Source organism: Podarcis erhardii, assembly GCF_964252035.2.
Source record: "Podarcis erhardii genome assembly, chromosome: 6".
NCBI classification, from domain to species: Eukaryota; Metazoa; Chordata; class Lepidosauria; order Squamata; family Lacertidae; genus Podarcis; species Podarcis erhardii.
The window spans coordinates 65,933,624-66,062,213 of NC_138510.1; the positions used below are offsets into that span (position 1 = coordinate 65,933,624).

The 128,590-nt window shown below is 41.7% G+C and overlaps 2 protein-coding genes across 14 annotated transcripts; one reads left to right on the top strand and one right to left on the bottom strand.

The window, feature by feature from the left end:
• Positions 1-54,358: 54,358 nt before the first annotated feature.
• LRRIQ3 (leucine rich repeats and IQ motif containing 3) lies at positions 54,359-108,807 on the bottom strand. Of its 11 annotated transcripts, XR_014157659.1 has the most exons (10): positions 98,520-98,642; positions 93,861-94,161; positions 92,775-93,098; positions 91,088-91,221; positions 83,320-83,473; positions 77,925-78,060; positions 66,901-67,621; positions 58,756-58,958; positions 58,565-58,669; positions 54,359-55,304 (listed from the first exon to the last, which is right to left on the bottom strand). XR_014157659.1 is itself a non-coding variant. In XM_081866546.1 (9 exons), exons 2-8 carry the CDS (start codon positions 94,122-94,124, stop codon positions 58,760-58,762), a joined length of 1,932 nt encoding a protein of 643 aa, XP_081722672.1. In that variant the 5' UTR covers positions 94,125-94,161; positions 108,699-108,807; the 3' UTR covers positions 58,348-58,669; positions 58,756-58,759. The 11 variants fall into 11 exon arrangements, 10 of the variants coding, with proteins under 10 accessions (XP_081722672.1, XP_081722676.1, XP_081722668.1 ...); XM_081866546.1 differs by lacking the exons at positions 54,359-55,304; positions 98,520-98,642 and adding an exon at positions 108,699-108,807 and having other exon boundaries at positions 58,348-58,669; XM_081866550.1 differs by lacking the exons at positions 54,359-55,304; positions 98,520-98,642 and adding an exon at positions 105,946-105,968 and having other exon boundaries at positions 58,348-58,669.
• Positions 98,741-114,851, top strand: FPGT (fucose-1-phosphate guanylyltransferase). 3 transcript variants are annotated; one of them, XM_081866553.1, is made up of 4 exons: positions 98,741-98,898; positions 108,622-108,789; positions 110,542-110,634; positions 112,396-114,851. In XM_081866553.1, the coding sequence occupies exons 1-4, from the start codon at positions 98,859-98,861 to the stop codon at positions 113,844-113,846; spliced, it is 1,752 nt and encodes a 583-aa protein (XP_081722679.1). In that variant the 5' UTR covers positions 98,741-98,858; the 3' UTR covers positions 113,847-114,851. The 3 variants fall into 3 exon arrangements, with proteins under 3 accessions (XP_081722679.1, XP_081722678.1, XP_081722680.1); XM_081866552.1 differs by lacking the exon at positions 98,741-98,898 and adding an exon at positions 103,675-103,937; XM_081866554.1 differs by lacking the exons at positions 98,741-98,898; positions 108,622-108,789 and adding an exon at positions 103,675-103,937.
• The last annotated feature ends 13,739 nt before the right edge of the window (positions 114,852-128,590 follow it).

Consider the following 128,590-nt stretch of genomic DNA (forward strand, 5'->3'; position numbering starts at 1 on the left):
GGGCAGCAGCTGTATGCCATTGCTAATGCTGCAGTTTATGAGACCTCCCTACTTTGTGTGGTGTGTGTTTTAAAAAGTCATTTTGCAAAGATGTATCACAATGGAAGGTTCATTCAATTTGTTGTATGCAAGCACTCAAACCTAGGAAGCTGGAACTGAGTCATTGCATGATATTGTTTCTGCTTTGCTGGCTACTGAACTGGCCGTCCATGAATTCTCATCTTCTGACAATAAGATAGAAGCACTAAGGTGGCCCTAGAAAAATGCTCATCCTTTCACTGTTTCGATGGAGCTGTGACATATGGAGGCCAATGTCCATGCAAGGCTGCTCAGACCCAAGAAAGGAGGTGCACTAACCGAGTCGGGGCAAATGAGGTGTGACAAGCTCTTTGTGCTGCCTGCTTAGCAAGAGTTTCGGCAGCCATGGAGTTTGGGAAAGAGAGCATGACAGTCAGACAACAAGTCTAGGCTGGGCAAGAATGAAACCATTTATCATCTACTCTATTATACATACTCTTATGGAATTGCTCAGCAGTGAAGCCACAGTCTCCAAAAGGGTAAAAAAAAAGTTGTCTCCCGCAAAAGAATTTGGACAAGTCTGTCTGATATGTGTGAGGTGAGCAGCAGACCAACAGCAAAGGAAGCAATCCTATGTGAGACGGAAACCTAATTGTTAGGATAGGATTGCTCCTAAACTCTCCTTTACTTATAGAATGCAACAGTTCAGCATCAGAAAAGCGAATGAACAGTGATATCTTTTCTTTCCTTTTTAAAATATTTTAATTTTCAAAATAACAACATTTTCCCTTTTGTGTATACATATCCAATCCAAATTTGCATTAAATGACTCCCCCCCCCCCCGTTTCCATTCCCCCCTTTTGTTCTCCTTGCACATAATTATATTTCTCCAATTAATTTCAACTTCTTTTCTCATCCTAATTCTATTATTAGTTCATAAAAGTTATATCAAACCTGCTAATGTTTTAATATTTTCACAGTGTTCTTTAAAGTAATCTATAAAGTCTTCCCATTCTTGATTGAATTTTTCCTCATCTTGGTGCCTGATCTTCACAGTAAGTTTACCCATTTCAACATAGTCTATCATCTTAGTCATCCATTCTTCTTTCGTTGGGACATTTTCTTCTTTCCACTTTTGGGCAAGTAACATTCTAGCCACTGTAGTCACATACATAAACAGTCTCTTTTCCTTCCTTGGCACTTCTCCTATTGCTCCTAGTAAAAAAGCCTCTGGTTTTTTTTTTTTAAACAAACATACTCTTAAACATTTTCAAATTTCATTACATATCATTTCCCAGAAGCCCTTTACTTTCTTATATGTCCACCACATATGAACAAATGTACCTGCTTTATCCTTACATTTCCAGCATAAATTAGAAGAAATTTTATACATTGACTGGAGTCAAATACCACTGGTACATCATTTTCAGTGGGACTTAGCTTGAAGTCAGCGCCTCATACATTTAAAACAAATCTAAAGCACCCACCCAAATAATCCTGGGAACTGCAGTTTTAAGGGTGCTGGGAACTGTTGGTCTATGAGTTTCCAGTATTCTTTGAAGTGTACAATGGTACCTTGAGTTACTTTACTTTCGGGTAATGTAATTTCAGGTTGCGAACGCGGCAAGCCTGGAAGTGTATACTTCTGGGTTTCTCCATGCGCGTATGCGCAGAAGCGCTCTATTACTCCCCGCACATGCACAGAAGTGGCGCCTCTGGATATGGACATTTCGGGGTAAGTACGGACCCCCGGGATGAATTAAGTTCGTATCCAGAGGGTCCACTGTATTTTAAATGTATGGCATGTATGCAGCCATAGACCAGACAAGACTACACAGTGCGTTAAAAAGATAAACCTTACCTCAGAATAATACATCAAGAAACAGTGTGTGTGACTGGCTGTATAGTCCTGCAGTCAAGACTATACCTGGAGCATGTTGTTTTTAAAGAAGTTGTGAGCAATTTGGGGACACAACTGCAATACCTTCTCTTTGTGTTGATTTGCTCTTAATGTGCCTGGAGAAATGTAAAAGCAGCTAGTGATGAGAAGCATGCTAAAAATAATGTACCCGAATGCATTTGGTGTACAAATGCTTAACAGATGGACAAGGCACCAGAAGGATTGCACCAGGAAGTCAGCAGGTGGACAGAGAAGCCAGAAATGGCTGGCGACCATCTGATTAACAAACACAAATACCTTGAACAGTGTACAAGCTGCCCACACCGCAGACTGGCACAGGACAGACAACGAAGCAGAAATAGCTTGGAGGAGATGTCAAGTAAAACAGATATTTGCCAGTTTTAATAGCTGAATAACAAAATGGCTGTTTCTCCCGCCATTATGGGGATGAAGCCAGCCTGGAAATACATGTCTTGAAAGGGGGAGGTAGAGATGTACAAAATAAAGAAAGTACCGTAATCCTGTTTCCGTCTCACCTGGAGTGGCTGTGTGGCCATTCAGGAATGGGAGGCAGGGTTCCTGACTGGAGTCTGCACTATAAATGGAACACTAATGGGCGTGTGTGTGTAATAGATGCAGGGAATGCTTAAGCCTGCTCTGCTCTTCCTTCAATTTGTGTGTCCACCTTCCTCTTCTACATTCAATACAGTCAGCAACAGTGACAAAAAAATAAAATAGAAAAGTTGCAGGCATTCCATTTTTAAATATATTAAACTTTCAAGGTTCACAAAGCCCCCTGGGCTTATTTCTGTCATTTGGCATTAATGCAGAGGGGCTACTATCCTGGCAAATTTCATCCACTTCTGTCAAAAGGGGGGGGGGGAATACAGCAATTTCTTTTTATTTCCCAAAAGTGAAGGAGTGGAAACAAAATCCCCTTTTTTTCCTGAAACAGGCTTTGCCTCAAACCCACCGCCAAACTGCAGCATATGAAGCATTTTTGGTCAAGGCAGGGAGTTTTACAAATCATCATATTGGGGTCAAAACCAAAGCTTGTGCTTGGTGCATAACCCTAAAGCAGATGATATCCATACATTCAGACATTCAAAACCATGTAAAATTTAAAATACTAAAAACCAAAACAAACATTTCAGAAAACAACAGTAGAGTTTGATCGGTCCATTGATGGTTTCTTGATAATAGAAGCACCCTTGCCTGTCATTTTCTTCTCTTCATAGCACTTTAATGTGTTTTGGGGTAGCTAAGGGACAACCTTTTCCAGCTAGAATTTCAGTCCTCTGGGGCTCTCTTTAGGACGAAATGGCATGAGCTTTCTAGTCTGCCTCTTCTACTGCTTTTTTCATATGTGTTTCTGGTTATTAGGCTAGTGGTAATCTTTGCAGAAGCTGATGACTATACAACCCTAGTTTAAGCTTCTCTTCTGCCATATGTTATCGTAAGATTGGCTCCAGAGATACACCAGTGGAGGAAATTTTGGTGGTGATGACCATAACACAGCACAGACTTAGTGGAAGGCTGCTGCTTGAGAAGTTGCAGAAGACTTTGTACATGAGATTGTGCTGTGCCTTCTGCTACCCGCTATCTTAAGATGTGCAAGAGATTGCATAATGCATTGTGCTAATTGAAGAACACCAATCTGGTCTCCTTTATGACACAAGGATTTTGTGCCAATCCCTCTGTCTTCCAGAAGAGGCAGCTTTGCATCCAATCTATATTCTAGTCCAATCTAGTCTATTCTTAACTACATTTCTTATTACTATTCTATGTGGTTAAAATAAGAGGGAGGGATACAAAAAAAAAACACCTGTTCATAAAATTTCCCAATAATGACATTTTATAGCCATGTGCTTTCTTCATCTCAGAAGAATCTGTGACTTCTGTTGACGAATGGAGAGCGGGAGAGCCTAATGAATTAAAATCATACCAAATCAGCTTTCCTCCCTCTTCCTCTTAAAAAACACGGATTAAATCTTGCCTGCCCCCTTGCTGATCTGAAAACAGTTTTACATGATTTAACAACATCTAGGCAGGATTACTGTAATTCGCAGTTCACAGTTCTGCCAATGTCATCATTACGGAAACTGTATTTGCTTCTGAATGCAGCAGCAGCAGCCTGAGTGATCTCTGGCACCTTTCAAAATGAGCACACATTACCGTGGTCGTTGAGCCTTTTTGCTGGGAAAAGACTATAAGCTTTCCTTTCAGAATTACAAGCCCATAATAGTTTGGGGATTGATTATCTCAGTCCACCTTTTTTAATACTATTTCCCCATTATAGGCCTAACCCAGCAATCCCATAGGTGACTTTATCAGGAGCTCAGGACCATTAACTCTGAATGATGTCCTATGGGGGAAGAGGGGGATTAGGGTGCTCAGTACAAAGATCAATAGCTGTAATGCTAGCCTATTTGTTTTGTCTATATCTCTAAAAATTCTTCCATTGGAAGAACAGTTCCAGATTGTTCATTCCTTTTCCATTCAGTTGCATTTTCATTCTGAAAGCATTCCTAGATTTTTTAAAATTTTATTTCAGACTTCTTATTCACCTTATATTCACAACATTATGCTTTCCACAGCAGAAATGCATGAGATTAAATACTGTGGTTCAAACTCTAACCACATCTGTTCCTTGGACACGCCCTAAACACATTCAAGACCCGTTGATTTCAGTGGAAGAATGCGACTGGAATCCTATAGACACTTCTTCTTGTTGTTGTTTGGTCGTTTAGTTGTGTCCGACTCTTTGTGACCCCATGGACCAGAGCATGCCAGGCACTCCTGTCTTCCACTGCCTCCCGCAGCTTGGTCAGACTCATGTTGGTAGCTTCGAGAACACTGTCCAACCATCTCATCCTCTGTCGTCCCCTTCTCCTTGTGCCCTCAATCTTTCCCAAATCAGGGTCTTTTCCAGGGAGTCTTCTCTTCTCATGAGGTGGTCAAAGTATTGGAGCCTCAGCTTCAGGATCTGCCCTTCCAGTGAGCACTTAGGTCTGATTTCCTTAAGAATGGATAGGTTTGATCTTCTTGCAGTCCATGGGGCTCTCAAGAGTCTCCTCCAGCACCATAATTCAAAAGCATCAATTCTTCGGCAACCAACCTTCTTTATGGTCCAGCTCTCACTTCCATACATCACTACTGGGAAAACCATGGCTTTAACTATATGGACCTTTGTCAGCAAGGTAATGTCTCTGCTTTTTAAGATGCTGTCTAGGTTTTTCATCGCTTTTCTCCCAAGAAAGAGGCATCTTTTAATTTTGTGACTGCTGTCACCATCTGCAGTGATCATGGAACCCAAGAAAGTAAAACCTCTCACAGCCTCCATTTCTTCCCTTTCTATTTGCCAGAAGGTGATAGGCCCAGTGGTCATGATCTTGTCAATCGGGCTTACTTCTGAGTATACCTGTATATGATAGTAAAGCATGTATCTAAATAGAAAGCCACTATGGCTCAATGGTACAGCTTTTCATGCACAATGTCACACCCAGATTTAGTCTCTGGTTTCTCCAGTTGGAAAAAAAAAAGGATGAGTGAGCAGGTGATATAAAAGAGACTCTCAGGAGTGTCTGCAAATCATAATAAAAAATACTGTTAAATTTCCCCATCACACTTGCTGCAACCCTAATAATTATCAGCCCATGTCAAACTGATACTATTTGTACCCAATAATGTGGAGTGGAACTGCTTACCTGAGCTTCTGGCAGGTGACTTACTGCCACTTACCAGGAGTGGGGAGTGACATTGGTGGTGACATTGGTATGGTACAAATGCACCAGAAGAACCAATTGGATGCTCCCACTGGTGTGATTACATTGCACTGCCCCCCCCCCCTGCTGCCTTGCTCCTCTCCCTCCTGGTAAGCTGCAGCAACTCACCTGCCAGAAGATAAGCATCCCCATCACACCACCTGTTGCTGCCTGCACTTTAAGCATCTTGTGTGGCAGGAGGTGGATGGAAGAGATTTTTTTGGTGTTAAGAACACCAGCCAAACAAGGGCAGACTTTGGTCATGGGGAATTGTTGTAGGGCATCACTTTACTTGAGATTTGACTCATTCATTTGAAAAGAGTTACTTCACTTTATTTCAGCAACTACTGATCAATGCATTCACCTTGGATAAAGCAAAAACGGAGGCAGGCCTCGAGATATATTTTTTTCTTAACAGGTCAAATATGGGGGTAAGTGAAGTTTTTCAGAAATAGACAGTTTGGTTCAGATAGAGATCTGGAAGTGGGATTTTGCAGGAAGGAGAAAGTAACAAGGGCCTTTGACATTCTTGGCTAAACCTTTTACTGCAGCTGCACTCCCATTAAAAGGTAATTCTGCTTTTAATGAACTAGATTAAAGGCCCCATCTAATTTTAATGCCTAATAGTGTTTTTAAAAATACAGTTAACAGTAAAACTGTTAGTGCTGAAGGATGTTGCATGTTCTAATCTCCAGCCACACTGAGTATATATATGTAGATACAGAGTGAAAAGAAAAAAATATTAATGATTACCATTATTATAACATACATGGTAGCATAATACTATGCTCCATAGAACCTGCTCTCAAATATATTCATACAGGATTGTAATTTTATCCTAATTTGTAGTCTTTCATACAGTTGAAAACATTTACAGATGAGCCTTGTAAATTATCAAAAGCAAGCACCATTATTAGGGTCTACTTCCAGAGAAGTGGTCAAGGGATTGCAGCCTAAGTCTTATCGAATCAAAACAGTTGATCGTGGAAGACTCCAAAGAAAAACAATTCAGATGTTCAATACATCACATTATTTGATTAATAATATAATATAATATAATAATATAATATAATATAATATAATATAATATAATATAATATAATATAATATAATATAATATAATATAATATAATATAATATAATAATATAAGATTTATATATATAAACAATATAAACAATATATATATTGTTAAAAGCACCAAGTTACCTTCACCCTGAAGGGTGATTCCACAAATTGTACCCACACCAAAAACACTTGCATACGTGGATACGCACACCATATTTTGCCCATGTTCCAAGTCAATAGTATTATATAAATTTCAAATTTTAGTCGTGTTTGAATGAATCTTCGTTTTATTTCTTCACCTCCTAGGATATCAAAATCATTAATTCCAGTCAACCAGCATTAATCCAGCATACAATTTTTACTAGCAAAGTCATCATTTGAGTCATCACCAGCTGAGCCCACTGTGGATGTCCAACTGCTTGGAGATGTGTCCCTCCAATACAATCTTTCCTTTCCCCTCATATCGTCTCCTCCCATTTGACTTTGGTGATGGACTTGAAGGGGGATGGGGAGGAACGACAATCTTGTAGTGTCAGAACCTATTAAAAAAAACCACCTGTAAATATTGTCTAAGTTCCTGGTCAAAGCTAAATATAGGCTAGCAATTTCCAGAGTGGTAGCTCTTGCAACAAAAACCTGTAGCACTTAAAAAAAAAACCTAACACATTTATTATGACAGAAGCCTTCTGTGGACTATAGTCCACTTCTTCAGTTGCATACTTGCAAGGGGCACCTAAAAACTGAATAAATGGCAATTGCAGGCATTGGATAGGGCACTGATTCCAGGGGATGAATGAGGCATGCACTAAGGTGATTCATTCACCATGGGAAATCTGCTATTCAGCAGTCCCTCTGAGGATGATCCTTGTCAGGAACTATTGAAGCTTTTCCCATATGAATGACAATAGACCTGTCCATGCACTATCACCATGATCCTTCCACAGAGTAAAACCAAATTACACACAAGGTCTTGGGGCATGTGCAGAGTCCCAGTTGAACCAAGCTTCTCAGTAACAACACAGGGTGACCAGATGCAAAAGAAAAGAAGAGGAGGAGGAGTTTGGATTTGATAGCCCGCTTTATCACTACCCTAAGGAGTCTCAGAGTGGCTAACAATCTCCTTTCCCTTCCTCCCCCACAACAAACACTCTGTGAGGTGAGTGAGGCTGAGAGACTTCAGAGAAGTGTGGCTGGCCCAAGGTCACCCAGCAGCTGCATGTGGAGGAGCAGGGAATTGAACCCGGTTCACCAGATTACGAGTCCACTGCTCTTAACCACTACGCCACACTGGCTCTCCTGCCAGGGTCACTCTGGCCCCTTTTTTAGCTATGTAGAACAAAGTCCCCTTCCACATCTGGTCACACTACCATCATACAGCATCAGTTCCGCTATGCTGGTGCATCTCATTAAATGGAGATGCTCAGCTTGTACCAGAAACTGAAAGCAGAAAGTGGGCAATGTGGATGCGTAGCAGATGATGTACTTTCTGACCTTCACTGATCAGCAGCATTTGTAACTACTGGGATTGATATATAGTGTAACTCTGCAGTATTACTGGCAAACATTCAAGTTTGTGTGTCACTTGGGGAGAAATCAGAATTAATTTTGGAAAGCAAAGCAAATTCTATTTTTGAAGTGGTTTTTTTTTAAGACCTCATAAATAAACCACTAATGGTAGAGTCAATATGCACATCATAGATGGATAATTAACTGCTAGGTAAATTTTAAAATACTAGTAGAGGGCTCCCAATGACCAGTCCTCAGCTAGTATGGGACGGGAAGCCTTTTCTTCATCTTCAAATCACCACACTTGAGCAATCGGTATGGCCTCATTTGTGTCGGTACATATATCAAAGTAATCTCCCCAGCATAGTTGTGGGTGTAGGTGTGCTCAAAGTGACAAGCCCTCTTCAGTCAACTAAATTCTGTGGACAATGGACGTTGGACAATGAACATTTGCTGGGATAGCTCAGTCGGCAGAGCATGAGACTCTGGATCTCAGACCCATAGATTCAAGCCCTACATTGGGCAAAGGAGTCCTGCATTGCAGGGGGTTGGACTACATGACCCTCCTGCTCCCTTCCAAATCTAAAATTCTAGGATTCTATGCATGGTTGGCAGTTGAGATGAGATTGTGCCTGACGACCCTGTCTGTGAACATCATCTGATATTTTGTATAGAGCCTATGCATTGCACACACACATCCCTAGTTTCAACAGTCTTGATAAGAAGTGTTCTCTTTGAGTGGGTGCCCCCTGAGATAGATTCAAGGTTTGTTTCCTACATGTGGCAATCTCAGTATCAAGAGCCATCTTTACTTTCAGCAGGTCTTGGTACTTTCTCAGTTGGCAAGTATATTGGTTCTAAGCTTTGTATTTTAGCACGGTACATATTGCAAGAAAACATATACTTTTTGTATTTATAGATTGTGAGTAAGTATAGGCTGTCACAGATATCCAGAACAACATATGGAGGTAGGGCAAAGAACCAGCAGACAAGATGCTCACTTTCCCTCACATTTGTTATCTAGGGAAGTGAGTTGAATGATAAAGGCTGCTGTTTTCTACTGGTACAGAAGGAATATGAACAATATGTAGTGGTTGGCGCAGTAGGCCTGTGGTTCTAGTAAGTTTTTTCCTGCAGATAATCAATTGACTACTTTCTTTTACAAGAGTTGCAAGATGTTCCTTTTCTTGCTCAGTCCTTTTCTAGCACATTAAATCCTGGATTATTAGCAAAGTGATAAAGTTGCCATCTGCAAAAATTACATGGCATTTGATCTCTTTCTTTCTGGATCTTAAATGTTTTCTTTTTTTCCCCCCTCAACAAAACACACCAAATTATAGATAGGAAAGAGGAAAAGCCACATGCTTCCTAACAACCATACTGTCAAGAGCAGCAATCAGCTTGTCTCCAACTACAAATGTTAAAAGAAATCTACCACATACTTTGCAAATGGTATCTGCCCTTTTTTCTATAGGCAGAGTGTGGGTAACAACTCACATATAAAAAGAAACAAGAAGAAAGTGAAGCAAAATAGCCTTTATTTGCTGCAATAAAGGACTCAACTAAAAGGAAATGCTACAGCCTATGAGAGACGGAGGCAAAGCAAGGTGCAGTCTTCAGGGCTGTATGCATACTGTTAGTCTCAGATAGATTGTACTGTTGGTATAGACCCCATAATGTCAAGAAGGCTAGAGTTGTACAGGAGGAAAAAGTAGCAGCCTAGATAAATGCTGGGCCTATGCTAGACCTATGAAAGTTTAGGGTATTTCTAAGTGGCTAGCAAGGGATGCGGGTGGCGCTGTGGGTAAAACCTCAGTGCCTAGGGCTTGCTGATCGCATGGTCGGCGGTTCGAATCCCCGCGGCGGGGTGAGCTCCTGTCGTTCGGTCCCAGCTCCTGCCCACCTAGCAGTTCGAAAGCACCCTTAAGTGCAAGTAGATAAATAGGTACCGCTTTATAGCGGGAAGGTAAGCGGCGTTTCCGTGTGCTGCGTTGGTGCTGGCTCGCCAGAGCAGCTTCGTCACGCTGGCCACGTGACCCGGAAGTGTCTCCGGACAGCGCTGGCCCCCGGCCTCTTAAGTGAGATGGGCGCACAACCCTAGAGTCGGACACGACTGGCCCGTACGGGCAGGGTACCTTTACCTTTACCTACTAAGTGGCTAGCATATGCTCTTCTTTATGAATTCAGGTCACTATTAAATCACTGCAAGAACAATCTGTAAGGGGATATAAAGGCGGTGATTAAAGTTAGCATCTCAATTGCATTTTCTGACAAATCCTAATTTGATCCCTGCAGTGTATATATAGCCATACCTCCTAAAACAATGTCTCATGGGCTAAAAGACTCCTCCGGTCTCTGCTGCAACTCTGTGGCAAGAAATACATACAACTCATAACTATTCACTCTTATTAAATGTTACCTATGCCCTTTCTAGACATTAATGAGTTCCCTTTGCAAAGTCAGGATAACACCAGCTTATAAACTCATTCCCTATAACTAGATTCCCTCTTGAATCCCAAATTTCCTCAGCTTCTTGGGACACATCTAGAAGGCTGCTTCATGCTTCTCCTTTCAGATAATAATCCTATGAATTGTCATTGGAGCAGGCTTCTCTCTTTTCTCTAGTTTTATCTTGTATCCCACCTTAACTCTGATCCCTGTCCCCTCTATCTGCTCTGTATTTGTTATCAATTTCCCTTGAGATTGGACAGAACACCTTGCAGAAAGTACAGCCTTGTGAACCTTATTGGAAGGTTCCATGGCATCCAGGTTGGAGTCAAACAGCTAGACAAGGCTTATAGACACATGGTGGAGATAACAGAGGCCCAATTGATCTTCAAAACACATGGACAGGTAGCACAGAAGTGAGGAAATGGTCTCTTTCTCTGTTCTACCAGAGTTTTTACATAGGAGAACATTAAAAAATGTGACTGGCCACCTGCAGTTTACAACACCATTTCCATGCATGTATTGACCAGACCTTACTGTCAACCCTCCCCAAATTACAGAAAGAAAAGACTGTTGGAGGAATCTAGACAAAAACATTAGGAAGCCAGAGCCACTGTCTACCTTTTCATTGTTTATATTTGCTAGCTATCATATATCTCTTGGGACATGGGTGGCGCTGTGGGTTAAACCACAGAGCCTAGGACTAGCCTAGGTCAGCGGTTCGAATCCCAGTGACGGGGTGAGTTCCCGTTGCTCGGTCCCTGCTCCTGCCAACCTAGCAGTTTGAAAGCACATCAAAGTGCAAGTAGATAAATAGGTACCACTCCAGTGGGAAGGTAAACGGTGTTTCTGTGCGCTGCTCTGGTTCTCCAGAAGCGGCTTAGTCATGCTGGCCACATGACCTGGGAGCTGTACGCCGGCTCCCTCGGCCAATAAAGTTAGATGAGCGCCGCAACCCCAGAGTCGGCCACGGCTGGACCTAATGGTCAGGGGTCCCTCTACCTTTACCTTTTTATATCTCTTAGTGGCTGTTCATCCCTGTTTCTTTTCTCTTTTGTGTACTTGCTTTTTTTAGTATATTTATATTCTGCCTTTCTTCCACCTTGGAACTCCTTCCCCTCCCAGTCCCTGTTGCTTTGTTTTCAGAGACCTCAAGGTGGTTTGAAAAGGGGATTGAAGCTCACAACATTTATACTCATTTTGATTTCGCCTCCAAAAAACAGGTTTTTCAGGATTTTTGTATTGCTTCAAAAACCCACAGCAACATTTGAGCTGATGGGATGGGGAGGGGGCTAAAGAAATGGGTGTGTGCCCTGTGGAAAGTGCTGTCCCTCTCACATTGCTTTCAGTTATCTTTAAAATATTTGTCTGTCTCTAGCCATGATGAACTCCATTATATGGAAGAAGCCCTCACATATAAAACTTCATGTGTTAAGGGGGATATCTCATAATCACAGGTATCTTTTAGTTGTTTGAAATGTTGTGAGACAATGCAAGCACATGAGAGGAGAGGCAGAAATATTTTAAATAAGTAACTCAATCATTCCTGGTGGCTGGAAAAGACGCTGTGATGACTGCAGGAGTCATTGCACAGGGATTTGCATGCAACAATAAACCGTTCCTGAATTGAGCTACTTCAAAATGGTGGGGTGGATGAATCAAATGCTTTCTCGGATTATTATTTTTTTATTTTTTTAAAAAAAAGCTTCCTCCTTGGATAGGGAGTATTGACATTGGGAAACATTGAAGCACACCATCTCCCTCATGAATTCTGAAGAGATACTGTCCCCAAATGAGTATTCTCCATGGATTATTATGGATTTGAATACAATGTGCTGTGCAGTCTTTTTTATTTTTCCCCCTTCTCCAACGCAGCCAAAAGGTGGGTGGCAAGTTGTATTTGAATCCCAGAGGCACTGGTTAAATTTCCCACTCGAGCCTCTGTTTGAGATGAACCTTCCTTGCCTCTGAGTGTTGATCAGATGGACTCAGTCAACAGAATCCTATGCACACTTCCTTGGAATAAGTCACATTGAACACAGTGGCACTTGGTTCTAAACAAATATACTTAACATTGAGCTGAATTCTGAAGAGATACTGTCCCCAAATGAGTATTCTCCATGGATTATTATGGATTTGAATACAATGTGCTGTGCAGTCTTTTTTATTTTTCCCCCTTCTCCAACGCAGCCAAAAGGTGGGTGGCAAGTTGTATTTGAATCCCAGAGGCACTGGTTAAATTTCCCACTCGAGCCTCTGTTTGAGATGAACCTTCCTTGCCTCTGAGTGTTGATCAGATGGACTCAGTCAACAGAATCCTATGCACACTTCCTTGGAATAAGTCACATTGAACACAGTGGCACTTGGTTCTAAACAAATATACTTAACATTGAGCTGCACAAATAATTCAATCACTGGTCATTCCTCCCAGAAGGCTGATCATTATCATTTTTTAATTGCATAGTACTACTTCTAGTGGGAATGCATTCAACGAGACAAGGCATTTTTTGATCTCCATTTTCTTGGTCTCCATGAAGAAGACCTTGGAGCATGACAGCTTGATCTCAGAAGTATCAGCTGGAAACAGTTTTCAGTTTAGAGAGCTGTAAAGCTGAATGACCTAAGCAAACAACTAATTGGTCATTCTAGAGAAGCTGCCAAAAAGGAAAGGACCTACTGCTGACTCATATGCTATACTGGCACTGAAGTCCTCAACACTCAAAGCTGGGTAGGAACACATACATCTTTAAAATGATGACTTGTCATAAATGCTTGAACCCTGAGATATCTCACTGGGAATTTAGCCAGAGATTCCATTAATGGATTACAGTCCTGCATGTCATAACAGCCTCCATAGAGATTGTTTATTTATTTATTTATTTATTTATTTATTCATTCATTCATTCATTTATTGCTTTTGGTGACAGGTGGTATTTTACACCCTCCCCCAAATAAATAAAATAAAAGGGACCAAGTAATTCCCTTCCCCATCTATATACATTTGGTGCCAGCCAGGGGCACTGCCATGCATTTTGATGGCAAACAAACAAACATACCATCGAAGGTCAAACGAATGACTTTTCTCTCTTTGGCGATTAGGAAGTCAAATAACATCTAATGTGATAGGAAATATTCTGCCCTCTCAAAGTGGCTCTTGATTGCAGAGCAATTTACACAGCTGGTAAGGCCCACAGGTGGCCAGAAGTGTGATAGGCAGGTGGTCGCCTATTAGAGAGGAAAGTAATATGCAACAGATAGCAGATCTCGCAGGGATGTGATTTTGCCGGCTATTAGCACCGGTGACCATGGATAGCAGGTGGCCGTAGGCTCAGGTTTGGCTGTAATGCAGATGCCTCATTATTAAATATTAACTACCTAATTATCTCAAGCAACAGTGTGATAACTATCTTCTGGAAAAGGCAGAGATAGGCGACCTTTAGATTTTATACATGCAAGGAGCTTCTGAAGACACCTCCACGGGAAAACTTGAGGAGAAACTCCCATAGAACTCAAGACTCCTTGAGTCGAATGGAATTTGAAGACCATAAATGGTATCCTCAGGGATGGGGGCAGGAGAAGGAATGGGATAATATTTTGGCTCTCAGTTTTCCTCAGAATCAGTTATCACTGGGATTAATTCCCACAGAGGCATTGCCACTAGAAAGAAATAGATCTGAGAGGAAATGTGGGAAACTTTGTGCTTCAGCTATAATATAGCAAGAGGGGCTCCTGGGTCTCTTCATTTCCCTTATTACTGTAGAACAGTGAGCTTCAGCCCCTCCCTGTCAACTGCTATAGGACACTTGCTCTTTCTTCTTTGGGGATGATTCTGCAGCATGTTTTAGCATGCACAGTTTTGTTGATAGGGATGGGGCAGAAATTTGATTCAGTTCTTATTTGGAGACAAACTTGCCTAATCTACACTTTCTGAAATAATACTCAAACCAAAACACAGGCATCCTTCAAAATTCACACTTCTCTGGGTTTTGAAATGTAGTTCTCCAGCCAAGTGATATATACAAAACAAAAAACACCCACATGTACTGAGGTAGTGTGTGCATCAAAATGCATACCTTCGTGAAAATAATGTACAAAAATATATTGCATTGGGGGACAATGTATTGTATACAAAATGTGTGTATTCGGATAAATTCTCACTAACATGCTGATGAAGATGATGAGAGGTTTTCATGAGGGAAAAAAAGAAAGAAATGCAAAGTGATGTGGAAGTGCTGAAAACTGGCATTCAGGTTGGAAAAATGAAAAACAGAGAAACCAAAATGAATAGATTTGCCCATTCTTATACAGGACCCTGAATAGCCCCCATGAACTAGGTGCACAATTTAGAAGACACCCAACTCTGCTGTGGCTGCACACGGCAGGCAGACCATAGTGGTGGCAGGAGCTCATCTTTCAGGGAAGCTTTTTTCGGTCATTTATTGATCTTCCCAGTGAGATGCACACGATAAGCTTCTGAAGAATCCCAGTAATTTCCAGCACAATCACGGTTTGGAAATACAGCAATAGAAACAGAGAAAGAGGAAATGTACATATCTTCTATTCCCTCTTTTGCCGCTTCTCTGTCAGTGTGAATGGACTCTTATTATAGAGACAGGATTCTTTGATACCTTGCCCTATGATGGGCCAAGGGTTTATTTGGAAGGCTATAAGGGCCCAGATGGAACAACTGATGGAGAAATGAATTTATGAAAATTGGATGCCATGACAAAAAGCCCCCTCCTAGAAACCCCCTGCCTCACTTTGTTAAGCAAAGGAACATGGGGAGGGGCCTCCTATGAAGCTCTTCCAGTCAAGGTCTTCCTTGCTCCATAACATTTTGACAGATAAGGAATAACAGATTGTATCGTTTAATGTAACAAACCAGAGGGGAAGCTGAAGGAAGTCAATGGGAAGGGTGGGGAATGTAGAATGTATGTTTGGAAATGATTTTGATATTTGTTGTTAGAAAAGAAAACTAATAAAAATTATATACAAAAAAACAACAACACTCTTCCTTGCTCCTCTCATAGCCCTCCTTGTTGCTGTCACTTAGATCTTCCCTCCAACGGGCTGATTTTCTGCTATTCACTCTTCACATTGAACAGCTGGCATATTTAACTCTCATTTCACTCAGCCACTCCCATTTCACTCTACCTCACCTCTGAACAGAGAGCTTGGAGAACTAGTATGGCACAAATCACACTCCCATGGAAGAAATAAGCACTTGTTCTGGACAGGCTTTCCAAGGATTGTACTGGCAGAACTTAATTTCTGTTAACTGCTGCATTTTCAGACTACTGTTTCAGCCCATTTCAGCCCATTCTACATTTTCATACTTGTCTTACCTGAGGGGTAGAAGACATGGGTAAGGAAACCTAGCTTTACACGGTGTATTCGTTTAACTTGGTTTTTTCTGTAAACCATTATAAATACTGCAGTAGAAAGGTTATTAAGTAAGCAATAATACAGAGAAAACACTTCCATTTAAAATGTTGTAGCATATGAATCAGCCCTTTATCACCCAATACAACCATTGTCAACTTCATTCCAAGTGGCACAGCTTGCAGGTGGAGTATAAAGGTGGTAATGGGCCATACATATATGAATACTACTTAGAGTCCTCTGAATTTCTCAACAGATCAGATACTCCCACTGAGTAGAAAGTTTCCATCAAATCTCAGAAAGTTTTGCCCACAACCATCAGGTATATAGCTGATCTTCTTGGCTGCCTGGCTATGGACAGGTGGCTAAGATGTATTAATTATTGAAATGTTTATTTCCTTTTTTACAGATGCAATAAATGAATCATGTTTTCCAAATAAAGCAATAGGTTAAAAAATGAGAATTCAGATGCTCCAGCACTTGTGCATTTCTGGAAGTTCTGTTCACAGACATAGAGCTTCAAATAGGCCAAAAGTTTATTCGTTTATTAGATTTGCATCCTACTTCATGAACAGAGAACCAAAGCAATCAATGAGTCGCCAAAGGCAATATGTTCTTACATGGTGTGATGGTGGTCGGAACTTCCCATACAAAGAAAAAGTTTAGCTCTTCTGAACATGGTCGAGAACAATGGAAGAGACAACTCTGGGGTGATCCAGGTGTATTTGTCTGCTTGTCTTACTAAAAGTAAACTGCTAAAGGTCTTACACAGCTACTGAGGTGGGAGAGACAACAGTTCACCTGATCCATCAACATGCATTTGAGGGATGCTTGTGAATGCTTGAAGTGCCTCTATCCTCTTTAACATTAGGGGATTCTTTGGGTGTAAGTGGAATACACAGAACTTTCCCCACTTTCGAATAGGATGGACTATCACAGGGAAGGGCCATAGCTCAGTGATAGAGGATACTGGAAGTCTTAGGTTTAATCTCTAGAATCTCAAGGTAGGGTTGGGGAAGACTCCTGCCTGAAAGAGCTATTACCAGTAAGTTCCAAAAATACTGAGCTGGCTGGATCAATGGTCTGAATTAGCATGTCAGCTTCCTACTCCTATACCTTGGTTGCAATGAGCCATGTGGGACTTTTGATTCCATCAGAGAGCAGTCACCTCTCACTGTTCCAACCTTACAATTATTTTCCCCATCCCACTTTTTTATATCCTTTCATGCTATGGAAATTTTACATATTGTACCGACTAGACAAATCTCTCCGCTGCTCAGCCTTCAGAGGTGCTTTCTTATCTTAGAAGGCAGTATCATATAGCATCTTTGCATAATTCAGGAATGTATGACAAAGATATAACACAAGTGTGTGGACGAGACTACTAAATAAAGGCTAACAAGCCATCTGCTTCACGACACGTGCTTTCATAAATGTCATGAAACTTTATGCTTCCATAAAACAGTGCAATACTGGGAGGGGGGAAACTCCTCTTCCATTATTTCACTGCAAAGGGCAAATGCTCTTTTTTGCTTCTTGTCAAGGCTTAATCCAGAGACACCAAGAAAAATAAACACAGAAAGAAAAAAATATTGCAAGGGTGCAAAACCCACAGGAGTGACAATGATATGATCCTCATGACCAGGAGCATTATCATTTCAAACAATGCTTCTCATGTGGGAATTGCAGGGAAGAAGGCTCAGAGCCCAGGGAGTGGTGGTGGGGCAAGAATCAGAGAGAGAAGACTGGGAAGAAGAGGTGTTGGAAGCTGAAGAGGTTAACAGGGCTTAGTGAGCTAGGAGAGTCTTTGGCAGAGAGAAGTCTAGAATCAGAAGCAGAAGCTGAAGCAGGAGGGTGGGAGGAGGGAGGCCAAGAGGCAGAGGTGAGCCAGGCTGGTGAAGAGTCACTAGTGTCTCCCCCTCCTGCTCTGAAAAGCTCCCCTCCCCTCCTTGTCTCCCAGAAACAGAAAAGGCATGAAAAGGGGGGACACTATCTCTGATTGCTTGGGAAAAGCTCTGGAGAGGAGGGGACTTAGATGGCTGTGAGGAGCCAGGGCCTTTTGTGGAGTAAGACCACTGTTATGAACTTCTCTGCTCATTAGGTCTGACACTCAACCAAGTCTGTGGAGATTGTGGTTTTGCTAATAAAGACTTAACTTTGAACTGTGTGATTACTGACCGGCATACTCCTGTGACACCTCCCCATCACTGGCATAAAGCCACCAGAAGGTTACCCAGAAGGGAATGTGGCCCTCTGGAAAATGTTCCCCAGCCCTGATCTTCAGGCATTTGATCACATGGTTTGCAATGTTAATTAATTAAACTCATATTGTATATTATCTTACTGCTTGCTTTGCAAATCAGAAGGCAGAGCTCCTGAATAAGTGGAAGCGGTGGGTGTGATAGGCATGCCATACCTCGTGGTGGGTATGATATGAGAAATCCTATGGCTTCACTGTTATCAAAATTTGATAGACTACAGTGAGGGTTGATGAGATCCTGAAGCATTTGTCTTTTAACTTTCTCATTTCTGTGGTCTTGAGCACTGTTAGTAGGCAACACTATTATTAAATGACAATGTTTGCAGAGATATCCAGTTTAATTCACAGAATGGTAGCACAGCCTGAACGCCTTACTCTTTTAAAGGCAAATCATATACAGAACCTTCCAATTTCACACTAAATGATGAGATAGTATTTGAACAGAGATTTAAGGTGGAGCAGAAGAGTACTTACACTCACAGATACACAAAGCACTTGCATCAATACCTTGCCTTGCATTCCTTTCCAAAGGCCCGTATGATCAACTCAATGGGCCTGTTTTCACGAACACATGAAGCAATGCTAAAAGAAAGTGCCTCTGGACACAGGCAGGGTGCTTCCCCCCTCTATTCTGTCTTGGTAAGACCCCACCTGGCATACTGTATCCAGTTCTGGGCACCAAAGAGCTGTTGGACAGTAGAACAGACTACCTTGGATGGTGGTGGTATCTCCTTCCTTAGAGGTTTTTAAAAAGAGGTTAGATGGCCATCTGTCAGAGATTCTTTAACTCTCTTGACTGTACCGCACTCACTCCCCTGAGACAGAATAAGGAAGCTGTGCTTCGTGGTGGAAGAATACACTTCTGTTTGCTTTTGATGAAAATGTTGTTGAGGAGATATTATAGGAGGGCAAAACTCTAAAGCTGTTCGGAATTGATAAGTAATGAATGGCTTCTCATGGTAGCATTTTTATAGGGGCAAATAATAGTGATTCTGTCTTCTGAAGTATTACCTCTCCCAGTTCTGTCTCATCTGCAGATTTGATGGGCAGCCCCTCTACTCACCAAAGTCATTTTTTTTGCCATGTTTTGGGATCTTCCACCAGACTTCACTGCTAGGAATACCACCAATGAGCTTTCCCCCTTCCCATTTGGTGGGCAGAAGGGGGTTTGCACTGGTGGAATGATGCAACTGTCACTTCATTGCTGATGGTTGTTGCAATGCTAGTTGAACTGGCAGATGCCATCTACACTCAATACGATATCCCCACAGCCTGGCATAAGAAGCATAGGCAGAGGACCACAAATTGTGGCTCACATAGCTATCAACCATCCTTTTATAGTAATACAGTTGGACCCCGATATTGCATAAATATATTTATTTTTCAACACAGTTATTGAAATGGATGACATCAGGCTTCGTGTAAGTTGATTAACACATTAACACATATAGAAAATAAATGCCATATAGCTAGGTTTCTGGCTGGCTTTTAGTCATGTCCCCTGCTGCCCATTTGAACCATTAGGTCACCCAGATTCTCGACTTTCATTGAGGAAAAGAAAGAGCAAGTCAAAAACCAGAGATGCAAGGCAAAAAAACGACGACCAGGCAGTTTTTTTGCCCACTCATTTTCTGATAAGCCACCCTGTTCCTGTTGTCATTTGTTCTTAGCCAATCTAACAAGACAAACCATTATTATTAGGATCACCATGCAATATATTATAATGAACAAAACGTGACACCATATTCATAAAATCTCAACTCTTCTGTGCACATTGTTCATGATGTCAGGAGTGCCTTTTGAATGAATGCACAGTAAACTATCATGGCCCTCAGTCATTGCATATGGTGCAATTGGAAACACTATCTATCTATCATCTATCTATCTATCTATCTATCATCTATCTATCTATCTATCTATCTATCTATCTATCTATCATCTATCTATCTCCAGGATGAGAGCAGTGATACTCGGCATATGTCATGTTGGGAAATGTCTCTTGGGTGTTAGGGTGTGCTGCTGTGCTCAGATCCCCAGCACCTAAGGCTCAGTGCACTGAATCAGCAATAATGAGTGAAACTATTGGAACTCATTAAGAACTTCCTAATCAGACTGTTAATTGAGGCTATCAGCTTCCCATTATACCGAGACAAATTAAGCAGGTTAAAATGGTTCTCAAAAAACATCTGCTGAAGCAAGTCAAAATTAATGATAAATAAAATTGAGTTCCCTTTGTGGTTGGTTTCCACACCCCACCCCATCTGCACCTATAAAAATGCTATCAAGTGAAACCATTCGTTACCTGTCAGTTCCAAAAAGCCTTAGAGTTTTGCCCTCCTAAAATATCCCCTCAATAACCTATCTGTCAATGGCAAACACAAGTGTGTTGTTCGACCACTAAGCACAGCTTCTTCTTCCTGCCTCAAGGGAACCAGTGTGGTGCGGTCAACAGAGATGGGTTTGAATTCCTGCTCACAGTCACAATGCACTTTGCCCAGCCATTTTCTCTAAACCCCACCTATCTCATAGGGATAGCCCCACCTCTACCCCATGTGCCACCCTAATCATACATTTGAAAGGGAATGGCAGGCATAGCTAATTCAGTCACAATTTTCTTTCCCAATAGTGAGAAAGTGAATTTATTATTTCCAGTTATTATTTCCATGTATCAACTGCTTACTATTTGAAAAATTTCAAAAAGGTTTACAATAGATAAATACATAAGGAGAGAGAGAATCAAAGAGCACTAAAGGGCAATATAATATAAAATGTTGATATACATTCAGTCACTCACTACCCATTTCACCCACCCAACATTCACTACCTTAAATATTACGTCTACCAACCACTCATACATAAGCCACTCAACAAAGGGCCACTGCCACACATGAACATATATGATACTTTCCTAATCTCCGAAGGACTAATGAACTCATGCCCCACACCCATTGAATTACATAATGCTCCTCCCCCATTTCTCACCTGAAAGTAGACCATACCAGGATCTCACCCTGGAGGGAATAGAACTACTTTCATCTGCTAACTCCCAACTATATAATCATAACATGCATAATAAATGAACCATGAACAATTAGCACTGGTAGAAATGAACCCTAAGACTAATTAAGGGAGCCTATGAAGTGCCTCACACAGGTGCGTTGTTTTCTGTAGTCCAAACTGAATCTAGTTGTCGGTGCACACCCTAAATCCAACCCATGTTGTCACTGATAAATGGAAATGGTATTTGGCTTCTTTCTTTTTAATAGAAAAGGTGTGGCATTTTTCATCTGGGATGTGACTCCACAGAATTTCTGGAATATCATGTGCTGTATTAGACAGAATAAAATCATAAATTGATATTTTGAAGAGAGAGAAGCTTCTTCATAAATGCCCAATTGTGACTGAGCTTCCTGTAAGTGGATTTCATTCTCAGTCAGCTTCGAACAGCAAAATGCCTGACAGAATTCTGCAGATGTTTCAGCCATCTTGAGATAACCAGCATGGCCATTGCTGTTGAAACTGTATCAAGCAACCAGTACATTGGGTTTTTCACCAGCTCACCAGTAGCAGGCAGATTTCTTTTCTGAAATAAATGTTTTGAAGGGAGGAATCCCACCCACCCCTTCCTCTCAAATTAGATGTACAGAGCAAACAGGAGCAATCTTCTTCTTCAACTGCTCTCATCCATGCCATAGCACTGATGTGGAAATTACAAGAACAAAATGTACTATATCAACTGGGAAGATTTCCAGATTCATTTTGAAGTGAGATAAGTTCAGCACAGCATGGCTGAGCAACATACCTCTCTGTCACTTTGCCACCAGCCTCACCAGATGGAGCATGGAGGACACTTGGTTTGCTGGATGGTGTGCAGGTGAGATAATAATGATTTTCTGCCCACAGCCAACTATCATCAGCTTTCTAGGTAAATGAGAGAGTGTCGCTGACACTGATAGACATGTCATGGTGGAGCTGTTTCCCTCTTTAGAACTGCTGCAGATTGTTTTGCCTGCATTATCTTGTTGATGACAAATCGCCCAGAGAATTTGGCTGCTCCACAGAATGTATTTTTCCATTTAGGAATTTCTTTCAAGACTCTTTTAGTGCTGCTGCGGCAGTTGCCATTTGATAGCTTTTGGTAGTCTTAGGTCCAGCAACAGCCATGGGGCAATTGGTGGGAAATCTGAGCCCTTGGTAATCAAGATTTATCACTGGTTATAGCATAAAGCTAATATATTGTGTTTTGAGTACAGTACTAGGAAAATGTGCTATCCATGAAATAGAAACACTTCCTTGAAGGCAGATTTGACACTTGTAGTATATGAAACATTTTTTCTAGATCATCAAAGGCACTGGCATCAGTAATACCAAGTGCACAGACATCACTGACGTTGTTGATTATCTGGAAAGATTTGTCAAATACTTCAAGTGAGTTCCGTCTGCTAGCTCTGGGCTAAATTCCAGATGTTAAAATGCTACCATGTCAGCCGCACAGGGAGAATCAAGAGTGCCCCAGTCTCAATGGGCAAATGGTGGAAACTGAACGGGGGATCATTGATGTGTCTGTCTATGCGACTTTGGAAGACCTAATTATAAGTTCAGAAACAATGAAATATCCAATTTTTCAGCTCTGAAACATCTCGTGCTTGGGCTTGTCTCTAGAGGGTCATTTTCACAGTAAATTAATCTTTCTAATGTCAAGCTTAAATTATCAGTGGTGGCATGCATGGCCACTGTGTTAGCAGTAGCACCGGCAGCAGTTCCACAGCAGTAAGGTGTGGTGATGACACTGACGTTATCGAATCTGACACTGTATAAAATTGGTTTAAAATTAAAATAACTCTCATGACAAGCAAATTGGGAGGTAACTCCTCATCAGAGCATAAGACTGTCATTAAGTTGCAAGTTTGGTGGCTTGTTTATGGGCAGTGGAGAAGGAATGAGTCTAATGAAAATTGGGGAGGGCATGCAAATTGGGAACTGGTTGCTTGTCATGCAATTATAGTCAGGTTGTGTTGGATACTTAAAAGGCAAAGCAATAGTAGGGGAAGGGCTATAGCTCAGTGGTAGAACATAAGTTCTGCATGCTGAATATTGCTGGTTCAATCCTTGGCATCTCCAGGTAGGGCTGGAATAGTCCTCTGCCAGATGCATAGAAACCCACTGCTAGTTAGTAGAGACAGGACTGAGCATAACTCAGTATAAGAGAGCTTCTATGAGAACTTGAAGCAATGATTTTGCCTCCATACTCCACCCACTTACTGCTTTTCATGAACATAAATGCCAGTTCTATGGTTTCTGTCCTTCAGTGAAAATGAAAGACTTCTGTGGTACATCATTCTGTTCCCTGGAGAGCACCGTTGTTTTCCTTTCTTCCATGTAAGTGAATGAGAGCTGTTTCCATTATGAGAAAAATACAAGAGGGTACATGTGTGGTTATTCCTTGGGTGGCATTGAAACAGGCAACAGTTTTCCATGACACTGGGGAGACAGGACCTTGGTAATAGGTGACCCCCTTGGCATATGCAACTCATCCCAATGCATGAAGAGACACAGGTGTCTTTGTCTCAGGTTAAAAAAAGACAATACAAGTCACATGTGATATTTTCTTCCTGCATAGATGGCCATTCTGCATGGATGCAGATTAATAGCACTATCCCATTTTGGGTTGAGTCAATCAAATAAAGGTGCAGTAAACAAAAGCTGAGAAGGCATTTTACTTGGCGCATGGAAAGTCTGAGCAGTAGCTTCTGTTTTGTGTTTTAATCCTGCAGACATGGTTGGGTCAGTGAGAAAACTTCCAATATGAAAGCACCCACATAATCAGGAGCAGCCCATTGTCATGAAATTACAAGGCTCCATTCTGATGCTGATTATGCTGTTTTGCAGCTGCTTAGGCACTGTACAGCTTTGTCCCATGAGTTCATAAAGGCATAACAGGCTGAGCGTGCAAACACAGACTGACAAGTCTTTCTGTAAGTGAGCAGGCTGATTCACCTGTGAAGCCATGTCTTCGGAATTTAGCCCTGGTTATTCATGGCACATTAGCAAGCTTGTCACTGTGACGTTAGGGCTACAAGGGCACATAAAGACTGATGATTCATGAAAGTAATGGGGAAACCTTAGAGTAGTTCCACCTGACATGGTGGTGATATTCCCAGCCATCATCTCTTATGAATGAACTCTGTTTTGCAGGTGCTGCTAATGAACTGAATTCAGGTGTACACTGATATGTCCTTGCGCTGCACTTTTAAAACAGTTATTCCTGTTCAATGTTTACAAAGTCAAGGGACAAAACATGGTTTGTATTTGGTTAGAAGATTCACTGCCCCACAGGGATACCTGTATGCAAAGCAATAGACAAGAAATAGTTCGTTCTTTTGAAATGATTTCTCCCACAGGACTGCCAAAGTCAGAGACTCTAATGGTTATCTGTTCACAACTGCAGGACGGATATGTTTAAGCTGCTTAAGTAACTAATGTTGGTGAATACTAATTGGAGGCTAGGTTGTAACACAGGGTAATAGGGTCAGTGATCTGGCTGGTCCCCAAATCATAGGAACTGAGTGTTGTTGTGAATTTACTAGGTGCTGTGCAAATAAATGAAAAATGAAAACAAGCCTCATCTGTGTGGGCTTGCACTCAAAGATTCAGGGCAAGATATATGTAAAAGTAAAGGAAAATAATCAGGAAAAGTCAGTGTGAACATATTTGTCTTAAGGAAGTACTCAAATATAACAACCCAGTTGCAATGTCTTTTGTTTTGTAGCTCTGTGATTTGTTCTCATACTGTATTCTGATGGCTATAAACAATAACAATGGTTGGTTGGTTGGTTGGTTGGTTGGTTGGTTGGTTGGTTGGTTGGTTGGTCAGTTGGTTGAACAACCCAGTTAAAGCCAATGGTAAAGGAGTGATGATGGGGAACTGAAGGGTTTAATCTCATGAATACACAAACCTAAGAAATAGCTGTATACCAAATCAATAGTCCATCTAGCTCAAGGGTAGGGAACATTCACCCCACAGGTATGTCCCTCTAGTCTCCTCCAACTGATCTGGAAGGGCATTTGGGGGAAGCCACACCATCCACCCTACATCTGATGCAGTGAGGGTAGATAAAGGTAAAGGACCCCTGGATGGTTAAATCCAGTCAAAGGCGACTATGGAGTATGGTGCTCATCTTGCTTCAGGTCGAGGAAGCTGGCATTTGTCTGCAGACAGTGAGGGTAATGGCAGGGCTTTAATTGGGAAATTAATCAACTAAAGTGGGCTCCCAATTGTTTATTTGCTGGGGCAACACATGCTCCCACCATGCTCAAGGAATGGGTGGCAGCTTCCGATCTGTTTCTTCCTCCCAGTACTTCTCTTTGATGCAATCCCATGCTTCCACCTCCAACACAGGAAAGCTGATAGTAAGCCCTTTGCATCGCCAACATAAGGGGTAGAAAAGAGAAGCTCTTGGAAAGAGGCAAATTCATGAAGTGAAGATGAACAAAAGGTAAGAGAGTTTAACAGCATTCCGGGAAATAAGAAGATTGTTGGACAGAAATATCAAGCGAAGAGGAATCAAGCTATAATTTCATTCTGAGAAAAATTAAAGTTGTTCAAAAGAATGACAGATAATGAAATAGGGGAGAGGAGGGGAAAGAAGAAGGAGGGAAGGAAGGAGGGAGGGAGGGAGGGAGGGAGGAAAGGATGGCGAGAAAAGAAAGTTTGGTATACAGTAATCTGAAAAAAGAGATTGTGTGACTATGTGGTGGTTTTTAAATACACAAGCCTATTTTTGGGATTGTATCCAACAAAGTTGCCCCATTTGCACACACACCCAGATTGGTTCTGGGACACCACCTAACCCTCTGGACCAGAATTAAGAGGGCTCAATGGGGCACGTGGGGAAGGGATTGGTGAGGGAAGTCCTTGTACAAATGAAACAATTCTCTGTATCAGATACTTAATTAGAAATGATGGAATATAAGAGTAGCATTGTTTAATTGGGAAATTAATCAACTAAAACTACGGTTGATTCATCAGTGGGGGCCTTTTTTAATTGTTATGAGTTGAGTCTTTTGAAAGGCTGCTTAGGTACTGTCATGTTACTGTGATAGGGATTAAAAATAAGACCTGTCATAGCATTTATTTATTAAAGTGTAAATGATCCTACACTCCCTTCAGCATCTCAAAACCTACTTATATTAAGATTCTTTGTGTGTGCTTGTGTGTGATATACAAGTGTACAGCATTTAAATGATTACTTAACAGATTAATTGGTTAAAAGCCAGATGATTAATTGACTAATTTTTAAAAAATCAGTTGACAGGCCTATTAAATACACTTCTGCCATGTCACAAATTTTGAGTGAATGGTTGAAAATTAAATTGCAACATCCTAGCTTCTTCTACCAATCCCAATACTTTGAGAAACACATAAAGTAAATTCAAGAGCTAGTGTTTACACTGAGTAGCTACCATCATCCTATAATTACAAAACAAACTGTGCAACTAAATAAATGAGCTCAGTAATTTGTTACAGTTTTTATTGCTCTGTAAGTATGTAAGTGATTGTAAATTGGGCTCTGTATTAAAGATGACAGTAACACATTGGATCCTAAAACTAAGAGAGCAGTTTTACTGACTTGTTTTTGCTACTAAGCATATAAAAATGGCAAAACTATAAAGGGAAAACAGTAAAGACTTGGGAGGACCTAGAACTGTTTGCTTAAACGTCCTGAAAATTCTGCAGGCAGAAAAAAGGTGGAAATATAAGGAAATGTGTTAGGGAAATTGGCATGCATTTAATTATTTTGTTTCTCTTTGCAAAAGGCAGGGTAATTTTTCTAATAGAATGTTTGAAAATGAGATGGGAATGCATTGCAGAAAGCTGGAGGAAATGGGTATGCAGATGGTATAATCCAGACTCACTACACCTCTGTCAATAGTAGCATCCCCTAAGTGGAGTTCTGCTCAGGTTGTTCCCATCTGCAGAAAAATAGGGTAGTTTGTATAGATTCTTCCTTCCCCAAGGATCATCCTACCATCTCTCATGCTGTTCTGTGGAGTTCTCCAAGGCAGTGTTTGAGGAAGGAGCTGCAGGAGGAAGGAGGAACTGCTGAAATCTCCCACCCCGTCCCCCACCTCACATTCCATCGGCAGGATTCCTCTGATAGATCAAAAGCCATCCATGGACAGAAGCAGCACTTCCTTTAGCAGAAGGCAAAGTCTAAATCCAAGCCATTATTTCTGAGGTGCTGGCACTATGTGAAGTGCCCAGTGTGTGGTTTCAATAATACAGACAGTTTTACCGTCCTCAATAATCTCACTACAGTGGTACCTCGGGTTAAGTACTTAATTCGTTCCGGAGGTCTGTTCTTAACCTGAAACTGTTCTTAACCTGAAGCACCACTTTAGCCAATGGGGCCTCCTGCTGCCGCCGCGCCGCTGGAGCACAATTTCTGTTCTCATCCTGAAGCAAAGTTCTTAACCTGAAGCACTATTTCTGGGTTAGTGAAGTCTGTAACTTGAAGTGTATGTAACCTGAAGAGTATGTAACCTGAGTATGTACCACTGTAGTCACATCCACTCACTGAGTCCCGGATGAGTTGCGTTGAGGGATATAATCAGCATATCTCCAACTCAGGCAAGGCGAGGGATTTATGCTAGCTGAGCCCCAGTTCAGCCAGGAGCAGCCAAGATCTTCTGAATCTAAACTCTCTCATCTTGGCAGAACTTGGGTTTGGATTGTGCTATTAGACTTGGTGAGATTATAGGAGATTACGAATGCAGTCCCACGTATATAAATCTCATGGAGCTCTGAGCATTATTATTGTAAAATATATTGGATGTTGCACAACTTTGTGCTACTAGTTTGGGTTTTTCAATCATATTTTGAGTTGTGTGCCATTTTTATTGTACCATTGTATGATTGGTACTGTTGTATGATTTGGCTACGAGATAAAGAAGCATAGATTTTTGAAGCTAGAGTAGGCGTACACAGAACTACACTGCGGTGGATTTTGTTCCAAGGGGGTTAAAATGTTTCACAAAGGCAGAGAGTTTTCCATGAAATGGCTGGAAATAAGATAAGCATGCTAAATTTGGAAATCTATGCATCATACCAATTAGTATTTTATAGATCAAGTGAACAATGTGCAGTAGATTTGCTGAAAAGTAGATTTTGGTATTGCTGTTTGAATTTTCAGAAGAGAATTGGAAATTGCCCAAACTACGATGTGCAACCCAAATCCCATTCTTTGTAAATTCCATAAATGCAACTCACGACTTTAGCAGGTGCCATTTCTCAAATCCAGTATAGTTAGCATGGCTAAAGTTTTAAAAGAAGGTGTGGAAGTCTTCCTGCCACAGCTCTCATTGGCTCACCAAGTCCTGGGCTGTTGACAGTGGAAAGTCTATTATCTTGTAATTCTGTGATAGTAGAGGGTAGTTTAGAGGAAAGAATTACATGAGCTCCATTACTCCTCTTATGGAGAGCTCTTCTGTGTCATGCGGAAGCTGATTTTATGCAGTCATGCGAAGCAACAAATTATTTCCCTGAATGCATAGTGACATCTCGGGCTGAGGAGGAGGGGAGGGGGCAGAAGCAGTAAATAAGTAAATAGATTTTCTTAGAGAAACAAAACCTGAGCCAGAGAACAATTTAGGGTTAAGGGAGTAGATATCAGTGCTCAGATAAAATAACAAAGAGGACATAGAACACAAATTAGGCCATGAAGGGGTCAGGAGAAGCTAGGCATGAAGCGTAGTCAAGAAACTTTGACAATTAAATGAGTCTCAACTGAAATAACAGGGGAGCTATTGCTATTCTGCCTGAAATGCAGGGTTTGGTTGCTTCTCCAGCGTTGCTGTTTATTAAGCTTTTGCTCTTCCTAAAGGGATTTACTTCAGGCAGACGAGGAGCTCACAGAACATGGCAATATTACTCTCACTCTTTCTTGGCAAGAAAATGAAAGAGCAGGAGAGAGAGAGAGAGAGAGAGAGAGAGAGAGAGAGACACTGTGGTGGAGTGTGAGGAGAGAGACTGTTGAACTTTCCATTTTCCATTCACCTTCTAGATAATAGCACCAAAATGTGAGTGGAGGAATAACTGTGATGTGTGGAATTCCCCCCGCCATGCTTTTTTAAAAATGATACATCAAGAATGGGCAAATCTAAACCCACCCAAATGGATTATTTGCTTTTTGGAGAAACCAGGCAGACAACGTGTTGTACATTGAGCCATTTCCTGTAGAGTTGCTCTTAACTCCAGCACTTAAAACTAGTTGTTGATCCCTTTTATTCTTTTCTTTTTCTCAGCACATGGAAACTACATTAAGAACACAGTAAAGAAGAAGAAGAAAGAACTAGGGATTCAAACACCCAAACAGTTCTGTTTTATGATGCCTAACCCCAGCACACAGCAGGAGTTAGCTAGCAGATGCTTGGCCTGGTCCATGCCTGTTTTGAGAAAGTTGTCCAACATATTGGTACCACACAAACACACTCACACACATCTAACCACCCACTGGTTAGTTAAATATGGAAGTAATAAATGGGTATGATCCTGTGCCAAAATGCAGCAGTGTCACAGCTTTTGAAATTCAGCAAAATCAGGCAAATAAATTACACATATATTTTTAAAGGTGAGATGCAACTCACTCCCACTACAAGACTGGTTTGCATGGAGATGCAAGCTTCTCCATGGGAGTCCAGTCTGTTCCCAGTGGTGGAGGCAGCACTGCATTCCTGGTGATGAGACATAGATCAGATTCATAGGACTCTCCTCCTCCAGCTACCCAGTCTTTCTTCCAGCCTGGTTGATGTCCTTCTCCGTTGTTAGGGTATCTCGCCGCTCTGTAGATGGGTAGGACAGGGAGCCAGTAGGATGGCCCTCCCCTCCTCAGCCTCTACAGGCAAAAGCGTTGGATCTCCATCACCTTTTCAGGCTGCTCCCCACTAGGAGCATCTCCATGTTCTCTTCCTCCTTCTCTGAAAGCTCATTTGACAGCAGCTGCCACCCCATCCACATGTCCATCAGGATCACTGGGCACATAATAGTTACTCTGCAAAAGACACGGCTGCAATGCTGTGCTCACATAAGTACCAAGTAAACTTTTTGGGGGGGGGATTGGGCAGCAAGATGAATTAGCAAAATAGGATCAGGCAGCAAGTGATGGACTCAGCCATTAGTAAAGTATTTTCTATAGAATTTTTTTCAGTGCCAAAGGGGAACTTCTTGGAGGTCCAAAACATTTTTCCAAATCTCACATTTTTCATGCTGACCTGCAGGGGTGTTGCTAGGCACTTAAAAAGATCTGGAGCAGAGGCCTATATGACACAAATTTGCATATGCTGATTTTATGTATGTATGCAAACTGAGAAATAACTACTAGATGTTATTTAAATCTTGCCCAAAGCCAGCAAACCTATTAATTTCCTATCCAAATCACTCCAAATGAAATTAATTCTTCAGATAATTTGTACCCTGTCCTGACCACACCAGATTAGTTAACTGAGTTCATCTTTGATTAACTTGTTCCCAATTAAATTCCTACACATATGGATCTAGTTCAGAATCAGTTGTTCCCTTCAATTAATATTTATCCCCATTCATCAATCATCATTCCCTTTCCAGAAATTAAATGCAAAATAACTAGTGTGCATATGTGATTCCATTTTGGCGGGTGGTTCTTGTGCTGATATTAGGTAAGCAGGCTGACAGGTGGTGATCTTTCGTCATCTTATTTTATTTATTTTTAACATAATAAATCAGCAAGCCATCAGTTCTGCTCCAGGCCTGCCTGCTGCTGTGCTGCAAATTGAAACACTGAAACTCCCACTGCAGGGGAGAGAAAGGACGGGATGTTCTGACATTTCCATGAATGTTGTTGCACAGAAAAAGAAATGACCGCCCCTGTGAGCAGCCCACTAGGACAGCCATTTCTGTTCCCAAACAACATTTCTGGAAATAGAACTGATGATCTGCGTGACATGTTTGTCAGTGGCTTCCCAAAGCCTGTTTGGGGTAAGGAGCAGGAGGGAGGTCTACCTCGATAACTAGCTTATGTAAGGGTAGGGCTGCCCAAAGATAAGGTCCATGGGTTGGCTGGATATAGCTGGATGTAGCTTGGTCAGTCACCAACAGCTTCATTGCCACAGTCATCAGAAGAAGTTGTACTCTTCCCTTGGAATTCATTATCTCATCATTCTGATGATTGACAAACCCAACAAAATATCTCATTCAGGTTCTTTAGTGATTAGCTAACCCTACAGCAGACCCAGAGAATGGTGATGTTGTCAGAATTTAAACAATGTAATTATCAGAATTGTAACCAAATCTGAAACATCCCATTATGTTTCCAATTGTGTGTGAAACGTGACATATTGTATAGTGTATGGCAGTCCTGAAACAGGGATGAGAAACTGGTACCCTTCCTGGATTACATAATTTCTGAGCATTGGACATGCTAGCTGGACCCAGGGTGCCAACCTGAATAAAATATTGTGGGGGCCCAGGTACGTCCCACCCCACATAATCGATCACATGGTGCAGTGTACACACACCATTTGAATGGGAATGCCCATCAACTTTGTGGGGGGCCAGCTCCCTCAAATATTTTTTTGTGGGTGCCGAAGCCCCCACAACCCCTAAGAGTTGGCTCCTATGGCTGGACCTGTTGTTTTTGGAGTCAAACAGCATCAGAGAGTTACAGGTTCTTCACCCCTGGTCTAAAGCATAAGTGGGGGGTTTTAAAAAAAGAAAAGAAAAAGAAGAAGTTGTAAGCATTATGTTAATAATCTTAAAAGCCCCCACAAAAGGACGAAATATAGAAATTAAATGGAGGCTTGTTTCTAAAGGCAGAAATACATGTCCCCTGATATATGAAAATGCTCCTAGCATTTAATGGAATCATTGAGATAATGCTTAATTATTCCAGTTGCACATCCATTGATTCTTCCACAGTCTACATTTATTATTTTAATCATTGTGTAAACAGTCAGGAAGGATCTACTCTTGCTTGTTAACTGCTTAACTTTTTCTGAGTGTATAGCATAATTATAAGTGAATTGATAAGTAATGAAAGCATTAGCTGTTGTATACAGATTATAGCTCTGAAGCCTGGTACCACAATTAAATTTGATGTTTGTTTCTCTGTCTCACTGTGAATAATGATAAGGCTGCCTTTGTGAATATCCAAGTAGTATATTGATAACATTCTTCTAAATAAATAAACATGGTGCCAACAGTGCTGATAGCTGATACTATTCATTAATAAAGTATGCAATTAACAAATTCACTTAACTTAATGATTCCTAGCATTTGTACTTAGGCAGGGGTAGCCTTCCGATGTTGTTAGACTACAACTCCCATGACCATTGGCTATGCTGGCTGGGGCTGATGGGAATTGTAGTCCGAAAAGATCTGCCGGACAACATGTTGACTATAATTTTTGCTTGAATGGCATTTGAAAATAATGACTGGCCTGGTGGAAGACTGACCATATAGCGTGATATGAGTAAGGAATGATTTGGAGAAAAGAGATACAAAGGTGAGGAGGGTTTTTGTTTATTTTTGGCAACACAGCACAGACATCTCAATATCAAGACATACTTCTACACCTGTTAGAAAGGAATCTAGAGTGAACACACTGACAGAAATCAGGTCCCAAAGGACAGGAAGATGCACACCCTGAGCTCCATGGTTGCAGGGTTGTACTCTTAAGTGTATGTGTGTGAGAGCCGCTTGGGCTTGCCGATCAGAAGGCCAGCAGTTCAAATCCCCGTGCTGGGGTGAGCTCCCACTGCTCTGTCCCAGCTCCTGCCAACCTAGCAGTTCAAAAGCACACCAGTGCAAGTAGACAAGTAGGTAGTGCTGCAGTGGGAACGTAAACGGCATTTCCATGCGCTTGAGAGCACTGTGTTCTGTTGATAAATGGTTGCCTTTTTAAATTGCAAGACCTTCACAATACATTTCCTCCATTACATTGTTTTTAGATCCTTCTCAGAAATGGCTTGACCTGTGAGGCAGGGCCACAAGTCTAGAGTCCTGTCAGCAGTTATAACTGCTGCTGCCTGGCATGGGGAGGGAGGGGGGACTAGCCTCCCCACTACCTTGCCCCTCCCCTCCCTTCCCAGTAAGCAACAGCGACACCACTACCAGGAAGTTAATACTGCAGCTCCGTCCCATTGGGCAAGCTGCTTCTGAAAAGGATATGGAAATATTGGGCCTGCTAGCAGAAGAAAACTGTAGCACAGCAGCACTTTTCCACCTATCATTCCCAACATGTGCCCTTTGCAAGACCACCCCCAATTGACATGTGGTGGTGGGGTCAAGAGAGTTCCCAAAACAGTGTACAGGAAGCAGAAGGAGCAGAGAGGGGCTCGTTGCATCTGACAAGCTGAAATGCTTCAGCTGACACAACAATTGACATAGCGCAATGCCGAGTCGCTGCCATAGGATCCAAGCAATTAATTTTTTAAAAAGGTATTGCAAATGTCTTGCAACTTTAAAAGGCCATCATTTCTCAGCAGAATGTGGTGCTTTTTAAGCTATGCCAATTGTATGCCAATTGTATATATGTGTGTTAAATGTAAATACAAAGAGTACACCCTAATCTTCCTCAGCTGGTCCTTCCCATGTCTTAGGAGAGCCATTCTCCAGGCACAGGCATAGGGAAACTCAGCCCTCCAGATGTTTTTGGACTACAACTCCCATCACCCCTGACCACTAGTCCTGTTAGCAAGGGATGATGGGAGTTGTAGTCCCAAAACATCTGGAGTGGCGAGTTTGCCTATGCCTGCAATAGCACCTGCTGCATCCTAATAGAGCCTCTTTCACAGGCTCCTTCACAGAGCTCTGGTCTGACAGGAGTGTACCCTGACTTGTAATATCTAGTCTCAAACTTCAAATGCCACATTGTTTTTTTCCCTGAAGGGAATTATTTAAAAAAGAAAAATTCAGTGTAATTCAATGGAATTGGTCCTTCCAGACAAAATAAAAGAAGATAGAATATGAAGGTTCCAGGACAGTAGAAGGCAACTGAATTATTCATTGCACATCATTTATTCAACATATTTTTAGTTTATGATATTCAATAAGGCATTCAGCATGTTTTCTTCATTTTCTGACCACATCTCGTAACATTACTGGTGCCTCTCTATGATGTTAACTGTGGATAAGATGCTAACTCTGAAACGGTGATCATCATAGTTCATCGGTTAATATGAAAACTTATCGTTTAGCTTCTCTTTATCTCACACAAATAATGAATCAGCAGTAGGCACTGTAATGAGCTGGTTTTTTAATGAAAAATTAGTGACGCCATGCTCCTGAATGTAGGAAAGAGTTGAGCGATACGCCTTCCTGGAATTCAGCTGCAATTTTAAACGATCAACTGAAATCTCTTTCATCAAGCAAAATTCTAGTTTCAGTGTGTTTTGGGGTGACATACAAAAGCAGAGTTCAGTTGAATGTTCTCCAGCAGTATGAAGAAGGTTTCACAGGAATAATAATTATAGTCATACCCCACCTTTTCCCCTGACCCGGATAAAATGGTTCCCAAATTCTTATACCACTGTCTAAGTGCCAGATGTTCAGTGGGGCAAAGGTTGCCTAAATGTATGTTGGAGAGGTGAATGATCCAGACAAATCCAGTGAAGTGAAAATGGTGTCTCCCCCTTTTCAATCTTTAAAAAGGGGAGTGTATTTTTCCACAGAAGAGAAAGTATTTGCTGATTATATTCTCAGATCCATCAGGATCTGGTCATGCTTTCATATCCTTGTTTGAAGTCTGAAATTAAACCACAGTTTCATGGCTCTGGTGTAAAAGGAAAGTACAGTTTAATAAACCTCAATTACCTTGCATGAGAAAAAGGAAGAGGAAGGTGGAGCATATGAATAAAACTGACATTGCTGTATCTAAAATAGCCCATTATCTTCTTTTTAAGTCAATACCTTTGTTTACAGTGTTAAGAAAAGGTAGCTGTGGAGCTGCCTTTGGCACTCTAAATGAATGTGTAATAATTTAAAGCATAAAGAGAGTGAGAACATATTGTTTGACATACTTCTCTTTCTGATAATATTTACCCATTCCCATTTTTACATTAGAATTTGCATTTTACATTGGAAGTTGCCTTACATCAGCAACATCGATGGGCACAATTTAGCAAAACTTTAAGGACTTTTGTCCCATGATATCAATGGAAGCAATTTAGCTGCAAGCCCCAAATTCCAGTCAAAATCAGTGCACCTTGAAAATACATTCTAAAAGGAAATAGGTCTCCTTTGGGTTTTGTGTGCTTTTTAAAATAAGGTGGGCTTTAATGCCACCTTAAATAAAAAAGATATAATGTACCTACAAATATAACCTCGTTGAAATGTAAAAATGTTTTCACCGTCTAGATTAACTCATGACCAATGATCTCATTCTCAGAAAATTAAAATGTTTCCAAAAAAACCCAAAAACAAAATAAAGTACTAAATATAGAGAATTAATTCCAAAAAAATACTTCTGTTAGAGCAGAGGAAATGAAAATAATCACAACTGGTACATCTATTTTCATTCCTCAAACCTGTTAATTTGGTACCTCCCTACTTTCTCTCTCTCTCTCTCTCTCTCTCTCTCTCTCTCTCTCTCTCTCTCTCACACACACACACACACACACACACAAAGCTGAGCTATTTTACTTCATTTTACCAGATCCCAAGGTTTAATAAACCATTCCCTAAATTGAGGGATTTCCTTTTGCTACCATTATATGGCACGTATAATTTGTGCTGCTGTCATAATTTAAAAAAACAAAAAACCCCTGGATTTATGGAACTGAACCTTTTAGTTCAAGGGACATTCTAACCTCCAAATTTTCATGTAACATTTCAGCAATTATATTACAATAATATATAGTTTTCAAATGATAAAAAATTGGCCCTTGCTTTATTACATTTCCAACAAGTATCCTTTATATTACTTTGTAGCTAGGTCAATACCACTGGTAATAAAATGCCATTGTTACTAATAATTTCAAATAATTCTCTATTAAATAATTGGAAGCAGTATATTTATGCAAATTCATCCAGAAATTTTAACAACCTTCTGGGACTTCAACTCCTACTATGTTTTCACACTTATATTATATTTATTTGTAACATGATACACTTTAGCTTATTATTATTATTATTATTCCCTGTAATATTCTCAATGAAGAGATTTTTCTGATCCCTAAGTATATTGTATATCTGCATTGATTATTCCTAATATTTTTCAAATAAGGAATAATTGGAAATAGTTGGTTTTTAAAAATTTAATTTTTTTGTTTTTGTTTACCCCTATTCCACTTCTTCTGTTTCCCTATGCTGAATTTGGGCTTCTAAGTCTTCAGGCCAGGGACCTGTTTTCTTGTACTCCATAAAGGCACATAGATTGCATAAACATAATCAGTGCAGGAAATGGTTCACAATTTATTTATTTAATGCTCAAATATAGGCTCCACTTGATATCACAGAGTGGCTCAGGAAACCCAGCCAGCTGGGTGGGGTATAAATAATAAATTATTATTAGTGGTATTACTTGATATCTCACCAAGTGACAGCTCAACATGCATATTGCCCATTCCAGCTGGAAAACATTGTGCTTGAGCTGATGTTGCGATTTTATCTTCCGGTGCTTAGTCTGAGGTGATCTGATTTGATCCGCTTGATGCTGATCACCCATCCAATGATGGGTGTGCATGTTTAAACCAACCTTTATCATTTGATTTTGTGGTCACTTACCACGATTAGAGTCCATGTATTAAACAACTCGGTTAATGTACCACGTAGACTTGTGGTTGTGAAAAGGTAAACTGTTTTAAGGGGACTTGTGTTTTTGAGATTTCAAACTCATTCATCTCCAAGGGCAAATCTGAGGACCGGTTTACAAACTTATTTGTTACTTCACTCTCTCTGCCATTGCCTCCCACCTTCAAATCTGCTAGTGACTGAGGGTTGCACCATGTTATAGAGAAGGTGATTGATGCTGAATTCAGCACAAGATAATTAGATGCTAATGTCACCATTGTGCCAGGATGAAATGAATGTCACTTCATAACACTTCAGTGTAATACTAATTTCAGAGTGACTATAATGTCACCTTGAAGCTTGTTTGAGGCATTATGATTGTGATAATGATTAACCAATTGCATTGTTATCCTATATGTGTAGGTGTTCAGTTTCGGGGTGGGAAAAGAATCAGATCACTGTTTTAGAAACACAGACTAGACAAATCCATCATTCCAGGCAGAATTCCATAAAGCAAACATTCTCAACCTCACAAGCAAAAACAAATGCGTAAAGTTCCTTGCCTTTGTCAATTGCTATGCTTCATTCAGAAATAAACTAATTTGGAAGGAATTACTACAAATTATAGGATCTCTGCTTTGGAGATTATCCAGCAACATTTAAGCTATTGAATTCAGTGGGGAAATATTTTCAATTAAAATAAGTGCAATTTGAAGGTGCTTAACTTGGGTTGGAATGTGCTAAATATATTTTCATTCAGGATTTTTAAAAACAAAACAAAACAAAAAACGTCATAATGAAGGAAGCCAATAATCCAATAATTTGGAAGGTCCCTGTTCTTCAGCAAAGGCAGCACTAAGTAGCTATTTATTAACGTTATTTTATTTGCATAATTCTGTGCAGGCCAATGCACAACATACAAATTCAGCAGAATGTATCTAAATGATGAGGACAACATTCAAAACATCTGTGTATTGAATGGACACAGGGCACTATGAGAGAGATTAGGAAGCTAGCAGTTTGCACAATACAAATGAGTGGTCATATTATTTATAGCACTTGTAAGTGGAAGTCTGTACAAGTTGCTCTGCTAGATTATTGTGTTTGGATATGTTGTTTCTAATAGAAAGGAAGCTGTTTATGAACCTAACTTGGCATAGGAGCCTGAGTGAACACTCCATGTATTGAACTTAGGGGTGCCCATTTCTGTTTCTTCCTTCTTTTTTCCAATATTAAATCAAGCTGCTCACACATGTGCAATATTTTGTAAGTCCTTGTGAAAATTCACCAGCATTTCAGTGTGAATGTGTTTTGGTTTGCAAATTGCTTTGAAAAGGGCAGATGGGGGAGGTTCACCTTTAAATGCAAAACTGAATCAAATTTCTCCCCCATCCCTAGTTGAACCCATGGGTAAAGAAGGAATTTTTATGTTGGGCATCATGTGACACAGTGGCTTCTCTTTGCCAGAGCATAGAAACTTCTAAGAATGCCTTCTTCTGTACTCACCTGCCAGTTCATTAAGATCTACAGATCAGACCTTCCTGGTTGTTCCATCACCTGTGAATGCATACTTATGGTCACTAGGAAAAGGACCTTTTCTGTTGTGCTGCTTCTGGGATTTTCTCCCTGTGAAAATACAGCAGATACTTAACCTAACCTATGTATTGGCAGCTCTTAAAGACTTACCTTTTCATTGAGCATTTGCTAATTTTAATGCCTAGCTTTTAGTAATATGTTAAAGCATTATTTTTTTTTACAGTGGTTGTTGTATTGACATTCCGTATTTCAAGATGCCTTTTCATAACCCAGCTGATATCTATGCAGCAAAGGATTGTTGTAGCATGTTGTCTTCACTGCAATGGACACATCATTTTGACAAGTAATGCAGAAATCAAAATGTGATCCGAGGGCAGGGGGCGGGGCGGAGAACAGCCCTTTAACCTGATCCTATGTGAGTTTGCATACTGTATCAGTAAATCCTGCAGTGTTAAATGGGACTCAGTCCCAAGTGCGTATAACATTGCAGCTTAGAAAACAGTTTGAGCAGATTGAAATTCACACCACATACTGTAAATTAGCACTCTTTTAATGGGCTAGGGAAACACTGTTCTGGTACATGCAGCAAGGTCACAAACACCTCTTTTCTCCCTGCCATTCTAGATGTAGCTGTTACTAGAGTGATGCTTTTGTAATGGGCGGAGGGAGGAAGCTACATGTCTTTCTCCTTCTCTTGGTACTAGACTTTCTTCCCTTCATATTAACCACAGTGATGTGCAAAGGCTTATTAATGTATTATGATACTCAAGTATGAACTCTTCCATGATTTTTAGAGATGAGATTTAAAAAGAAATAATATGAGAATGGTTTATTACTAGAAGGTAGATGAACCTGCCAATATTGATTTCTCTCAGTTTCTTCTTTTTCTTCAAGCTAGAGCTCAGCTCTCCACATTTCCACACTACTCTGTGATTTTTAAAAGTTCTAAGCAGCATTTAAGCATGAATTCTGCCTGATAGGTACAATTGCATGCTGAAATATGCATAATGTATAAATTTTGTCCCACTATGGCTTCAGCAGGAACACTGGAAATTGCCTTATATCAAGTAAAACTTTTTATCCACCTAACTCAGTATTGTATGCCAGTTTGGACGGCAAGTGTGTTTGTGTGGGGCAGGGGGATCCCATTTTTTCCAGACTCAAATCTTTTCCAGCCCCTACCAAGAGATGTCAGAATCTGAACTTGGGACCTTCTGCATTTAAAGCCTGTGCTCCACTTCAGAGACTTTTCCCTCTTGTACTGAGCTTCAGAGACAGGAAGCAGTCTCTGCTCTCCAAGTGTCTCCGCAGCTCATCACAATGTCAGGCGAGAGAGTTTGCACACCTTTTCCAGGGTCCAGAAATGCAAATGCATTTCGCCTGACACTGTGCTCATCCAGCTTTTGATTATTATTTTTTAATGCACTTGAAAGTGGCAGGCACATCTGTGGACTCAAGCACAAGACTGAATCATCCACACATCAAGCCAAAATGCAGAAAGAAGACATGGATGAGATGTGCCACACTACGCAGAGTAGATAGCTGATGAGTCTACTCATGATATCGCTTAAGCATATCTCACAAGACAAGCCACCAGGAACTGCCATGAGGAAGGCTCTACTGGTGGAGCAGAGGACAGACTAAGAAGCGTAGAACCTGGTCCATGGTTACTAATCAAGAAGAATGATTTTAGAATTTAGTTGTTTTAACTACAAAAGTATCAACACTTTAACAGATCCACCGTTATGTTATATGGTAATAATATGATGGTACATGTATCAAACATACAGACCTTCTTGTTGAAGCCAGGTAACTAAGAGTTAAGCCACATCAAAAAATAAAATAAGCAACATTTACTGTTAAAACGTTAATGAGAGGCCGTTGTGCAAAATGCAATCATTTTATTTTTATTTTTTGCCTTTCATGAAAGATGATACACAAAATCTGGTCCTGTTTGCTGCTCTGAAACAAAAACACCTTTTCATCTCTGCTGGATTCTTTTCTAGTCACCTGCACCTACCCTCTCATTTGACACAGAAATCAAAGCAGGTACTCAAAATATAACGGAGGTGAAAATGAGATGGAGAAAGAGAAATTTGGTAAACATGTGTAAAATGTATTCAAATATATACCTAAATCTTCCATAAGCTTTGCTTTCAAGAGCCATTTCACAGGCAAATGATGCTTTATGTAAGTAGATAAACCATGCTTTCACCGTGGCCCTTGAAAACTGACAAATGCTTGCTCTTTCGCACTCTCTCTCTCTCTCTCTCTCCATCTTCTCATTATGGGTGAGATGTAAAAGAAAGGAAAAGCACAAGATGAGCTGAACACTGACCTTGTTCTTTGGCAGCTCCTGACTCACCACCATTTTGCAGAAGGCCACATATGGTGTGAGGCAAAGGAGCGATCCTGTTCTGATTGGTCAGTGGCATTTCCCCAGCTAGCACTGACCTCAAGCACCAATCAGTGGCCTGGTCTGACCTCTAAGGGGTGGGTCTTGTGGAATGCCAAACTCTGGTGTGTTGTAATCAAGAAAGTTGTGGCCATGTTTAACCCACAGTTTCTCTGCGGAAATGCAATAGCTTGGGTAGAACACCTGCTTTTCACACAGAAGGTCCCAGGTTCATCCATGTATGAGAGTTTCCTGTATGAAACCCTGGAGAGCCACTGCCAATTAATACAAACAATACCAAGGTAGATGGACCATTGGTCTGACTCATCCTTTCTTTGTATCCTGGCATTTAACTTTAAAACTTCCATAGTTACTGAGCACTTTCAAGGGCAGGTAAATCAAGATGTCAGTAAACGGAGGTCCCAGCGGGTTGTAAGAACCAAGCCCATATGTTTGAAGCTCAAATGTTTTCTTTCAGGAACTCTGTAGAAAACCTATTCTTCAGAATTAGATGATTTCATGCCTCATAAGTTTAATACTAACTGGCAGAATTCAAAATGAATTAACTTCCCCCCCTCCTCACAAGTGTGTTGGAAGTTGCACTCCCCCCCTGTTGTGCCAAAATCTAATTTTAAACACACAAAGGAGTGGAGTGTGCAATCCTCGCTACTTCAGCTGAACTCCAAGCAAAGACACCATCGTGCACCTCAGTGAAGCTTTATGTACCATGCAAAGGGGGAAGGAAGGAATTCCACACTCCAAGGACAAAATTAAAAGCTTGGGAGCACCTGAAAGCCAGCTAATAACATGTTATAGCTTCTTGTTCAGGGCTCAGTCCTCCTCACAACAGCACTGTAAGGTAGTGGAGTCTGTAACTGAGTCTGAGAGAGAGGATGGAATTATTCAGAGGATTCATGGTAGAGATAAAGTTTGGATCCAGGAGCTATCAATTCACACCACTACCAACTAAACAACTGCACCACTCTTGACGAGGATTAAACTGGGCATAACACTAAATGCATTGCTGTTTTAATTGCTAACAGGCACAGACAGGAAGTGTGTTTTTCTGTAGCTTTCAGGGAAGGGAAATGTAACCCTCTCTTCCTTCACTGTAGTCCTGATGAAAATCATCCTTCCTATAGCTGTATTAGACTAGTGAAGGAAGTTTCCATATGTTCCAGAAGGAGCTTTCCTCACAGGACTAATACCAGGCAGTACAGTATTGGCATAAGCACACACCTCCATGTTACATCAGGACTGCAATGGGGAACAACCTGACCCCCATGCATTCAAAGTCCGACACAGAGCACGCAATTACAGTATGGGTGTTTTGCTGCATGTTAAAAGCACACCTGTTAACTACGACATTCTCAGGCTGCTGAGTCTTAGTACTGGCTTTTAATGAACCTCTGGATATCTGTTTCTATATTTTAACTGTTGTTGTATGGCTTTCTTCTATAGGGTGGTTGTTCTTTTTAAAAAATGGTAAACCGCCATTTTGATGTAAGGCATTTAGAAATGATTTTAATTGGAGTAAGAAAGAAAGCAAAAATGAAGGGTTCCTTTCATGCCTGCTTAGGTGAGTATGTCAATTTTGCCATCTCTCAGTTTTCCATATTTCCATTCTTAGTTACCCACATCAGTTTGCAATTTTTAAAGTAAAAAAGTCATCATGAAAATTCATCAGCATTTTAATGCAAATCTATCCTAATATGCACCATTTTGTATGTAATTGTGCCTTATACATATTTGCAACACAATTCTCCCAAATACAGTGCATTTTCATAGGTTATTTTCACTGATGCATACATTTATATGTACTCATTAACCTAATAAATGTGCTTTGGTACTCATTGTTTGGCTAGAAAACTGCATTGCACAATTCAGAGAAGTGTGGATTTCAAAACATGACTGTGTTTTGGTTCATATATAGTTTCTGAGAATGAGAATTAGGGAGGTTCACCTGTAAATGCAAACTGATTCAAATTTATCCACTTTCCTTACACCTTCTATGACCAATTAAAAAGAAAAAAAGATGCAGCAGAAAGTGATACTTTGCCATTACCCCTAGTTTGACTCTCAGTCTCAATCATATCCATCCTTAGACTCATCCAGAACTCTTTGTATGATCGCTTAGTCCATCAGCATTTTATAATATACTTCAGGCTAAATTCCAACCCTGATGTTGGGAAGGATTGAGGGCACAAGGAGAAGGGGACGACAGAGGATGAGATGGCTGGAGAGTGTTCTCGAAGCTACCAGCATGAAGTTGACCAAACTGCGGGAGGCAGTGGAAGACAGGAGTGCCTGGTGTGCTCTGGTCCATGGGGTCATGAAGAGTCGGACACGACTAAACGACTAAATAACAACAAATTCCAAATGCCCAGCTGTTTTAATGCACAGGAGCAAAAAAGAATGAGTTGGAACGCCCTCCCACCAGATGTCAAAGAGAAAAACAACTGCCAGACTTTTAGAAGACATCTGAAGGCAGCCCTGTTTAGGCAAGCTTTTAATGTTTAATAGGTTATTGTATTTTAATATTCTGTTGGAAGCCGCCCAGAGTGGCTGAAGAAACCCAGCCAGATGGGCGGGGTATAAATAATAAATTATTGTTGTTGTTGCTGTTGTTGTAGCATCTTAGAGATGACTTTACACATCTGTAGGCACCAGTCAAAAACTTTTTCCTCCACCAGACCTTTGGTTTTTAGTTATCTATGTCCTTCTATCCATGAGTGTGTGGGACATTTCAATCCAGCTTTGTAAAAATACAATTTAGAATTTTGTATTTTCTCTGCCAGTTTTCAATGTATCTGCCCCCCCCCCGCCCCGTTTGTATATTGTAAGTAACTTAGAGTTACTTCGGTTAAAAAAAAATGACTATTAAATTCAATGAAATAAATAAATACTTAGTTTATTGTGGCATGAGAATTTGCGAGTTAGAATTTGGTTCATCAGTCACATATATACATTCATAGAGATGACAAGTATTAGAATGCCATATATGGTGTGGCCACATTTGCATAAAATGTATAGTTCTGATCATCCGGTCTAAAAAAAAAACTTTCCTACAAACGGGGGGGGGGTAGCGGGGGGGTAGCGGGGGGGGGCAAACAAACAACGGGATGCAGTAGCTTGAGGTTTCCCTATGAGAAGAGCATAATTTTGGGAGTGGTTGTATTCTAGCTTAGTGATGAGAGGGGGACAACTACAGATGGAAAAATTAGAGGTTTCTAAAATTATGAGTCATCTGAGGGAAGTGGATAGAGGAATTTCCCACACCACACCTGATTCATAATACTAGAATTTGGGTCCACCCAATTCAACTGACTGGAAGTAAGTCGGGAGCAACTTACAACTGATAGGAACGACACCTCAATGCCTTCCACATGCGCTGCATTAGGAAGATTTTGGGCATCACATGGCAGGTCAGGATCTCAAACAGAGATGTGCCCTCCCAAGCCCACATTCACAGCACGTTATCATTCCTTAGTCTACACTGTGGCAGGCTATGAACCAAATGGGAATGAACGAGCACCAACTTACATGCAGAGGAACTGCTCAGCAATTCACTGTGGATTTCAAACCATTTTCTTATTTAAATAATACCATGCTGCCTTAGCTTCTGAACCCTTCCACAAAGATAAAGGGCACTCAAATGCCCAGGAGATGCTTAAATTCAGAGCAGAATTCCCAGATGTGCACACAGGAATCCTTGTAAGTGTGAGAAAGAGATAAAAACCACACACCACACACACAGCACTTTCTCCTGCACAAGTTGTCATAGCTCCTTGTTGTATTTGTGCATGCGACTTCTGATATTGAAACAATCAAAGTCGCCATTTGCACGCCTTTGCCATGGGAATCCTCTGGGTGTTGTGGTAGGTAATTTGATGTCCTCTTTGCTCTAAATCAAGAGAGCAAAGCACACCTGAGAATTGCTAGTGCTCTTGTCATAAATGAGACATTAAAAAAGGGTAGCCATAAAGTCATCACCACAGGTATTTGACCAGGTTTGCACTACAATAGTATCCCAGTACTTGAATGGGGAAGTATTCAGTTTTGCCATTTATATTGCCAAGTTTTTATTATATCCTAGTTTTTATTATTTTGCTTTTGGGTTTTTTTAAGGGGGTAAACCATCACTGAACAATTCTGGTTTTATATTAAGCAATCTTTTACATTTTTATGCAATTTCCACTCAATTCTTTGAAATATTTATTTTATTTTTTTCTCTCTTTGTAATTGAAATGCCTCTTGGCTCTTTTGTATGAAGTGTAGAGGATGGTATTTAAAAGTCTTGTTGGATTTTCATTTTCTTTATCCTCACTGTGAAGGTGCCTGATGCCTATTTTCTTTTTACTTAAAGATGTCATAAAAGGGCAAACACAAACATCCAGTGTTTTCATAAGAAATGCCACTGATCACATGACTTACCCTTCATACTTTTTAAAAAATCATAAATCATTACTGGACCAGGTTTTTAAAAATAAGCTTGGAACTACCTCATAGGCTTTTAAAGTAAGAAAACATTTAAGAAATATAGCCTGCAGACAGCCAAAGATGGAACTTGTTGTCCCCAAAATAATTGATAATATTTCATTATTGATTTTCTCCACTTTCTCAGAATTAATGTTAGGTTGCTAAATGAGTTATAACTTTTTCTCATTTTTGAAAAATACATTTCTTTCCATTTTCATGGTCTAAATATATTGACAGCTTTCAGCAGGGCAATATATCTGAAATATGAAAAGGAAATTTTAGATCATTCACCTGATCTCTGTGCCTTATATCACAAAAGTAAGTTTCATTACAACCTTCTCTCCAATTCTGACTGTTTCATTAGGTTTTTCTATATTAACTTACATAATGTGAAAACGGGGAAATGTTTCATTTCCTGTACCTCTATAAATATATAATCTTCTGTAAATATATAACAAGACAACAGTAGAGGATGAAACAAGTAATCCTAAACACAATGGCTTGGATCCAGACTTCACCTTCCATGGACAGAAACAGTCCATGGACAGAAACAGAGGAGGGAATGGTGATTTTTGCAAATCCCTCCCTCCCTCTGCACATTTCAAGGGCCCCCTGTATACCCCAAGGTCTCCCACCCCTCTGTAACAGTGTGGGAGGTAGTGCTGGACAGGGCCATCTTAAGCATATCTGGCGCTGTGGTGCAAAGCTCCCTCTGCCCCCCCCCTTTCCCAGAGTTTTTTTAGGGAGGACAGCGCTGCCGGCCGGGCTGGAGGAGGCGGGCAGCAGCTGGAGGGTGGCACCTCCGGCAGGAAAGAGGCAGAGACTGGACGTGGCACATCCTGGCTCAGCTGGCCACTTTGTGCCATGGTGGCCATGGCAGGCAGAGGCTCCAAGCGTGGCACTGCTTCGGCATGGCATGGTGGAGACGGGCGAGGCCGGCGAGCTGGTGCCAGGAGGCACTGCGTCCAGTCTCCGGCTCTTCCCTGGCGCCCTCCAGAACTTGGCGCCCCATGCCACTAGCCTCTATGGGTAAGATACCCCTGGTGCTGGAAACTACAGAGGAAGGAGGGAACTGTAAACAAAATACCCACCCCCTTCTCTCTAATTATAGGAGCAAATGCTGCATCCTATCCAACAACCTTGACCAGAAGAAGCCACCATTTTTAGAAGTTTTTCACAGAGTTGTGGCAGATTGATTGTTTTAGTATGGGTGATGACGGGGAGCTTGTAGGAATTCATGTTAGATTCTGTTCTTCCCCCATAATAACTTTACTATCATAAGCTGAAATGCAACATGGTAAAAGAAAAAGGGAGTGCAATGAGCTTGATCTAGACTTACAGCACATTCCAAACCCCCCAAATGATGTGATTTGGGCTTTTCTCTGTGGATCAGTTAAAGCTATGCTGGCGTAAGACTCTCTGCCCAGCTAAGGCAGAGATACACCAGTATAGGTCCCTCAGCCTGGCTAAGCTGAAACTCTACTGCCTCAGACAGAGCTAGCTATGAGTTCTTACACCAATGGACCAAAGGGGTGTTCAAGGGGCGTGTCAGGGGCAGGACAGGACTAGGAATGGTTTGCACCTATTCCAAAGTCTGTTCTGCTTGGCCATATGACATAGTGCCCAATCCTCTAAAATTTGTCCCACACTCACTTGTTGGCTTAACTGGCAGTAGCCCAAAGGCCCCTAAATGGTGTTTGGAATAGAGGTAATTTACACCAGCCTAAGTTATGCCAACTTCCTATAGTTAGGGCTGCTCAGTTAATTGCACATAGTTTTCACTGAAGTCAACATGCCTTGTTAGTCATGCCTAACTGGTCGCATTGATTTTAATGGGACCTAAGTGCTAACTGGATCCAACCCAATGTGATTGCTGATGCTAGTCATATTGGAATAAGTTCATTTTGTCCAATGTGATACTTGGCATTCATATAATTTACTTCAAATGTTAATTAATCCTCATTATTTCCAATGATCCTCATAGAGCCTTGTCCGATATGACCATATCATTATCCCCATATTGCTGATGAGTGGATGAAAACTGATAAAAAAATGTTTTGAGTGAGTCTACCTAATGAGCAAAGTTCCCTGGGAAGAGGGATCATTAAACTACTCTGTGAGTTGTTCTGTGAGAGGAATAGGAGTTTCCCAACAACTCTCAACACCCTTAACAAATCTACAGCTCTCAGGTTTCCTTGGAAGTAGCCAGATGAGGCCTCGGGGACTATGGGACACTGACTGCTTTCAAGGGTTCTTTTGAGCATAACATTGCAGCAGGAAGAAGGGGTGGGAACTCCTTGAGGAGAGAAGTCAAGAGACAAATGAAATATATAATAAAACAAAAGAATTTCTTCATGGCAGAGATAAGAGTGACTTTGTTTTCAAGGCCAATTCACTCCTTGAGAGTTGAATTCTTCACACAAAGCATAGAAGAGGTCAACAAACACAAGTTTGACTGCTAGTTGGGGAAGCAGCCTTTTGTAAGTCATTTGTCCACAAACAGTTGAAAGTGCAAAATGGCTCCACCAGAAAGCATGGCGCCTTCAGTTCGAGATGACATGAGGCAAGATAAAAGTTCTATTGAGGTTTTAGATCTGTGTCAGTCCAGAGATAGACAAGCCTGCAGCCTTAAGGCTAAGGCAACAACCTACAATCTAAGGTTGTAGATTAAACAACTGGAAAATATGAAAGGTTGTTTTCTAACACATGTTATTTGGAGGAGGCAGATATAAATACATTAACCAAGCTGAATTCAATCTGGACAAAGTGAGTTGGTACGGCAGTTCAGCCATCTTTTATCTGAAGGCTCTGTGGCAGTTCAGTAAAGCTAGAAGTCCATTTTTATTTTTTTATTTTTTTTGCAACTGCAGCAGTACATTTATTGTGTTGTTTCTGTCTTAAAATCAGTTTGTGAACATGGGGTAAGCTTACGGCTGCTTTTATAGCATTACAACAAGCTGTTCAGGATAACAAAGCCCTTGTCCTTGTCTGCAATGAGCTAACCAAGTTTTAAGCATAGCACAGTGGGAAATAATGGTCAAACCTGGTTTGGCAGCCTATTACATAGTTCCCTATAGGACAATGAATCGTGTTAAGGCAGTTTGGGCCAGAGAGTTAATGCACTCTCCATTTCTTCCATCACTGAAATGGCGTCGTGCAGAAGTGAAACATAGAACTATGGAATGCGAGTAAAAATGGGATGGGCCAACATTTCCTCAGTTCGAGGTCTTTTGCTGTCTTGCTGCTAGGATTGCCAAGGGCCTGAGGAAGGAAGAAAGGGAAGAAAGGAGCACAGCAAGCTACTACTTCTTTGCATAATCCTTGTTGCTGCTGGGTTTGATACCTCAGCTACCCTTCACAATCCTGGTCATACATTAGGACTTGTCCAAAGACACAGGGGCTGTTAAAATGTTATTTCGTACCTGTGCACAAGTTGTATGCACCTGTATTATGCTGCCCTTAAGAAAGGAAATCACCACATGTAGCTCTTCTCTCTCTTTTTTTTTTTAAAAAAGGTGTTTTGATCACTTGTGGCTTTGACCATGTGCAGGTTTCTAAAGCTAATGCGCAAAGAGGACTAATTTTTAGCTTCACTGTTAAAATGACAGGGAAAGTAGCAATTCAAATGCAGTTTCAGCTATCAGTGCTGAAGGTTTTGTGAAAAGTAGGGATGCTGGCCACCATGGATTGGTGATGGCTCAAGCAATGGAGAGTTAACCCTGTTCTAGGCAGGCAGAAAGGCAAAGCAAGGCATCATCAGCACCTTGGAGAGGGACCTAAGTGTGGTTTTCAGCACTATGGTTGGCAATCCTGCAGCTGAAGCAAAATACAGTGGTACCTTGGGTTAAATACTTAATTCGTTCCAGAGGTCCGTACTTAACCTGAAGCACCACTGTACCTAATGGGGTCTCCCACTGCTGCCGTGCTGCCGGAGCACGATTTCTGTTCTCATCCTGAAGCAAAGTTCTTAACCTGAAGCACTATTTCTGGGTTAGCGGAGTCTGTAACCTGAAGCGTATGTAACCTGAAGCGTATGTAACCTGTGGTACCACTGTATACATTTTACCTCAGCAGTATACTGGAGCAACTGGGAGCTCTTCGTAGCCTGCATTAGTTATTCCTTAACTAGAGGCCGCACCCGCAACACTGCATCTGTCCAGTTAAAGGCCTTCCTCTGCAACTACTGGCTTCTTCTAGGCCCTGGGATTTTATTCTGAGGCAATATTTCCTCAGGGCTCCGATTCTTGAGAAGTCTGTGGACGAATCTGTGGACCTGGTGGCAAAGGGGTCTCCTCAGGGTTCAAGGAAAGAGATGTGGGCTCTGGGCAAACCAGGGAGTGGGCCCTTCTCCTCAGGAAATAGTTTTCTCAGAACTGAGCCCTAGAAAGGAAGTGCTTATTTGGATTAAGCACAATTAAGGTGCTTCCAGGTTGGCCTCCTTGCTGCACAAATGTCACATCTGTCTTCACTCCTTGTCTTGTGTTTTGTGGTGCTTCATTAGGGTCATCTGTGGTAAAAGACACCCTTTCAGCTAGGAAATGCTGAAGGAGCAGCTAATGGTTTGTATGTGACAGAGTAAAGGTACAATGCCATAGGAGGACCATAGCTCTGCGATGAGTGTGTGGTTTTAATGAAAAGGGGCATTAGGCTCAATCCCAGGCAACCCTAGCTAAAATATTGCCCAAGTCAGGCTAGCTAACAAGATAAGGCAGATCTTGTTTTTATCTTAAGACGAGAGTCACATATGTGTTTCTCGGGAACCAGACCAAACCCAAGCTAGTATGTGTTTCATAGCATAAGATGCATTTCTGAGTTTCTTGTTTTCCCACCTATCAGCTGTGAAATTCATGAGAGACTGCTCTTACCAGATCTCAGCTCTCCCCTATGTGCCTTCTTGTTTATACAGTCAACAATATAACATGACTATTAGTGCTGTTTTCAGAGGCGTGTTTCAAAAGGACAGGAAGCAGGACTGGAAGGTAAACAGCATTGTTGCCTTGGCTGAAATAAAACCTGGACATTTATCCTTACCCATTTTCAGTAATTTTGCTACCCTGAGGTGCAAAGAGAGAAACTTTATAACATTTTTCAAGGACAAAACAATCGCTACAATAGATTGCTCCTCAAGAAGGACAATGAAAAGGAAACTATGGCTTGAACCACAACAGGCTGAGGGAGAGAGATTGTTTACTTATTTAATCAGGAGCATTAAAAAACCACTTAATGATTTAGAGAGCCCTAAGAGGTGTACAACATAAAAACAATGAACAGTATCCTCGAAATAAAATTACAACATAAAACCAGTAAGATACATAAAACAGGGTCTGATCTTTGGAGTCCGGGAAAATTTGAACCAAAAGTTATGTCCTTGTAAGACATCTAAAGCAACTGATGGATGGTACTTATTATATATTCCATAGCACAGGCAATAGCTGAAAATTCCATTTTGGGGGGTCATAGTCCTATGATATTTTATTGGTCGCAATACTGTGAGCAGAATTTTTCCTGGTGACTAAAGTGATCATACAGGGGTAAGGTGATCTTTCAGGGAGCCTGGTCCCAAATTGTTCAGGGCTTCATGGGTTAGGATAAAATATTCAAGCCCAGCAATAGGATGAAGGTTGGTCATTCCTTACACATCCTAAAGGTGAAATCTTGGCTCCTTTACTAAATCCATTATGATTCCTGTGGCTCCTCAAGCTCAATAAATATTGGGAACCAAAGGGAGGCTATGTGCCTGTTGGCAGAAATTAAATTACTTGAAATTCTAAATGACACCATAACAAAAAGTGAATCAGACATGCATGCTTCTGCTGTAGGGAAGAGGCCAGATGCTATTAAGTGCCTCCTGAACTTCTAGTTTGGTGTGGAGGTGCTGGTAAATGTGAACACTATCACACAGGTTAACAGTCCGAGGTGATCAGGTTGACAAGATCATTACATTTGCTTAACACATTTTACTGTCACAGGAGTTTTTTGATATTGTTTTTGAGGTTCAGGTGGTCAGAAGCATTAGAGCTTCAATTTGCACAGCATGTACAGTGGTACCTCGGGTTACATACGCTTCAGGTTACATACGCTTCAGGTTACAGACTCCGCTAACCCAGAAATAGTGCTTCAGGTTAAGAACTTTGCTTCAGGATGAGAACAGAAATCGTGCTCCGGTGGTGCAGCAGCAGCGGGAGGCCCCATTCGCTAAAGTGGTGCTTCAGGTTAAGAACAGTTTCAGGTTAAGTACGGACCTCTGGAACGAATTAAGTACTTAACCTGAGGTACCACTTTATTTCCTACTCTGTATCTGTGTAAGAAATGGGATCTAATGTGTGCATTGTCACATGTGAGGAACAGTTTTATTTTGCTTTATGTGCATTTAGGAGAAATGCTCCCACTGCCTCGTTGCTGTGGCTCCCTTTTTCATGCACACAGAAGGCAGAGTGTAGGAAGTCCACTGTTTTGATGGTATTAGCTCCCAGAATTAAGGTGTGGAATATTTTAATTATTTGAATAATCCTCCCCTTGTTAAAGCAAGAGGACTTTTCAAATTATATGCTGCTAATGGAATCTGAATTAAATACTTCCTGTAGGTAACAACAACGATTCATCATAGCTCGCTGGTCGATCTTTAAAGTAAATCTCATCTATTAAAAACGAAACAAAAAACAGCTACATTTCCCCTGTTGTGTTCATTCCTGCTACACAGTATCAAGCATTTTGTAAAAAGAAAAGGAAAATGAAAATGAAAATCCAGGTCAGGCAAACAAAGATTCATTTTACAGGCAACTGCAAAATTCTATTATTGTAAAAGTACAGTTCTTTACAAATCCGCCCAATTGTTTATTAACACTAAAATCCAATATTTGGAGACTCCTTCAAACAAGGATTCCTTTAGCAAACTGCATCTTAATGACTGTGTTTCTGGACATCTATTAACATTTCCTTCACAATTAAGGGACATTTTCTTTGCAATTTATCCAATGTAGTCTTTAGAAAGTCTGAATTTATGCTGCCATCTACTGGAAAGCTCAATGAAAATTCAGATAAAAAGACTAAAGCAACATCCCTCTATTTTTACTGTGAACTGAAATAACAGCACCTGTAACATGGGTTCTAGAAAAAGAATTGGCACCAAAATGTCATCTAAAATGAAATTCAAAGCCGATGAAACATCTGAGGAATTTTTAAAAGCCTGGAGTTTTATAATATTAGTGAAATTAGGGGGAGGGGGGCATGGTTTCTGCATACTGTTAGGTCGAAACCAGATATTGTCAAAGCAACTTGAAAGCAAATTTTCATTGGCCTGATTGGAAAGACAAAAAAGTTTAGATATAACTATTGGAAAAACCCAAATCACATTTGAATGGAATACAATAACTTACCTGTGCAAAATATATCCATTCTCATAAACTGCATTCTCATAAACTCATACTTTGTACAGTGTGTACAAAGTGTGTATGTTGAAGATGTTCTGTTTTGACTGAGCTTCTTTGACTCTCAATGAAAACCAAATTTCCATGTCAATCAAGAATTCATCTAGAGCAAGATAAAGCAGACAACATATCTACTGTGTGCATAGTATTTGTATGTGTCCATGATGGCACTGGAATCTCCCTTGGGAATGGTAGCACAAAGGACACCCTTGCCTTCGTATATACGTAGATGGACTGCTCGGTTTCTGGTCTGTGTAAATTGTGTATGCACCAATAAGTCTGTTCCATCCCATGTTTTCAAAATCATATCTAAAATATCCATAAATACCCATTTTGTCACAAGATGTATGCATTTCTACATTTTTTTAACCCAAAAATATGTAGCTGTTTACACATTTTGGTGGTTTTTGAGCCAAAAAGCATACTGCAAAATTCAGAGAAGTGTGAATTCCAAAGTACTATTATGTTAGTTCATAAATATGTATGTGTGTCAGGAAGGTGTGAATTCAGTTAGTTTGCTTTAAAATGCAGAACAGATTATTTCCACGCCCCTGTGTGCTTTTAGAAGTAGAAAATGATAAAAGGGGAGAATAAGAATAGTTTGTGGAATTTACTCAGATGAAGCGAGGTTGGGAAGGATACCACTTCAAACTTTTCCTGTCCTCCAACAAGCATCCCATATTATTCAAGGATTTCAAACCTTCCTTAAAGACAACAAAGTATGAGAACCTGAGTTTTATGCCAAAGAGGTTCCCATGCCTTAGCACCAGCAACAATACAGCTCCAACTGTTAAATTTTATTCTAAAACAATTGTTTCCTGATTCAAAAACTATTTGGATGAAAAATTGGGGGCACATTAATTGAAGATCTACAGGTCTGGGGGGATCTGGGTGTGTGGTGCAAATTATTTATTTGTGGTGATTTGGATGTAAAACGATCTGCCTTTCCTTCTGTGGCACTTAAATTTAGTAATTATTTTCATATTTTAATATGGATGTGCCAAAAATGTTGTTAAAATCTGTCTTTTTCTATGGTGCATATAATCTCTTTTTTGAAAAAAGGAAGTGTCCACCCTGTGCTGCATTTCCCCTGCAACATCTAGCTTTATTTGAGCCATTAGTAGCTTGACCAGTTATAGAAATCCACATTCTGTTGAGCAAAACACAATGAAGACACCGAATAAACAACATATTGGAACACAGGAAAAACCTGTATCCATTAATACCACCAGTTCCAGCACAGGTACAGGACACTATTTGGGAAATGTTAACTTCCACAGTGGCTCTCAGTTTCTCTCAGATTGTTCTGTTATTTCTTAGCAAGGCAAAGATCCAACACAATCAAATTTCTTCTAGTCATTAATACTACTTCTTAGAGACACATACATTAGAAGCCATGATATGGAGCCAGGGATTATGCAGACCACAATTTTATTGCTCATTATCCAATAATGGCAAAGAATGCTTGGAATGCAAGTGGGGATGTACAACAACCTTACCCAAAAAACAAAGTGTTGGGTAGAAGACATGTCAAGGATTAGCTTATCAATGAAATCTATCACATTTAGCACATTGTCATATGAAATATATACTTCTGTTGGCCAAGGATGGATGGCTCAAAGAGCAGAGCACAACCTGTAGTATGTACAATCCTAAAGGTCTAATGGGCACTAATAATATATGACAAAAAAGTGAATATCTACTTCCAAGAGGTCTGGTACTGTGGTAGCAGTAGGAATCCCAGATTTTGTTTGCAAAGTATGTCACAGACCATCTTCACCAAACTAAAGCAGGCCAGATTCACCATATCCATAACCACTATAAAAAAATTAACCAGGCCACGAAGGCATTCAAACAGCAGTCTGTTCCTTCTTCACTATGGGCACTCCTTATGTAGTTCATGACAACATATCTAATATCTTTTCTGTTCCACTATTTCATACACTTTCCTTTTTCCCAATTGTTACTTAAAATTAAAGTGAATTGTGGAAATGGAACATTTGTACATTTAGATATAGCTGGTTATTGATTTTAAAAAATGAACAACATGTATCAAATTATTTATAAATATATCTAAATTTTGTTATTTCTTCATGCTGTCTGGTGTTTGACAGGAATAAAGATTGATTGATTGATTGATTATTTCTTCATGACACAAATAGCAGCTGGTATTTTTTGCAGAATGCTGTATCTGGTCAGTCTCTTGCAGATGGATTTTTAAAAATCTCCAATAATTCACATAAACAGTTCTCTTTGGTGCTATTAGGTATGACTTTGATTTTCTATCCATTTCAGACACTTTTTCACCATGGACAGATCCCATATTCACATATCCATTTTTCATGTCCAGGTAAGATTCTCCTGAAACAAAGAGAGAGGGAAATTATTCATGAATACTATCTTTGTATTATTTTAAAAACATGTTTAATAACAAGCTGTGGAGTAGACTATAAATAAACTGGTAGATTGGAATAGAAAACATTGAAAGACAGGTGTCAAAATGTAACAATTCATTATGGCTCTCTGTAACAGCAAACAATAACTCACAACAGTTGAAACTAAGCATGGCACAAACAATGAAATCTAGCTTCAGAATACATCAGTTTAGCTTCACCTTAGAGACAGAAAATGAGAAGGGCTGGGGAAATATTCTGTTGCTGCTCTAGAGGAAAAAAGCAACAATAATTAGTTCACAGAAGAAGTATGCTGGCTTATGATTGAAAGAGTGGGGTTTATGAAGCACAGTCTCCACAAAAACAGTGGGAATTGGTTTGACCACTGCCACTTTATTCAGATACTGAATCCATTTGATAGAAGTACCCAAAAAAAAGAAGGAGACAACTGGCCAGTCAGCAGGGGCTCCTTTAACGGAGATCTTGCAGGATTGCTTTAGATGCCTCTTAATGAAACTGATTCATTTGCCCCCAAATAATTATTTGACTCAAAATATTGTCGGCCTCAACAGCCTGTTCCCAGAATTTTTTGTGTGCTCTTCTCTTTTGCTCATACCCTGATAAAGACCTTTATAATATATGGGTCTGTCCCTTTCTTTAGATGCAGAGAAATGGAAGTAAGAAGAAGTGGCAGTCATCAACCTCCAATAAGGAAAAGTTCTTTATCAGGACTACAGCCCAGGAATGAGAGAGGGGGGAATAATCTTCTGTGCAGATAAAATACTTGCAGAAATGGCACGGGTGCAAAATGTGTAGGTAATTCTGCAGAGATTGAGATACCCAGGAGACGTATGCTTTTTAGAAATGTATTTGGTGACAATAATTAGAATTTGTGTAGCTGAGTGGCAGGAAGGTAAAGGACTAGTGTCTAAAAATCTGAAATGTAAGTAACAGTTTTATTCAATTCATGGTGAAAAAGAAAAGAAAGCGCTAATTATGAGCTGCCAACAAAGACTAGTGGGGCAGCCATAGCAAAACAGCAATATGGATGTTATGGGGACAAATCTTTTTTAATATTAAATATTCAAATCATTATGGCAGTACAAGGTGTGTTTAAGAGTAGAAATTAGGGATGGAAGCATCTGTCAATTTTGGTTCTCTTAAGTTTCTAATTTTTCCAGTCCTAAATTCATTTCTCCACATTTCTGCAGCAATTTGCAATGAAATAAACATCTCACAAAAATTATCAGCATATTAGTGTGAATTTCTCATAATAAAACACATTTTCATATGCAGTTTTGATGAATACACACATTTTTTTGCAAGAAATTTTCCCTAATATAATGCATTATATATGTAATTTTCACTTTTTTATGCACACTTACGTGCATTTTTGCAAATGTTGGTTGGGGACCCAATTGCTAAATTTGGATAGGTGGAAATTCCAAAGGATAACAGTGTTTCAGTTTGCAATGTTTCAGAAAGTGTGTATTTGATAGATTATTAGGCTCTAGATATGCACTGAATAAAATTACTCCTCCATCCCTAGTAGAAAATAATGCAAAAAGCTACTAGCAATTGTATGTGAAAAATGTTGGGAAACAAATCAGAAGAAAGGTTAAAGAAAAGCATTCATTTAACAAAGAGATTTGATTGTAAATTTTATAAGAGACTAGAACAGTAAAAAGGTCTACTCTACACAACTTTCTCCAAAGGAGAGCAAGGGACTTATTGTGGGAGAGTGGATTTCTTTTTTCCCTTTTTTAAAGGAAGCAGTTTCCTTGATTTAAAAACACCCATAGCAATCAAAATATGAGTGTGTTGGGGAGAACCATTAGGAGCATCAGCACAGTCTTTCAAATGCTTGTTGGAATAAATGGGCCAAGGATTTCTGAAGAAAAAAGGGCATGGATTTGTCTGAGGAAGGAGATTGTTCCAACTCTGCTCTATCTTGTAATCTTCTCCCTGTTAATAGGATAGGTGTCCCACAAGTTGAAGCAGATGGGCTATAAGAGAGCAAGTCCAGCCTGAATCCATGTTGGTGGTGGGGACCCAGTGTAAATTAGCACGAGAGCTTTCAAATATAGGCAACTCCCCATTTACGCCCATTCAAGCACGTACGACCACGCTGGTGTGCATCACCACGAACCCAGAAATGGCATGAAAAGGGGCAAAATGGCACGAAGACAGTGTCTAGAAATCTCATGAGCTTTCGCAAGAGTAATCCCACAAGCCCTTGCACCGACCTTTGAGGCCTGTGCAATGTTGGGAGTCTGAGCAAGGAGGACTGGGGAGAGCGATTGTGGTATTTGCAGGCTTTTTCAATGGCATTCCCAATAAACACGCTTTCACTTAAACACAAGGTGCCTCAGAATGTAACCCCCACGTAATGGAGAGCTGCCTGTAAAAAGTTGCCATTTCCTTTGGAAATGTGAAACAACACATATAAAACTAACATTAAAGTCTACGTCTGTTTCTTCTGATGAGAGACAATGATAAGTAACAAGAAAGTGTCACTGTTTTTCTTACATTGTAAATGTGTAATGCAAGAAATTGTTAGTTGCATGAATGGTGTCACATGTAGTTTGGCCCCAGTTCTCTTAAAAGCTACTGTGTGTCTTCAGTGTCAGATGTAACAACTAAAGTGAAAGAAAACCTCATCCCAACTTCTGTAACTGAGCTGGGAGGAGCAACGGAAGACTCCACACCTCTTCCAGCAACTGCCCAAGTCTGCTCTCCCTGGGCTCAATACACATGGAGAAATATATATACAAAGAATTAAAGTAGAATCAACTAGAAGCATAATTAATTACACATAGGAAAGCAGCTAATGAAACTAATCAAAGTACACAGCGTGTTAATGAAAGTTAGCAGCTGGGACCAAATTATTGCATTAAGGCATAGCCAGAGAGCAACTGAAAATACATTCTATCGAGAGCTAATGGCTTATGGCATTGTTGTATATACAGTTACGGAGGAATCACTGAGGCAAAGCTCCAGCAGTCCTGTCTGCAGTAAGTGTAGTCAACATGTTTAATTGCACTCATGCTACTTGGCTACATTAACAACCAGTGAATTCTTCCCCAATTATTTTTATATGGCATTGAATAATTTAATTTTAAAGCTAAATACAGAGGTAATTGTATGTACGCTTGAAATGTTTGCCACTTAAAAGTCAACATTTGCAAACAATTAGCACAACAGGCTACAGCTGTTTTCTTCCTCACGTGGATATACTGAAATACTTCAAATGTTGTAGTCGATCTGCTCATCAAATGGTCTTTTTCTGGTTTACGTTTCAAAATCATTACCAACAGAAACAGATTCCAAACCTGTAAGACAACAAAGCTTCATCTAGATCATTCAAAGAACCAGTTGCAACTGGTCTTCTTTCCACTTGCCATATTATACACCTTACCATCTTAGCCGTCATACTCTATGACAGGCACTGCAGTGCCAGAACTGCCAATCACGGGCAAGGAGTACAGCGCCATCTGTCTGGGTTGCTTGATGGCTTCAACCTTTGCCTTGGCTTGCCTGTATCTCTCTCTCGCCATTTCGTGGGCCACACAGTTCCTAAACTGTTTTTCATCTGTGTTTTGTCTTTGCATCATATCTTGCCTGGAGGAGGGAAAAAGAAGCCTCATCACCAGTTCTAAACTGCTCTTGTCTATCCTTGAGTCAAAAACCCAAATCTTGACTCTGTTCCTCCCCCCCCGCCCCCAATCTACGCATTCTATATAATAATATGGCACTTGGCAACATACCTAAGTTCAATGTGTGTTTGTTTTTTCACTTCTTCACTTAAAGAAACAGGCCACATTGAAACTATCACACCATCTTTATAAGTGTTGGGCAATAAATGTGAGACACAAGCAAGCACACAACAGAGCACACCACGGCTTTTCGCTCCCAGTCTCAAAATTCTTTTCTAAACTCTGGTAGTTTAGTGGATGCAATATGCCTTGGGTGCACTGTTACAATTTTCCAATGAGATTCCATTCCAACCAGTCTTTTCCTGTGCCTTTCAGTTGCCTTTTAAAGGCAATGGTCCCAAGGCACGATGCAGCCACCATGCTGAAGCAAAGCATATACAGTGGTACCTCGGGTTAAGTACTTAATTCGTTCCGGAGGTCCGTTCTTAACCTCAAACTGTTCTTAATCTGAAGCACCACTTTAGCTAATGGGGCCTCTTGCTGCCGCCGCGCTGCCAAAGCACGATTTCTGTTCTTATCCTGAAGCAAAGTTCTTAACCCAAGATACTATTTCTGAGTTAGTGGAGTCTGTAACCTGAAGTGTATGTAACCTGAAGCGTATGTAACCCAAGGTACCACTGTATGAATCTAGTCAATACTTGGATGGGAGGCTGCCTATGTAGGCCACCTTGAGTTCCTCGAAGGAAGAAAGGAGGGATAAAAATGCACTACATAAATTTAGGCGGTGGGAACTGGAGAAATGCTACTGTGGATGAGCTATGTCTCTGCCATTCTGTGTCATGTATGGTGCCATAAAATGAAACTTTTTAAATAAAAAAAATGTGAAACATCCACAATCTTTTGTAGAAAGATACATAAAAGTGAAATATATTGAATGAGAAACTATATCAATCAAGAGTGAAACTGATGCCTCAGTCCTCCCTTTGCTTCACTATTAAATTGTAATCAGCTATGCAGAGATATAACAATAGCATTCAGTTAATTAAATTCACCTTTATGGTCCTACGCTTGATTTTTAATTTGATACATGACATCAGTGTTCTATTAACTTTCTTTCCCCAAAGTAACAATAAATGCAGGCGAGACTAGGTACTAACTTAATGCGTTCTCTACAAAATAACCAGCAAATAAAGAAATCTAACTATTGTGCATGTTTCCTATCACTAAGGAACAAGAAGATGCAGGGTATGTGGAGAAAAAAGTGTCCCAGTTCGTATTGCATTTTAGCAAAAGATCACCTACCGATTTCAGCCAGGCAAACGGGGAACCTGCTGAAAACAGCACGGTTGCCCAGGTGTCACAAATGTCACAATTTAAAGACATTAAAATTGTTCAGGTGTAAATGGGCCTAATCTGACATGCAAGGCTTTGTTGTTAGCAAGGATACAGAAGCTGAAGGGTAAACCAAGCAAGAAACTAACAGAAAAGAGTACCCACTTAAAACAAAAAGAAAAAAATATTCCTACAGAGGCTGTTTCCACATGATCTGTTCATTGAGCATTCATGATTATTTGTTTGCAGAGAGAGAAGGCAATGTTGGTCATTTATTAAGCATTCATTCAGCTTGCAGGGAGCTTGGTGGACTTTGCATCAAGCCAACTGTTATCCCACAATTTTTGTGTTTTCCTCCATGACTTTACATAGCACAAAAATCCAATATTGGGGGGTGGGGGTGGAATTGTTGAGGGATTATTATTATTATTGCACGAGAACTCCAAAACAACTTTAATTGTGCAACCGGAATTTGCCAGTATGTGACTGAATCCTACTTGAAAACAGTGACAGTCTGGAAGCACCCTGAGTCAGTTTGTCGGACAGAACCGCAAGTACTCTGACATTAGAAAGTGGCTGTGTCCAAACTGTGGCATTTGTGTGTAAGTGGGTTGCTGTTTCTGTGTGCGTGTTTCAGAACCTTAATCCACGCTTGAGCATTTTCAATTTTGTGCTTCTTAAATTGACCTCATTGTTTCCTGTCCATAACAGTGGTGGTGCTTCATGGGATACAACTGTGCTGTGAATTGATTCCTTCCATTGATAAGAACTTCTCTACTCACCATAAGATCTGGAAATCTCATGTGAGCTTGTGCACAGGTGCATGCACTGCTTAACATACTTTATTTTTGGAATACAAGTTTTCCAACATACCAGATTTGCACAAAGTGTGTGTGTGTGTGCGCGTGCGCGCGCACACACACACGTGTATATTTGTCTTGAGGGCATGACTGCAGGTATTTGTTTAGCTATGCAAGTACAGCTTAAAAAAAGGAATAAAAACACAAATAGGCCAGATTTGTACAAAAAAAGCAGTCAGAAAAATAAATAAATGTGCATTGCTCCAAGCCAGGCAAGGATTTGGAGTCACTCACATGAAAGGCTGCTCCTTCCTTTCATTCCCATTTCCTGCCTCCTCTACCTGCAGAGACAAATCTAATTTTCATTTTACTATAGCTGCTCTATACAAGAGCAGTTCTGCAAAAGAGCTTATTGTAAAATAAAAATACCACAAATGCACCTTCAGGAACAGCCAATGGAACAGAGCTGCATCCTTTCCTTTGGGCTGATGAAAACAAAATGGAAGTAAGAGGTATGGCAATAAGACCCAGCAATATGTCAGCACACATGTAAAAGAAGGCGAGCCATGAAATGTGCTTCAGTGGCTTCACAACTGAGTAACATACATTTTTATATTGCATTTTCTTCCCTTATCGGACTATCTGTGGATCAAAAATATCCCCATTCAGCATAGGGAAAGTGTAGGCCCCCCTTGATGAGGAGAATGTTGTGTAGGTGCCATGAAAAATAAAATAGAGAGACACAAGCATCTTCAAATCCACAGTGTGGAACTCTAGTGTGGATTAACTCAGAGGAAGGGCGAGTGGCTCATGCTTCTGTTTCCTTTGGCTCTATTGTTGTAATACATGACATGGTATTCTGACAGCTCTACCAGGGGAATATCTGAGGTTTCCAAATTCCATGTTAAAACAGAAGTAGGGAAACAGAAAACACAAGTCACTCAAATTTCCTCTTTCCAAACTACTTTTGAAAAACACACACTTGCTTTAGGTTTGTATGCCTTTCAAAATAAAGAAAAACAATGTTATATCACAGCTGCTAGTAAATGCAATTAGGTGATGTCAAGAATTCTTACATACTGCATACGGCTTTTTGATAAAATATATTATTTGCTACATCCAAGCCTTCATGTTCAAGGCTTCCTGAACCTTATCTAAGGGGTACAACCATGACTTGATAAGCTAGATATTCATTTTGTACAAAAGGGGGGAGAATCTAGGCCAAGAATATTATCAGTAGTACTATAAATTTCAGCAGAAACTTGGCATGTTGAAAAAAGTAAAGCAAGATTTAACTAAAATAAATAATTTCAAAATAAATTAATTTGGTATAGACCTGAACACATAGTGCATGTTGTAAAGATACCCACACTGCCTTGAACTGCTTTTGAAATGAATACTTTCGCCCCGTCAAAATCAATATTAAGGAACATTTCTTAGGATGATTTTTTTTTTTACTAGAATGCTCATCCTATATCCATGACATAGAGAATGCCAAATAAGGACCCATCAGATTCCCATGAGAATGCCACTTTATGAAACATATCAGTTGAGAACTCTGGGTTTCAACACTGTGACGCTGTTTTCTAATAATAATTTACTTTGTCACCAAAAGGTACAGTGATAGTCATTTAAGACAGCTTTAAAAATAATTACAGAACAATCCAACCTCTCTTACAGGAGGCTGTGGGGAGGGCTGGAATGGGTGGAGTCCCTCTGCCTTGGTTTCTTAGCTAAGCCTCTGAGTGCATGGTCAGGCCATCAACAAGATGCCTGCTCATGTTAATAACCAATGGAAGATGCTGATAACCAATGGAAAGCCCTGAAGTGGGGCATTCTGGAGGAGTGGCTGGGCTGGCCCAGGTTCCATTGGATCCTAAGGAAGTTCCACTTCAACCATGGTTGGCACAGAAATCTGCCTGCCTCTCCCACCTTCTGGCCTAGGAGCTGCATGTGTCAGGGATGCAGGGGAAGGTTTGAATTGCGACCTTAGACAAATCCACGCAGGATAAGGGTACCGATGGCTGGATATCACCTTTCAGGATCAGAAACAGCATGCTTCTGAATATGATTTGCTGGGGAACAACAGCAGGAGAAGGCTACTGCACTCATGTCCTGACTGCCAGGTTCCCATAGGCATCTTGCTGGACTAAATAGGTCTTTGGTCTCACCTAGAAGGTCTCTTCTTGAGCACTTGTCAGAATAAGAATGAAGAGCTTTCCATTATCTTTTATGGAGAAACTTAAAGTGAGGTGATAATGTTAAGGTGGGAGAAAATATTCTCCTCAGTCATGGAGGGCAGTATCATGTGACTTGAAAGCTAGGCTTTTCTTCCACCTCAACACCTTTGCTTTCCTACATAAAACTAAATAGCTTCCATTGATTTCTGAGAGAGAAAGTAAAGGTATTACAGCTAAGGGCTCAGTTTAGGTAAGGGTAAATCCTATCAGCTTATCCAGATGCTGTTGAGTGCAGTATCATGGGAGGGGGCAAGATCTGTTTTTATCTCAACTTCTAGAGATAAACTTCTCCATCTCTCTAGGGGAAAAGAACAGTTTGGGGTATGCGTGCTGTGAAGGTGTTTATATATGTATGTATTGCACACATACTTCCTAAATGTGACAGTTTCCAGAAGGTCTAGCTCATAAAAACTTATCCTATAACAACATGTCTTAACATTTAAGGTGCCACATTTAAGGTGTTTTTCCTAAATTTGAATTAATAAAAACCGAGGTGGAAAATATTCTGTTTATGCTTATTTATCAGGCAGGTGCCACAGGACATCTCCAAATTTAAGGATCTCAGATAGGAGGTGATAGGAAATAGCTTTGCCTGAGATCCTGGAGAATCACTGTCAGTGTGAACGGACAATAGTGGCCTAAATGAGCACTTTCCTGGTATCAGTGAGCTTCCTAAGTACTCTCTTTACACTCACACACATATCAGGAAACATCTGAAGTCTGGTCATTAGTAGAAGTAAAAAAGAGCTGGAATACACTGGGTTAAGCTTTTTAACCTGGAGAAGACTTGGGTGGGTGGGGGAATTGCTTTGGACATATAAGAAAACAAAGAGCAGAATTAGAATGGATGTAGTGGATCAGGAGTGCCAACTTGGGTGCCAGCGTACATGGCCCTGGCACCTAATTTGTGGGTGCCTGGCCCATTCATGGGGAATTTTGTGGGTGCTCGGGCACCCAGGGCCCCAGGGAGTTGGCACCTACGTAGTGGATGATTTACATAGGAGTTTGCCCTTCCACTCACATCAATGAGAGGGGTCCTGGATCATGTCTCTTCATCATGTCCCGAAGATGAAGCTGTGGGACTCCCTTATCCCTGGAGATTAATATGACCTCAATTGCATTTATTTGTTTTAAAAATAAAGACCAAGTGAAAATTCACTGGCTAGCTTGTGAATCACTACCCCCTTGGTTTTAAAAGTTTGACTATTGTCTGTGCTTCTCTCTTGTTAATATTGCAACTGGGAGATATATATATATATATATATATATATATATATATATATATATATATATATATGCTTTCGTAGATTTTCACGGGTACAGGAATGCAGGTTTTGGTGTCCTCGGGTGTCTTCCCGTGTAAAAGTTGGGGTGTCTAGGCGACGTTTCGACGAGGTCTCACTCGTCATCTTCAGGCTGGTGCTTTCGGCTTCTTGTTACTGGAACAGAGCAGGATCTCAGTGTTTGAGTTCCTATAAATACTGTAGAGGGGGTGTGGTGTATAGCCTCCAATGTTCTGGGCAGAGAGGAAGTTCCCAGGCTAGTGTGCCTTTTCTTCTTTTGTTCCTTAATTACTTGAGAGATATCTTGAGTGATTTCTTGAGTGATATCCTGAGTACCACTTAGGTGGGTCATTAGGTGTGGATTAGTTGTTAAAGTCTTTGTGTCTTGACCTCTTGAACTTTGTGAAGAGTTTTCCTGAGAAGATGGCTGTACTGTACTTAGTTGTGCTCTGGCTTGGCTTCGTGTATAGGGGCGAGCTGTGGTTTTGTGGCTTGTGTCAGCCAGATCTGTGTAGGGATTGCAGGGGGGTGCAGCATCCGGAGGTGCCACCATGGATTGGCTACTGGATGGTGTCTGTAATTCATCTGTGGAGAGGGTCTGGGTTTGGGTCTGGTGTGGTTGATTGGTGTTGGCGTTCTGTGTGCCTCTGGATCTGGTGTCAGTTTTTGTGGGGAGGGCTAATTTCCAGATGTCTGGCAAGATGTCTCCCTAGGACACACTATCTACCGGAAAAAAACACACACCAACCGCTACTTACATGCACAATCACACCACCACCCTGCACAAATAAACTCCGTAGCCAAGACTCTCATCTCCAGAACCAAACGCCTGGCTGACAAAGACCACTTGACAACTGAGTTACAGAATCTCTCAAACGTGTTAATTGCCAATGGATACCAGCAAAACAGGATTACGAAGCTAATCCAAAAGGAAACACCCCCCAAAAACCAAGACACAGAAGAAAACAATGGCATGGCCCTCCTTCCTTATATCAAGGGCACTACAGATAAAATTAGCAAAATCCTCCATAAACACAATATCAAAACAGCCTTTTGCACCAACCAAAAAATAGCCAATATCCTCAGAAACCCCAAGGATAAAATCCAGTTGGAAAACCAAGGGATCTATGAAATACCCTGCAAAGTCTGCCCAGCCACGTACATTGGACAAACAAACAGACGAATAAATGCACGTATCGCAGAACACAAGAATGCCGTCAAAAAAGAAGAAAAAACTTCCTCTCTTTTCCAACACATGAAAGAAACAGGACACGAAATTAATTTTGCAGATTCCAAATTGCTCTTTAACACGGAACATCACCACAAGAGAATAATCATGGAAGCCATCGAGATAGAGAAACACCCTCACAACATGAACAAGCGTGACGACACATCCCGCTTGCCAGACATCTGGAAATTAGCCCTCCCCACAAAAACTGACACCAGATCCAGAGGCACACAGAACGCCAACACCAATCAACCACACCAGACCCAAACCCAGACCCTCTCCACAGATGAATTACAGACACCATCCAGTAGCCAATCCATGGTGGCACCTCCGGATGCTGCACCCCCCTGCAATCCCTACACAGATCTGGCTGACACAAGCCACAAAACCACAGCTCGCCCCTATACACGAAGCCAAGCCAGAGCACAACTAAGTACAGTACAGCCATCTTCTCAGGAAAACTCTTCACAAAGTTCAAGAGGTCAAGACACAAAGACTTTAACAACTAATCCACACCTAATGACCCACCTAAGTGGTACTCAGGATATCACTCAAGAAATCACTCAAGATATCTCTCAAGTAATTAAGGAACAAAAGAAGAAAAGGCACACTAGCCTGGGAACTTCCTCTCTGCCCAGAACATTGGAGGCTATACACCACACCCCCTCTACAGTATTTATAGGAACTCAAACACTGAGATCCTGCTCTGTTCCAGTAACAAGAAGCCGAAAGCACCAGCCTGAAGATGACGAGTGAGACCTCGTCGAAACGTCGCCTAGACACCCCAACTTTTACACGGGAAGACACCCGAGGACACCAAAACCTGCATATATATATATATATATATATATATATATATTAGCCACTTTAGGCATCTTGGACAATGACACAGAAAATCAGGATATAAATATTTATTTATTGGGGGTTCCAGTTTTCCACAAGAACTATCCTTGAAGACTATCTATAAATTTGTGAAAACTTCAAAGCTTTATGTGCAGTGAATAATTAAGAAAAGCAAACTTACCTCTCCTCACGGAAATTTTCGAACATCTCTCTTCGCTGCTTCTGTTCTTCTATAATTCCTCTAACTACAACTTTTCGTTCTTTCACAAATTCTTCATTCTTCCTCCATCCATCCATTCTTAATAAGCCATTTGTCAAAGAAAGATGTTGAGTGCTGAAGCGCTGAACAAATGTATTTTCAAATGTCTTTTTCTTCTTGATGTTTACAAAATTGGTATAGTTTTGCCTCAGTTTATTAATTGACTTTGATCTTTTGTTCTTCTGCTCTTCCAGAGTATCTTTAGTCATGAGCTTTCCCTCTTCGTTTTCCATCTGAACTTTCTCCATTTTATTTTCCTGTAAACGATGGATGTAGTCTGTAACTTCACATTTAATAATCTGCATCCGCATGACATGCCGCTCCTTTTTAAGCTCAACATCCAACTTTTGACTTTCCAAGTATGCTTTATCAATAGCACACAAGGGGTGAAGTCTGACAGCTCCAAATGCTTTAGCAAAGGTCCTCTTATCTATGCTCACTGGCTCATGAATAGGCTTAGTTGGAGTTATAGGCTGCATGAAGTAACGCAAGTCATGTACAGCGTCAAAAATTTCTTTGTCTCTCTCTCGACACAACTGCAGCTCATCATGCAATGAATAAAAATGCATTCTACGTATGGAAAGCCTGAATTTCATTGCCATCTCATCAGATTTCACTTCAGGTTCCTTCCAGCCCAAGTGCTCTGAACATAAAACAGTTCAACAATTACATTAGTATTTCCCCAAATATTTCCAATGTATTAAAGTTTTCATTAACAAAGTTACAATATAGCATTTTAAAATAAAGAAGCAAATCCCATCCAAAGAACCTAATAATGGAAAGTCTATAAAATTCTTCCAACTGCTTCAGGGACATACTTATGAGGCTTGCAAAGATGGAACCCTGGATAAATGGCTATCCTTGCACTAGTTCCAGGTTTCTCAAACTTGGGTCTCCAGCTGGTTTTGGACTACGACTCCCATCATCCTTAGCAGCAGGACCATTGGTCAGAGATGATGGGAATTGTAGTCCCAAAACAGCTGGCGAACCAAGTTTGGAAAACCCTGCACTAGTTCTTTGCTTGCCCAAACCAGGTGTGCCCTTCAAGGCCTACCATATATCCCCACTAACCCTTGACAACAGCTTACCCTAGAATACGATGGTACTTTTTTCATCTTCTCCAACCTTGCCATGCACTCTACGTGGGGCTACCTCTGAAGGTGACTCGGAAGTACAACTAATCCAGAATGCGGCAGCTCCCGGTGATGACCTTATATCCATTGACGCCATCAGAGCAAATAAAGATTGGTGGACCCCACTTCTAGCAGCACTTTACACGTATATAAACAAAACAGCAAAATTTCCCTCAAGCTGGAGCTCTGCGTTGATTGTATTAATACATAAGAAAGGCCCACGTACAGAGCCGAGCAACTTTAGACCATTCAGCTTGCTAAATGTCATTGGGAAGATTTACTCGCGGTACCTGTTAAACAAAATATCGAAATGGATGGAGGACGACAATATCATTGCCGATGAACAGGCGGGCTTTCGCCCTGGAAGATCTACCACAGACCAAATATTAACCTTGAACCACCTGGCGGAAAAGTATGCCGGCAAAGCCCCAAAGGTCCTTCACGTGGCTTTTATTGATTTTAAGCAGGCATTTGATCGAATCTCTAGAAAGCAGCTATGGACAAAATTGGCTGCTACAAAGATCGATCGTCGTCTCCTTCATCTGATTATCAGCCTCCATACAAACACCTCTTTGAGAATCAGGCTAGACAATAAAGGCCTAGTCTCCAACCCTGTTACCACCACTAGAGGGGTAAGACAGGGTTGTCTACTGGCCCCAGCATTGTTTAGTTTTTATATTAACTCACTGGTGACTCACATGGCCAATGATGCATTCCACCCCCCCAAATTAGCAGGCCGATCTCTGAATGTTCTTCTGTATGCGGATGACGCCGCACTTCTTGCCAGATCCCCTATTGGACTGAGGAGAATGTTGCAAGCTCTACAGGAATACTGTGTTCAGCACGAGCTCCAACCCAACTATGCTAAGACCAAGATCATGGTCTTCTCTGCCCGACCTAGACTCCATCGATGAATGGGATTCCCCTAGAGCAGGTTAACTGCTTTAAATATCTGGGACAAGTAATACGGTCAAATAGGTCTTTTCTGGCCCATAGAGACTATATAACAACTAATGCATCTAAAGCAGCCATCCAGATTAGATCTCTATATGCTAAGAATCAGGCTCAATCAGTGAAGTTAGCTTTGAGACTCTTCCAAATGAAAATCCTCCCCCTTCTTTTGGTGGGCATCTCTTTAGGCTCCCGTAGGGATTTTCTGAAACTGGATTCTATTCAAACGCGATTCCTTAGAGCCATCCTTAGGATTCCCCCCTCGGTAGCGGGTGCGGTCATGAGATTAGAGGTCGGCTGGCAAGCTCTACGGTACGTGGCCTTGAAGACGAAGCTCTGGCTATGGCTCAAGCTCTGTTTTAAACCAGTGGGTATTGCCCCCTTGATATTGAGGGATGATTTCCAATCATCGTGGGAAAGGGAGGTCATTAATGAGGTTCAATCCTGCGGATTGTCTCACCTTTACTTTGAGTCTATGACGTACATAGAATCATAGAATCATAGAATCATAGAGTTGGAAGAGACCACAAGGGCCATCGAGTCCAACCCCCTGCCAAGCAGGAAACACCATTAGAGCACTCCTGACATATGGCTGTCAAGCCTCTGCTTAAAGAACTCCAAAGAAGGAGACTCCACCACACTCCTTGGCAGCAAATTCCACTGTCGAACAGCTCTTACTGTCAGGAAGTTCTTCCTAATGTTTAGGTGGAATCTTCTTTCTTGTAGTTTGGAGCCATTGCTCCGTGTCCGCTTCTCTGGAGCAGCAGAAAACAACCTTTCTCCCTCCTCTATGTGACATCCTTTTATATATTTGAACATGGCTATCATATCACCCCTTAACCTCCTCTTCTCCAGGCTAAACATGCCCAGCTCCCTTAGCCGTTCTTCATAAGGCATCGTTTCCAGGCCTTTGACCATTTTGGTTGCCCTCCTCTGGACACGTTCCAGTTTGTCAGTGTCCTTCTTGAACTGTGGTGCCCAGAACTGGACACAGTACTCCAGGTGAGGTCTGACCAGAGCAGAACACAGTGGTACTATTACTTCCCTTGATCTAGATGCAATACTCCTATTGATGCAGCCCAGAATTGCATTGGCTTTTTTAGCTGCCGCGTCACACTGTTGGCTCATGTCAAGTTTGTGGTCAACCAAGACTCCTAGATCCTTTTCACATGTACTGCTCTCAAGCCAGGTGTCACCCATCTTGTATTTGTGCCTCTCATTTTTTTTGCCCAAGTGCAATACTTTACATTTCTCCCTATTAAAATTCATCTTGTTTGTTTTGGCCCAGTTCTCTAATCTGTCAAGGTCGTTTTGAAGTGTGATCCTGTCCTCTGGGGTGTTAGCCACCCCTCCCAGTTTGGTGTCATCTGCAAATTTGATCAGGATGCCCTTGAGTCCATCATCCAAGTCGTTGATAAAGATGTTGAATAAGACCGGACCCAAGACAGAACCCTGTGGCACCCCACTAGTCACTCTTCTCCAGGATGAAGAGGAACCATTGATGAGCACCCTTTGGGTTCGGTCAGTCAGCCAGTTATAAATCCACTGAGTGGTAGCATAGTCAAGACCGCATTTTACCAGCTTCTTTACAAGAATATCATGGGCACCTTGTCAAATGCCTTGCTGAAATCAAGGTAGGCTACATCCACTGCGTTCCCTTCATCTACCAATCAAGCTAGAGATGTGATCTCCCGGAGACTGAGTGATATTGCCAGACAAGAGGACATAGCCCAGGTAAAACCAGGGATGTTCCTAGGGGACCAGATTTATCGGACCATACCAGCCCCCTACCTTGCAGAAATCCACTATGTGGAATACCGCAAACTTCTTACAGCGGCTAGATTAAATGTCCTTGACTCTGCGATATTGTGGGGAAGGTACAGGGGAGTACCATACGCCCAGAGAACCTGTCATTGTGCTATCGGTGTGGTTGAGTCCACCGAACACATTCTCTTGACTTGCCCTTCTTATGCAGAGCTTAGACAGAATTTTATAGACCCACCCCTATGTCAACTTAGCTTCCTACCCGGAGAAAACCAGGTTTTACACTTGCTGAATAATGTCACTAGAGCTATACCTTTCTTGGTGGCCAAATTTCTTTTTTTAGCCTTTAAGCGTTGCAAGACCATAATTGACTGTATGGGGCTATCTGTATAGCCCTTTTTAGTGTTGGCTAAGCTCTAAAAGCTTTCTGGATGTTTTAACTGTGTATTGACAAATGTATTTGTATTTTTTTTTCTTCTGACTGAAGGTCGAATAAAGAGAGCCAGCGTGGTGTAGTGGTTAAGAGCAGTGGACTCGTAATCTGGGGAACCGGGTTCGCGTCTCCACTCCTCCACCTGCAGCTGCTGGGTGACCTTGGGCCAGTCACACTTCTCTGAAGTCTCTCAGCCCCACTCACCTCACAGAGTGTTTGTTGTGGGGCAGGAAGGGAAAGGAGAATGTTAGCCGCTTTGAGACTCCTTAAGGGGAGTGAAAGGCGGGATATCAAATCCAAACTCTTCTTCTTCTTCTTCTTCTTCTTCATAAAAAGGTTGACTTGACTTGAATGCGGCAGCTAGACTGGTGACTGGGGGCGGCCGCCGAGACCATATAACACCGGTCTTGAAAGACCTACATTGGCTCCCAGTACGTTTCCGAGCACAATTCAAAGTGTTGGTGTTGACCTTTAAAGCCCTAAACGGCCTCGGTCCAGTATACCTGAAGGAGCGTCTCCACCCCCATCATTCTGCCCGGACGCTTAGGTCCAGCGCCGAGGGCCTTCTGGCGGTTCCCTCATTGCGAGAAGCAAAGCTACAGGGAACCAGGCAGAGGGCCTTCTCGGTAGTGGCGCCCGCCCTGTGGAACGCCCTTCCAGCAGATGTCAAAGCGATAAACAACTACCTGACATTCAGAAGACATCTTAAGGCAGCCCTGTTCAGGGAAGTTTTTAACGTGTGATATTTTACTGTATTTTTGGTTTCTATGGAAGCCGCCCAGAGTGGCTGGGGAGGCCCAGCCAGATGGGCAGGGTATAAATAATAAATTATTATTATTGTTGTTGTTGTTGTTGTTGGCAGGGTATAAATAATAAATTGTTGTTGTTGTTGTTGTTGTTGTTGTTGTTATTATTATAGCCAGTAGCTGCCCCACATCCCTCAATTGTTCATTTGCTAGGTTCAAATATGCATGAGAATGTTGCATGCTCAAGAGAGGGAGGAAGCAGTAACAGAAGAAGATATATTCTCCCCTCCCCCTATTAAATAAGACTTTCATTCAACATTAGGTACAATATACAGAGGTGACAGATTTACAGCCTAATAAAGACACAGAGGGGTGAAAATGAAAAAGGAGGGGGCTGTTTCGGAATGGCAACAGCAAGAATGGATAAGGGAGGGATGACTGGGAGCAGATTGTGCTGAAAACACCCCTGCAAAGTTGCTAGTCTGGGAAACTGTTCCACTTGATGGTAAGCCAAATCTGATATTACATTGGTATACCACTGCCAAAGACCAAGCACGCAAATAAGGAAAACGAACGCGCTAAATTTCATTTCGCTTTTCTCAACTGTAACTTATTATTTCTGCTCATTCTGTTCTTTTTATATCTGCGGCAAGGGTACCTCCAGCCTGTGTGCTTTATTAGGCCCAGCAAGGTTCTTAAATTGGCTCACAAGGTGGTTTCCCCGGAGCCACATTCACCTGCCCCTCAAAATGTTGACATCAGGTGTGGGAAAGACAAAATTTAGCCAAAAAGGAACAACTGAGAGTCTTAAAGTGTGCTCCCAGTTGTTACTTGGCAAGCAGGGTTTGTAATCAGCGGCTTTAAAATCTGGTGCAAGAGCTCCCAAATGGAGCCAATCCCTGCTGAAAGCAATCCTTGCAGGGTCTACCAATCAGCTGATTGGGCAGCTCTTGTAAACCCTGCTTCCTCTGCCTGTGGAGTTTGAAATCCAACCACATTGGGGGGGGGGGACAGGACAAAAAAACACTTCCGGTCTCACCCACCTGCTTTTTAAAATAGAAAACAAGGTATTTGTTTTAACAAAACGAGGTCTGTTCTGGTAAAACTGTGAACAGCATGCCAGGAAGAGACAGAAAGACCGCTTTTATCCAAGATGTGTGGTACAGTATAACCCACTGGCATACATCTCTACACTTCTTCCTGCCAGATTTGTTATAATAACCCTTTAAGGATTGTGCAATCTATTACATGACCTCCTTGCTGGGGGGAAAACTGAGGATGGCTTCTTGAAATTATTTAAACAGACTGAAAAGCTAACACATACCTATTGGCCTCCCAGCATACTTATAGTGCTGGCAGAATTAATGATATTGATTCATTTGTGAACCGCTTTAGAAGAGCTCCAATTTAAGAATGTGCATAAGGCCAAGCCTCTTTTGAGTTTAGGGAACTGGGTGGATAACTCTTTGGATCTTGGCCCTTATCAAAAGCAAGCAATTTATTATTTGGTTGGTCACATCTGGTTTCCTGTCGATTCACCTACCTATGTCTTTGCACCCAATCATTCATAATCAAATTTAAAATGACTGGGGGAAACTGACATGCAAATGCTAACCAGCTTAAATTAATACATTAATAAACAAGTTTGTGAAGGGAGCGGGAGAGTTACAAATCTATTGTTTCCCCAGAAGTGTCTTGTAATTAATGAAGGTACTTTTCTATAAGCATATGCTATACTGAAATGGATAACCCATTAGGAAACAATCTAAATCAAGCATAGTGCAATATCAAGGAAGCCCATAGCATTATGCCATTTAACTGAAAGTACTCCAGAAGAAGTTTTAGATCCCATTTTCCCGTGTTCCCAAGATAAAAGGCTTCTGCAGGTTAGGCTAGCCTAATGATGAGTAGGAAGGTATAAGAAAGTGCAGGTCAGTGAATAATGTCATCTCTGCTGGTGAATAACAATGCTGAAGCACATGACATTAAGTCTATTGCGCATAGCACACTAGATATGAATCTTTTTACTGGTGACCTCTGAGATGGTTCTAGCTTCTGTGACACACAACTAGAAGGCAGTGTCTTCACCGATTTCTAGGCTAGTGGATACCAGCCGACATGACAAATTTGAAATGCCAATGGCAAAGCATGCATTTTCTGGTGAGCGAAAAGCTGCTGCCACTTCTTCCCAGCTCAGGAAGCTGCAAAGTCATTGTGAGGAGCAGGCAAGAAACAACATCAGAGATGGAGAGGAAGCGGTTGGAATTTGGTGGTTCTGACCCAATCAAGCTTTCCCCACATCAGATCCCCTTTTGTGCTGAGCACCAAGTTGCTTGTGAATATATATATGCATGTGTGCGCGCGTTCAAAATTATACACACAATATTTTTAACAAATAAAAGCATCAGTTCCCATGCTATACTACCGTACTGGCCAGAATATAAGCCACACTTTCCCCCCCAATTCCGATTGTAGAAAGTCAAAGTGTGGCTTATATTCATGACCTTACACCGCCAGCAGAGCGGTGTGGCTCCCCCCACTCCACCAGGAAGCAGCCCAGGAGTGCGTGGCAACGGCGCCTGTCTCATCTGCGGATTCCAATCCTCCCCCAAGCAGCCAAATTTTAAAGGTGTGGCTTATTTGCAGGTGCGGCTTATATTCAGGCCAATCCACAGCATGATTTTATAAATATTAATACATACAATGCATGAACTTGTATAAAATGTTTATGTGTCTGTTAGTTTAAAAAAGTGGGACTGTATGTGCATGTAATATGCATATAATATTGTAAATGCAATACATATAAATATGTATATGCTATGTCTTAGAACTGTGAGGTTTTTAGCAGAATAATTTTAGCAAAATAATAATAATTTCTCATTGAAATCAAGGAATAAAATGGGAATTAGAATAAATCATTGTCAATAGGTCAGGGTTTTTAAAAATTAAATCCCAAGGTGAGAACAGCAACTACAGGCAAGAAAATTCACAAAACCTGGAAGCATGCAGTGCTTCTATTATTGTGCATATCACTCCAGATATCAATTCTCTCACAAGTGACCTGTGAGATGGGTCTGACTTGTGTAGAACACCAGAAGAAGAACCATGTTCACTTATTTCCAAGTCACAACTATCTGGCATTGCTGGCTCCAAGTCATTTTCTGCCACTCACACAATATCTTGCTGATAATGTTTTTAACTTACACAACCTTCATCTTGTCTCTGTATCGAACAGTATCAATGTTTCCCCAATTCCCTCTTTTCACATGAACTGATCTGCTATTGGCCTTTGTTAACGACCTGCTTCCATTTTATGTTTCTGTGCCATTTCTGTGCCATTCTCTGCAACTGGAACGATCTATACCTCTGTCAAACGACACTCAGAATGGCTTCAAATCCTTCTTCAAAACATTCTTCCTGAACCGTACCTTTCCAGAAGCAACACAACTTTCCTTTTTTCATACCACCTCCTGTCAGCTACACTAGCCTGACTTTAGACTGCAAGCTCACTGATGTTCCATACCATGTTCTCTTAGGTTTAAATAAATTTAAGTCGAAACAGCTCACCAAGGTAACCGAATCAAACTGGAATATTTCTCACAAGAAAAGGATATGAGATGTTAAATTTAAACAGGCCATTATCTAAAACTTGCCAGTAGAAATGCAGTGTGGCAGATAACGAAAACACTGTTAAAGATAAGCCACTCCATTGGGGATCATCAAAGTTATTGAGGGAAGTAGAAAGAATTCTTATGCGAGTAGGAAAGGTGTCATAAACCAATCTATAAGAAAATAAAAAGCCCCCCTGAAATGTCACCAAAATTAACGCAATTAGAAATACCAATGCCCTTGCTAGACAGTGTTGGCAACAGTTATGTTTTTAGCTACTTTATTGAGTGATTCTTGGAGGATTGTCACAATACAGTGTTTTGACATGCCACGATGAACCACACAATATATGCTTTCAGAAGGTGACTTGAGAAGGTGTCGTTAAAAATAATGAAAATCAGTGTCAATGAATCTGAAAATGTAACTATAACTTCTCCCCATGACCCAGAAATCCTTCAACCACTACAGTCAGACACTGCTAAGCAGAGTACTTAAGCACATTTGTATGCATAGAATTTCCTCTTCATTAACACAACATAAAAGATTAATAATGAAACCCACATTGCACATCAGTAAAAATCTTTATGCACTGAAATGTTAATAAAAATAAATGAAAACAGCTATGTAGGAATGGTTCTATATAATACTAATGGCATTTTTGTCTACTCAAATTTGCTGAATCCATTAAATCTGAGATGGCCAGCACACGGTGGTCTGAAGGCCTCAAGAGGACCCAGTATCCTGGCAAAAATGTTCTGAAATCTTGAGAATGACAACTTTCCATAGCTGGTTTTTAAAACAAAAACATAATCAAACATATTTCACTTTATCAAAACCCATGTTTTTCAATTTTCATATGTTGAGACAGCTTTAGCCTACAGATCAGGGTAAATGGACTTGCATTTTACTCATGGCAAGGACCCCAAAGCTATTTTATTCTTGGTCCCTCCCTGTTTTCAGTAAAAGCTAACTAACAACTCCAGTGGCTTCAACAATGCCACTTTCATGCCTACAAAATCTGAGTTTCCAGTAATCCACTCACTTTACATGTGGCTGTTTTTTAAAACAAGACTAAGAAAGCATTGCCAAACAAGCAGAGATCTTGGTCTCTGTTCACTACTGAAGAGGTATGACTTAACTGTGCAAACACTCATGACAGCGAGCATAGGACTAAAGCTCTGTTTTTTGCTATGTATAATAAAACTGCAATGTGTCAGTGACCACTTATTCTTTGCAATGGAGGATGATGGGGAAAGAAGTTGTGTGGTAGAGATCACACAACTTTTCTACCATCAGAGAAGAAACTGTGACCCATTCTGAATCAAAGTAAGGCACATTTCAGTTTAGTTGGGTGCTATTTGTAAAACTGCAATGCTTCTATGTCCACAGTATGCTTGCAAGGGAGGAGGATGGGGGAAAAAACCATTTGAGGACCAGCATTACACTACCTGCCACAACACTGTCGATGGATGCTTTCAAAGAAACAAACAAATGCAGAAAAATGGCCACCAATTTATAGCTGTGATCAAGAGGGTAATGATAAGAGCTTAGAATCGCTCTGAGATTACACAGCACATTCACACCAGATAGGAATGGTCCTAGACAATAGTCTTATCATGTTAGCTATGTGTGGAATACCATGTGCTCCCTAGTCAGTGCTGCAGATAATCACACGTTTCTGTGTACAGACTAGATGCCCAACACCTTGCAAACATTTCGTCAGAGGCCTGTAGTCTATAGAGTTGTGCAAAATATATTCCAAATGAGGAACTCTAAGACATACATAGTTAATAACCGGACACCACGTGAATGACACTGACAATGACGGATGAATAAACGTTTTCAGTCTCATACGTCAATGTCAAAGCCGACTTTCAAGAAATTAGCAGAGGTCCTTGTCATTTTATTAAGGAAATGCACCCATGTGTTAACAATCCCTCCCTGAATACTGCAGAGAGGGCTGACACACACATACAGATTCTGCAGATTTTTGTAAATCAAATGGCACATTTCTAGTCATTGCATTGCAAACTTGCCCACAGACTTGCTTCCTGACTACAAAATGGGGGGAAAACATACTGTGTAAATATTTGTCCATAACATTGAAAGATGAAACACTAATAGCATGAACAGATCAGCGCTAAAATCAAGTAAGTACATTTTGAGATGTAAGTAGATAAATACTAAATATAATAGTCAGAAATCAAAGTGTAAGGATATCCATAGGTCTGTATGCAGTACAGAAATGTCATAACCATCTCCTAAAATATCCTTCCTTCACATGCTATAAAAAATACGTAAGTTACTAACCCTTCTTTGGTGACCTTTTGGATTTCTTTTCTTTCATTTTTTTCTTTTCTTCCAATCTGAGTAAGGTCGAGATAATGGGATATTTTAATCTTCTCAAATATAAATGAAGCTCCTTAAGATCTTTCACTTCTTTAATCTGTTAAAATCAACATTTCATCTGTCAGAGATACTGCTATAGCAATATTCCAAAAGTCTTCCCATCAGCAACACTCATTTGGCTATATATTTTTTACTAACTTTATTGCTATCCATTTAATGATGCGGTAAAAAAAATGCTAATTCTTCTTTTCTACCCTTCCTTCAGAAATTATTTGTCTCTCTAGGCAACATCACTGTTTGCATGGATGAGTGCATACTTGTTCCAACCTCACATCTCTATGCTCCTTGAATAAATCCCAGCTTTTAAACTAAACAACCCTTTCACTCATCATCTGTTACACCAAGATGCATTTCTCTGCAGCTTGTAGCTGGCAAGGGCACCTTAGCTTTATCTGTGCAAACAAACAAAGAAACTTCTCAGTTTGAGCAGAATCATATGCTATTCTTGGGGCATTTTTAAATGACTACAGTGGTGACTAAACTGAAGTCCTCTGCTTATGAGCACATAGGCGCAAGTGAGCTCTAGTTAAACCCAGATCCGTGTTCAGAAGGTGGGGGGGGGGGAAATGAGGTGCCTCAGGGTTCCATCCTCACCCCCATGCTTTTCAACATCTACATGAAGCTGCTGGGAGAGATCATCAGGGGGTTTGGGCTGGGTGTTCATCAGTATGCAGATGACACCCAGCTCTACCTCTTTCAAATCAGAACCAGTGAAGGCAGTGAAGGTCCTGAGTGAGTGTCTGGAGGCAGTTGGAGGATGGATGGTGGCTAACAGACTGGGGTTGAATCCTGACGAGACATATGTACTGTTTTTGGGGGACAAGAGGTGGGCAGGTGTGGAGGACTCCCTGGTTCTGAATGGGGTAACTTTCCCCCTGAAGGACCAGGTGCGCAGCCTGGGAGTCATTTTGGACTCACAGCTGTCCATGGAGGTGCAGGTCAATTCTGTGTCCAGGGCAGCTGTTTACCAGCTCCATCTGGTACGCAGGATGAGACCCTACCTGCCCACAGACTGTCACGCCAGAGTAGTGAATGTTCTAGTTATCTCTCGCTTGGACTACTGCAATGCGATCTACGTGGGGCTACCTTTGAAGGTGACCCGGCAACTACAACTAATCCAGAATGCGGCAGCTAGACTTATTGACAGGGAGCGGTGCCGAGACCATCGGTCTTCAAGGACCAACATTGGCTCCCGGTACGTTTCCAAGCACATTTCAAAGTGTTGGTGCTGACCTTTAAAGCCCTAAACGGCTTTGGTCCAGTATACCTGAAGGAGCGTCTCCACCCCCATCGTTCTGTCCGGACACTGAGGTCCAGCACTGAGGGCCTTCTGACGGTTCCCTCACTGTGAGAAGTGAAGTTACAGGGAACCAGGCAGAGGGCCTTCTTGGTAGTGGCGCCCGCCCTGTGGAACACCCTCCCACCAGATGTCAAAGGAAAAAACAACGGTCAGACTTTTAGGAGACATCTGAAGGCAGCCCTGTTTAGGGAAGCCTTTAATATCTGAAGGACTATTGTATTTAATATTATTTGAGCTAATGCAGACTCTTGCAGCTATTATGTACTGCACGGATATTTACTGGAATTCAACTTGCATTCACCTACTATGAAATATGTAAAAGGGCTGTCAAATGTCAGTATTTCTACATTACTTATATGACCAAATACAATGTGCCGGTCCTAGACTATTGAGAGGATTTGGTTATACCTATGAAAGTTAAATTCATAAGAAATGTTTTGTCTCAATCCAGTGAGACAAATCCATGAGCACAAGCAAGGTGGTTTTTAAAATCTACAAATACTCCACAGAATGGAAACTTCATGAAACATTAGAAAGGCAGACCCAGAATTTAACAAGGCATAGCTGCAAAAACAAAACACCTGTACCCTGGTGCCCACCATGTGTTGTGGACTACAAGTCCCATCAGCCCCAGCCAGTATAGCCAATAGTTAAGGATGATGTGAGTTGTAGTCCGAAGCATCTGTGGTCAAGCTAGGTAAGGTAAAGGTACCCCTGCCCGTACGGGCCAGTTGTGTCCGACTCTAGGGTTGCGTACTCATCTCGCTCTAGAGGCCGTGAGCCGGCACCATCCGAAGACACTTCCGGGTCACGTGGCCAGCGTGACGAAGCTGCTCTGGCAAGCCAGCACCAGCGCAGCACACGGAAACACCGTTTACCTTCCCGCTATACAGCGGTACCTATTTATCTACTTGCACTTAAGAGTGCTTTCGAACTGCTAGGTGGGCAGGAGCTGGGACCGAACGACAGGAGCTCACCCCGCCGCGGGGATTCGAACCGCCGACCATACGATCGGCAAGTCCTAGGCACTGAGGTTTTACCCACAGCGCCACCCGCGTCACCGTGGTCAAGCTAACCTGGTCCAATAATGTTGGCATTTGTCTTACCAGCTGAAGCCTGTAAAAGCAACTTCTAGCCTCCAAGGCTAGTGACAAATCTGGATAAAGGACCACCCTAAAGTTCTGAACTAGCTCCTTCAGAGGAAGTGGAAACCCATTCAGAACAGGCGACTGATCAATTTCTCTGACACAAGAATCTCACCCAAAGATCCCAAGGATTCAAATCAGCTTATTTCTCCTCATCCAGCCCACCTCTGCATCCAGACCCAGTCCAGGGCCTGCACAGTCTCTCCTAATCCAGATGTTATACAGAAATAGAGATGAGTGTGGTGACACCTGGCCCCAAAATTCCCTAATGAATGACTTTAAGTAGGTGTTAAACATTGGAAGATAGAATACCACCCTGCAGCACCCCATGACACAACTGTGCAAATTTGATTGTGAGATTTCTACTAGGGCAAGCTTTTAATAAGAAGAAACTGTCTTCCTCAGTAGCTTAGTGCTTAAGGAAAGACGGGGGGGGGGGGAGCATGGAGAGCAAATTCCTAACAGAGTTATGGAGAGGCATACTTCTGAATTGTATGCTCACGCAATGATGGCTGCATATTGGAGCCACAGGCCACCATCACACAAAGTGGAAGCAGATGTTGCCCACCCTATCAGAAACCATTTCATGTCAATTTAAAATATATCATTGCAATTCCTAGCGATGGAACAAGCCATTTTCTTTTGTTACATCCACTCTAACACAGATTGCAGCCACATTGCTTTAATAATATTTGCTCTTATTTTTCGGATGTAATTTAGACATATCAATGTTGAAATTCGTTCTGCTAGTTTCTCCAAACAGACTGCTAGTATTTGTTTTGAAAAAGCAAATAAAAGGAAGGAATTAAGACTTAAGAAAATAATATAAAACGCCTGTATATGCTTTTTTTTTAATCGACTTTGTATGATTGCATCTGGTAGTTCAAAACTCTCATTTTGTCTATTTTTTAAAAAATAAATAATTTAAATACAGTATATTTTTTCACTGAGTCCTAATGACTACTAAGCAAACTGCAGTTCACAGACCATCAATTTAATCATATCTGAAAAACATGAAATGATCAAGTATATAGGATTAGATATAAATGTATATTTCCTTACACCAAAGAATTAATTAATTAATTAAAACTCTTTATTTTCAGATTGGTGAGCTGGCTTTAATGGTGACCTCAACAAGGTGATTCCAACTTCAAGGGATGCAAGACAGGGATATCTGCTAGCCTCCCTCACTTTTCCCCCTTCAATTTTCATATAAATAATATTACCCCAGATCTTCAAGGGCCTCAGCACTTTTCTCTTACAATTCTTAGCCACAAGCTTTATGAGACATTTTATCAGAGACCTTGAATTATTTTGTGAAAAGGAATTCCTTAGCTTGAGTCATGCTGAAACTAAGATGGTTTGTCTGCTAAAAGTTCACACCTACATAAGTGGAAATAGACTGTATAAATATAGAACAGATTAAGAATTGTAAGTGTCTGAGAATTCAGTTCAATCAGAACTATACCTGGTCAGGGCATTTGGATTCCATAAGGCTCTCAACCCTACAAGTAATCATAGCCATATTTACCTTTACTCGCTACTGAGGTGGTAACTTGGTACCCCCTGCACTTAAGATTTTTGGGGGAAAGGTAATCCCACAAGCGGTATATGGTGCAGAAGTGTGGGATTGGGAAGATGCTGTCAAACTGGTTACCCTTCAAAACTGCTTTCTGAGGTCATTATTGGGATCCCATTGTCATGGTGAAATTTGTACAGTAATACCTCATGTTACGTCCGCTTCATGTTACGTTCTTTAAGGTTACGTCCCGCAGTGACCCGGAAGTACCGGAAAGGGTTACTTCCGGTTTCGCTGCTTGCGCATGCACAGACACGCAAAATGATGTCACGCACATGCACAGAAGCGGCGAATCGCAACCAGCGTGCGCAGATGCGCCGCTGTGGGTTGCGTTCTTTTCATGTTGCGAACCGGATTCCGGAACGGATCCCGTTCGCAACCAGAGGTACCACTGTACTTAATTTGAATCTTCCAGGGTTCCCACTGCCTTGCTTCTGTACTGGTAAAAATAACATATACCAGATACAATGTTGCCCAAAAAGTGTCATTCGGAGCACACTTCTAATAGATCTGTACAAAGTGTACAGAATTTACAAGCATAAATTCCTTATAATCAAATATGGACAAATTTCCCAGGGTTCTACTGATTTTCCTTGGATCCACAGAATGATTCTTGCTGCTAAATGTAAAATACAGATTCTCTCCTATAGTTTTTGACAGAGCTGTATGCAACTCATGGCCCTGATGGAGAAGGAAAAGGGTGTCGGTCAGGCCAACCCACACCAGGCCAAGCTGGGCACCATCTGCCCAGCCTGGATCTGGTTCCAAATTAGTTCGGGGGGGGGGGATAATGCTTAATTAATTGTTTAAAACCCCAATTAAACATACAGCAGGCAGGGAGCATGAGGGAAGGAGGCATTGCCTCTCCTTCTCCCCACTCACAACTAAGGGGGTGCAAGTCTGTGGGTTGCTGTTTTGCAAGTGGCTTTCCTTCAGCAGCAAGATTGATGCCTCCACAATAATCCTGCAGGATAGTGCTTCAGGCAAGGGGCATCATTGGGCTCCTACTGTCTCCTGGGATGATGCAGTTTTTGGCCAAGTATGTCTCAGCCTTTCAATAGGGTTTTCCAACATGATGCCTGCCTCTCCTTTCTGCTTGATACCTAACAGTCCTGGAGCACTCTGGGCCACCCAACCTGACCTGCAGCGATCCATAACTATCTCAATCCAACTCAGGCAACACCTAAATCCTGCCGAATATGCCCAGTTTGCCTCAGAGAAATCTGATGCACAACCCTAGCTTCCAAATTAATATATAAATAGCACACTTACTAGGATTCCAGGGGCATGCGTTTTGACCTCCGCACGCTGTTCCATCTTAGTCAAAGCTGTCTGCTTCACATCCCTATCAGATCCTAAAGGTGGTAGCTTTAGTCCACCTCTCATGTAACGTTTATATCGCAGAACATCTTGCATAGGAACCAGGCTGTAAGAAACAAAGGTTTGGCAAATTTATTTTAAGGAGGTGAAAACTCAAAGCAAGGTAGTGATGATAAACACAGCTCTTATTGTGCCTTAATTATTTTTAAGTATTTTCCAAAGCATTATTCATGCTGTTGACAAATAAACAGTGTACGTTGCATCAAAATGTGACTGACAGAACACTGAGATCAAATTCCTTAATTTTAATTTCATCATCTCATTCATCTTCCCAGTATTGGAAGTATGCCCCCACAATCTTTAATGGGGATTTCTCCCAGGTAGGTGTGGATAGGATTGCAATCTCTGTCACTATATGTATATTACTGAATTTGCTGAAACATGTCACAGATACATGTGATATATGTGAACAAAATCTCTGATAAAGCCCTGTAGAGATGCTGAAAAAAAGAATAGGAAAAGTGTGGTTAGTTGTTAAAATTAAAGAAAAGCTGAAAGGATCACTGTATTCAAGCTTAGCTTAAATTTAATGTGGGTTTTCTCCATCAGGAAACAGGCTATGAGAGTACACATGACTCACAAGAGCACAAAATACTGCTGTACCAAGTTATGATAGCTGAATGCTACTTGCTTGTGAAAGGAAAGGAGATGGAGCCTGTCACCTTCTTCAAACATGCATTTAGTGGTATGAAGAAGGAGGAGACTACAATTAGGATTATGCCTGAAGATCTATGGATTGGACTATGCAGTTTTAAAGAAGGAATGGGATGTATATTTTCAAACATATCTCAGCAAAGCACATTTTACTATGATCAGAGAGAATAAGAGTGCAGTCTTATGCATGTTTACTCTAAAGTCAGTCTCACTAAATTCAATGGGTCTTATTCTCAAGAAAGTGTGCACTGAATTGCAGGCTGAATTTAAAAAATGCTGCTGTTCTCTCCTAAGCATACTATGTGACAATGAAAACATCAGTTCTAACTGTGATTGGAGTACCCTGGGAAAATAATTCGCTGTGATTAACGCTAGGAATGTCAATCAAAATGAAAGGTCCCTACATATCTCTACACACATCGCCTCTCAAGCTCAAAGCTGGACATTTTGCCAGTCAGATTGGTTTCACTTTATCAGAGAGAAAAAAGATGGCCATGCATTTTCCGGACAGAGAAGGCTACAGAGTGACTCAGAAACTTATGAAGTCTTGGTGCCTGTGGGGCAGCTCAATCGGTGGAGCATGAGACTCTTAAAGTCAAGTACGATTGCCTGGTGGGGGTAGGAGCAAAGTTCTTGAGCTTTTTTCAGTTCTGCTCAAAGTTGTTGAGCTTTCCTCCCGGACATTTAAGTGATTTCTGCCCGGGCACTATTTCCGATGGCCGAATCTCCTCTATGTCTGGGAAATTCTGAACACATGGTGACCCTAACCCAAGTTCATGGGTTCAAGCCCTGTGTTGGGCAAAAGATTCCTGCATTGCATGGGGTTGGACTAGAAGACCCTTATGGTCCCTTCCAACTCCATGGTTTTAAAACATAAATGGGGGTAAATCTTAGGGAAAACAATTTGAAAATGATCTTCAAAGTTCATGGAGCTGGTCAAGGTAATTACTTAACAACTAGAAAGAGTTAAGCATATAATTTTTATAATGTAACATACAGTCCCTTATAAAAAAGATTGACAAAACATTATCCACAGAGGGCTTCATATTAACATAATAATGAAATTATTTTGAAGACATTGGAGAGGCACTGACATTTTTAGTATTATATACTAGAGGCTATTAATAACCTGTAAAATGCATAAGCATGAAGGAGAAATATGTAAGGTGTATGCTCTGAACATCTATTAGCAGAATGCAACTATGCTATGATGTGTTTAGGCATTAAGAAGACTTAATCTCTTCCTGAAAAAATATTAAGTCTTTGTAGCCCCTTCTTAGCATTTTCTTTCTAGAATACTAAGAAGCTTGTGCATAAAATTCTGAAAAAGCAAGTACACATGCAAGTTCTTTTGCAAATGACTTTTATAAGTCCTGCATCCAATCCAAACTCTACATTTTTATCAAAACAAAACAAATTCCTTCCAGTAGCACCTTAAAGACCAACTAAGTCAGTTCTTGGTATGAGCTTTCGTGTGCATGCACACTTCTTCAGATATCTGAAGAAGTGTGCATGCACACGAAAGCTCACACGAAAGTGTGCATGCACACTTCTTCAGATATCTGAAGAAGTGTGCATGCACACGAAAGCTCATACCAAGAACTGACTTAGTTGGTCTTTAAGGTGCTACTGGAAGGAATTTGTTTTGTTTTGACTATGGCAGACCAACACGGCTACCTATCTGTAACTGGATCTACATTTTTATGTTAGCCAGTTAAATCAATGTTCAAACCTTTGAGATTCACTTCTCCTCCAGCCTTCAATATGGGAACAATAATATATAGACAACAATTTACAGGGCTGCTGAAAAGTGTGTGAAGTGTTTTGAACACTCTAAATACTATGTGTTGTTATTTATTATAGCTCTCAACTTCATTCTTAGCTAGTTGATATAGAATTGAGTAACTTGAGATGATGCCTGAACTTATTCTGATGGATATCACAGTGTACTGAGAGTCAATTTTCAAATGTCCTTTTCCATCACTTATTTATTTAACCTTAGCCCAAGGGCTAGCGAGTAGTATCAGCAACTTTTACTTAGAGAAGACCCCTGACAGGGTCTTAATAATCTAACAGCTATACATCTTCTAAGGAGTCCTCTGCAGCCAAGCTCCAATGGACTCAAATGCAACTACTCCTATTCCTGAAAAGCTAGTTTTCACAAATTAGTAGAGTTTATATAAGTATTCCACTATCATATGTGCCAAAAAGATCCAGCTTATAAGAAATTGTTACTTGGATCTTAAAACACTTGTTTTGGTGTATATGCCTGCAAAGCCATTGAAATCTTCCTAACATCCCACTGTTGAAAGACATTCAAGTTTGTATTTCTATTAAACTTTTCAACAGCACACAGGTTTTCTGTGGATGCATACCATGGTGCCAATATGTAAAGGCATGCATTTTATGTTTCATATTCGGTGCACTCTCTCTTCAAAATACATTTGGCTCAGGGAAGACGCATTTTGTAGACTTTTCATTAGTTGAAAAAAAAAAGGAAAATTGTCACTTCCCCAAAGAAAACTTGACCTGTCTGCCAAAATGATGCAGAGTCTGTCACTCTTCATCAGAGTAACAGCTTGACAAGATTATCTTTAAAGTAGCTTTCACTTTTCATGCCAAATGGTTGTGTGTATCAAAACAAAGATGGCTGTCAATATTCAGTGTTGCTTTAAGCAACAAGATATGTAGATAGATAGCACAAATACAAAGACCTCAGGTGTGCTCTGAGTCTCCAAAGAAGAAAAACAAACAAAACTTTACAACTACAGAGATGCTACAGTGCTAAGCAGTGCTGTCCCACAATAGGACATATTTCACTTTGTCCCCATCACAGCATTTCTAATTCTCCCTTTGCTCTACTGTTTTTCTCTTCCAACCAATCAGTCCTCTTCCATAACTACCACTGCTTCTTCACTTCCTCCTACTGGCCAGTTTAAAGGCCCCTAGGGATTATCGCAGTCCTACCATTACTTTCCCCTCCTCCTCTGGGGAGGAGTTCCAGCATGTGTCAGTCCTTGCATGTGACTGAAAGTGGGAGGAAAGGAGATTCAAGAGACTGCTCCTACAGAATAGCCTTACAGTGGACTTCATCATTCACTTCCTCGATCAGCCAAGAAACGGCTCTTGAACTGCTCAAATGAGCTACCTGCAGCTCCTGAGCTAGTTGGGCTTTTCAGTCCGTACAAATGACCAGTCAACCCAACATGGTATGAGAATCATTGATCTAAACTGACAACCTTTCAATTGCTACTCAGCACAAGATGCTGGAATTGATGGAGAGTGTTTTGACAGATGTGGTTTGCTTGCTTGCTGAATGCTTCACAGAACACCATCTGTGTACAAATAATACAAAGGCACAAGTCAGTGCTTTTCATCTTAGAAATTATGATGCTAAGCATGAATTTAACATCATCTGGTGTGGGGTGTAGTGCACCCACGACATGAATGCAGAATACCCTGAAGAATATACTTTCTTTCAGATATCACACTGAAAAGACCAAAGAAAACTTTTAACATCTGAAATATCTCCGTTAGTCATTCACATCACTTAGGCGCGTGCATTTACAGCAACAAAGTCCGTGAACTTTTACTATGCATATTGTTCCCCATCATGTATACTAATGCACTTCTGCTGCAGCCACTCTAGGTAGCATAATACTTTTAAAAGTTTTACTTCCTGCAGAAGTTTGGGGTGTGTGTTTGCACATACAATGGAGAACACCAAGCATATTAAGAACCTAAGTCTTGTCATGGCAAGCACACGTACAAAGGTGTCCTCAGCTCCAGTTATGCTAGTATTTTGCTGCTCTCTTCCCTGGACATGTTTGTGCAATTTGGCAACTATGCTCACAGAAGCTGAATACTGGATTTAATAAGGTAGCACCAATTCTTAAATTCCTTGATTGAAACATTATGTGAAAAGATTGCAAGTGCACAGTAGTGTATGTATCATAAAGAGATTAAGCACAGTCATATTTGAGGAGGGAAATCCCTCAGCCACCTTAAACAGTTAAGTTAGTTACAGTCCACACCATTTCAGATTTTAAAGAATATTCTTTGTCTCCCTAGAAATCAAGAGAATTTGCCACCCAGTGAAAAGTGTTCATTTCAAAGAAAATGTAGCCCTGATTAGTCCAACACTAGAACTCTGCTAGTTCACAGCGTCGGCACAACATCTACAACAGCAACAGGGAAAACCAAACGGCAATTGTTTTCCAGCTGTTATTAAGGAGCAAAATTTGAGAATAAGAACAAATGCAACCTGTAACAAAAACTTGCAGTGTGGAGTGTTAACTTTTCCTATCCGTCACTATACACTAGCAGTACAGTGGTACCTTGGTTTAAGAACAGTCCTGTTTAAGAACGATTTGGTTTACAAACTCCACAAAACTCCGCAAAGTAGTGTCCCAGTTTGAGAACTTTACTGAATGGAATCCGAATGGTGGAAGGGCACCGGTAGCGGGAGGCCTCATTAGGGAAAGCGTGCCTCGGTTTAAGAACAACTTCGGTTTAAGAATGGACTTCTGGAACGGATTAAGTTCGTAAGCCGAGGTACCACTGTATAAGCTTTTACATATGCATTGCTGCAGCTTACACATGTTCAAAATGTGAAATTTTAAAGTGAAATCTATTGCTGTTATTCCACTAGCTGTTGACCTAGTGGAGGCATCAGTTGATGTAAGAGAAGGGGATGCAAATTCTGCCCATTTTTCCTTCTACCTGTGACCCTAAAGTCTTTTACAAAGTATTGGGGGACCCTGCAGAACAGCCTTTGTTGGGGGAGGGGAGCTGCAATGCACTCCATACTGCAATATTACAACATCTAATAGGTTCCTTAAAATTCTGTGTGTAGACTACATGAAAGGAAAAAAGTTAATGCCAGTGACACTTATTTCTGGAATATTATAGAGTGCAGCTATTCAGCTCTGACAAATTTGTCTAAATGATCAATTGTTTCTGTGCATATGTTAATCTACGCTTTAGCTGTAGAATGCCACTGTTGATTAATTCTATATTTATTTGCCTTTGATGCCTTGCTATGTGTTTATAATCTGTTTTGCAATGTCCTATATATGTTTCCTCACACCGAATATCACTTTCATGCACACATCTGAATGACAGCGTATTTTTTTAATAATTAGAGGTTATAAAACTGGGAACCACTACAAGCTTGTGATAATTAGATGAAATAAACCCTCCATGATGGGAGAAACATTTTTTCAAAAGCTTTTCATATTCCAAAATTGTCACACAATCCAAGTGTTTGCAATAATGTACGATATTCTTACAACGTTCAGTGACATCGTTTAAGCTATTATGGAAGACTGTGAAGGCAATGGCGTGTTAAGTTATCAAATACTGGGCAAATATTTAAGGTTCAATACCATTTTTTTTCCATTCAAGGGGAATAAAGAGTCAGGAGTTTCTGCTGCTTTTGCAACACCACAAAGTTAAAAAATAGAAGGCACAAAATGTTTTAGATTACCTATAGCCTGCTTCTATCCACACAGTTCCAAATAATAATAATAGTAATAATAGTAATAATAGTAATAATAGTAATAATAACAATTATTATTATTAATAATAATAATAATAATAATTTATACCCCGCCCATCTGGCTGAGTTTCCCCAGCCACTCTGGGCGGCTCCCAATCGAGTGTTAAAAACAGTACAGCGTTAAATATTAAAAACTTCCCTGAACAGGGCTGCCTTCAGATGTCTTTTAAAGATAGGATAGCTGCTTATTTCCTTCACATCTGAAGGGAGGGTGTTCCACAGGGTGGGCGCCACTACCGAGTGGCCAAACAGAAACTAATGAAATAGAAACTAATGAACAGAAACTTAAGTTTCTATAATGTCTACTTCTCACAGGCCCATATAAGAACAGCGTAAATAGTTGGGCCTAATGAACATTTACTGTTCCCAATCCTAATCCTGCGAAAGCCATCTAATTAGATTTTAATTTGATCCTGACTTGATTTTAAGAGGTAATTTAATTATTGTTTGATTTTATACCAATGTTATATATTTGATGTTAGCCGCCCTGAGCCCAGTCTTGGCCGGGGAGGGCGGGATACTAATAAAATTATTATTATTATTATTATTATTATTATTACTTGAAAAATTACTTAAAATTATGTTGTGAGTTTCCATAGATTCCAGCTCCAGAGTCGGTATTACTATCACAACTAGGAGCCAGAATTTATAAGAACTTACAAGATATAATTAGGCCTATGTAGAGAACAGTGTACCTGCTATGCTCAAGGCTCAGCATCACATAGGAAGCTCTGTATAAATATAAACTCATTTTTTATCCCTACATACACTTACAGCCAAGAATTCTGTACAATATGTCTTTCCCATCTGCAAAACAAAGATCAGTTTATATAATGAAAGGTCCAGTGTTCAGACCAGAAGCCAAATATCTTAGTACAAAAAGGGGTTAGAATGCTGTCATATATACCAAACGCTTTCCCAGCTCAACGTCACAAACTATATCGGTGCACCTGCAAGAAGACATTACTTCCGTGTTGTAACAAAAAGACTGCTGCAAATGTTTAGAATCAGAGTGGCAGTGGATTTTTTTTATGGTATAACCTCCAGATATACTGGATGCAATAGTCCAAAAACTATTAAAATTAGTGTATGCTTTGCCATGGGTCTTTTAATGAGAAGTGGATTGCACACTCTTGCTCCCCAAATTACTGAAATAATGCATGACTGAAAAACCGCTTGACAGATCAAGGAAGCAGCAACTCTGCCCCTTTAGTTATGAGCCATCTGCTGAACAGTTTTCCTACGTACAACATTTTTAAAATTAAACTGTCCCAACATATAACTACACCCAAACATGCATTTCGAGAAAGCTTGTAATGTCTGCTATGTTGCATTGCAGACATATTTATTTGTGTACAGTAAGATGGCTGAAAAGTCAGCTTAAATTAGCTACTCTGCCTTGCATGAAAACAGCTCCTGATTAAAACTAAGCAAAAATATACTTACCACAATACTTTTCTAATTAAATATCCTCTTATCCATTTCTGAATAATCAGGACTGGCGAATGAAAAGATAGGATGTAATTGATTTTGGAAATTATCTTTTTTACCATTTCCATTTCTTCCTGAAATGTAGTTTCCTACAAACAACAAATAATGAGGATTTTCTGTAAACATACGTGAAAACATATTTTCCCCCAAAAAATAAACAAATCATGCACCTTTCTAATTTTATGTTATGGATCAGGCATACTGGCCAACACTTGCCCCCTTAGTTTTCACCAGTAAATATTATATTTCATACCTGATAAGGAACTGTCTTTATTTGAAGCTTGGTAATTGAGCTCACAAAAGATCATAAATCCCCCTATGATTGGATCGGACAGAAACAGCACTCATCCTTTCTGGAGAGTTCTCCACACCCCCGCTTTACATTTAGTAGTTAGCCAGTGAGGACAAGTATCACATTGCTGCCCCCACCAGCAGAAAAGCAGACCGGGGGCAGGGATAATCATGTGACGGGTGCTGTCAGGGCTAAAGCTTCTAAATGTTACAGTAGAATCATAGAATTGTGGAGTTGGAGTCATCTAGTCCAGGCATCCCCAAACTCGGCCCTCCAGATGTTTTGGGTCTACAATTCCCATCATCCCTGACCACTGGTCCTGTTAGCTAGAGATGATGGGAGTTGTAGTCCAAAACCATCTGGAGGGCCGAGTCTGGGGATGCCTGATCTAGTCCAATCCCCTGTAGGGATGCTATTCTGGGCCCCAGTTTAATACTCTCCATTTCTATCGGTTCTCTCACTCAGGTTTCTTACTGTGCCATGTGAACCGGGTCTGATTTACCAGGACCAAAGGACCCAGAAAGGGGTCCTAGAAGCAGATCTTACCATTCAAAGCACATCAGTCCAAGCATATTTCTTTTGTAAACTAAGTGGTTTCAGCCAGCCTTGCATTTAACAACTTGCTTGGTATCCACAGGTGAGTAGGAATTCCATACAGGTGAGTGAGCATCATTCCTCCTCCACCAGTTGGATTTGTTTCCATTCTGGCTACAGAGGAAGGGAAGACAATTCTCTTGTCTCTGTCCCTTCCCCGCCAGCCTGTTTTGCAGAAGGCATTTCATTTTTGCTAGTCTGAAACAAAGCTAACTTCATGTATTTCCATGCCAGATGTTAAACAGGGGGCTCTTTTGAAGCCAGAACCGAGGCACATGCTACTAGCATCTTAGCAGGCTAGTAAAAAGAAAAATGCAGCCTAGTCACATTTTGTAGGTATATTTTCAATGTTGGCTTCAATGAAGGAAGGCAATGTTTTTACATTTGGAACATTTCACTAAGCCAAGGAAAGAATCAAAATTGTGTAACTAAACAAAGACATGAATTCTAGTCCTAGCACCTGTGAAACCATTGTTTCTCCCATCTCTAAATGTTTCTGTTAATTCAAAACAGATAAAAATTCAGATGCTTTAAATTTATGAAAACATTCATTATTTTTAGGATTATCTGATGAACAATAATTCTAACTGCAAGCCATGATGATTTGCCACAATAATGAATACTTGCACACAGGGTTCCTGGCAGGCAAAGAACTTGGAATGCTCCAGCTAATGGCTACAGATTATGATGACATACTTGAAGCTTACTATTCCTATGAAGGCACGCCTTAAAACAAACAACAACTAGATAACTTACCTTTCCAGAAGTAGGGCAAAAATCAATATAAAAGCTAGGTGTAAAGGGTTTATATTTTTCAGGAAGCCTCCAGTCTTCTATTATTTCCTCATCAGAAATAACATAGTAGTCCAGTGCCTTGAGTGAAAAGATGCTGTTAACGACAATATGCCTATATGCGATTTTCAGGCACAGGGGAGTGTTGAACAAGGTGAGAGCGATCAGATTAGGGCAGAAAGATAACGAATGCACATCTTCCAGAGCTGAAATGCTGTTATTATGAAGATACAGAAGTTGCAGTCCTGCCATGTTTACCCAAAACATTGGGCCCGGAAGTTCTTCTATCTGAAACAGAATTGAAACACAATTTTGAAAGAAAGGAGAAAAAGGTAAATACATTGTGGAAAATGTAGTGTAAGTAACCTGTCAAACCAAAATTGCTTCCTCAGCCAAGGAAGTCAATGATCATCTGCATATTTTTATTTATATATCAAAGACAACACTCCCGGTCCCAAGATACATGTGTGCTATGATGTGTGATTGAGATTCCCCCATTCACTTCAATAGGAGGGAGCAACGGAGTATCCTTTGGAGCAAGAGAACATGAGAATCTCAACTGAGTGCTTCAAAAGTAAAAGGTAAAATTCCAGCCTTCGGGGGGGGGGGGGGGGAATGTTGTGGAAAATAAGCAAACACTCCAAGTGGAAACTGGAATACTTTTCCCACCCGACTCCCACCATCATGAAAATGCTGACATCATTTTGGGCTCTTAATATCAACATTTCAGGATACAACGTATAGTTCTTCAGACAGCTAATTTCATACATTAGGTATTGTGAGAAATACACTTTTGGCAATGTTGAGAAGGCCACATTTCTATTGCAATAATGACCGGAAGAAACAGAGGATGTGGGGTTTAGCTCTCTCGCCAGCCCCACCTCTCACAGACAAACAAACACTCTCTATTGTTAGAATCAAAAATACTAAACGGTGGAAGCTCCTGCAGCATAAATTAAGCCTACACCAAGAACCTACAGGAACAAATACAAAAACTGGCTAGTTTCCCCAAACCATACTTTGTATGTTAATTTTTTAAAATTTGCTCACCTGGTTGTTATGAAGATCCAGTTTAATTAAATTAGTGCAAGACTCAAGTGCATCAATATTCACAATGAAATTTCCAGACAAATCACATATTTTAAGTGAAACGCAATACTGCATCTCTTTTAGATTGCATAAATACTGAGTGTGTATCCTGACCATAACGAGATTTTGCAGCTTCTTTGCATCTTTTTGATCAGCGGTTTGCCCATATTGGAGTAGCAGACTTTCAGAAGCAGAGACAAGGTATTTTGTAAATTCCTCCTCCATGGTTGTTGATCTCTTTTACAGTTTATCCATGAGATATCTAAGGGGGGGGGGGAGATTACACAGTAGGTTTCATTTATTCAGCTTTCAAAAGAAAAACTTCAAGTACCCTAAGGAAATATCCAGCTGGTTGTGACAACACCCCCTGCTCTATTAAAGGACTAACAGCGACAGGGAAGGCAGGCGGGAAGAAAGAAATCTAACAGACTATTTGAAAACATGTAAGCAAGTGCAAAAATTCTGCTGTTTTTTCCATGTTATCACAATAACAGAAAACACTAAGGAACTGTGTCAATAAAAATGGATAATGTAATATAAACAAAAACAGTGTACCTATAAGCTGGAAAGCATAGAGGCAAACACAATGAATTGTACTCTAGATCAAAGTGTTTTCTAGAAACAGTGCAAGACCTTTATATTCAGGGGGGGAAAACAATTAGGGACTAGTCATCAACAAGATCTTTTGTTTGTTCAATGAAAGTGCCATTTAAACATTTATTGTTATGATGTTTAACTGAATCTCCAAGTATAGGATAAGTGTGTGTGTGTGTACAGAGATGTACACACACACATAAACACATATGGAGAAAGAAAGACTAAAGTGGAATTGGAGTCAACATACAGGTATGCACTACTAATGTGATTTGCTTATGATGTGACTTATCAGCGAAAACTGCTTGATCAACATGACATATCCCCTTGTCTCCAATGCTGCTCCCCATCACCTGACTGTAAAAGTACGTCCTTCCTCCAACTCGGCTGCTACTCAGGGATATCAGCCATTTCCTGCAGAATAACTTTGGCCAATGCTAGAAAATCTGCAATATCTACACTGAACTAGTAGCTTCTTAAAGCTCAAGATGGCTATTCCGTCTCCTTCAGAGAATACTCCCATCATGCATTAAAAGGTAAATGAGTATGTAACAGAACCGCAAGTTCAGTAGAAAGCAGCCTGAATTTTCTACTGGGGTTGGAGTTGATCAAATCCCTGATCAGGGGAAAGCTGGGGGAAATAAGCTACACTATAGATTGAAATTTAGCTGCTTTTAGTATGTATGTTGAAAATAGTAATAAAAAAATACTTTAAAAAAACTATCTTGTACAATGAGCACCATTACTGAACTGGCTAAGGAATGAAAAACAGATACCTGTACCCTATATTCCAACCTATATTTGTGCCGGCAAAATTCCACTGAGGTCACTGGAGATCTGCCAGAAAACTAATTTATGATTTCTTCAGCCTTAACTGAGCAAGAGATAAATTAAATGAGGCTATATTTTAAATTAATTTTTGGAGACGCACCTCATATAAGTCTGCTTTGTCATGGTTTAAAGAGATGTCAAATTAATATTTACTGGATTAGTGAAGAAATTTCAGAAATATATTACTTTTATTTTTTAAAGTAAGGAGACCATCAGCACATTTAATTTCTGCCCTTATTTTAAGGGATGGATAAAGTAGTCTTTTTGTTAGGACCAAAACCAGGGTTTCATGTACTTTTTGTGTGATTTCATACAGAGGCTTCTGCCTTATTTTTAAGACTTCTTTTATTGCAGGATTTGTGCATGGTGAGACCATATCAGAGGGCACGACTGCTTCATTTCCTTTCATTTGCACTTTGTACTTTTATAATCCACCGAAGACTAGATTTGATCCAACTCTTAAAATTAAAAAGAAAGAATAGAGCAAAAGTATCTGACAGGAGCCACAATATTATAAAACGAGCAATGATATAGAAAGAGATCTCCACACACATTTATACATCAAGAAGATCTCGGCGAATATCAAGATTGCCAACACATCCCTGCAAGGACATTTCACTTGCATCAAATAAAACGAACTCATATGCTCGCATAGCACTTAGTACTGAAAATGCTTGTGGAGACATGAAAATATATAAGCCAGTTTAGCAGAACAAGCAAGCCAGGTAGAACGTGGCTCGTGGCTCATTTTTCCTTTGGCCGTTTGTAAAAAAAGAAAGAAAGAATATAACGGAGCCCATTTGCTAGAAAGGAGTCAAACCAACTGACCAATGGCAAATCTGTAAAGGAAGAAATGGTTTAAAAAGCATTTTCAAGAGCCAACCTAAGAAGAACCTGCTAGATCAGGCCTGTGGTCCATTTAGTACAGCATCTTGTTCTCTCAGTGGCGACCTAAATACCTATGAGAAGCCTGTCCCCTCTTGTGGTTTCCAGCAAGGGGTGTTCAGAAGCACACTGCTTTCAACACGGAAGGCAGAACATAGCCACCATGGCTAGTAGCTGCTGAAAGCCTTACCCTCCATGAATTTGTTTAGTCCTCTTTTGAAGCCACCTGTCACTGTTCCTAGATGGACAGAGGAAGCAGTCGCCTCCAGGCAACTCAACATTGCTGCTGTTTACAGTGAGTGGCCTTCTTCACCACTGTGAACCCTGAAAAGACCTGATCCCTGTTTTCTGCCTGACCCGTTTCCACTCAGCCTGGGGCGGCATAGCTTCTGAAGACATAGGCTGCTCCTGCTGCTGAAGGAAGGGGCCTAGAATGCATTTCAAAGTTTAGAGAAATGTTAATATGGATGTTTTTGTTAACTTGCAAATGCGGATGTGAAATACTGCGTTTATGGAATGTAGTTTATATATTTATGACTGTGTTTGTTTTGATTTGTTGACTGCTTTTGTGAGCTGCTTTGAAATTATTTGGAAAAGGAGCGTGCAAGTAAATGTGATGATTTATCAGTAGCAATAGAGATGACTCCTGCGGACCTTTAAATTCTAGATTTAAACCACTTCTTCCTTTACAGACTTGCCACTGAACTATTTGTTTTTCCAACCCATCAGGGCTTCCCTCATCACCAAGAGCCATATTCTGTGTGGCCTGTATGCGAAGTCCCATACCTCCCAGAGGGGGCTATTTCTCCTGCGTTCAGCATCATGTTTCCTCTTTGTTACCCCATCGCTAAGACAAGTATAATCTCGTTTGCCATTGTGTTGCATAATGATTGCTTAAAGCAAGAAGAGTATAAGTCTTTAAATAAGCAAACTATGTATTTCAGAGGTGCAAGAAAATAGTAATAAAACCATCACCCTTAGCTGCTACCCCTCACCTATGGAATCACTATTCCACTGTCACTGAACAGAACTTCACACACACACATGGTGGTAAGTTGCGATTCCTGGCTTTTGGGGAGGGAGGGGTGTTGTTGCTGTTAAAATCAGAATATTATTACTAGTAATATTGTCATTATTAGTTAGAATTATTTTCTACCCTTCACCAGGGCATATTACCATATTTTTTTAAAAAATACAACATTAAAATAAATTAAAACAAAATGCAGAATACTGTAGGTCCTAAAACATATATCTCGAGTGTCAAAGCCCAGGGTAAAGAGGTGAATGTGCTTAAAACTGCATAAGAAAATTGCAAGAAGCAATTGCAAGAGTCTATAAATATCAGCTTGGCTTCCTAGCCAAGCCTCTGTCCCTCTTGGTACTAACTTCATCCCCATCTTTGATAAGCAGAGGGCTTGGGGAAGAGACATGCGCAAGAATGAGCATAAGGAACCATGGAAATGCTCACGGCTTTTCCCCTTCTGGAAGCTTTTCAGGGCATGTTTTTTTCTTCCCTGTTTCTATTCCTGTAATGGGGGCGGGGGGGGGGGGGCGGGAATCCCACATCTACCTTCTGTGATCTCAAAAGCACAAAGGGTTTGAGGAAGAAGCGCCAGGAGAATGCCACCACTTTCTTTTCTTAGTCAAGCTAGTGGATGAGTGAGAGCCTTTCTGAGTGTCCTGTGGGTCTCTCTTGCCAGAGGGCAATAGGCAGTTACCCATGGAAGGGAGGTAAGAGGCTGTGACATTGCATTAATATTACAATCATGTGCACAGTCGCACACAAGTACAGTTCTTAGCATAAGGAACAATCTTTTGGAAATTTGGATAAAGAAAAGCATTGATCTGGATCATGTACAACATCAAGCCAGGCTTGGGTATAGCAAGCCTCATGATTACATGCTCCCCTATTCTTCTCCCTCTCAGTTTTATTTATTTAGCACACAAATCCACACCTCACACTTTTTTCATTCAATTCCCAGGCCAGCTTACAAAATTTGAAAACACAACATTACAAACTAAAAGCATACCCTAAACATAAAATACACCAGCCAACAGATCAAATCAAATTAAGAGGCCTGATAAAGTAAAATAAAGAAGTATTTGCCTGGCACCAAAATGACATCAAAATATGTGCCGGGAGAATCTCCCCACTGAAAGCATTCCAGAATCTCTTTTCTCCATCTGGCCAATTAGCTACTTCAACTTCCATGCAAACCATAGTTCGTTGTTAAATTAGAACTAGCAGACTATGGGTTGCACTCGGCTACAGACCAGAACGGTAATGAATCTGAAATGTGATTTCCACACCTAGCTTGGATATAACGGCAGACTATGACACCAACCTGCATCAAACCATTGCACTGTATTACACCTGTACCAAGCCCATATGGGGTTCCAGATGTGCTGTCCTGCCCTGTTCCTCAGACCAAGCCTCTTGCCTGGCTTCTTCTTCCCACCTGACTGCTTCTCCCTTCAGCACCCAACTGTCACCTTCTCCCAGCATTCCAGGCCACCCTCTCTTCCCTTGAGATCACTGGGAAGGGCTGTTATCTCAGTGGCAGGGCATGTTCTTTGCCTGCAAAAGATATCCCTGATTCCTTGGTGGATTTGTTCTTCTTATCTTTCGCATGCATTAATATTAGGACTATGTGCATGCCAATCCCTGTTCCAGAGGGAGAAAAAGCAGGTGGGCAGGATGTATGAGGTGGCTGCTTCTTCCACGACCGACCCTCTATACAGCACAGCCTGGAAAGAGAGAGACGTTGTGTTCCGTACGTCAGGGGTGGACAGATTGTGGTATTTATTTGAGGGGTGTTTGGGGTTTGTTTAAATTAGAACCACAAGGTCCAACCAAAGCTGGTAGTAAAATAATGACTGATTGGATGAGGGCAATAATGATGATGATGATGATGATGATGATGATGATGTAGAGTGGTTCTTGATCTAGAGACTAGACTTCTGTTGATGCAGCCTAGAATAGCATTAGCTTCTTTTGCTGCACCATCACATTGTTAACTCATATTGTGGTCTACTAAGACTCCTAGATCCTGTTAACATATACAGCTGGTGAACCAAGTGTTCCCCGTCTTATATTGGTGCAGCTAGTTATTCCTACCTAAGCATAATACTTAATAATAAACAAGTATTATTTATACCCTGTGGGAGTTCAGAACTTAACTGGTTAAGTGTTCTGAACTGTGCGTCACTTTCCGACGTCAGCTTTAGAAGCTGGGAGGAGTCTGGGAGGAGACTGTATCTTGTTGTTGTTCTCTCTGTGTGTCTTGAGAGAGACGGACATGTTTTCGACATGGCTGCAAGCAGCGATGGGCTGAAATGTTTCAATAAACAACTGTAAATAGACGAATCTGTCTGTGTATGCTTGCATGGAGCAAGGGAGAAAAAGACTGTTTTTACACCGCTGTAAGCCACTCTGCTGAGCCGTGGCCAAAGAGACAGCAGACTTTGGTGCGCAGCTAGAAGGAAGCGTGCCGGACGCTGCAAATGACTGATTGAGATCGTAAAGCTGTCTGAGTACACGGCTCAACGATCAAGCTATCAAGATCGTTATCTCGCACAGGTTATGGAAGGTCAGTAACGCTCGTAAAACAGTCGGTGTGAGCTCCAGGAACGCTTTGAAGTCGGCACGGAAGCTAGCTGGAGGTTGGAAGCTGCATTCCTTGAGTCTAGCCTAATGCCGGGAAGCAGAGGGAGTTTTTGCCTGCTTCCGAGAGGCAAGATTGCTGCTGAGATACAGAGAGCTGGCTGGAGCTAAAAGCTGAGACGCAGCTGCTGTCGTTTCTCCACGGAAGGGTGAGGCAGAGAAGCTGTACCTGATCGTAAGTAAGCTTGGGCCCCCTTGGGAGAACGGGAAGAAAATGGCAGAGAGCCAAGATATGCCGGTGGAAAAGCTCACTTTAACAAGTTGGGCAACCTGGAGCAGAAGAGTCAGGGGTTGGTTCTTGGTCACTGGGCTTTGGGAAGGAAGCCAGTCAGAGCCAGCTGAAGCAGGCTGTGAATCTGCGGTGCCTGGAGATGGCAAGCAGAGAATGCAGAGAGAGCTGAATATGCTCAGAGCATGCGTTGATGCTTCACTGAGACCCCATTTAGAAGGTGTACAGACACCAGGGGCTGCCTGGAATGTGCTGCGAAGTTTGTGTGAAACTGCAGCAGGAGGCCAGGGCCCTGGAGAAGAAATGGAGAGCCCCAAGATGGCTGCGGCCCCAGTTCCCGGTACTTCAGTCTCAAGGAGCACTGTTGAGCAGATCGGGGGGGCGAAGAGTTCCAAAGGCAAGTTTAAGAAACTTTCCACTGTTGCTGAAGCGGAGAGCAACTTCAGCAGGGGCCAGGCTGGTGGGAGGTGCCGTTCCAGGAGAAGGGAGGCCAGGCCAGCTGGGAGGAGCCCCGGGCAGTGTTTTTCCACTGGAGTACAACGTCTGCATGGCAGTTGCCCCCACCGGAGCACAGAGCCGATGCAGGATGTTTGCAAGGACACTTCTCATGGGAATCAAGCGGGTTTCCATGGTAACAGGCCTGGGACGACAGGCAGGCGTGGAACTGAGCCAGGTGGTCGTGGTAAACAGCAGGAAGGGGCTTATCAAGTCTCTGCGAGTATGGCATTGTTCGAAGACGGCAGGATGGAAAGTTTTGAAATGGCCTTTGTTCTTGACTCAACAGCTAACCGCAACATGGTTCCAGAGACCCCTGCAGTCAAGATGTGGAATTGCACGGCATTTCCAAAAGAACAGGGACAAAAGACTTATAAGTTTGCTAATGCCTATTTTTCTGTTTTGCAGGAACAGATGGGTTTTTGTATCGTCCCAGAGGCGGATCATTGTTTGTTATCTGTGCCTTATTTGTTAAGTAAGGGGTTCAAAGTTTGTTTTGAAAATGATGTCTGCACAATCTCCAGAGGGGAGAGGGTACTTGCCGAGGTTAAGAAGGGGCAGAATGATCTTTTCATTCTTAAAACGTCTCTTGGGGGTGAGGGGAAGGTTGAGAGAGCACAGGCGCAGCGTGCTACAGTTCCCAACCAGCGTGCTACAGTTCCCGACCAGCGTGCTACAGTTCCCGCTCATGTGTCATGTGCTTGTGTTTGGCATGGGAGAACCATTCATGGTTCTGTAGAAGACTTGCAGGTTCTACCCGAGGTTTCCACAGGTTGTAAGATTCGAGATTGCAGAAGTGCCATTAACTGTGACACTTGCAAGCAAGCAAAGGTGAAAGGGTGCAGTTACCCAAAGGTGGAACGGGTAACCACTAAACCTTTTGAGCTGGTTCACATAGATTTGGCCAGTCCTGTCAAGGAACCAAGTCTGGGAGGGGCCAGGTTTCTGCTAACTTTTTTGGATGATTTTTCGCAGAGCACCTGGACCCACGGTCTCAAATCCAGGGACGATGCAGCACAGCTGATCAAGAGCTGGGTTGAGGGGGTGGAACAGAGATTCTCCACCAGGGTTCGAGCGATCGTCAGTGACAGAAATGATAGGTACACTGGTTCTGCTTTGCAGCAGTTCTTTCACAGAAGAGGGATACGTCACACAGTTACTTCACCCAGTAAGAGAGGGGTGGCGGAGCTAAGAAGTGAAGCTCTGGTTAAGGCTGGACAGGTGATGCTGAAAGACGCCAGGTTACCTCCAAAGTTTTGGCTGGAGGGAATCCGATGTGTGTCGTTCACCTGGAATCGTGTCTACAACTCACTGGTAGGTGACACACCGTACTCGTTGTTAAATGGCCGCAAACCCCAGGTTCACTTTCTGCGCAAGTTTGGATCTCCTGCGGTTGTCCCTGTGCCTAAGGCTTTGCAAGGGCCAGATGGAGCCAAAGTCCAGAAAATGATCTTCTGTGGGTATGAGCCAGACGCTCGTGCTTGGAGATTTGCTTATCCGTCAGGTGATCAGAGTAAGGTGCTGATCAGTAAACACGCTGATTTCCGTCAGGAGGATGTAAAGTCAAAGACTCCTGTCAGGCGTGATGTTCTTTCAGAATGTCTCTCTGACCCAGAAGACAGTTCTGATGAGGCAGAGGAAGAAGAGGCTGAGTCTGCTGATGACGACCAGGTCACTGACCAGGGTCAGGAGCAGGGTGGGGCGTCTCCACAAGTTGTTAGGAGAGGACAGCCCAAGAGTGAGCCTAGTTCTCCTGTAAGTGTAATGGAGAGGATTCGAAGACGCTTTAAGTCAGAGGGGGAAACCCGTGATGCAGAGGACACACCTGCTGGTGACAGTGAGCCAGAGGAAACACCAGAGTTTGTGCCTAGGCGATCCAGTCGCACAACCAAGGGTATTCCACCTGAGAGGTACCAGGCCACAGGTACATGGGTAAGTTTCGCACAGTGCGATTCTGAGAGTTGTGAGGTGATTCCACAGATGCCCAACAGGTACGCCAAGGTAGGGCGCAAGGCATTGGGGAAGGGATTGATCTCACAGGGTGTTGCTGAAGATGTTACACAGGTTTTGTCAGAAAGCGACGCAAGGGGGTGTGTGGGAGTTCAGAACTTAACTGGTTAAGTGTTCTGAACTGTGCGTCACTTTCCGACGTCAGCTTTAGAAGCTGGGAGGAGTCTGGGAGGAGACTGTATCTTGTTGTTGTTCTCTCTGTGTGTCTTGAGAGAGACGGACATGTTTTCGACATGGCTGCAAGCAGCGATGGGCTGAAATGTTTCAATAAACAACTGTAAATAGACGAATCTGTCTGTGTATGCTTGCATGGAGCAAGGGAGAAAAAGACTGTTTTTACACCGCTGTAAGCCACTCTGCTGAGCCGTGGCCAAAGAGACAGCAGACTTTGGTGCGCAGCTAGAAGGAAGCGTGCCGGACGCTGCAAATGACTGATTGAGATCGTAAAGCTGTCTGAGTACACGGCTCAACGATCAAGCTATCAAGATCGTTATCTCGCACATACCCCACCCATCTGGCTGGGTTTTCCCAGTTTGACGCTGGTTGGCTTCCAGCACATATCAAAGCATTTAATTAATTAGTGTTTGGATTTCTAATTCATTTCAATGAGTCTATTCCGAGTAGGACTAGCATCCGAGGCAACCGTGTGTTGTTGGTTTTTTTTTGTTTTGTTTTTTTGTTTGTGTGTGTGTGTGTGTGTGTGTGTGTGTGTGTGTCTTTCCCAAAGGTGTCTTTCCAGGCTATAAAGCGAGGCAGGAAACAGTTAAGCGGGGAGATGTGGAAAGGTGGGAGGGGGCACAGAGAGAGAGAGAGAGGAGGAGAAGGAGGAGGAAGAAAGAGTCGTCTTGTTAGTTTGTTCGCAACTTCAAAAACACAGCCCATTACTCAAGAAAAGAAACCCATGAATACCTGAGTGTCGGTGTGTAAGAGATACAGGGTGCGTGCTGGTGGGACGGCTCGGCTGGCTTTTGCCTCTCGCCTGCCTCTGCCCCCTTGCAGGCAGAATGAAAGGAGCACCCACCGATCCCACTTCCTGCTCTTCCCTTCCCGCCCACCTCCGTTGCCTCCTCCAGCTGGGATGGCGGGACAAGGGCACCGCGCGCATCCCGCTGGGCAGCCTTCGCGGGGATGTGCGCGCCTCCTGGTCGCCGAAGCAACGGGCTGCTTTGGCGAGGCCAGCCCAGTCGAGCAGGAGGCGGGTCTGCTGCCCAAGCCCGGAAGCAGCGAGACGGAGAAGAAGGCGCTGCCGCGATGCAGGCTGCAGGAGAGGCGGAAGTTTTGCTGCGAGCAGCCACTCGGGAGAGGCTGGAGAAGTTCGCGCAGCTGAGAGGTGGAAGGGCTGGGTTGGGGGACTCACTGCGCCCCGGAGGCGCTCAGGGCGCAGACCCAGGGGCCGGCTCCTCCCCTGGCGAGCAGCCTTCCCGCGAGTTACTGCGAAGGCCTCCCCTCCCGCAGTATCCCCTGCGTGCAAAGGAAGGACTGGCTCAGCCGGGAGGGCCAGGGCTGGGCCGCTCTCTGGTCTGCATGTGTAATGGTGCTGCAGGGCAGGTCCAAATGCAATGGAGCATGCTCAGCTCCAACTCCCTGCCTTTTCATTGCCCGCCTTGGCAGAAAATGCGCTCCGCACCCAGGTCCCCATTCTAAGAGGGTCCGGGACAACAGAGGGGAAATGTGGTGGTGGTGTTGTTTCCACCCAGGCTAGACTGAAACTTGCGCAGGAAAATAATGTCCTGCAGCTCTTGCTTCAAAGCTGACACACCCGTAGAACCTGCTCAGTCTCTCCCATTGCAGACCCTGCCAGCCTGGCAAAAAGAGACCCATTGATACCGGAAGTTAGGTGATCCCGTTACAAGGAGAAACTCTAAAAGTGAGAACGTGCGTGGTTTTGATATCTGCCATCTCGCTTTAAAGACAGCCAGCTTGCTACCCATCTCTTCCACCTGACGCTCATCTGATTGAGACTGCAGTTGTTTCATTCTCCAAAACAAGGCTTCAGTTCTTTAAAAAAAAATAAAAAAATAAAAATACCTTGCACACAAAATCCTCTTACCAAAATAGGTATTTTGAAGACTGTACATGCAGTTCAAATGTTTTTAGCGGCACAATGGAATGCATGTTTATACAGAAGTCCTAGCTCGTTCCATGAGCTTACTCCTGGGTAAATGTGCATAGGATTTCTGCCTAGTTGTGTCACTCTAGTTGTGTGCCATGCAACAGAGGAATGTGGAATGGCAGAGGTAATGCCTTCTTCCTTTCCGAGTGAGACAGAGCACAGACGATTAGTGAGAGGTACAGTGACTTGATAATTGAGGTCTCAAGGATTTTCTTTCTATTTAGCAGTGTGAGGCAGGAATGACATTGGAGTATGTTCTCATCCATGTCTTAATGGGGACATATTTTGACAATAATTCTACAGAATCCACAAACTTTTATCTGAGCCACACACCATAGCTCTCTCTATTTTGATGCCTGATAAGTGAAAATGGTTTTTCTGAGTGTATTTTCCTATAACATTGTGTTGAGTAAGTGCATCAATCTGCAGAGACTATGCAGGAATGTGATGCTTTAATATTGGTAAAGCAAGCATGTCAACGTATGGCCAGTAGTTGGAGAGAGACTAGGGAACCCATGAAAGTTGTTTTGAGCTTCCGAAAGAAAGTGTGTGGTATAGGTGCAATAATTGAACTAGCTAGAAATCTCAGATAGGGATTACTAAATAGCCGTAATTTGAAGGCAAGCACCAGATTTGATGGGGTACTGTTTTCGACAGGTTGGTCATCAAAGGAATAGAAATACTTCCTTGCCAGAGAGAAGCAGTCCTGTATCTTAGCTGCCGCATGTGCTTAGTCTTTGTTTTTAATCTTCTGGCATTTACAGCACAAGGGAGGAGTCAACACTCAAACCACAAATTCTCCTTGCTTGTCCCCTGATAAATACCAAGTTGTTTTGAAAACAAAAAAAGAAAATAAAACAAAAATAGTCAGCTAGGAGAGGATAAACTAGCTCTTTCCCTCAGGCAAGGAGCTATATCTAGTCCTTTCTTATTCCAGGGCTCTTTCTTATTCTTGGGAAGACCAGGGAAGACAAAGGATGAAGTGTGTCAGAATTTTAAGTGACTCTAGGTTTCCTTGCCTTTGGGAATAGTTGTGGAAGGGAGCCCTTTAGGTTATTAAGCAAACATAAAATTGAGCCTGGTGTTTAGGATTCCTTCTTTTCTCTTATATCAATGGGGGTAGGCAACTGCCCCCATTCCCCTTCTTCAAATTTCTCTTCACAAATCCCCGATATGTTATTGTTTTCCAAAACTAATTAGTGAATGGTTGATTTTAATCACTCACATTTTATTTGCAGAACGAACTTCAGCAGTTGTAGTTATCAGATCTGTGTAGACATTTAAAAATAAAAATAAAATATTTTTCCTCCCTGCCACACCCAGTTTAATGCAAAAAGTAATAACTACTCCAACTAAACCACATACTGTACTTTCACAGAGCCACTTCTCGGCCTCCATTGCATTTTCATAAAAACCCTATAAGATGTTCTCCATTTTCATAAAAACCCTATAAGATGTTCTTGAAGCTCCGTCACAGGCACCCCGCCATAGTCGCTCTAGCCGTCTGATGTCCTGCTTCATTTTCCGGAGCTCCTCGGTAAACCAGGGAGCCCGGTTTCTGCGGGGTCGCAGAGGGCGCTTAGGTGCGATCTCATTGATGGCTGCCAGGAGCTGGGTATTCCAGCCCTCAACAAGCTCAGTCAATGAGTCGCCAGGGGGAGAAAGGTCCCGCAAGGCTTGACGGAATCTATCAGGGTCCATCAGCTTCTGCGGGCGAGCCCAAATCGGCTCGCCACCTAAGAAGGGTGGGGGTGGAACGTCAATCCTGGCTTTCAGAGCGTAGTGATCAGACCGTGGCACCTTCATCGAAGGAAACATGATCACATCTATACCGACGGCAAAGATCAAATCCAGCGTGTGGCCTGCTTGATGTGTGGGGCCCGAAACAAACTGGGAGAGCCCTAATGTCGCTATGGAAGACACCAGGTCCAGAGCCTGTGAGGAGGGAGTGGCATCAGCATGGATGTTGAAGTCCCCCAATACTAATAGGTTAGGGAACTCCAAGGCCCAGCCGGCCACCGCCTCCAGCAGGCCTGAGAGGGTGGCTGCTGGTGCGCTAGGTGGCCGGTACACCAGCCAGACAGCCAAGCTCACCTCGGAGTCCCACACTAGGCCAACACATTCAATGTCGGGATCGATGGCGATGGTAGAGCCCTGAAAGAACAATCTTCCCGGATTAATAATGCCACCCCTCCCCCCGGCCCACAGTCCGCGACTGGTGGAGGACGGAGAAACCTGGGGGCGCCATCTCTCGTAAGGTAACAGTATCCCCTTCGCGCACCCAGGTCTCCGTCACACAAGCCAGGTCGACCCCCTGCGAGGTAAAAAAATCTCGCAGGGTGGCGGTTTTGTTGCCTATAGACCTGGCATTGCACAACACCAGTGACGGAGGTGAGTAATCCTTGCTCACCCTACCCTCGTCTCTCGGGATGGGGCGCAGATTGGAAGGGGTACGAGCATATCCATATCTCGATCCCCTTCGCCTATGACATCTGCCCCCACCGCCATACCTCCCTCACCCCTCCACACTAGGAATCCCAAGCCTCATACTTGCCTCCATTTACAAAATATAAAAGCAAGCAAACAATAAACAATTACACCAAAACAAAACCAATCCCCACCCCACTCAACAACCATCCCACCCCAACCCAAAATAAAACAAAACAAAATAAAAATACATGGATAAAAACCACCGTTTATGGTGGTACAACAAAGCAAAAAGTAAAAACACTTTTAAAACACTTTTAAATATATAAAAACATTTTAAACATTTGCTGCAGCAGCACCAGTGTCCTTAAAGTTGTGGCGGTGGTGAGTGTGGGCCCCGCTCCCCGGGCCTGGTAGAGAATGGGCTTGCAGGGGGAAGAGCCCTCCCCACAAACTCAGGGCAGAGCAGCAGCAGCAACGTCCTGAGGCCTCCTTGGAGCCTTATATGCTGAGGTGGAGTATGGGGCCCGCCCCCAGGCCCAAGGTGGAGAATGGGCTTGCAGGGGGAAGAGCCCTCCCCACAAACTCACCGGCAAAGCGGCAGCAGCAATGTCCCGAGGCCTCCTTGGAGCCTTATATGCTGAGGTGGAATATGGGGCCCGCCCCCAGGCCCAAGGTGGAGAATGGGCTTGCAGGGGGAAGAGCCCTCCCCACAAACTCACCGGCAAAGCGGCAGCAGCAATGTCCCGAGGCCTCCTTGGAGCCTTATATGCTGAGGTGGAATATGGGGCCCGCCCCCAGGCCCAAGGTGGAGAATGGGCTTGCAGGGGGAAGAGCCCTCCCCACAAACTCACCGGCAAAGCGGCAGCTTGTGCTGGGCATTGTAATATCACCTGATTCTGTATGCAGAGCTACTGACTTGTAGTACCAAAAAGCATAGATCATAGAGTTGGAAGGGACCCTGAGGATCATCTAGTCCAACCCCCTGCAATATGTAAGCATCCCATATGGGGATTGAACCTGCAGTCTCAGCACCACACTCTAACCAACTGAGCTATCCAGATTACAGATGAAGCTATGTTGGTTCGTAAACCTTCAAAATCCACAGTCAGATAATGCCCCCCGCTCCCACTGGTTCTGGGGCTCTTCCAATTCCTCTGAGCCAATTTCTGTGGGTGGTGTTAGGAGAAGAGGCGGGAAAGCCCATTGCACAAGAAGAAACCCTTGGGTAACTGCTTCCCAATAGCTTTATTAGGACCTGGAGCGAGTCTCAAGAGCCAGGTAAAGAAGCCTGAGGGGAACACATTTGTGCACGCACCCCGGCAGGTGTGAGATTCTCCATCCCTGGTTTAGCTAGAAAGGTAAGGAATGGGAGCCAAGCCTCAGAGTCTATTAGGGAGAGGATCGTTTTAAAGTGCTTCAGCGCTCTTGGCAATTGTAGCTCCTGTAATAAAATGTTCTTATCTTCAAACAGGTGAAACGGTCCAGTCTGGAACATTTTGGGATATTGTTGTAATAACAGCAGTTGACAAGAAACAAGAAATAGCTTACCAGCAACAATTATCCCAAAAGCTGAAAAGAAAGGAACTCCCGCTCGGTGTTCATTACCATGTTTTCGTGGATCCTCCTGGACCAAAAATTGGTGGGTTCTGATCGCATTTCCTGGGAATGTGACAACATGACAGATAAGCTCTTTGTAGCAAAGTTAAAAGCATAACCCTAGCTCAAATAAGCACTATCATTTTCTTCCATTAAAACTCATAGGACATAACCTTGCTTAAGTTTAATAACAATAATTTGATCTTGTACCTTGCCCCCACTGCCATAAGAGCCCAGCATGGCTCAACAGTATATTTTGCTTAACTTTGGCAGGCTCGTGCCTCAAGTTTGGAAGGCTAACTTTCCAGTCATCTGATGAGCAGAAACCGAGCCAGTTTGTGGTTTAAATATTCAGCATAATTTGATTAATTTTCAGACAGATAAAAAGGTTCTCCTTCGGGTGCATATTATGACAGCTGTATCTCTTTCACTGAAAGATTTCCAGAATGCCATTAGAAGCTGAATTATATTAATTAAACCTCCAAAAATATGTTCAAATACTATTATTAAGCTTCTTTTGATTCAAGTGTGCAACTCCCATCTGTATTAATGAGACGGATGTTCTTTTGGACGACATGACAGTTGAATAGATTCATTAAGGTCTATCCTAGTTTAGGTATTATCATCTGTGTGTTCTCATCATGTATTATGGTGTATAAGACGCCAAGGCTATTTCTACAGGTAGAAACTGGACAAAGGGTTGGAGTACTTAGCTAGCAACCCAGCTAGCAATCAGTGTTGCATTTAATTCCACCTTATGAAATAAGAACCCACATCTATCTTACTCTGGGCCAGAGGCAGTATGGTTCTCAATACCTGTTGCTAGGAACTTAAGGAGGAGACAGTGCTCTTGTGGTAAAGTCCTGCTTGCAGGCTTCTCATAGGCATTTCTTTGGCCACCGCGAGAACAAGGTGCTGGACTAAATATTCTATTGGCAGCAGGCTTTTCTCCTGTATTAGCAAAAGTGTCCTATATATGCTTTATACTGTTCAACCAAGTCTGTTTTTAGAGTTAACAGAGAGGTCACAGTCCACTGAGTCACTTTGCAGCCAACCAAGGTTTCACTATGGCTAACTCTAGAAGGGTAAAGAGCTCAGGCTTGCTGGGAGTCCAGATTTTAGTCATAATAAAAGTTGTGTCTGTTTGAGAAGTATGTTAATGATCATTTTAGTCTTGGATAAATATTACTGCATCAGGTGTACCTTCAGACTGATTATGAAACCGATCTGTGGAGTTAAATATTCTATCCAGTCAGTCATCAACTTTTTTGTCCTATTCATTGGGCTTGACAACTTTGAGGTAAATTTTCAATATAAAATTTTCATTACCCAAGTCACTATAAAGTAAAACAAAAATCAACATAAATGTGTTGTATTTATGTCAGTGAGGTAGAAATAAAAATAGACTAATTGTGTATTAGCGAAAGCAGTCTTGAAGCAGAAACCTGTTGTTTTCTTCTTTATATGTAAATATATTTATTTTATCACATTTATTGAATCCCACTCTTTCTTCAAATTGCTCAGGACAGTTCATGGGAACTCTTATTCTGTCTTTACTGTAACTCTGTGAGGTAAGTTAGACAGAGAGATGGTGAACTGGTCCAACATCACCCAGTGAGCTTTAAGGGGATTTGAACTGACATAAATTTCAAAAGAAAGATATTTCTCTCCATCCTATTATGTGAGCCCAGTTAAGTGATCTCAGACTAGAAGTGAGCGAACTGAATACTCAAGGCATATTGATTGCCTCTTCTTGTTATTTCTAAATTGAAGTATGTGTTGAAATGTTTTGTAGGAAACGGTGGATCAACGCTTCATGTCCTTCAGTGCTTAGAAGAACGTTATGGTGATAAATGGGATTCTTTTACCGTCATATTAATTCATTCTGGTAATCTGTTCCTTTAAATTACACTTCTCTTGCATTATGTAGGGTGTTTTTCTTCCTTGAAGAAAAGATAGCAGTGAAGATGAATAGGGGTTTTCCCCACTACAAAATTAAACTCAAATTGGATTGGCTTATTTAGGTCAAATCATCTGAATCATCATCTGCTGCAAATACCTTACGCAGGAGAAGAGAAGGAATATATAACAGCCAGTGCCAGCATCCAATAAAATCTCACTCCCCTATCACTCCCCTAAAGTTGAAGAGGGCAGGGTGTAACTTCCTTATGGTACATAGCACTGGATTCAGAAATCTGGTGCAATCCTGTGTGTGGTGAGTTTTCAGTGCACCAGAAAGTAATAACCACATTACTAGACTGTCCATTAACATGTTATGGGTTGTATGCTTAATAGTATATACTTGGTTATGGGATTATCTTCTATCTGGGCATACAGATAAACATGCATGTTGACAATTACTTTCTCAATATACAGTTAGTTTGGATGTCATACTATAACTTGTTTTCAACCATGGGTTGATTGTGAATGTGCCTCCTGCCCTCCATGCAGCTTCGCCACCTCAATGGATGTAGCGCACAGCACAAACACGCCGCTATATGGCTTGTGTTGTGTGAACACAAATGGTGGTTTTTGTTTTAGTTTATAGCCAACAAATCAGAATTAAGTCAATGTTTGTGGAAGTCCTTATTTTAAAAGTGGCAAGCTTTAAAGTTCTTCAGAATTCTTCATCAGGCAAAATGTTCTGCAAAAAGTAGTTTGAAGGTAGTGTACGGAAATTAGGCTGAATGTTGTAGTCGTTAGGTCAGCTTGAAGACCCTGTCCCAAGATGGATGCAGGCTAAAGAAGGCCCTCCTAATTGCTATAGATACCAGGTTACACATATAAGAGTCTGCTATAAAGAAGCAATGGCTACTCCCCATTTTTGAGAAAAGAAAAGTCTGGTTCAGGCTTCCTCAACCTCAGCCCTCCAGATGTTTTGAGACTACAATTACCATCATCCCTGACCACTTTGTCCTGCTAGCTAGGGATCATGGGAGTTGTAGGCCAAAAACATCTGGAGGGCCGAGGTTAAGGAAGCCTGATCTAGTTTATACATCACATCTAAGATTGGGGAGCCAGTTGCTTTCATACAGTATAAGGTGAATGTGTCAGTCATAATTTAAATAGCAATTTCAGCTTTCATTTCCCTGTTTAATAAAACATGTTTTGTAAATGTTGTAACCTGGTCTGAGCCCTTGGGGGAATATAAAATTATATATCTAAATAAATAAATTCCCCCCTGCATTGCATGGCTTTCTGCTTCAGATTTAATGAATTCTGTAATGGTTGTTCTTAACAAGCGATGGTGTTTTTGTTGTGGAGGTGGGTATGATTAACAAAATCAGTCCTCCTGGCAAACTGGGAATATCCCTTCACTCACACAGTTTAGTACATTCTGCAAGAAGAGGCAGTTGATCCCTCTTAACTGACATTCTTAACTGAACATAACGGAACACCCACTGAAGGGAGGGGCTGATTCCAGAGCAAAACACACAAGCCCTGCCCACCAGATACCCAGCACTCTACTATTCAAATTAGGCCCCAGTGTTTTTCTTAAAAGTTTTCACAGGACTACACCATCAATCACACACACAAAAATGGTTAGGTGGAATGTTATATAACTTATGAAATCCTTTAAATTATGTGTATCTGCATGAACACCTGTGTGCATATTGTAAAAGTTACTTTTATTTATTTATTTTTTAAGGTGGCTACAGTCAACGTTTACCAAATGCGAGTGCTCTGGGGAAAATCTTCACAGCTTTGCCTTTTGGGGACCCGGTTTATCAAATGCTGGATTTAAAATTGGCTATGTACATTGATTTCCCCCTCCATATGAATCCAGGCATCCTGATTACTTGTGCCGATGATATTGAACTTTATAGTACTGGAGCAACAGAATTCATAAGGTTTGATCAGCCCGGGTTTACTGCATTAGCCCATCCTTCCAGTTTGACCATTGGTACGACTCACGGTGTGTTTGTGTTGGAGCCAGCATCACTTTTGACAGAAAAGGGACAGCTCGAATACAGATCTTGCCACTGTTTCCTGCATAAGCCTAGCATTGCAAGGATGCGTCAGTCTGGAGCAGTGTGTGAAAGAGGTCATTGTCCAGCATCTTCTCCTGGAGGACAGGGAAACTCCAATGTCATTTCTGAGTGCGTGTACACAGATAGCTTATTTTACATTGATCACACCACTGCAAAACTACTTCTGGCCTTTTATAAACAGATGGGCGTGTTGTGCTGTGAAATAGATGCCTATGGCGACTTTCTCCAGGCATTAGGGCCCGGAGCAACACCAAATTATGCAAGAAACATGGAAAACGTCACAAAAGAAGAGTCGGGCCTAGTGGAAATAAGGGAGAAAATATTTGAACTTCTAAAAGGATTGCCACTCAATGTTGTACTCTTAAATAACTCCAAATTCTATCACATTGGGACGACTTGCGAATATTTGTTTCATTTCACGTCTGATAGGAAGTTGAAATCAGAAATGGGGTTGATGCCAAATGTTTTTAGCATCTGTCCAGACAGCGTGGAGGACACTGGGAAATCGGCATGTATCATTCACAGTATACTCGGTCCAAGGTGTTCTGTTTCACCTGGCTCAGTAGTTGAATATTCTTGGCTGGGACCAGAGGTTTCAGTGGGAACAAACAGCATCATCAGTGGCTGTTATATTGATACAAAAGCAGACATACCTCCAAACACTTTCATAGCTACACTAAGCGTGAGGATTGATGGAGAAGTAATGTATGTGAGCATGGCGTTTGGTACAGAAGACAACTTGAAAAAGAAAGTGACAGATTTGGCAGATACTCACTTAATCAATTTTTTGGGAATCAGCCTTGGACAGTGCTTAGAGCTCTGGGGCCTGAGAATTTCGGACGAGCTCTTTTCTGGTGATGAGACCTGTCGAGGGTTATGGACAGCTCGGCTTTTCCCTATTTGCTCCACTTTAAGTGATTCACTGAGAGTGTCTTTAGGGATTTTAAACTCTGCGCAGAACACGTTGCCTTTTAAATTGAATGGTTTTAAGCTCTTGTCTGTTGAGGAAATGCTTCGCCATAAAGATGTAGAAGACATGCTGAGGTTCAGGCATCAGCTCTATGAAGAAATCAGTCTGCAGAAACTGAAAAGGGAATCTGATTTGTGAAAAGTATATGGAAGTGTTAACATTTCCCCCCGTTCTTTAATTTGAAGAGGATTGATTGCTTTCAAGCTTGCAGAAACCCAGAAGCAAGCAGCACACACATTTTTCCTCCGTCTGTCTTTCATTGAAGTAGAAATAATGAAACTGCATTAACAGTGTTATTGTAGCATAACATTAATAATGCAAAAAAATGCAGATAAACTATTCTTTTGATGAAAAAATTAATGAAATATTTCACATCTATGAAAACACAAAGAGGCAAATAGCTGTCCATTATTATTATTATGTTTTTGGTTTTTATTAATTCAAGTGGGGAACAGAACTTATTAATTAGAAGTTTTAAGTGGTTTTCAATCAAACTTTTTCAAAGAAGGATATTACCTCTTGCAACACTTTACCTTTTCTCGGGCTGGTTTGTTTTAAGTGGAGAAAACAATTGTGCATTTGATCATGTCTGTATAATCTTCATCCCTTTTGCTTGCATTTAGTCTTGATTCAGATTTGCCGTGGCCAATGACTAGCACAATAAAGTTATTTGGATGGGATTGGAGAATCTTCATTGAGCAAACACTGAGACATCAGAATGACAGCTGGTGTGCAAGTTCACAGTACCATTCCACATTTTGTATGTGAACTCTTAACACTACCATCCCTATTTTTCAAATATATGTGGCTGTGGCTTCATTATTATCTTTTAGGCACAAGCTGTGCATTACAGTCCTAAGCAAGTTTACTTAGAAGTAAGCTCCACTGAGTTCTGTAGGATCCAGTGTTCAGGATTACAGACTGATCCACTAAAGTATTTGGCTTCAATTACGGTTGGCTTTTAATATATTGTTATGTTTATATGCTGCCTTTTTATTTCTGTCTTTTATGTTCTTGGTTAGTTTTTTTGTTCTGTTATGATTTTAAAACATCTTTGTAAACTGCCTTGAACTTCTATCTGATGCGAAAGAAGGATATGAATAAAACAAAAAATGAAATTGCTCCATAACCAAAGGAAAGTTACTGTATTTTTTGCTCTATAAGACTCACTTTTTCCCTCCTGAAAAGTAAGGGGAAATGTGTGTGTGTCTTATGGAGCAAATGCAGGCTGCACAGCTATCACAGAAGCCAGAACAGCAAGAGGGATCGCTGCGCAGCGATCCCTCTTGCTGTTCTGCCTTCTGAGATTCAGAATATTTTTTTTCTTGTTTTCCTCCTCCAAAAACTAGGTGCATCTTGTGGTCTGATGCAACTTATAGAGCAAAAAATACAGTATGTGGGATTTGGTGTGGTTTTGTCTGTGCAGCTTTCTTCTATTGAACTTTCCTACAAGTGAATTCTGAAAAAAAGTGCAGTCACAAAGGCTAAGCAGCGACTTGTTACATTGTGACCTTAGCCAACTAGTAGATTATTTACATACCATATTTTTCGCCCCATAGGACGCACCAAGTTTTTTGGGGGGGAAATAAAGAAAAAAAAAAATTATTCCCCCCCAGGCGCTTGTGGGGCCGGCAGCAGGGAGAAGCGCTCTTCGCCCCGCAGCCAGCCTGCAGACCAGGTCCGGGGACAGAGGGAGGACGCGCTGCGCCTCCCAACTGTCCCTGGAGCTTGCGGGGCAGGCGGCGGGCAGAAGCGCTCTTCTCCCCGCCGCCCGCCTGCAGATCAAGTCCGGGGACAGAGGGAGGACACGCTGCGCCTCCCAACTGTCCCCGGAGCTTGCGGGGCAGGCGGCGGGCAGAAGCGCTCTTCTCCCCGCCGCCCGCCTGCAGATCAGGTCCGGGGACAGAGGGAGGAGGCGCTGCTCCTCCCAGCTGTCCCCGGAGCTTGCGGGGCTGGCAGCCCGGAGAAGCATGCGTCTCCCCGCCGTCAGCCTCCAAACCACATCGGGAGACAGCGGGATGGCGGCGTTCCGCCTCCCCGCTGTCCCCCGACCTTGTGGGACTGGCGCTGCGGCTCTCCTGAAGCCTGGAGAGCGAGAGGGGTCGGTGCGCACCGACCCCTCTCGCTCTCCAGGCTTCAGCGAAAGCCTGCATTCGCCCCATAGGACGCACACGCATTTCCCCTTCATTTTTGGAGGGGGAAAAGTGCGTCCTATAGGGCGAAAAATACGGTACTCAAAATACTACAGGTGAGTATTCTCGGGTCGCAATCAAACATCTTTACATAGAAGTAAGTCCTGGATTTTATATCCAGGTGAGTGAGTTTAGAATGGGATGCTTTGTGTACAGATTTTGGGAACCACTGGCTTAGTTAATTGTCTGCAACCATTTTTAAGGAAACTGTTGCCAGTAATTCTGCCTTTTCACTCTCATTCATCTGCCTGAATGTAGTCCCCTGTGAATAATCAGGGATGTTGCCAGTCAGCTGTTGAGGGAAAGGCTAAATCCAGCCTCCTTCTGGAAAAGCCAGTTGGCACTATTTGCCAGTTTTCTGGCTGGAGTTTTGCACAGCCAGTCCATACAACTAGATTAGGCTTAGAATCACACATGCAGCACCTGTCTGCATATGCAGTTCCTCATCAGGTACATATGCTCCCTAGCTAGATGGGGGTCATTTGCTTGTAAGACTTTCCTTTTGGCTACTTTTTCAGGCTAAAAGAGAAGCAATCTAGTTATAGATGCGCACATATGCTTTACCTTGGTAGATCTAACAATGAGACTCATAAACCAAATCCCTTTTCCATTATTACAAAATTTCTGTTTCTTGTAATCATCCAAAGCTTTTTTCATTCCAGCCGTCTTTCATGCAAATACTCATTCAACAGCTTTAACTACAAGATTGACACATGCTTTATAGAACCGGAATATTAAATACAGCATTTGGATTCAAGGAATTCAAACTATTTCATCCTTTTTGTATTACTGTATCAGGAAAATAAGTGTTTACTATGCATAACAAGTAAATGTCTGATAGAAATAGTAGACGTACGAAACGCATGCAATTCAAGTAAAAATTTTAATGTAACCTTTTCATATACAGTTTTTGCAAGTACTGTACCCCGAGCTCCGCCCTGCACCTTTCAGTTTTGGAATTAATTGCATCAGAAAGCAATTTTTGCATCCTTCCAGGTATTGTGTGGGGCAGTGGGAGAGGGAAAGAGAGATCATTTCTTTCTGCTGGACCTTCAAAGCTTTTCATCTGCATGACTCCGTTTGATTTGTGGAAAGCTGCAAACATGTGAATGTTGGAATAGGAATAGGCTGGCTCAGGTACTGGAAAACTGTAGGTCGTATGAGCTTGTGTCCAGAATAATCTGGGGCCATTTTTGTGTAATTTGCAATATTTCATATCAACTCTAGATTAACTCCATCCTGTCAGGAGCGCCCCTTTCCTGCTGGCTAACTGATTGGTACCAACACGAAAACACTTCATCCAGCTCAAGTGCACTATGAAGCAAAATAGCAGTGTGAGTGGTATACAGTGGTACCTCGGGTTAAGAACTTAATTCGTTCTGGAGGTCAGTTTCAGGTTAAGAACAGACCTACAGAACGAATTAAGTTCTTAACCTGAAACTGTTCTTAACCTGAAGCACCCACTTTAGCTAATGGGGCCTCCCACTGCCGCTGCACAATTTCTGTTCTCATCCTGAAGCAAAGTTCTTAACCCGAGGTACTATTTCTGGGTTAGCGGAGTCAGTAACCTGAAGCGTATGTAACCCGAGGTACCACTGTAATGGAGAAAGGCAATATGTCATCACCACGTGGTGTGGTTCTGGCACTTCAGGGTATGGGTATGGGCATTTACAGGCAATCTACAGTGCTGGGGTTACATTGAAAAAATATATGCTAGTCATCAACTGGAAATCCCCAGTACTCCATCAAAGAGTATCCCTTCCCATGTCTCTGCTGCAAGATTCATGGTCTCCCATCTGCCAGGAATGCCTGAACAATGAAGACCATTTCTATCCCACATAGCAAAACAAAAAGAAAAAACCACCCTCCCTTCATTTTTCATATGTATTATCAGCAAAGACAGGCTCACCCCAACCAAAAAAAACCCCTATGGATCGTATGGAACTCCCTTCTAACCTGCACGTTCATTCTTGTGATGAAAATCCTTTTTTTGTGCTTGCTCACATGTGCGTGAAGGGAGAGAGCCAGCTTTTCCTTTCTGCTATCAAATCTTCTAGACGACAAGTCCTGGAGGCCTGTTTTGCTGTCTGTTTAGCCCCACGCTGTGCATAGTAAAGTCTTGACGCCGAGAAACAGGGCGAGGAAGCAGAGCAATCTGTTCTTTTCGACCACCTGTATAAATGCTCTCGGCATAGATGTGCAGAGCAAAAAAATAAGCAATAAAAATGCATTTTGCATATCCTAGAAGCATTGGAAAGTTGAGAAGGAGAAGATGAGAGAACTAATCAAACAAGCAGGTCCAAAGGAGCCTATCAGCAGTTGCAGGCTGAGGCCTTTCCCAATGTTTTCTTTGGGCCTGAGAAAATTCCTGCTACACTGTGGGAACCTTAGTGACTTCACAGAGGTTAAGAAAGACGTGTCCTTTCTTAATGCTTGTTAAAAGCATGGTGTGTTTTGTATTCAGCCCTTATTTGGGTCATTTCGAACTGTATTTGGAAAAGCCGAATGTAAATAGTGTAATAAGTATAATAAAATATATTGGCAAACATGCAGAGAGATACTTGCCAGCTTCATTTCGTAAACCTTTTGGCAACTCCTGCTGAAAACCCCCATAATAACTGCAAATTGTCTTTTCCCTGAGAAAACAAAGGATGGTTATTTTGATATATATATAGTTTCTGAGAGCAGAACATATTTCCCTACAATAGAGAATCATTTTTTGTTTTAGGAACATAGGAAGCTGTCTTATACTGAGGCACACAATTGGTCCCTCTGGGGCCAGTATTGAGTACACTGGACCCTTTGGATTGGAACAGCTAGTGACCAGTTGCTAATACCTGCTTTTGGAAAAGGTGGTGTAAAGGGCTGTGGTGGGACAGATGCGGGTATTCTTGGAGGACACAGGTTATTTAGATCCATTCCAGTCTGGCTTCAGGCCTGATCATGGAACTGAGTTGGCCTTGGTTACCCTTTGCCATCAGCTGTGGCATCTTCCTGGGCTGGCTCCAGGAAATGGGAATTAGGGGCACTGTATTCCAACCCTACCTTTAGGAGCAAGTCTAGACAGTAGCATTGGGAGAGAGCTTTGGGGGACCCTGGCAGCTACATTCAGCCATTGGGAGCGGTCATTAGGAGTTTTGGGACAAGGTGCCATCAGTATGCTGAGGATACTAAGCTCTGTTTCTCCATAATCAGGAGAGGCTGTGCAATCCATGGGCCATTGTCTGGACACAGTGGTGAAATGGATGAGGAAAACAAACTGAGCTTGAATCCTGGCAAGACGGAGACACTTTGGGTAATTGCTTCCTGTGTCCGAGAAATTGTTCCATTGCCTATCCTAGATGTGCTTGCACTCATCCTGAAGGAGCAGATTCACAATTTGGGGATGCTTCCATATCCAGCTCTGGAGGCTCAGATTGCCTTAGTGTCTGGAAGTGTGTGTTTTTTTTTAACCAACAGAGGCTGGTTCAACAGCTATGTCCATTCTTGGACTGGGAAAGCCTTGCCATAGTGGTACCTCAGGTTAAGAACAGTTTCATGTTAAGAATAGACCTCCAGAACGAATTAAGTTCTTAACCTGAGGTACCACTGTAACTGTCTCTGTAAGGTGGTCACAGGCAAATTGAAAATAGAACTTTTAAATTGGTGAAGTGTTTCATAAGTTAAATATTGTGAAATATTACCCATTTAACGTCAACTTGCTACAATCCTTCCGGGATGATAACAGAATAAACCAGCAAGTTTGCTAATTTCAACAATACCTTGAAGTTGGTGATAAGGCATACTCAGAGTAGATTCATTGAAATAGATGGAGTTGCCCATAATTTCAGAGGGGCAACTCAGAATGTGATTTTGTTGGATCATCATCCAATAGTTTAAATCTTACCATTAGCCACCCAGAGGACTTTTGTTATTGGGTAGCATATATGGGAAACAAACCAAAATAAATCCCTCAGTGTGATTGTGCATGCTAGGACAGGTTGACAAAATATTGGCCGACATTTTTCAGGCGTTTTTCTACCTTTAGGTCGTCTAATTCTTTTAACTGGCCAAGAAAGCAGAATTCTTATTTGGGCCTGTAAAATTCTGGGCAGTAAGCAGTGCTGCCTCACTTCCTTTCTGCTTCTTGTACTGTGGGACTAATACAGCTGCTCTATCTTACAGCTTTATCACAATTTACTTAAAATCTCAAAGCAGATCTGTTGGTTTCTTTGTTTGAGCTTCGTTCCTTCTCTTTGTCAGGTTTAGTTACTGCTCTTTGATGCTGGTGTCTTCTCAGCTCCATTCTAACCTCTTCTTCAAGATTACATCCTTATGTTTCTGAGCATTGCAGCAGCAAGTACCAATTCAGTAAATCGCCTACAGTTTTTTTCTCTTAACACACAACTTGAAATCTTCCAATAGCTTCTGGCAACTCTCCCTGCCCCTTTCTGACCTTCCAGAAGCTTCTCTGTTAAGTTGATTGATATGCCTGCTCTTCCCCCTTCTCCTTATCTCTAAGCAGGCTGCCACACTTATAATCCACTTCACTTTTTCCATCATGTATTTTTTTTTATACCTCTGTTGATTGTGACGGTTTTCATTTCCTCCCCTTTGCCTGTTTCCTCTGTAAACTCAGCGAATTAACAATTCAGATGGCAAGCCATAATTTTACTTTAAATACAATTCTTAATTAAATACTGGGGTGGGGTTTTTTGGTTTGTGTGTGTCTGTGTGTGCGTGTGTGCGTGTTTGCTACTTCTGAATTAAAACCCTTTCCCTGGAATTATTTCCCCCATTTCGAGGGGAAACATTAGTTACTTGTAATGTGTTAATATAAAGTTTTTTGTGTGTCATAGTAGAAAATGAATGATACAAACAAAAACTTTTCCAGGAAGACTGTAAAGAAATTATTATTTTTTCGCTCATCTGTCAAAGTTTATTACTTACTAATTAATTGTATCACAGCTTTAGAGCCTGGCTCTGATCATTGCTTTTTAATTCACACCATTAAAATGCAGCGATGTATTGATTTATTTTTAATTCCTGTCTGTCTTTAGCTCTGTTGACCATATGACTGGTAATGATGGACTTGCACTCATGATGCACTTAGAAACTCACCACTCACTCACTCACAACAGTCATAGAGGGAGCCGGTCCTCACTAGCATCCAGCTAAATAGTAACACAAATGTGGCCATGGAAATGTGACATACAGCACAGTATTTTCAGAAATAAGTCCCTTTGCGTTTCTTGGATAAGTGGGTAACTTGTAATTTCAGAGCCACAGAATCCCACATCATATTTTTATTAATACATTGCTATAATATTCAGGGGGGAAATAAGGTCTTGATCTTTAAAACTCTTTAGAGCTTGGGATCAGACAATGGTGACCTGTCTCCACATATCCCTGTTTGTACACAGAGAGAGGCCCTTTCCCCTGTTTTTCCTTGAGCAAGACATGATAGGGAAACAGGGAAACAGCCACCTTAGCTTTAGAATGCCCCTTCCGATCTTCAGGAGGAGGGGGGGTTGTGGAATCACGACCCCGCCCACACTCGCTCTCGCGAGGCTGGCGTCAGCCTTGCGGGAGACAGGGATTCCCCCAATTAGCATACCCTGTGGCGCCAGCCAATCGGCTGGCGGCAGGGGCGGGCCTTCGTAGGGCCACTTAAGGTCAGGGCAGCCCCTGGCTCGCCCCCTTTCTTCCCTGGAGACGACGCGGTTTCCCACCCACCCGCCCTTTAGGTTTTGCCACTGACCTTGCTATGGGCTTCGGCTGGTCACCGCAAGGGGCCTGGTAGGAGTTTTTCCATTTGGCTAATTGGCTGGTTTTGTGAGCCACTTGGTTTTTTCGCCTACCTCGTAGCAAATCGTCACAACTCCCTTGGTTTTGGCGGTAGGCATTGGCCGGGGTATTATCATGCAGATGAGGTTGGGGGGGAGGAACGCCATCACCTCCCCCAATGCTTGAAGGGTAGTTCGTTAAAGGACTCCGAGGGGCGACGCCTCGTCCGAAACCTACGGAGGCTAGGGCCTAAAGCGCGCCCCCGAGCGGTAACCCCTCGGGGAGCGCCTAGGGATATGCATCTCGGGTGGCTCCCCCTGTTGGTGTTTAACCCTTCCCGGTCAGACCGGATAGTCGGTTAGGGCCAATGCCTAAAGCCAATACCCTTCTTTCCTGTAATCAATAAAGTTGTGGCCATTTTCGCCCATTAACCTAAAACTCTGTGTCCGTTGTCTTCATTTATTCCACCTGTGGGGGGGAGGGAATAGCCACACAATGGGCTTCCCAGTGAGGCATGCCTGGCACCTATTTTAACCTGATTTTGGCCAGATTTCCTTCAAGCCTTTAAATCTAATTTAGCCTGGCTTATCTTTGTTGGTGTTTTATGTTTTCTTTTGCTACTTTTTATCATATTTTAATATATTTTTCTTTATTAAATTTTGAAGGCCCATCTACGAATTTAATTGAAAGGCAGGGGGAAGTCTCTCCCACCCCTCATATGTGTGTGTGTGTGTGTGTGTGTGTATTGCAAACAACCAACTCTGTCCAGCTATGTATGCTGCATTTCAAGTTATTCTTTCCCCCCAGCTCATAGAGTCTTTTCCACAGTCCGTTTACATTCGCTACAAGCCACTGTTGTCATGTGTCTTATGTGGGTGAGGGAGAGAAATGTGGGATAGTGCATCCTGTTGCATAGTGTTTGTGCGGAGGTTTTGTGTCAGCATCATGTGGGTTGTTCCTTTATTTATTTATATATTTATTTTTTACATTGGCATTCTGCCTTAATCACAAAGATGACTTTAAGAGTTGCAGTTCTTATCTACTAATGTAATAAATGTGGCAAGCCGCACTTAAAGTTGATGTGGTGAACAAACATTGGTTCTCTGATTAAATCTGTGGCCACCTCTTTGACATGCCTCGGAAAATAAATGTCTGAGGTCAGTATTTCTAAATTCCCTCCTGACATTCCTTGGTGCCAACTGCAACATGATGTAATGTCTCGCAAACATTATTTAATACCAAAGTTGACCTTCTCCTTCACCATGTATCATCACCAGTCTTGTACTTTGGGTCTTCCTTCCTCTCCCTACTCACCCTCCTGTCCTGAAAGATGTTTCTGTTCTGTAAAAATTCAAAGGAGGGTTGGTGGCTAGAAGAGTAGGGAAAGATGAGAAAAGCCCCAGGGACATAAGAAATAAGAAAAGTAGGATATTATTTTATAGAGGACTAAAAATGGACAAAATCAAGCACATAGCACAACAAACACACTAAGAAAAAACTTGTAGCCATCGCTGTTGGTGGATAACCTCATTGTACCCACAAAGTTGGTTATTGGTAAAAACTCACGTTAAAGAATAATATTGCATTTTGCTCTCACTCTTCTAGCTAGTAATACCTTCCAGGGGCATGTAGTGTGTATAGTGAGATTTGGTTACTAACTCTTCATGTTTGGATAAGCGAATTTCCATATAACAAGCATTTAGATAGCAGGACCTGCATGTATTATCAAAAATCAAGTGACATAATCAAAATAGAGACAATATTAGGAAAGTAGATGTCTTGCCACAGTGGCACCTTGTGCTGACAATGTATATGGCATGATGATTTGGTTCTTTTGGAATGCTCATGGCTTGTTAGGCAGATACTGCATTTATGTACAGTTCATACAAGACTACATGGGCTCCATTCATACTGAAGTGTTATTATGCAGCCGTGTACAGCTTCAAATAAAGCCAAGACGAGTGTTTTATTCATGTCAGCTTCCTTTATTTAATTAGCTCTGTTCTGTCGTGAAATAACAGTGCTCATAATGAACATCATCCTAGTGATTTCCCTGAATGGCTTTGAGAACATGCTCCAATAAACATAGATTTAGACATGCTAGAGTTTAATACAATGACCCTGGAGAGGGGAGGATTTTATTTCAGTAACCTCTTAGGCAGGAAATTGGAATATGAAAAACCGGCCACTTATGCAGACAACATCAGGAATTGTAGATGAGAAAAACAGGTTAAAGCTGGATAGACAAGTGCTAGCAGGACAGAGAAAACTGAGGGGGCTGGTTGTCGGAAAGCTCTGGAAATAATTTGGATATCAAAGGAAAATCTGTTGACTTGGAGAGGGAATATATGTGTCACAGAAAAGCTTGCTAGTTCCCGTCTCTCCTTGTTTCTCAGCCTCCAACTAACAGACACAGCACTAGTTTTTCTGCCAACTTAGTGGATGGCATGTGGAAGATTAATCCCTGTGCAAATGCCATTCTCATGGAGCAGTAACAAAAATAGCAGGAAGGCCATTTTGTACACTTATTTTAATCAGTCAGCACCGTGGAGATGTTGTAGGCACCTGTTTAGTTATATGAGGCATTGATTCTGTGTATTTTAGTTCCATAATAATGTGTTTCATTTTAAAGGTCTTTGATGCACCAGATTATAATTGGGACAGTATCAAAATGAAGGTGTAATCACATCTTATCCATGCAAATGATGGATAGAGTATCTGAGTAGAAAGGATTTACATTAGGATAAAGGTAATGTTACAAGACCCCATTCTCTGTTGACGTTGTGTGAAGCATTGTTTTAACCAAAGTGAAAGTACAAAGGAAGAAATTCAGCATCTGGCTTGTTTATAAAATTTGGTCTGCCAGCTATATATTTTCAAAAACAAATGAAGCTTTTAAAACATTGATCAGACAACTATATATGGGTTTATAGTCCTTAAACTCCTTTTTGAAGATATTTTCAAGAACAAATATTGCTAATAAATATTTATTAAAAAATGGCCTAGTTTTTAATTGAAATGTGCATTAACTGTTTCCTGAAAAGATCTCGAACAGTGGGGGAGCATGCTGCTTCGGGGCTGCCTGTGAGAATACCCAAGACAATTGTGATGACCTCATTTCCATTCTCCTTATCTTCTAATAATAATTGTCTTGATGACCAAAGTAGGCCAAAGACCTCTCTAGTTTAGCACTCATTATCCTACAGTATCTAGGCAAATGTCACTAGGAAGAGGATGGCAGAGGAGGAAGAGTCTGATGCTGACACCCCTTTCTTTACAATTGCCCACAGGATCAAAAAGAGGTACTCTTCCTGAATGTGGAGATTTATATTTTGGCTATCGAGGCTTATTCCTTTTTCTGAAAGTCATCTGGTTAAGTTAGTGATCCTCCTAAGAACTTATGGCAATTAGCTTCAACTGATTGGCGCTGAGAGCAAACCCCTTTGAAGTGGTCACCTGCTACCATCATGATGTCAACTTATTAGCAAGTGGGCAGCACTGTGGGGGAGATGCAGCCCTTTGACCAGTTTTCCATTGTTCCTTTAGACTTTAATAAGTAGACCCAGAACATGGGTTTTAAGCTAAGAGGTAGCCAGTGCAATTCTTTTTACTACCAGTGTGATATACACCTCTCAGCATTCAAACTGCTGTGTTCTGCCCCACCTGCAGCTTCTGAATGAGCTACCAAACCATTTCAGTAATCCAAGATGCAAATGCAACAGTAGCTCCAGTTATCGTTGTCATCCATCTATGATCTCCCTGGGGCGCAAGCCTGGGCAGTATGTAGGGAGTTCATGGGCTGCCCAGACATTCAGACTCCTCTCTTGGCCTCACCGATCCATAGGAAAGCGTTTGGCACCAGCTTGGCTGCAGGACTTGCCGGAAGGAGGTGTACAAGTGGCCATCCAACTGTTTTAGGGACCCCACTCTGGATTGTGTAGGGTTTACTCCTTGGGCTTTTCTTCTCCTGAAGATATCCAGCAGAGGTTTAGGATCAGGGATTTCCTTCTGCAACCTGGGTACCTTCCCAGGTTGATGAAACCCATCTGCCCCTTGCTTCCCTCTACAGTTTGGTCTCATCCACTCAATCCACCAGAGCCTGTCTTCACATGCAGGGGAAGTCCCTAACTCACAGCCAGTTTGATGCCCATTGGCTACCAACACCCGGTTTAGCTGGTCGGTCAAAACCGTTCCCGGGGTGTGGCCTCTGTCGCATGTTGACAGCTTCTAGGAGCCACAGGTGAGAGCTGAGTGCAGAGTGGGGGCCAAAGGTGGACCAACCACCCCAGAAGGAGCACAAAGTGCCCCTTACCAGAGGTACTATTCCTCCCTAACACCCCATGCACCCCAACAAGACATAATTCCAGCTGGAAGCAAAAGTCTTCCAGCTGAAACAGTTTCTCCTGCAGTACAAACAACAGAACCATAACCATTTAAGGGGTGCCACTCCTCTGCCTAAAGCACATCATGTGACTTTCTCAGCTTCATGCCTTCAAAAAAATGTAAAGTTATACTCTGTCATATATATAATATAAACACAATCCTTATTGTATCTGGCTTTCCCAGGATAGTAGCAAGCATATTGGACAAGAGCCAGTGATATACCACTGGCGGGAATTCTTGCAGTGGGGCAATTCTGCAAACTCTTGTACAAGAGATAGTGAAAGACTCTGTGCAATACAGACAAGCTCACATTTTGCAATGTTTCGCAGGACCTTCAGACATGACCTTGTGCTTGTAGACTTTAACAATGGCTTGTGCTAAAAACAAGAACAGCAACAACTGGATTTCAGTTGTCTAGTCTCTTGTAAGGATCATGTGTAAAGTCTGGAACTGCCCTTCTCTTTATGGCTTCCTCCAGCACCTCTGAACCCAACCCACTGTCAGCAGTATCAGACTGGAAATGAGAGCAGATACTCCAAGCATATATTAATACACAGCAAATAACTAAAAGCTCAAACGTTGTTCTGGGCTGCTCAGCAAATTGACTACCAGTGAGGTTAGACAGCCCTGTTGTGGACCTAGCTAGAGAGACCAAGGTCAAGAGCAATGTTGAGCTGAGCCGAAAAATGCTTGTCTTGAGGTGATGCAAATGCATGGTGTAGAAAGCTTTGGATCAAAGGCTGGCAGCCTCTGGATAACAGAATACAGACTGTGCATGTTAGACTTGTCAATAAATGTGCCAAGGTGAAAAGAACCTCCCGACTCCTGTGATCTTCTCTGGAGTCTGAGATGTGGAATGGAACAGTTGCCGGGGGCAACAGTCCTGGCCTTGGCAACAGTTGCATCAGTACAAATGCACTTTAATATGTTTATTAAGCTAATACAATCAGTGAAAATAGACAGGCATTATGGTGCTAAATTCATAACTCTTCAAGTTGCCTAGCAACAAGGTGTTGGGTATACGTTCCATATCCTCTCTCTCGCTCTCCCTTTCAAATGTTTCAAAAAGCAACTAAAAGGATTCCCTCCCCCTTTTTTTAAAAAATGTTACCCTTGGTTTATGAGCAATAAAGTACTAAAATACTGGTGCACTTGTTTTGTGAATCACATGCTGTTAAAGAAGCAAGGGCCTGTTTACCTTTAGAAGCGGTATAATATTGAAAGCACATATTTATCTTGGTTGGAAACTTTGAGGTAAAAGCTTTCCTTGCAAGCTACTCTCAAGGTCAATACCTTCTAACCTTGACCATTGTCGTTTTAAATATTTAATTATGTATGCCAGCATAAAATATTAAAGAGACAAACAAAAGATTCATGAATGAAAATATGTGAATGAATAAAATATTGTGAAAAGAAAATGGTTGAGAATGTCAGTCTCTGAACCTGCAAGAGAATGCTGGTAGAATTCTGAACCCAACGAACAAATCGGGGAAAATGCTTGCTTTTAATTAATTGCCCCACCCGCTTCGTGAGATAGCCAAGTTCCTTCCCTCCTCTTAGAAAAGTGGAACATGCAGAATCTTCACAGCATATCTGCTAGCAGAACCAAATTTACAAGATATTACAAGATATTGGCCTGATTCCAAACCATGTCTATGCAGGGCCACAGAGAATACACTCTGCATGTACAGGGTATATGGATTCACAGAATGTTTCTCCTGCTAGATTTGCGGTAGGCAGAAAATATTTTGAGATCTCCTGGAAGACCTCCAGTAGCTGAGGTACATTTGTCATTTGACATTTGTCGGAAATTTCTGAACACATTGGCAATGGGAACGCTGCTGCTTCCAATAGGCTACTTGTGGGGAAAACTAGGAGAGGATTTAAAATATAAAAAATAAAACTGTATTTTCATTTCTGGTACTGAAAACAAATTCTTGTATAAAAAGGTAAAGGTAAAGGGACCCCTGACCGTTAGGTCGAGTTGTGACAGACTCTGGGGTTGCGGCGCTCATCTCACTTTACTGGCCGAGGGAGCCAGCGTACAGTTTCTGGGTCATGTGGCCAGCATGACTAAGACGCTTCTGGAGAACCAGAGCAGCACCCAGAAACGCCATTTACCTTCCCGCCAAAGTGGTACCTATTTATCTACTTGCACTTTGTGCTTTCGAACTGCTAGGTTGGCAGGAGCAGGGACTGAGCAACGGGAGCTCATCCCGTCACGGGGATTCGAACCACCGACCTTCTGATCGGCAAGTCCTAGGTTCTGTGGTTTAACCTACAGTGCCACCCACATCCCTAAATTCTTGTATAGAGCTGAACAAATGTTCAGAGGCAACTTACGTCTAACTTATGTCTATTTCCCTAAGACACAATTGTGTACCTCATTCCACTTGTTGGTGGACTTCAGGATCCAAGTAAAAAAAGCAAAAAGTAAACAACTTCCTGACAACTTACTACCCCTATACTAGATGGCATCGAGAAACATCAAGAACTGGCAGGATGACAGGGAGGAGGAAGAGGATCCTGACAAGGGGTGTA

Excerpts from the sequence above, each read along its gene's own strand:
- LRRIQ3 (XM_081866546.1), bottom strand. The coding sequence starts at position 94,124 with ATGGAGGAGGAATTTACAAAATACCTTGTCTCTGCTTCTGAAAGTCTG. Across the intron at positions 78,061-83,319 it reads CGCATGCCCCTGGAATCCTA|ATTAAAGAAGTGAAAGATCT; the intron begins GTAAGTGTGCTA and ends TGATTTTAACAG. Across the intron at positions 58,959-66,900 it reads GAAAATTTCCGTGAGGAGAG|GCAAGATATGATGCAAAGAC; the intron begins GTAAGTTTGCTT and ends TCCCTCCTCCAG.
- FPGT (XM_081866552.1), top strand. The coding sequence starts at position 103,736 with ATGTGCGCGCCTCCTGGTCGCCGAAGCAACGGGCTGCTTTGGCGAGGC. Across the intron at positions 108,790-110,541 it reads TCCTCCTGGACCAAAAATTG|GAAACGGTGGATCAACGCTT; the intron begins GTGGGTTCTGAT and ends AATGTTTTGTAG. Across the intron at positions 110,635-112,395 it reads CGTCATATTAATTCATTCTG|GTGGCTACAGTCAACGTTTA; the intron begins GTAATCTGTTCC and ends TTATTTTTTAAG.